Genomic DNA, 144,179 nt, shown 5'->3' with positions numbered 1-144,179 from the left:
AAATTCCTCCCCGTCCGGTCCCCCAGCTCTAAGCACTTTCCAGTCTGTGCCAGGGAAATTAAAGTCCCCCACTACAACAACCCTATTTTTTCTGCACCTATCCAGAATCTCCTGACATATCCTTTCCTCCACTTCCCGTGGGCTGTTGGGTGGTCTGTAGTACACCCCCAGCATAGTGACTGCACCCTTCCTGTTTCTGAGTTCCACCCACAGCGACTCAGTACATGACCCCTCTAAGTTGTCTACCCTCTGCACCGCGGTAATATGCTCCTTAACTAATATCGCTACTCCCCCACCTTTTTTAGCCCCTCCTCTGTCTCGCCTAAAACACTGATACCCCGGAATATTCAGCTGCCAGTCCTGTCCTTCTTTTAACCAAGTTTCCGTCACCGCAACCACATCCAAATTCCGCACAAGCATTAAGGCCCTAAGTTCGTCTGTTTTACCCGTTACACTCCTCGCATTGAAGCAGATGCACTCCAGACCTCCAGGCCCAGTCAGGTCCTCCTCCTCCAGAGTGCTCCTCTTCTTAGCTAGCCTTGCCCTGGCCCCCAGCTCGACCCCAGCCTCAGTATTTACTGACCTCCTGTTTTGTTCCCCACCCCCCTGCCACACTAGTTTAAATCCTGCCGAAACACTCGAGCAAAACTCCCAGCCAGGATATTTGCTCCCTTCCAGTTAAGGTGTAACCCATCCTTTCTGTACAGTTGCCATCCTGACTTGAAGATTTCCCAGTTATCTATGAATTTAAAACCCTCCCTCTTGCACCAGTCCTTTAGCCACGCGTTCAACTGTAGAATCTCCCTGTTCCGAGCCTCACTTGCACTAGGCACCGGGGGCAGTCCAGAGATTGCTACACTGGAGGTCTTACTTTTTAGCCTAGCACCCAACTCCCTGAATTTCTCTCGTATGACCCCCCTGCTCTTCCTACCTACATCATTTCCCCCAATGTGTACAATCACATCCGTTTGACTACCTTCCTTTTTAAATATGCTTCCTACCCTCTCGGAGACATCCAGTACCCCGGCACCAGGGAGGCAGACTACCATCCTGGATTCTCGTTCAGTCCCACAGAAGCGCCTGTCCGTGCCTCTAACTATTGCGTCCCCCACAACTATCGCTCTCCTAAACCCCTTCTTTCCCTTCCGGACCCCTGAGCCTGTCTCCGTGGAGGCGATCTGGTCCTCGTGGCTTACCCCTGGAGGGTCATCCCCCTCCACAGAATCCAAAACAATATACCTATTGTGGAGGGGGACAACCACAGGGGATCCCTCCACAGACTGCTCACTCCCTTCCCTTCTCCCATCTGTTGCCCATCCCTTTCTCTTATGGGAGACTGCCACTGGGGTGCTTTCTGGCACATCACCCTTCTGACTATTACCCCTCCTAACCGTGACCCACGTGTCTTCCTTCCGAGACCCTGGTGTCACTACCTGACTATAACTTTTATCTATGACTCTCTCATTTTCCCTAACTAAACTGAGTTCATCGAGCCTCAGCTCCAGCTCCCTTACACGATCCTTCAGGAGATGCAGTTCCACACATCTGGCACAGATATGGACTTCCGGGAGGCAAGTTGTCTCCAGGAACTCCCACATCCCACACCGAATGCAGTATACTGGCCTCCCACTCATACCAGCCATGTCCTTTTTAGTTTTGGGGATAAAACAAAAAGGGGGTGTAACCGAAGAAAAACAAACAAACAAACAACCTTCCTCGCCTTCGCCAAAGCCCTGTGAGCCAAAGCCCTTTTAGCTCTCACTCTGTCCCCTGCTCACTCCACTGCCCGCTAACGACGCTGCCCGCTCAAAGGTGCGGCCTACTTTTAAACCCTCCAAAATCTTCCCAGGCTGCTGCTGGGCCTATTTCCTGTTTAGAAAAAAAACCTCCGATTTTTTTCACTAATTTAACTGAAAAATAATTAAATAAATTAGTGCACAAACAAGCTCCCTTACCCTCAGCCTGCTCCTGTGGAACAATGAGGCTGAAACCTCCAAGTTAAGCACTTTTAAACCCTCCAAAATCTTCCCAGGCTGCTGCTGGGCCTATTTCCTGTTTAGAAAAAAAACCTCCGATTTTTTTCACTAATTTAACTGAAAAATAATTAAATAAATTAGTGCACAAACAAGCTCCCTTACCCTCCCTTACCCTCAGCCTGCTCCTGTGGATACAAGGATGTCATTCGTGTAGGTGTTCAAAAGCTCTTCCATGCAGACTAGGAGGAATGATCATTTTGATTCCCTACAATAGACACCCACCTTGGATGGTCAACTCAAACTTTCTTGACACATTAGGTTTCAAATCAGGATGGGGGGGGGCAGGTGAGGAGGCGGGGGGGGGGGGGGGGGGGCGGGGAGATGCGTTCCAGCTATCATTCCATTCAATACCATATACATCACCTTCCCATCATGGGATCATTTCTGGTGTGTTTCTGAACTTGAGAAACGATCACAGGCAAGTGATCGACTAATGAAAAATAAAGAATATTAGCAAAACTAATTGGTGGCATCTGCTCAATAGGTAAAGGTAAGCGTGATAATGCATCAACGTTAGCATGGCACTATGATGATACTCTATATTATAGTGGTGTGCAGATAAGATCAGTGACTACCTTTGCATTCCACTAACAGCTAACAATGATATGCCTTTATACAGCCCAAAAATAGTAGTTAAGGGTCGATGATCAGTCAATAATGTGAAATGATGCCCAAATAAATAATGATGCAACTTTCATATGTCAAAAATTATACTCAATGCTTCTTTTTCTGGCTGAGCATAGTTAGGTTCAGCACTAGTCAGAGTACATGAAGCAAAAGCTATTGGTTGTTCTTCTCCCGAAGGCATAATATGTGAAACTGCTGCCCTTACTCCATTAGGTGAAGCATCGCAAGCAAGCAGTAATGGTAACTTCGGATTAAAACCAACAAATACTTCAGACTTCTGCAAATCATCTTTGACATCCTTGTATGCTTTCTCACATTCTGTTGTCCAGTCCCGTGACTGTTTCACACATAGTAAATTATGCAATGGCATCAACAATGTAGCTAAGTTAGGAACAAATTTGCCATAAAAGTTCATTAATCTTCGAAAGGACTTCAATTGCACCACATTTGGCAGATGTGTTGCTTTTGAAATAGTGTCCATCTTTCAGGTGCTTATGTAAGCCTTTACTATCAACAAAGTGACCCAAATACTGGACTGACTTCTGAAAACGTCACATTTTTCTTTCTTGATATGCAGACCATGTGCTTCCAAATTGTTCATGTGCTCTTGTTCACTGGACCCTGTATTTAGAATACCATCCAGATAATATTGTACACCAGAGAGACCACTTAAAATTTGATCCATTGATCTTTGGAATAGGGCTGATGCAGATGCTATTCCAAATGGCAATCTTTTATAATAAAAAAGACCTTTATGAGCAACGTGTGAAAGTTTTCTTTTTTTAAAATTCTGACTTTTCCATAGTCCTCATCGCAGCTGGATGAAATATAATAGCCTTCCTCCTGGTTCTGCCTCCTGTCACAAGATCCACAGAACAGCATTAGTGAACAGAGTTCCTGCCAGACACTTTGGACAGAAAGGCATACGATGAAACAGAATTGTAATTTTTCCCTGATCCTTCTGTCACCAGATTTGATTCAGGTCCATTTTGGTGATGTACAGTCCCGAGGGTGAAACTATGCTTGTTTCTCCTTTTGCACCACTCTCCACCCCAACTGAGAGAATCGCAATTGAGCCTTGTGCAATCTTTATATTCCCTATATGGGCGGCACAGTGGTTAGCACTGCTGCCTCGCAGTGCCAGACAGCTGGGTTCAATTCCTGGCTTGGGTCACTGTCTGTGCGGAGTCTGCACGTTCTCCCCGTGTCTGCGTGGGTTTCCCCTGAGTGCTCCAGTTTCCTCCCACAGTCTGAAAGATGTGCTGGTTAGGAGCATTGGCCGTGCTAAATTCTCCCTCAGCGTACCCAAACAGGCGCTAGAGTGTGGCGACTAAGAGATTTTCACAGTAACTTCATTGCAGTGTTAATATAAGCCTACTTGTGACACTAACAAATAAACTTAAACAAAAATTTCCTAATTTACTTCTCCACTATCCACGACCAGTTCCAAATGCGAGGGCGTGCACAAGACCCTCCTCCCATAGTGTTGCTCTAAAATATAGACATTAGGAGAATGGGACCCAGGAACAGGGTGGGGAACATTGTTGTTCCAGATTTCCCTTTATCCCAGTGAAGAAATTTCTGACTTATGCTCATTGCCTCTCCCATGGCAGGTGGAAATACATGAAAAACTAATTAAGGATGAGAAAGGTCAATTGAGTTCCCAGCTTTCCCTATGACTCATCGAGCTTAACACCAAAGTGCATACTGAACACCCATATCTGTTAAATCATTCTTATGTTTTACACGCTTCCAGTAAAGAATTTATTTCCAATATGCATTTTAAATGAAGTCTTTACTCACTTAAAATGATGTCGTCTGGGCCTGCTGGCCTAAATCCCTGATTCCATTCACAGATCACCTCATCTAAATCACTCAGTGAAAAGTGTTGAAACTCTTACGCGTTGCAGCACCGCAGATCTGACTGAAATGAGGAAGACCACACTGCGTTTCATTTCATAATCATAAATCAGCTTGGAGCGCATCCTCAGTGGTACAACGCAGTCATCGCAATGTCTTGTTAATATAATCAATCAATCAATGCCAATTCGCTCCTTCTGATGCAGTAAAGTGAGCCAACAGCCATCAGAGTAAAGGTCGTCTATTGAACAGTGGGGCAGTAGGCAGAGGTAAGGTAACTCTGTTCTATGGGCAGCACCATGACACAGAACAAGCTAGGTTTTACCCTCCCTCTGGGACCACCTGGGAGGTGGGAAGGCTGACAAGATGGTGCAGTGAGACAGCAGCTGGCATGCAGTGTGTCTGCCGACTGCCATGCCATCTCACCAGCGATGGGAAAGGTGATGGATAGCCCACTAGGTCAGTCAAGCCACTTAAGTATCCAATTAAGTGCTTCTTCCCACCTCTGCTGATATTTTATGAGTGTCAGGGGGTCCCTTTCTGGGCGCACTTTGGGCCATGGAGAGGCCCCCTGATGGTAATGGCCACCCCTATGCCAATGGTGCCACTTGACTTCACCAATCTCCCCTCCTTTATTCCACTGTTGGAGCCTGCCTGATTGGCACCAGCACAGCCAGCTCCACTTACCTGTTGTGAGGGCACGCACCCCTCACCTTCCAGGTGCGGCCCCAGTAGTGTCCACTGCTCCTAGTGGCACTCCTGTGGCTGCAGAGCAGCCGAACCTCTGATTGGACCAGCAATTCTTGAGGGTGTGCGGTTGCCCTTAGTCGTGATGCAGGCCAGCAGCAGTGAATGAAACGATGCGGCCCCAGGACCCGCTGTTGCCTCCACTAAAATCCAGCCCAGAAAATTTGGACAGTGAAGCCTACTGCCACCTCACAACACAACCTGGATATTCCTCCACTTGCCATGAACCACCAAGAGCTGCTCCTTTTCCACTTGCTGCATGCAACAAGGCATTAGGTTGTGGGGTCCACGTTCTCCGTAGATTTCCATTCTATCCATTCCACTTACCTCCACTTTGGAAGACCATGTTGAAAGTGGCAGTAGGTCCTTTGAAAAGGTCAGAGGCACCCTTATGCCAGGAAAGCATCTTGTCATGTCTTCTTCCGCATTCAGCAGTCCCAGGAACCGTGGAACTATTCCCAGGTTGCTCCTGTCCCTGTAACTACCATCGCTGCCCTTTTTGGGGCTACAACTTCAATCCCCGTCCCCACCACTCTCTGGACAGTGAGGTCCACTGCTAATTGCAATAAGCCCCAATATAGGAAAATGGGTCAGAGTTGTGGTGGTTGCAGAGGGACAAGTTTAAGTCATGATCCAACAGAACACCATCCTGAAAAGGAGTAAACCTCCAGAGAATGTGTATAACAGAAGGAGCCACTATAATAAAGAATGACTACACCTCAAGCACTAAACAATGCCCATCCTAATCGGCAATTGAGTTCCTCTATACTATACTATACTAACATTGTTACAATTATCATAGAATCATAGAATCCTACAGTGCAGAAGCAGGCTATTCAGCCCATCGAGTCCCTCCCATAACTCCATGCATTTACCCTAACAAGCCCCCCCTAAAGCTAAGGGGCAATTTAGCATGGCCAATCCACCTAACCTGCACATCTTGGGACTGTGGCAGGAAACCAGAGCCCCCGTAGGAAACCCACGCAGACACAGGGAGAATGTGCAGACTCCGCACAGACAGTGGTCCAAGCTGGGAATCGAACCCGGGTCCCTGGCATTGTGAGGCAGCAATGCTAAGCACTGTGCCACCGTGCCACCCTTATGAGGCTTATCAGATCATGATGAATTGGGATTGCCTTCAAAGTTAGGGTAAAATGAAGGAGCCATGTGGCCACTGCTACAATTTGCCTGGCAACAGGTCTGGGTTTTTAAGAAGTTTATTTATTGGTCATGAGTAGGCTCACATTAACACTGCAATGAAGTTACTGTGAAAATCCCATAGTTGCCACACTCTGACACCTGTTCGGGTACACTGAGGGAGAATTTAGCTTGGCCGGTGCACCTAACCAGCATGTCTTTCAGAATGTGGGAGGAAATGGGAGCACGTGGAGGAAACCCACACAGACAGTGACCCAAGACGGGAATTGAACCCGGACCCTTGGCACTGTGAGGTAGCTGTGCTAACCACTGTGCCACCATGCCGACCCCATGATGGGGATGCTAAATATTAAAGGAAGACCTCAATTATTTTACTGGGAAGAAGGTGCAAGTAATTGACATTTGCAGATAATGGCAAAAGCAGGTGGGATGCAAGAGTGTGAGTCTCCAAGTCCCAGAGAAGTGTTAAGACTGTCAGGTTGGAAAAAGGGTATATTGTGAGATGTCCACTCGATTCCAGGGTAGGATAGAGTTGAGTCTAAAAAAGGGCAGATCAGCATTTCTATTCAGATACAAGGCCCATGTGATTAATACTGCTATGGGGAAGGGTGTTGAGGAAGCTGATGCGCGATTAATCCACTCGGGAGGCTAGATCGTACCCGGGAATAAAGGCTTTTATTCGCAACAAGAATAGAACATACTGCTTAACAATACAATCCCAGACTAAAGGGTCACTAGGAAGTGGCAGTGACCTTTATACTCCTATAGGAAGGCGGAGCCAACCGGAGTGTACCACAGAACAATGCTAACAGGTGGAACACCCCAACCCTAACCCCAACAGTAACAAGAGCAACATATGTACAAGTACCCATAGTGGTAACCATCTATGGTTCACCACAGAAGCCATTGTAAAAGTTGGGCTACAGGCTTTCTGAAAATTGTGCAGAATATCACAGGTGGATGGGTTAGTCTGCCAGAGTCAGGGAGAGAAAGAGAGAGAGAGATAGAAGCTAGATAGAAGCCACAAGTTTATTTGATTCACTGTGCCAGAACGTAGGTGGAAGCTTGCACTCAGATTGAAAAGGCCAAATTCATGAGCAGTTGCAACAAAGCTGGAAGATTTGCCTACCTTGAACTCGAGGGAGGTTGTCCAATAATACGCTCACTGCAAAGGACAGTTCTGGAGTTAGATGTTACCAGGCTGAGAAATGCAAAGAAAAAAAGCATCTCCTTGGGGTCTTAGAAACATTTTGGACCGATTTAGGGAGAATTGAATGTCTACTTAAAGGACAGTGCAAAGTATATCTGTGAAGTGCTTTTTTCAGTTGTCCTAAAAATAAGAAGGGGGAGGGGTATCCACTTCAGTTGCTTAAAGTATAAGTTTCCCACAACAATGGTGTTTATTCAATAGTGCTTTTAGTCCTTTGTTACAGTAAACATCTTAAATGGGTGGCATGGTGGCACAGTGGTTAGCACTGCTGCCTCACAGCGCCAAGGACCCAGGTTCAATTTCTGGGTAACTGTCAGTGTGGAATTTGTACATTCTCCCCGTGTTGGCGTGGGTTTCCTCTGAGTGCTCTGGTTTCCTCCCACAGTCCAAAGATGTGCAGGTTAGGTGATCTGACCATGCTAAATTCTCCCTCAGTGTACCCAAGCAGGTGCTGGAGTGTGGCGACTCGTGGATTCTCACAGTAACTTCATTGCAGTGTGAATGTAAGACTACTTGTGACTAATAAATAAACTTTAACTTTAAAATGTGAAACCTTGTTATGAGATCATTTCAGCTATTAATTGGAAGTTCAACCTTATTTTTAGAAGTCATCAGTCTCCATGGAGATCGTAACAATGTTTAATTCTAGTCGCACTAAGTAGGATGGGGAGATTCTGAGCAGGAATAGAAATGTTGCAGGAGCCTTGAGTGCTCGGAAATTAGAGGGAGAAGGCTCCAGGGTGTAGATAGAACATAGAACATAGAAAAAATACAGCACAAACAGGCCCTTCGGCCCACAAGTTGCACCGGTCATGTCCCTACCTACCTAGGCTTATATATAGGCTTACCTATAACCCTCAATCCTATTAAGTCCCATGTACTCATCCAGAAGCCTCTTAAAAGACCCTATCGAGTTCGCCTCCACCACCACTGACAGCAGCCAATTTCACTCACCCACCACCCTCTGAGTGAAAATCTTACCCCTGACATCTCCTCTGTACCTACTCCCCAGCACCTTAAACCTGTGTGCTCTCGTAGCAGCCATTTCAGCCCTGGGAAAAAGCCTCCGAAAATCCACCCGATCTATACCTCTCAACATCTTGTACACCTCTATCAGGTCACCTCTCACCCTTCGTCTCTCCAGGGAGAAAAGACTGAGCTCCCTCAGCCTATCCTCATAAGGCGTGCCAACCAATCCAGGCCACATCCTTGTCAATCTTCTCTGCACCCTTTCAATCATTTCCACATCTCTCCTGCAATGAGGCGACCAGAACTGAGCACAGTACTCCAAGTGGGGTCTGACGAGCGTCTTATAAAGCTGCATCATTATCTCCCGACTCCTAAACTCAATCCGTCGATTGATGAAGGCCAGCACACCATACGCCTTCTTAACCACCTCCTCTACCTGCGAGGCCGATTTAAGAGTCCTATGGACCTGGACCCTAAGGTCCTTCTGATCCTCTACACTGCTAAGAGTCTTACCCTTGATATTATACTCCTTCATCCCATTTGACCTGCCAAAATGGACCACTACACATTTATCCGGGTTGAAGTCCATCTGCCACTTCTCCGCCCAGTCTTGCATCCTATCTATGTCACGCTGCAGCTTCTGACATCCCTCCAACCTATCCAAAACACCACCAACCTTCGTGTCGTCGGCAAACTTACCACCTCATCCCTCCACTTCCTCATCCAGGTCATTTATGAAAATGACAAACAGCAAGGGTCCCAGAACAGATCCCTGGGGCACTCAACTGGTGACCGACTTCCATTCAGAAAAAGACCCATCCACAACCACTCTCTGCCTTCTGCAGGCAAGCCAGTTCTGAATCCACAAGGCAACAGCCCCGTGGATCCCATGCCCTCCCACTTTCTCGAGAAGTCTTGCAAGGGGGACCTTATCGAACGCCTTGCTGAAGTCCATGTAAACCACATCTACCGCTTTTCCTTCATCAATGTGTTTAGTCACATTTTCAAAGAACTCCACCAGGCTCGTAAGGCACGATTTGCCTTTGACAAAGCCGTGCTGACTACTTTTGAGCATACTAAACTTCTCTAAATGTTCATAAATCCTGTCCCTCAGGATCTTCTCCATCAATTTACCAACCACTGACTCACCGGTCGGTAATTTCCTGGGCTATCCCTATTCCCTTTTTTGAATATAGGAACCACATCCGCAATCCTCCAATCCTCCGGAACCTCTCCCATCTCCATCGACGATGCAAAGATCATCGCCAGAGGCTCTGCAATCTCATCCCGCACCTCCCACAGTAACCTGGGGTACATCCCATCCGGTCCCGGCGACTTATCTATCTTGATGCTATTCAAAATTTCCAACACATCCTCTTTCTTAATGTCCACATACTCAATCTTTTCAGTCCACCTCAATCCTGTAGTACAACCACCCAGGTCTTTTTCCACCGTGAATACCGAGATAAAATATTCATTAAGCACCTCTGCTATTTCTTCCGGTTCTGTACAGACTTTCTCACCTTCACCTTTTATAGGTCCTATTACTTCACATCTCATCCTTTTACTCTTCACATATTTATAGAACGTCTTAGGGTTCTCCTTAATCTTACCTGCCAAGGCCTTCTCGTGACCCATTCTGGCTCTCCTAATTTCTTTCTTAATTTTCTCCCTTCTTCATTTCTACCACCTTTAACTTTCCTGAGTGGAACACAAATGTATTAATAGCTTAAATGAGAAAAATTACCTGAATTTCATGATTACAAGTTCTCTCAGAGATTTACAGGACACTTTCTAACACAAAGAAACAGGGGCAGGAATTTTACCAACCCGCCCGCCACGGGAATCGGAGCGGGCAAGGGGCGGATAATGGAAAGGTCCATTGACCTTGGGTGGGATTTTATGGTTTTGGGATGAGCGAGGCTGTAAAATCCCGCTCAGAATGTCTGCAGGAGAGCGAGGGGATAATGCTTACAGCTTGAAAATCCAGACAGAAACACAAATTGAAAATGGTCAGATTTCACAGGCGTGCCTAACAACTCCCTGCATTGTGTTGTGAGGGGAATAATCCACATGAAGCCCAGGCTTTTGAGACAGGTTGGGGCCATGAAATAAAAGCCTTCATAAAGGCATTAGAAACCACCAATTGGCAATTTTCTGTGTAAATTTACTCATTCTTAATGGGAAAGGCGTACTTACTGATGTTGATAATGGCACACAATTAAGGACTTGAAATCTGTTTTGAGCAATGCTGTTAGTTCTCCATGTCCTTTCCTTTACTCCTGGTCCTTTAGCTGTCGGCTCCTTGCATGAATCCTTCCTTGGTCTTATTGGTAGCCTTTGGGACACTTCCTTTGCTTTTGATTTGAAAGCTTCCAATATCTTCAGTTCTGATTTGCTGTTGTTTCACTGAATCTCAGAAAGGGTGCCAAGAAAGTGTTACAGCAAACATTACAAGCAGCGTGTGCTATGAACAAGAGTTTGAACATATTATACAAAGGTGATTTTCAAAGCCATTGATTCAAAAATTCAAATTTAGTTTTTACCGGGATTCCAGGATTTTTTTGCCAGTGTTTTGGAGATTGCAATGTGTGATTCTTTCCATTTTCCTCATGGGAAAACATAAACCTGTGTATAAAGGCAAATACTGCGGATGCTGAAATCTGAAACAAAAATAAAAAAATGTTGGAAAAACTCAGCAGGTCTGACAGCATCTGTGGAGAGAGAATAGAGCCAATGCTTTGAGTTAGGATGACCCATCGCCAAAGCCCCGGCTCTGACGAAGGGTCATCCTGTCACGAAACGTTGGCTCTATTCTCTCTCCACAGGTGCTGTCAGACCTGCTGAGTTTTTTTAGCCCAATACACAAGACTATTCCCCATAATCAGGGCTAATGTTTTACGGTGATTGGCATCAGTGTTGTGAGGTCTCAGTGCCCCAGTGTGTGAGGTCAACCATCCAATTCACAACATGTCCAGTATCTGAAGGGCATTTTCCTTTGCTTGGAGGATGCTTTGAGCATCATTCGCACATGCTGACTTCTCAAGATAGGCTGCCACAAAATTGTACCATTCTCTGTAAGAGGAGCTGCAAACAACATCTGGATTTGGAAAACTCTTCCCGTAGAAGTGAAAATTACCACAGCTTTTGGGATACAAGACCCTTTCAGTTCCACCCAGTCTGCAGTGCCAGCGTACGGCGCAACTGACAAGGGTTATGCATGCAAAGAGCAACCAATGCAGCAGCTTTCCTCTGGAAAAAGAGCCATCAGCTGGATTGATGTTGCTGCATTCATTCCGTGCAAAGGTTCACTTGAGTGCACAAATTGCACAAGTTAGATATGCAGGTACTTTGTGTTAACTCCACTGCCTTCACGGACATAAACAATTACCATTCAATTATTGTTCAGGTGGCATCTGAACACAGAAACAACATTACGCGGGTCAGTGGCCATCACCCAGGGAATCTACATCACTGCCAAAACTACAATTTACCTTTCAAAGCTGAACTGTAACCTTTTAAGAGGTGCTGTGTTGTTGTTTCCCAAGCCAAGTATGCTACAGGGTAAGACACCTCAGTTCCATTAATAGCAGCATCATAGGATGTTACAGCCTATCGTCCATTTGCCCTACCTTATTTTCCAATTACTCTTTATCTGGGCTGCTTTGTTACTTGTCTCATTGATACTGGCTTTGCTTTTCAGTCAGGAAATTGTAGGGTGGCACAGTGGTTAGCACTGTTGCCTCACAGGGCCAGCGGCCCGGGTTCAATTCCCGGCTTCGGCCACTGTCTGTGCAGACTTTGCACGTTCTCCCCGTGTCTGCATGGGTTTCCTCCGGGTGTTCCGGTTTCCTCCCACAGTCCGAAAGACATGCTGGTTAGGGTGCATTGGTCATGCTAAATTCTCCCTCAGTGTTACCCGAATGGGTGCCAGAGTGTGGCGACTAGGGGGATTTTCAGAGTAACTTCATTGCAGTGTTAATGTAAGCCTACTTGTGACTAATAAAAAAAAGGATCTTTGCGACAAAAACAAAATACTGCAGATGCTGGAAATCTGAAACAACAACAAAAGAGTCACTCAAAATTTTAACTCTGGTTCACTTTCTACAGATGCTGCCTGACCTGCTAAATATTCCTAACATTTTCTGAATTTTACTTGTACCTTTGGCTCTCCTTTTCAATTTTTATGTCAAGCTTGATCGCTTTATGGTTGCTGTTTATGAGATGTTATTCCCCATTTAGATTACTCCGCAGACATTTAGAACAAAGAGCAAAGAAAATTACAGCACAGGAACAGGCCCTTCCACCCTCCAAGCCTGCACCGACTGTGCTACCCGACTGAACTAAAACCCCCTACTCTTCCAGGGACCATATCCCTCCATTCCCTCCATTTAATTTGCAAGAACTAGCCTATTTCTTAAAGTAAAAAAACACCCATCTGGAAATTATACAGTGCTGGACATGCACTGTTGAAGATCCTCCCCTTCTTTGCCACTTGCATTCTATGGGGGAAAATTTCCCATCCCGTCCGCCATGGGAATCGTAGTGGGCGTGGGGTGGACCATGCAGAGGTCCGTTGACCTTGGGCAGGATTTTCCGGTTTTGGGGCGAGCGCGGCCGGAAAATCCCGCCCTATGTTTCTATGGATTCCGATGTTTCTGTAGATATAGCACTTGAGGCGAAGGGGATCAAAAGATATGGGGTAAAGGCGGGATCAGGCTATTGAGTTGGATGATCAGCCATGATCATAATGAATGGTGGAGCAGGCTCGAAGCGCTGAATGGCCTCCTCCTGCTCCGATATTATTCTATTCCTTTTATTCCACCAGACAGTAGCCCACTCACATTAGGTAGAGGAACTCTCATCCTAACATTTGGTGCAGCCTAGGTCCCATGCTAGCAGCCCAGCAATAGTCACATGACATATCTGTACAGCCAGGATATTGCTGAGATGGCAGAGGTACAGCTAAAAATATAATTCAATTTAATTACAGTGGACTCTTCAACTGGTACAGCTTGGTATGGCTCCTGTTCTGATCAAAACCAAGATACTACAAAAGGTAGTGAATGTAGCCCAGTCCATCATGGAAATCAGGCTCCCATCCATTGACTCTGTCTACACTTCCCACTACCTCAAAAAAGCAGCCAGCATAATCAAGGACTCCACACACCCTGGACATACTCTCTTCCGCCTTCTTCCATTGGGAAAAAGATACAAAAGTCTGAGATCATGTACCAACTGACTCAAAAACAGCTTCTTCCCTGCTGCCATCAGACATTTAAATAAACCCTACCATGTATTAAGCTGATCTTTCACTACACCCTCGATATGACTGTAACACTATATTCTGAACACTCTCCTTTCCTTCTCCCCTATGTACTATATGAGCAATATGTTTTGTCTGTATAGTGTGCAAGAAACAATACTTTCACTGTATCCCAATACATGTGACAATGATAAATCAAATCAAATCAAAAGGTATATTGTTTTTCACATATCTACCCAAACCAGTGGCCTTCTTACATCTCAATCCCTTCGTAGGGCAGGGTGGTGGCATAGTTGTTAGCACTGATGTCTCACAGGACCAGAGACCCGGGTTCAATTCCTTGGGTGACTGTGTGTGTGGAGTTTGCATGGTTCTCCCCGTGTCTGCGTGGGTTTCCTCCGGGTGCTCCGGTTTCCTCCCACACTCCAAAGATGTGCAGGTTAGGTGGATTGGGCATGCTAAATTGCCCCTTAAAGTCCCAAGGTGTGTAATTGAGGGGATTAGCTGGGTAAATACGTGGGGTGATGGGGTAGGGCCTGGGTAAGATGCTCTGTCGGAGAGTTAGTGCTGACTCGATGGGTCGAATGGCCTCTTCTGCATTGTAGGGATTCAATGATCAATGTATAGAATAGAATAGTTACAGCCCCGAAGGAGGCCATTCAGCCCATGTCGGCTCTTTGCATGAACAATCCATCTAATCCCAAACTTGCCTTTTTAATTTCCCCATAGCCCTGAAAATATTTTTCTTTCATGTGTTTATCCAATTCCCCTTTGAAAGTTGCAATTGAAACTGCCTCAACCTACCTGCCCAGCAGCCTGTTCCAGATTAGAACCATTCAATGCTTAAAAAGCTTCCCTTCAGCTTGCTCTTTGCCAATATGTGACCTCTGGTTTGCAATCCTGACCAACACACCCTGTCAAGTCACCCTGTGATTTGGAACACCTCTAACAAATTACCTCTTGATCTTCCCTTCTCTAAGCAGAACAGACCCAGCTACCCCAAGCTATCCATCAAATAATATAGTTATTGTAATTATTAAACTTATTATTCATTTCATTCCACCATTTACAGAGAAGGGCACAGTGGTTAGCGCTGCTGTCTCACAGCGTCTGGGATCCGGGTTCAATTCCGGCCTCGGGTCACTGTCTGTGTAGAGTTTGCACATTCTCCTCGTGTCTGCGTGGGTTTCCTCCAGTTGTTCCGGTTTCCTCCCACAGTCCAAAAATGTGCGGGTTCGGTTGATTGGCTATGCTAAATTGACCCTAATGTCAGGGGATTAAGGGTAAATATGTGGGGCTACGGGAATTGGGTATGGATGGGATTGTGGTCGGTGCAGACTCGATGGGCCGAACGGACTGCTTCTGCGCTGTAGGGATTCTACGATTCTATGATATCAAAAGAAAAGCCCTTGGAAACGTTGAATAATGGAAGGGGAGAAGGCAATGGCGACAAAACGCAACCTCTAGGAAGAAACTCTGCCTCCTTAAACAGGGGAGACATTCCGTGAGAAGCTTCCCAAACAGGAGGTTGTGAGATCAGTATGCTCTGAGCTGTGAGCCCAGCCCACAAACCGATGCCCACAGGCCAGGCTTTTGTTTAGAAGCTGGGTTAACAAACACTGCAAGTCATTCTTCCTGTTCCACTTTCTGAAGCATGTCCTGTTGTGTTGTGAGCACGATATGCCGTTGGCTGCGATTAGCAGCAAGTGTCACAATGCATTATACCACTCTTACGTTTGAGCTCAAAGTAGGGATGTGCTGCAGACGAATTTTGTTTTTATAAAGCAAGAGAAAGACAAAATATGGTTTTACTAATGAGAAGCTGGATGGGAGATAACTCGCTGAATCATCGTTGATAAGATAATCTCTGTCATCACAGGTCTTCTTGCTCCCACTGGCAGTTATTGTGGCGGGGCAGCTGGTTACTTTTTTGGAATAAACAAGATTTATTGTGCACTTTATCTGCTGATTTATTTTTGTCGAAGGATGGGATGCCCGTGCTGGAGAATGGAATTTTATTTTTTGCCTTTTATCAATCCAGCGTCAGCATTGAGCACTCTCAAGTTAGCTAAAGCACAGGTTAAAAGTGAAACAAAGCTACCCTACAGTGTCCCAATTTATGCTCCCCAGTCAGGTGAGGTACAGGTACAAAACAGTGCAACATTCCTCTACACTTTTCCCAGACATAGACGACCCCCTGCCACCGCCCAACCCCCTAGGGGGCACCAATTGCCCCCTTTTCACTTCAGCGGGGTCCTGCCGATAATTCCCCAAAAGTGTACTGTCGACCCCACTAAAGTGAAACACTCTGGCAGGGTGGGAGAGGCTAGTGGGCCCGGAGAATTCAGTCCCGGGTCTGCTAATAGCATTTAAATGACATTAAAATTAGATTAAAATAACTTACCTGTCTCCCCGTCAGTTTCCAGGGCGATCTGGCTGCGCCAGATGCCTGGGAGATGCTCACGTGGCGGGAACGCATGAGCGAATCCCACGTATGCCTGGACGTGAGATTCTCCCACCCCGCTGCTCTAGAAAACTAGCATGGCCGGGTGGGAGAATCGCCCCCACTGGATTCCACTGGGAACAGCAGAGACCTACAGTGAGCAAGTGGATTAGGCTGGCGCTGTTCACTGAAACAGGTGGCATTGACCTGGGAACAGCCTCTCATGCCCACATTGCCATGGGTCTGCAATCTTGTCCCACGGATGTATGAGAAAATTGCAGCTGACAAGTTGCATGGACAAGTTGGGCCGAAGGGCCTGTTTCCATGCTGTAAACCTCTACGACTCTATGAATGAGGTTGGTGTGTCCGCCTTCTGCGTGTATAGAAGTGTTAGTGATGTACATCAATGTAAACTCACCCCCGACATTGCGGAAAACAGGCAATGGGTATGGTTAAAATGGAGCAGCAGCTTAACCCGCTCCAATATCAACGCCTCCCTCCCTTATCCTGAAGTTAACCGGTTCCTTTAAGAAGATAAGCAAGACACCTGTAGAATGGATGTCCTGAGAGGTTTACAGCATGGAAACAGGCCCTTTCGACTCAACTTGCCCATTTTTTACCACTAAGTTAGTCCCAGTTGTCCGCGTTTGGCCCATACCCCTCCATATCCCCCTTACCCATGTAACTGTCAACGTGTCACTGTAAATGCTTTTTAAAAGACAGAATTGTACCCACCTACACTACTACTTCTGGCAGCTCGTTCCAAACGCTCACCACCCTCTGAGAGAAAAAATTGCCCCTCTGGACCCTTTTGTATCTCTCCCCTCTCACTTGAAACCAATGCCCCTAGTTTTAGACTCCCCTACCTTTGGGGAAAGATGTTGACTATCCACCTTATCTATTCCCCTCATTATTTTATAGACCTCTTTCAGATCACCCCTAAGCCTCCTACGCTCCAGGGGAAAAAGTCCCAGTCTATCCAGCCTCTCCTTGTAACTCAAGCCATCAAGTCCCTGCAGCATGCTAGTAAATCTTTTCTGCACTCTTTCTAGTTTAATAATATCCTTGTTTCAAATATAAAGTTCAGACCCTGACGACATTAATCTTAGTGGGAGGCCCAAACAGTTTCCCCATTATGTCAGACTTGCCGGAAGGGGAATCATGGCTCAGAAGGAGATGAATTTTATTTCAGGTTTCTTTATGGACCAGCCCTCTTTATGGGCCTTCTTTACTACAAGCACCACCCTTTACCAGTCACCTTTAACATTTGGCACTTGGCAGGGGCCAATCTCCATGAGTACCAGTCTATGGCCAGCATGTAATATTCCACTCAGGGAGCCAGACCCAGCTGTTACACGCCCTCAGGGACACCGGTCACTCTGAGAATCATGTAGACCATACACAACCCATATCCATTTCCTTTTAAAATTGGGGCCATACCCACAGGCACAACACTGAGCTTCTAATGAGTTGACTGATTTGGGCTTGCGCTTGTATGCAGGCAGTGACCCACCTATCAACTCCCGCATCAAGTTATAATATCACTACAAAATCAACCATTATAACACAATCACTTTAGAAAGCATCAGTCACTTACCAAATTAAAATATATCACCAGTCTATCTAGCAGCATACAAGCCATGCACACAATCAGAGAGAAGGTAAGTATGCTACAGCACACTGCATAGAAATTTCCAGCCTGTTCCAAGTCTTTATTCGCAAATGATGCCTCCGGCCAAAGGAAATTGACGCACGCTGGAACCCATCATGCGAGCCTTGGAAGCCAGCTGCGTAAAAGGACACCCCTTCCAATCTAATTTATTGGCCAGTTGTCATTGGGGTAACTGGGTTTGCAATGGTTTATAAAGGAGCGGTTTCTGCTATGTTACAGAATGAACATTTTAAGCCTATGTTGGCCTGTATCACTAATGTAATAGAGAAATGGAAGACTGTTTGAGGCATCAGTGTAAAGCATATCATTGAGATAACCAGGGCACTAAGCAGGTTAGCAAGGCTAATGAGCAGATAAAAAATAATTAGTTTTAAAAAGCTCCATTGGATATTCCATTAATGACACTCAATTTGTGTACCTAATTCTAACTGGATTTTTGCTTAAAACAAACATCTATTCTACCGTATAATTGCAGTTCTAACTGGGGTCTGGGATGGGAAGAAATATTTAATTAATGATCACCAAGTTTCAGCAATAAGTCTGTGTCTTCCTAGTTAGAAGCCTTAAGTCTCAGACCAAGAATCATAGAATCCGTACAGTGTAGAAAGAGGCCATTCGGCCCAACGAGCCAACATCGACAACAATCCCACCCTGGACCTATCACCATCACCCAATATGTTTACCATGCTAATCGTCCTGACACCAAGGGGCAATTTAGCATGGCCAATCCACCTAACCTGCATATCTTTGGACTGTGAGAGGAAATCGGGGTGGGGGGGGGGGGGGGGGGGGGGGTGGGGGGGGGGGGGGTGGGGGGGGGCGGATTTTTCCATCTCGCCCGCCATGTGGAATTGTAGTGGGTGGGGGAGCAGACCATGCAAAGGTCTGTTGACATCAGCTGTGATTTTCCGGTTTTGTGGCGAGCGCGGCTGGAAAATCCCACCCAGGGAGAACGTGCAAACTCCACGCAGTCACCCGAGGCTGGAACAAAAAGAAATGAGATCCTCCAATGTTTTCAGCTATTTGGGGCACAGAGTAACTAACATTTTTTCTTACTGAAGCATCAGTGCACTTGAAAAATAGTTCTGATCTGTTTGCACTCGGTGTCTGGCATGTACAGTCACCATGTTTAAAGATCTCCAAGTGAAGTGACTGGGAAATACCTGCACTTAAAAGCTGATTTTAACCCTCAGCGCGATTCAACTCAACACAACAATGTCTGCAAAACTAGTGCCACACTTCTTGCAGAGATCCTCAGATGACCTCAAGAGGACTTAAAGTATTTTACAGTCAATAAGTATATTAAAAGTGTAGTCAATCTTGTAATGGTGAGTAATGCAGCAGTAGTGCAGCAGCCAATTTGCACACAGGACAGGAACCACATACAACAATGTGGCTCATAAAGAGATGAAGGGAGGTGGTGGCCTAGTGGTATTATCGCTACACTATTAATCCAGGAACTCAGCTAATCTTCTGCAGAGCTGGGTTTGAATCCTGTCACGGCAGATCGTGGAATTTGAATTCAATTTTTAAAATCTGGAATTAAAAATGTGCTGTTTACCATGATTCGATTGTCAGAAAAACCCATCTGGTTCACTAATGTCCTGTTGGGAAGGAAATCTGCTGTCCTTACCTGGTCTGGCCTACATGTGACTACAGAGCCACAGCAACTCTCAACTACCCTCTGAACAAGGGCAACTAGGGATGGACAATAAATGCTGGCCAGCCAGCAATGTCCATGTCTCATGAGTGAATAAAAGAAAGATGATTTGTTTTAAATCGTTCGAATGATAAATTATGGCCAGGACACCTATAGAACTCTCCAGATCAGGGGAGTTTCAAATAGAATCTTATATTTCCGCCTGCTAGGGCTTTAGGCTTTAATGTCAAATTGGATCTGATCATAATCCTACTTTTGTGTACTGCTATTGCAGTGAATTCTACTTGCGTTTTTAACATCCTAGACACATGTAAGTGTGCCCAGTGTGGTGGCACAGTGGTCAGCACTGCTGCCTCATAGTGCCTGGTGCTTGTCTGTTTGGAGACTGCACGTTCTCGCTGTGTCTGCATGCATTTCCGCCGGGTGCTCCAGTTTTCTCCCACAGTCCAAAAGATGAGCATTGGCCATGCTAAATTCTCCCACAGTGTACCCGAACAGGCGCCAGAGTGTGGTGACTAGGGGATTTTCACAGTAACTTCATTGAGGTGTTAGTGTAAGCCTACTTGGAATCATAGAAACCCTACAGTACAGAAAGAGGCCATTTGGCCCATCGAGTCGGCACCGACCATAATCCCACCCAAGCCCTACCCCCATATCCCTGCATATTTCACCTGCTAATCCCTCTAATCTACGCATCTCAGGACACTAAGGGGCAATTTTAGCATGGCCAATCAACCTAACCCACACATCTTTGGACTGTGGGAGGAGACTGGAGCACCCGGAGGAAACCCACGCAGACATGAGGAGAATGTGCAAACTCCACACAGACAGTGACCCAAGCCGGGAATCGAACCCAGGTCCCTGGAGCTGTGAAGCAGCAGTGCTAACCACTGTGCTACCGTGCCGCCCTTATGACACAAATAAATAAAGTCTAAAATATTCATAAATGGTGTGCACCTAGTGTCACATTTCTGATGTTTCCAATAAAAATTTCCAAAGATGTCACTTCTGGCAGTGCAGCACTCCCTCAGTTCTGCACTGAAGTGTCATCCTGGATAAAATGCTCAGGTCTTTGAAGAGCGACTCAAACCTACCTGTTCCGACTCAGAGATGAGAGTGCTACCACAGAGTTAAGTCAAGCCCTTGCGGTGTCATTTGTCATTACACTGCTGAAAATCTTAAAAAGGAAAGGGTACAGTGGGCAATCTTGCCTCAGATCTGTTCTGAGATAGATAGGTTTGAATTAGACACCTAAATGACTTTACATGGATCTGGAGAGCAGACGCCAGGTAAAATCTAAGATTTGACCCTGAACTTCCATTGCTTCCCAGAGGACCATGTGAGGGACAAGGTCAAAGGTGTTTTATCAGACCCCTGGCTCTTCCATTTGTGTAAAACTGTCCTATTAAAATGCATTTATTTTATTTTAAAAGCTGCATATGCGCTGAGATTTATCCACTTAAAATCCAGAGTTTTATTCTGATGGGTTTATTCATTTGCAGTTTTTCTCCCCTGAGGAAAGGGGGTTAATGGGATACAAATCCTGAAGCATGGTGTGCATAGAGATGCAATCCAATTCAATTCAATTAACTAACATGATCAGCAGTCAAATAAAACCATTAAAGATTATTTCTTCCACACAGAATATTTCAATTTACAAAAATGCTTCAATTACCAGGGAAGTAATGTGGTGCAATGTAGGTTAAAAACATTAGAATATTATCCTGCAATGTGCCAAGAAATCAATGGGCCGGTCAAAGGAGCAAAGAGCTCTGTCACACTTTACTAGAGAGAGATGGGATGTAGCTTTTACTCAAATGATCCCGAGGATGCCGAGAACTCAGCTGAGCTGAGCTGGGTGTGAGGAGAGCTTCTACACCTCGACGTGTATGACGCAGAGCTTGATGATATTGCGACGAAAACCTCCAATATCCAATGTTTCTTCCAAAAACAGGTGGGAACGTTACAAGAGCGAGAGCAATGGCCAAAACTGGAAATCAATGTAAGATCGGCAACACTTGTGACGTAAAGCAAAAACCGGCAAGGTGGCGCAGTGGTTAGCACTGCTGCCTCACGGCACCAGGGACCAGGGTTTGATTCCTGGCTTGGATCATTGTCTGTGCGTAGTCTGCAAGTTCTCCTCATGCCTGCGTGGGTTTCCTCCAGGCGCTCTGGTTTCCTCCCACAGTTTGAAAGATGTGCTGGTTAGGCATTGGCCATGCAAATTCTCCCTCAGTGTATCCGAACAAGCGCCGGAGTGTGGTGACTAGGGGATTTTCACAGAAACTTCATTACAGTGTTAATGTAAACCGACTTGTGGCACTAATAAATAAAACTTAAAAAACAGAGACCTATGATTCCCTGGAAGAGAATTGGGAAGTAGATTAGCAGACAAAAAAAAGGCCGAAAGCACTTGGGGTTTTGCAAGTCAGGGCATAGAGAGCAAGAATAAAGAACTATTGATAACATTGTAATTGGCCATGGTTATAGAACACTGGAAGGTATGAGTGAATGGAAAACCACTATCCTAAAGGCAAATACGTTGATTAAAGTTCAGCTTTGGTTGATGTGGAGGTTGTGGATTGCAAATGCCCACCCCAAAACATGAACAAGACTGAGCTTGAGTTCTCCACATAAGCCTAGTCTACCCAGTCACTTAATTTTTTCTGTCAATCAGCCCAATAAAATCTTACTCTGCAAAACCCCAGGGGAAATCACTAAAATAACAGAACAGCATTAGTCCAGATTAAAACCAACATTCTAGCAATTAGGAGCAACTATGCTACTGCAGTACCGATACAGGATGCCGGTTACAGACTCAGCGGCACCAGTTAGAACAGACTGTTAGAAAAACAATCCTGCACAAGATACATGACTCAAATATGTTTCTTAAAGGCACAGTATCGTCACACAGACCCACGTGACTTCAGAGGATTATATCACTTAAAACATTTTTTCTATATGAGTTCTGAGCTCCAAATCGTTAGGTGTTGTAGCTGAAGAAAGAACTGGGTTGACTCTGTGCCCATTGATTCCTGCATGTCATGCTTATACCCATCAGACGCTATTATCTAAGTTCACTACCTATAACCTTTGGTTAAGTCTAGCTGTGTATGTCCTTACGACAATTAGACAGAGTGACAACTGAGGTGCTGGTGATCTGTTTGCTCAAGCCTAGAAACACAATAAAGGAACACATTATAATGCTGGAAGCAAAAGCTATCTTCAAATACTGGGTGCTTTGTAATATATTGTACATGCTAAGGCAATATCCATTGCTGAGGGCATAAAAAGGTCAACTTTCTGCCGCTCAGTCTCAAATATTAATGGGCTCCAAGTGCGACTCTTGGAAAAAGCATGTCCCTTTTCAGTTAGCCCTCCACTAGGGGGACCAGCTGTACATTGGTAAAATAGAAAGGGAATCCAAGAGCATTAAGCATCTTCTTTGAGCACAGTTCCTCTTGTGACAGCAGGAAAATATCTTTCAACCTCCAGAGAAAGATCCATCCCCAAACAGCACAATCAGGTAAGTGATAGAAAATCCCAATTCCCGGTCATGATGCTAAAGCCTGAAAAATCTGTTTTCCAATCTATCCCTGCCTCCAATATGCCCATTTCCACTTTAGCTAAGATGGACAGGCAACCAATCCATTGGATGTTTTAAAATTTTGTTTTATTTATTAATGTCACAAGTAGGCTTACATTAACACTCCAATGAAGTTACTGTGAAAATCCCCTAGTCGTCACACTCTGGCGCCTGTTCGGGTACACTGAGGGAGAATTTAGCATGGCCAATGCACCTAACCCGGACGTCTTTCAGGCTGTGCGAGGAAACTGGAGCACCCGGAGGAAACCCACGCAGACATGGAGGGAGCGTGCACTCTTCACAGACAGTGACCCAAGCTGGGAATCGAACCTGGGTCTAGCCACTGTGCCACCATGTCATCGAGATGTCACCCAAAGAAGATACTGTAGTCAAATAAACCAAGAAAAGAAATATGGAAAAACGGTTCTGTTCAGTGAAGCTACGAGTGATGAGCAGAGAGAGGTTCCAAGTTAAAAAGACAAAGGTGCAGAAAGCAAACAGAAACCAGATGTCTAAGGTGACCAGAAGGTTGGTCAATCCTTACTCGGGGCCTTTGAAACAGTGGTGTTCTCCTGGCACAGCTCAATATCGAACAGATTGTGAGAGGATGGCAGCTCGCCATTGACTGGTGGCAGGATGTTGCAGTCCCACCGCTGTCAATGGGCTTTCGTGTGCCCTGCACCCTCCGCCCGCAGGCAATAGGCCACAGGGAGTCACCATCAGGAGGACCAGAAGATCCCGCTGGCCCGGAGGGCCCAGAAAACTTCAGCACAAATGTACAAAATGCTGAATTAAACCCCTGCAGTCACAATAATTGAATGCGTTCTCTCCAGAGCCTGCATGAAACATTCCAGTGAGGGAACAGTCATGTGTTGAACAGAAAACGCAAAGGGCACAGAACTCACACTGCATTAACCGTAACTTGTTTAACCGAACTGATGTAAAAAATGGGCATAAAATTTGAAGGCAGAAGTTCACGAGTGCCAGAATTATAAATATTGAAGAGTTTACTGTTCATATGTTTTCAAAAAAAAAATCCGTTCTCACCATCCTGAAACATTTCCATTCCATGGTCAGAAGTCTTCCCTAAGCAAGTGTAGATGAGTGAAAAGAATGCTGACTCCATTATGGCAGCTATTTTACAATCATAAACAAACAAAGCCATTTTAGGGAGAACTAATTATACTCTTTTTAGGAGAGAAACCAAAAGGGAAGATGCTGGAAAATCTCAGCAGATCTGGCAGTATCTGTAAGGAGAGAAAAGAGCTGACGTTTTGAGTTCAGACGACCCTTTGTCAAATTCTCTTTTTAGGGATTGATAAAACCTGTCCGCCTTTTCATTATATCTACACAACATTCAATTGTGCTGTCTTCTTCAATGGTCTTTCTCCGTAAATTATTCCACAACTATTATTCTTTGGGTGGAAGTCTGACTTCCCTTCGTCACAATGCTTTATGAAAGGGGAATCTTGTTTTTTGAGGATGCAATTAATAGTGTAGATGAAGGGGAACCAGGAGATGTAGTTGACTTGGATTTCTGAAAGGCATTCAAGATGGTATCACACTAAAGGTTATTACAGGAGATAAGGTCCCATGGAGTTGGGAATGATTTGGTTATGGGCGTGGCACAGTGGTTAGCACTGCTGCGTCATAGCGCCAGGGACCCGGGTTCGATTCCTGGCTTGGGTCACTGTCTGTGTGGAGTTTGCATGTTCTCCTCATGTCTGTGTGGGTTTCCTCCGGGTGCTCCGGTTTCCTCCCGCAGTCCAAAGATGTGCGGGTTAGGTGCATTGGCCATGCTCAATTGTCCCTTAGTGTACCGGGATGCATAGGTTAGAGGGATTAGCGGGGTAAATATGTGGGGTTACGGGGATAGGGCCTAACTGGGATTGTTGTCGGTGCAGACTCGATGGACTGAATGGCCTCTTTCTGCACTGTCGGATTTCTATGATTCTATGATCACATCGACTGCAGTGCTTCAAGAAGGCAGTTAACCTCCACCTTCTCAAGGGAAACTAGAGATAGGCAATAAATGCCGGCCTAGCCAGTGATGCCCACATCCCATGAATGAAATGTTTGGTCTCTCAGGGAATCAAGGGCAGAAAAGTGCAGTTGAAGGACAAGATCATATTGAATGGCTGCCAAACAGGTTCGATGGGTCATCCGATCATCTCCCGCTCCTATTTCATAATTTCTATGAGGTAATATTGACTGTTACGGCTGGTGTTCAATGGAAATTGGGACCTTCGCCACCAGGATCTGTCTGGATCTGTCTTCATATAGAGCCTTGAAAAGACAAATCTAATCATCTGTGAATCTCTGCAGAAGAAAACAATCCAAAGACTTTAACCTTTTCTTAATGGAATTTATTTTATTAAACTCTTATGTGTGATATTTGATTGCAATTCGGCCCAAGGAAATCTGGAGTAGCAACAGGTTTTAGTGAGCACATCACACAAGTACAATATTAAAGCAATGCTGTGAAGCCTATGTTATTACAATCCAAACTTAAAACCAAATTGTGCTGACATTTATGTCTTCAGTTGAAAATAACCGTTCTTTCAGTTTGAACTTTAGAGATCACAAGACACAAAATATGCATCCAGAATTTTTCCGTGCGTCAATATAATTAATTGATCCCTGGCTGGCCAAGGTGAGGGCAGCTAAGAGAAAACAAACAACAGATCAAAGAACAAAGAACAAAGAAAATTACAGCGCAGGAACAGGCCCTTCGGCCCTCCAAGCCTGCACCGACCATGCTGCCCGACTTAACTAAAACCCCCTACCCTTCCGGGGACCATATCCCTCTATTCCCATCCTATTCATGTACTTGTCAAGACGCCCCTTAAAAGTCACCACTGTATCCGCTTCCACTACCTCACCTGGCAACGAGTTCCAGGCACCCACTACTCTCTGTGTATAAAAAATCTGCCTCATACATCTCCATTCAACCTTGCCCCTCGCACCTTAAACCTATGCCCCCTAGTAATTGACTCTTTCACCCTGAGAAAAAGCTTCTGACTATCCACTCTGTCCATGCCGCTCATAATCTTGTCGACTTCTATCAGGTCTCCCCTCAACCTCTGTCGCTCCAGTGAGAACAAACCAAGTTTCTCCAACCTTTCCTGGTAAATCTTTTCTGTACCCTCTCCAAAGCCTCCACATCCTTCTGGTAGTGTCGTGACCAGAATTGAACACTATATTCTAAGTGCGGCCTAACTAAGGTTCTATAAAGCTGCAACATGACTTGCCAATTTTTAAACTCAATACCCCAGTCGATGAAGGCAAGCATGCCGTATGCCTTCTTGGCTACCTTTTCCACCTGCATTGCCACTTTCAGTGACCTGTGTCCCTGTACACCCAGATCCCTTTGCCTATCAATACTCTTACTGTATATTTCCTATCTGTATTAGACCTTCCAAAATATTTGTCCGGATTAAACTCCATCTGCCATCTCTCCGCCCAAGTCTCCAACTGATCTATATCCTGCTGTATCCTCTGATGGTCCTCATCGCTATCCGCAAATCCACCAGCCTTTGTGTCATCCGCAAACTTACTGATCAATCCAGTTACATTTTCCTCCAAATCATTTATATATATTACAAACAGCAAAGGTCCCAGCACTGATCCCTGAGGAACATCACTTGTCACAGCCCTCCATTCAGAAACGCACCCTTCCACTGCTACCCTCTGTCTTCTTTGACCGAGCCAGTTTTGTATCCACCTTGCCAGCTCACCTCTGATCCCATGCAACTCCACCTTCTGCATCAGTCTGCCATGAGGGACCTTGTCAAAGGCCTTACTGAAGTCCATGTAGACAACATCCACTGCCCTACCCTCATCAATCATCTTCGTCACTTCCTCAAAAAACTCGATCAAGTTTGTGAGACACGACCTCCCCTTCACAAAACCATGTTGCCTCTCACTAATACGTCCACTTATTTCCAAGTGGGAATAAATCCTGTCTCGGAGAATCCTCTCCAATAATTTCCCTACCACTGATGTAAGGCTCACCGGCCTGTAATTACCTGGATTATTCTTGCTGCCCTTCTTAAACAAAGAAACAACATTGGCTATTCTCCAATCCTCTGGGACCTCCCCTGTAGTCATGATATGGAAATGCCGGCGTTGGACTGGGATAAACACAGTAAGAGGTCTCACAACACCAGGTTATAATCCAACAGGTTTATTTGTAGCAAACACCACTAGCTTTCGGAACTGGCTGCTCCTTCGTCAGTTCCGCAGACATGAGGACCTCATGTGTGCGGAACCGACAAAGGAACAGCCAGTTCCAAAAGTTAATGGCGTTTGCTACAAATAAACCTGTTGGACTTTAACCTGGTGTTGTGAGACTTCTTACTGCACCTCCCCTGTAGCCAGTGAGGATACAAAGATTTCTCTCAAGGCCCCAGCAATTTCCTCCCTTGCCTCTCTCAGTATTCTGGGGTATATCCCACCCGGCCCTGGGGACTTGGGGACCTTAATGTTTCTCAAGAACCCCAATACCTCCTCCTTTTTGATCTCAACATAACTCAAACTATCCACACATCCTTTCCCAGACTCATTATCCACCATGATCAAACATAATCATTCAATTTCTCTCCAATATAGCAAATGGAAAAATTTACCAGTAAAAATTATCTTGCCGTAAATTCTGGGAACTATTAAAAAAATCCAAATTGACCCCCACCCGAAAGTACCCCACACCCTTGATGGTTAGGGACCACCAACCCACCCCCCCCCCTACACCCACCCCTTGCCGCCCCCAACCCCTCCACCCACAAACCTGACTCCCATCCCTGACTCAACTTCCCAACCTTTCTGACGAAGGGTCATCCAGACTCGAAACGGGCCTGTATTCACTGGAGTTGAGGAAAATGAGAGGAGATCTAACTGAAACATGCACAATTCTGACAGGGCTGGACCGACTGGATGCAGGGATGTTGTTTCCTCTGGTTCAGGGGTCTAGAACAAGGGACCACAGCCTCAGGAAATGGGATCAGCCATTTAGGACTGAGAAACATAGCAACATAGAAAATAGGGGGCAGGAGTAGGCCATTCGGCCCTTCCAGCTTGCTCCACCATTCAATGTGATCATGGTTGATCCTCTATCTCAGTACCATACTCCTACACTCTCCTATATCCCTTGATGTCTTCAGAGTCTAGAAATCCATCTATTTCCTTCTTAAATATATTCAGTGACTTGCACCAGAATTCTCCCAGCCCGTCCACCATGGAATCAGAGCTTGTGGGGGCAGACAATGGAAATGTCCATTGACCTTGGATTGGGATTTTCTGGTTTCGCTTGAGCAAGGCTGTAAAATCCTGCCCTTGGTCTCCACAGCCATCTGTGGCAGAGAATTCCATAGGCTCACCACCCTCTGAATCCCAAAGTTTCTCCTCCTCTCAGCCCTAAATGTTGTGGTGGACATTCCAAACCCCACAGATCCCAATCCATTTCTGACCCATCCACGTTTGGAACTAACAGGAGGGTTGAGGGGATAGGCAAATAATCCACTCTCAAGAGGATGTAGTAGAAGAATCTGGTAGGTAAAGGGTTAACCAAATAAAGGCCAGGTTTCCTGGGGCCAGGAAAATGTGACAGGAAATAGAAGGCAGGAAAGGCAAGTATGTTTACAGCACTGCTTGTGAGCCAAGAGGTGCAGGAATGTTTCCTCCAGGTTCAAAAATTTACCGCTTTGAGATTAGACCTGATTGTTATCTCTGACTTCCCCAAATCCACCATGATATCCGAATGCTCACCACCCATCTGTCACTCTCTCCTGCAAGCCTTGACTAACCTCCTCCCTCCCACGGCTTTCCCAGTTTCCGGCTCTCTTCCCCCACAAACTCAAATGCCTCCCCCCTCACAATCGGCCCACCGACCCCCATGATCAACATGCTTGTCATCTGGTCCTTGGCTGATTTCCCATCTAACATGTTGCCAGCCTACCACAGCACCAGGGACCTGGGGTTGATTCCCGGCTTGGGTCACTGTCTGTGCAGAATCTGCACGTTCTCCTCATGTCTGCATGGGTTTCCTCTGGGTGCTCTGATTTCCTCCCACAGTCTGAAAGACATGCTGGTTAGGTGCATTGGCCATGCTGAATTCTCCCTCAGTGTACCCGAACAGGCGCCGGAGTGTGGCAACTAGGGGATTTTCACAGTAACTTCATTGCGGTGTTAATGTAAGCCTACTTGTGACTATTAAATAAACTTTAACTGTACTTTGCCAATTAGATGGGTAACTGTCTGAAAATATTGAAGACATCCTGTTGTTAATTTCAGCAGAATGTCCGGGTACTTCCGAGTTTACCGTCCAGAAAGCCATCCCAACTTTTTCACAGCCCTGAGCAAATATCAAGGCCTTTGTTTCCAGTTCAGACGACCCCCCATTCCTCACACCTCCAGAACAGAAGCATAATTCACAACATAGCAGGAATCCACTGCTTCTGTGCCAATGCAACTCTTCAATTGCAGCTATCCAATTTCATTTCCTCAACACTTCCTTCGGATCCTTTTTAAAAATCTTTTCAAATACTTATTTAGTTCAATGTTAAAAAGCTACCGCTGACTCAACTCCTATTTGTGGTAAAGTATTTCGTGTTCTCATAACCATCTGTCCAAAACAAAAGGAGTTATTTTAACTTCCTGAAATGCAAAATTCAGCAGATGCTAGGCGTTTGAAATTAAAACCAGAAAAAAAATTGGAAAAACTCAAAGTCAGGGATCCCCGTCCCAAGCACTATCACAGAATTGTTACAGAGCAGGAGGAGGCCATTTGGCCCATCATGTCTGCACTGGTTCTCCAGAAGAGCATAATGACTGAGTGACATTCCCCTGTCTTTTCCCTGTATCCCTGCACGTTAATTTGATTCAAATCATCATCGAATAGCCTCCTGAATGCCTTGATTGAACCTGCCTCCATCACACCGGCAGGCAGCGAATTCCAGACCCTCAACCACCAGTCGTGTGACAAAATTATTTCTCACCAGCCCACCATTTCCTCCAGTACCAGAACTGGAGCCTCCTGCATCCAAAAATATGTTTGTTTTCAACCAGGTCAGCAATAATCTTTCACATCTTATCCTCTTCGATATCTTTATCATTTTAGAAAGCTCAAATTTTGCCCTCACATCCCCCTTAACCTCTTACATTCCAAAGGAAGAACCTTTAATCATTGGCTTTCCTTCACAACCCCCAAGCCAGACTTCTGTTATTACCATAGTGAATCTTGGATGTTCCCTTCCAGGGGTTTTTGGATCCTTCCTTAACTGGGGTTTCCAGAATTGTGTAAAATTCTACATTTCAGGTATCATATCCAGAATGTAATTGACTTTTTTCATAGACCTTTCCACATGCGATGCTACCTTGAGTTTGCACATCCTCCCCGTATCTGCGTGGGTTTTCTCCAGGATCTCCAATTTCCTCCCACAGTCCAAAGATGTGCAGGTTAGGTTGATTGGCTGTGCTAAATTGCCCCTTGGTGCCAGGGGGATTAGCAGGGTAAATATGTGAGGTTATGGGAATAGAGCCTGAGTAGGATTGTGGTCGGTGCAGACTCGATGGGCTGAATGTCCTCCTTCTGCACTGTAGGGATTCTATGAAAGGTCTAAGTTACAAAGACCGTTGTTCCTTCACTCTTCAAAAAAATAATATATAGTCACTGTATAATTTCACTGTCTCCTGCCCCAAAATGTATTCCGTTACTTTCTCTGAACTTCATTAACCGATGCCTTGCTACAATCTGCAGCGTTCAGTTTGTTGATGTCGGATCGCGGGAGTGGCAAACACATAATATGTCCAAATCACTTATATGAATGAGAAACACAAAGAAAATTCTTCACAGACCCTGAGGCACAAGACTGCCCACATCCGACCAGTCCAAAACAGCACCAGAACTCAGGAGTGGGCACTGCTGGGTCTATTTGCCCGTACATATGTTCTTTATAAAACACAGCAATTTCCTCAAAGAATGAAGTTAGCCAAACACAACATATCCTTGACAAATTCAGATTATCTGGCTGATTTGCCCATGCCTTTATGCGATCTCATGCTGTATTAGAGACTCGAGAAGTTTATCCACAATCGAGGCAAAACTAATTGGCCTGTAATTTCCTGGCTCATCCTTTTCCTCCTTCTTGAGCAGGAGTGCAACATTCGTCACCGTCCACTTCTTTGGCACTATTCCAAAGACCTTTTTTTCTGAAAATTACTTCAGTGCCTTTACTATGTCTTTCCCCAAACCTCCTTCAGTATTCTGGGATGCATTCCATCTGTGACATCTCTATTCAAGGACGCCGTATTAAGAAAGTTAATGGGGCTAAAAATACTTATCTCCAGTGACTTTTCCACATCTACCTCATGCACTCTACATTGCTACATTCATCATCCTTTGAAACACAGACGTAAAATACTTCAACCACGCTGCCATTCCCTCAAAGATGGAATGATGTGGCTCCAAGTGGTTTTACTCCTTCCCTTCACTATCCCTTCAGGTTTCTAAAAGCATTCAGCCTTCCTTTATGCTCATTTTGTACTCCCCTCAGCTTTCTTCTGTATTCTTTAGGAATCAATTGTTTTTTTTCAAAGATTCCATGGGGTGGATTTTATGAGACGTGGAGGGGAGGGGAGTTGGAGGGGGGGGGGAGAAGGAACATAATGCTTGCTTCACACCCTCCTCCCCACCCCAGGAGATAGGTTTGTTAAACCAACCGACTTTAAATAACCTGCTTCACAGTGACAAGACACAACCGGGGGTCTAAGAAAGGTCATGGCGAGATCCCTTGGGGAACACTTCAGCGGTCACGGGCATTCGGCCTCTGATCTTTGGGTAAGCGTTCTCCAAGACGGCCTTCACGACACACGACAACGCAGAGTCGCTGAGCAGAGACTGATAGCCAAGTTCCGCACACATGAGGACGGCCTCAACCAGGATCTTGGGTTCATGTCGCACTATCTGTAACCCCCACAACTTGCCCGGGCTTGCAAAATCTCACTAACTGCCCTAGCTGGAGACACAATACACATCTCTTTAACCTGTGCTTAATCCTCTCTCCACTCACATTGTCTGTACCTTTAAGACTTGATTACCTGTAAAGACTCGCATTCCAATCATCATTTTGTAAATTGAGTTTGTGTCTTTATATGCCCTGTTTGTGAACAGAACTCCCACTCACCTGATGAAGGAGCAGCGCTCCGAAAGCTAGTGGCTTGTGCTACCAAATAAACCTGTTGGACTTTAACCTGGTGTTGTGAGACTTCTTACTATGTTTACCCCAGTCCAACGCCGGCACCTCCACGTCAATGGAGGGCTGCCAGCCAGTCTGATTTGGCTGGCAGCTCTAGCAGTCCCTGCAGTGCCAGAGGTCCATAGCGGGCACCACTGGCTCTGCAAGCAGGCCCTGGGATGAAGAAGGCATGGCCACCAGAGAGAGCGAATAAGCTAGTTATTCTGGGATTTTGGACAGGGAGGTGTTGGAGAGTTGGGGACTGTTGGAGGTGGTGGGAGGGTTGGGACGGTAGACTTTGGAGACCACCAGGAGCAAAGTTGGGAGTAGCACCTTGGACAGGGGTGCACCGATGCACACAAGTTACACCCTCTCCCGGAATTATGTGCCCCCCCCCAACCCGCCTTATGAATAAAACTGTTTAAAAAATGGCCTTCTGACCCCTGCCTGCTTATCACTGCCCAACGTTTTATGGCAGTGGAGGCGGATTGAGGACCCTAAGTGAGCAATAATTGGCCAGTGAATGCCTTCAAAAGGCCTAAAGACTGGTGTGCTGGTGGGCACCATACCCACCCACTCCTTGTAATAATGGGACCCGGTCGAGGGCGGATGAGAAAGTTGTGGACTAGCCACCCAACATAATTTACACCCCCAGTCCCTGCCGAAAAGCTGCATGGCCGGGTGTGAAGGTGTGGGGGAATCATAAAATCCTGCCCTATGTTTTTCTCTACCCCCGGAAAAGAAACTATTCTTGAACAATGCTCCCTGTACTACTTGTACTACCTGTACTACTCCCCGTACACCGCTCAACAATCACCAGGCAGGAGTCTTCCCTTCCTGTCGGGGAACACTTCAACAGTCACGGGCATTCAGCCTCTGATCTTCGGGTAAGCGTTCTCCAAGGTGGTCTTCACGACAACGCAGAATTGCTGAGCAGAAACTGATAGCCAAGTTCCGCACACGCGAGGACGGCCTCAACCGGGATCTTGGGTTCATGTCACACTATCTGTAACCCCCACGACTTCACAGGGCTTGCAAAATCTCACTAACTGTCTTGGCTGGAGACAATACACACCTCTTTAACTGTGCTTAACCCTCTCTCCACTCACATTGTCTGCACCTGTAAAGACTTGATTACCTGTCAAAGACTTGCATTCCAACCATTATCTTGTAAATTGAGTTTGTGTCCATATATGCCCTGTTTGTGAACACAACTCCCATTCCCCTGATGACGGGGCAGCGCTCCGAAAGCTTGTGCTACCAAATAAACCTGTTGGACTTTAACCTGGTGTTGTGAGACTTCTTACTCTGTTTACCCAGTCCAACGCCGGCAGCTCCACACCCTGTACTGTAAGCAGACTGCATTAAACCTGTACCGTCTTGGGTTTTTTCTCCTCTGCTAATTTGCTGTGTCACCTACCATTCAGTTCATCTGGACCAGGTTCACTTACATCTCACTGAAATGAGCTAATTCTGTTGTCCAGCCTGAACTGGTGGGTTGGTCTCCCACTTCCCTTTCACTTGCCCCATTCCTGCTCTCTAGCTGTGGGTTAATTGTACACTTTGGCAATCAGAGAACACTGAAGCAGTCCAGTCACTACATTGCCTGGCTCCTTGCTGGAGAAATCAGAAGTAAATTTCATTGCGCTCCCCACAGCCTTTTTCATCATTTACTTCAAGGTGTTTGTCGACTCTTTGCTCAACGTGGAAACGCTTTCTCCACTTAAACACTGGATAAAATAACGACTAGTTTCTCTCCTCACTGTTAGTGATGAGTGGTCAAGTTAAACTTAGTAAGAAGCCTCACAACACCAGGTTAAAGTCCAACAGGTTTATTTGGAATCACAAGCTTTTGGAGCGCTGCTCCTTCATTACCTGACAAAGGAGCAGTGCTCCAAAAGCTCGTGATTCCAAATAAACCTGTTGGACTTTAACCTGGTGTTGTGAGACTTGTTACTGTGTCCACCCCAGTCCAACGCCGGCATCTCCACTTCAAGCTAAACTTAATCAGCGACTCCCAAACCAGTTCAGCAAAAGCCTTGCTATTGATTTCTTTCTCGCTCTCAGCAGGTTTCTTCAAGATCCTGGACTTTCCTTCCAACTCCTAGGTGCCGCTTTGCTAGGGGATCCTGTATTGCTGTGCACTCTATGGAAGAAATCCTAGGCTTGCAAAAGGAAAATCACATTTTCCGCACCTCAGTCTCAGATGCCAACAGCTGTTCCATAAGTTAGTGCAGGCAGATGAGTTACTTTTACTCAGCGTCACTTCTGCTTGCTATCTTTTGTTTCAAATTACCAGCAATTCCCATGCAAAGCATATTGGAGGGCACAGAGGCAGAAAGAGATGGAGTTGGGAAGGAACAGGATCACAACTGACCCACAACTTTAGAGGGTGACGCATTTGGGGAATTCAAATGTCTGCTGATTTTTTGCCAGCAAACACAGATATAGGGCGCAAAACAGTGCAGGAATGCTCAGTTCCCAGCACTATGTATGAATTTGCTTGGGCCACAATGCCAGAAAATATACATCCTAACCCAGTACATTGCAAACATTCAGATAAAACTTTACAATGGACAGAATTTTGATACAATCATAGAATCCTACATGCAGAAAGAGGCCATTCGGCCCATCAAATCTGCGCCAACCACAATTCCACCCAAGCTCTATCCCCATAGCCCCATGCACTTACCCTAGCAAGTCTCCCTGATACTGAGGGGCAATTTAACATGGCCAATCCACCTAACCTGCACATCTTTTGGACTGTGGGAGGAAATCAGAGCACCCGGAGGAAACCCACGCAGACACGGGGAGAATGTGCAAACTCCACACAGTCGCCCGAGGCCAGAATTGAACCCGGGTCCCTGGTGCTGTGAAGCAACAGTGCTAGCCACTGTGCCACCCCAACTCATTACACAGTTTCAAAACAGATCTGGACTGCTACATGGCTGCTCTTTTTGGCACTCGGTTTTCCGTATCTCTCTCAGGTGATCACAGGTTGAAGGTTGGCGGGAGGTACGAGAGAGGTGGGAGTGTAGGAAATGTCTAATTCTGAAGTTCAAGCTGTCGTAAGTGTGGGGCCCAGCCTGATGGGCCAACTAGTCTTTCCTGTCTGCCTTTTTCTCTACCTTCATAATAAAGATTGCAGAAGAATCCTGCCATTAGATTTTGTGTCGCCAAGTTTTAGAGGGAGCGATAGAGAATTTTTTGGATCTTAATTTCGGTTTATTTCTGGTCAAGATTCCTTCTGTTTTACAAGTTCTACGACTAAGGAAGTTACACTCCGAGACAGATTTTATCATTAGGTGCAGCTGCCTTGCCAGGGAGTGTATAGCACTCATTTGGAAATATCAGACACTCTGCAGTTAGTCAGATGGAACTAAACAGGGGATTGAGCTGCTGCCAAATACAATTCACCCACCCTGTGCTTGCAGGCATTTCCATGCAACAATCACAATGTGTCTGCAATTAACGTGATCTAAAACTGGGATAAGCAGAAGGAACAAGTTGGGAGAAATTTCTGCTCCCCCACACTCCAGTCCCCCCGCCCCCCCAACCCCAGCCCAATCCTTCCACCACACAGCACCTCTCCAACCCCGGTTATGTTTTCAGATCATCTCTACAATCTGGCAAACGGAACAAGAAAATAATGAAAATAACCTGGATTCCAAGAATAATAGACAGTAATTTCATTCATAATCAGTTTTATACAAATAAAATTAGTCCACATTATATACAATAACTGCGTAAAGTACAAAGAGAATTCAGCAGGTTTTAAAAGACGGGTAAGTCATTCAATGGTGATGGATTAAATGCACAAACTCACGTGGTTCCCTGATTCATGATGAAGATTCGGAAGTGACTTTGGATTCTAGTTTTAATATGCAATCAGAGTTACATAAAATAAGGATTAGTGGGTTTGAAATTTTAAAAATTACATATTCAACACCCATTCCATTTTCTCGGATTTACACTGATGTTTGGATTCTCCACGTATTTTAAGAAGGATCACTAAGTACCTTGTTACACCAGCTCTCTGCACCCAGTATCTCAAAACATGAACCCAAAAATCTCTGGTTGGGTTTGACAACTAGTTGCAGGCAATAGTGTATTGCATTGAATTGCCAGTGTTGGTAAATTGTTCGTCAGGGCTGCATCAGCCACTCATACTCTTTTTCCTCTTTACATCCCGCCTTCAACATAAAAAGTCACATGTTTTCCTTCAAGCTCTTGGTTTAGGGGTAATTGCTCCTGTCTCTACCCAAAGGGGGCAGAAATTTTCATTACGGAGAATAAGGCCGGAATTTTACCGGCACGCCCGCCCCAATTCCGGGGGTGGGCGAGGCTGGGAGAACGGCATTCTCCGTTGGCCTTGGGCAGGATCGTATGAAACTTGGGCGGATGTGCCAGTAACATTCCGCTCTGTGTCTGGTGATGGGCAGGATAGTCGGTATGAATCCCACTGGGCAGTGGGATGGATGAACAGGCACAATCTTCACTTTTGAGCTCATTCGTTATGCATCCGCATGGAGCCCGACAATTTTGTGGCTGGACAGGCAGGAAGCTGCCCATACCACTGTTACCTCATGGGGTCAAAGGCCCTGGCACATAATTAAATGGTACCCTGACTTGCATTCACTCAATGCAGGCCAGGAGCTCCGCACTACTCCTCCAGAATCCTTACAGCCACAGCTCATAACTGGAGAAGCTGGCAGATATGAGCAGTGACATCCCGGGACATACAAGTGCACCTCCAGTGTTGCCTTTTGCTCATCTGTGAACTCTAGGTGTGGTTCTTGATTAGTCATTACTTAACTGGTATTTATTTAACATTAAACTTTACAGCATCTAAACAGGTTACAGAGTAAGCATGTTGAACCTTGGTGTGATGCTCCAACCTGTCTCTCAGAGAGTCTAACACATGACTGACTGATGTCAGTGATATATCATCATCTACATCTTACAGTAGCATATCCACAATTTTAATCCTATGTTATACTACGCCCACATACCATAAAAACACATTTAAGCTTGTTATGGTTCAAGTCAGAAACTCCAAAGTGTTTTATGAAGCCCGCCTAAACCACAAGTTTTGCACCTTGAACTTGGCTGGGATAAGCATGAGATCTTTCACTTCAGGTACAATTCAAGAGACCCACTAGGGAGGTTTTATCAAACAAAGTTTATTTAAGAATATAGTTAACATGTATAATAAGAAAATTAGCAGCAACTTTTATCAATTACAAACAAGAAACAAAACAACCACTAAAATGTATAACCCTTAACCAACATATATATCACACGTTCCAATCAAAACCTTCTGCCCTGTAGGAATTCTATATCTATATCTTCTATATCATTAACATCCAATAAACAAAACCCTTTAAACAGATTTATCACTGCACAGGCTGAAGCTCACATAATACTGGGAAAGTTTCCTGGGTTGAATGCTGATTTCAAATGATCTTGAAAACTCAGAGCAGCTTGTAGACATCAGCTCCCCAAAGCACAGGTTCTTTACTGCAGGATGGCAATCAAGATGTGCTTTCAGCTAACTGGTAAAACTTTCAAAATAAAAACAGAGGGACTTCTTGCAGTTATGCTTCCAGCACTGCAGCCAAAACGAAACTAAAAATAAACCCTTGTAACCTGACCAACACACATTTCTTTTTTCTCCTCCCAACAATGACATCACCAAAGGCTGTGAGCTGAGAAACAGTGACCGTGAGAGCTGCAGAGATCATGATTTAAAAAAAATCTCTTAAAGGGACACTAACGTCACAGCTACTTACACAGAGGATTGGATATAGCTAAAGCAATTCTGACTTCTACATGCTTAATTCTGTTGTTCATCACTGATCACTTTATCTTTGTATGGTTCCTTTAACGTATTATAATGTCTCAAGGCCCCTTTGCATGATCATTATAAAACAAAGTAGGACACTAAGCCACATAGGGAGATATTAGATCATGTGACCAAAAGCTTAGTTGAAGAGGTAGGGTGGAAGGAGTGTCCTAATGGAGGAAGGCAAAGTGGAAAGGTGCAGAGCTTTAGGGAGGGGCTTGCAGAGTTGGAGGGGGGGACAAGGCAATTGAAGGCACAGCCACCAATGGTGCAACAATCAAAATTGGGATGCAAAAGAGGCCAGAATTTGAGGAGTGCAAATATCTCAGAGGTTTGTGGGGTAGAAATAGAGAGGGGTGAGGCCAGGGAGGAATTTCAAAACAAAACATGATCATCTGGACATTGATGGGAATGGAATATCTCATGAAAGCTGAGGGCGTGGAATGATGTATATTGATCTAAAGGACAACATTCAAGTCATCAATACTGCACAGTACTTTAAGGAAAACTGCCACACTGAAGAATTGACCTGTCGACTAAGGTCAACCAAAGACAATCGCTGCTTCCAAAATCTATATCACAAGAGGGTAGGCAAAACAACAAGGGAAACCTCTGGAAGTGTAGCACTCCTCTGCATTCATTCTGGAAAAAAAGAGAGTTGTAAACCCACAGGGAAGAAAAACATGCCCCGACCATAGACATCCCAACAAATTCTACACTAGAATCTCAGAAACTGAAATGGAAACAGCACAGTTAAATTACTTCCCAATGTGATTAGCAAATCTAACATTATTTCTTGGGGTGGGGGTTGAGGGGGAGGAATCTCATACATATTTCGTTTTAAAAAATCATTGTTGCTCACATATCACCACTGCTTACACCTCTCCCGTCTAAAAACATTCATTAACTAAGCAGAGAAACGGTGGCAAATAGAAAAGTTCAAATTGGAAGGATGAGTTGATTTAATAAATATATGTGGGATCCTGGATTGTACAAATGGGGGATTGAGCAAGCAATGAAGTCACGTGAAACTTAAGATACAAATGGTGCCCAGTTTTGAACACACTACTTGAGGAAGGATGTCAAAAAACATGGAGAAAATGCGAATGTGATTTAAATATTACCAGGAATAAAACATTTGGTTATCAGGAAATTTATAATGAGGAGATTAAGAGCAGGTCTGATGGAGTTATTCAAAATAACAAGCGCTGCAATTTTTCAACTTCAAAATGGATGATATTAGAGGTGGGACATGTGGGGTGGTGAAGTGAGGGAGGGGGGAACACGGTACGGCGTGATCATAAAATCATGTGGGGTGTCAGGACAGACCTCCAACATCGTCACACTTACTCACTTAACTCACCACATAAACACAATGGCTACAAGAACAGGTCAGAAGCTAGGAATACTGCGGCGAGTAACTCACCTCCTGACTCCCCAAAGCCTATGCAGCATCTACAAGGCACAAGTCAGGAGTGTAATGGAATATTCCCCATTTGCCTGGATCGGTGCAGTTCCAAAAACACTCAAGAAGCTTGACACCATCCAGGATGCTTGATCGGCACCATACCCACAACCATCCACTCCCTCCACCACTGATGCTCAGTAGCAGCAGTGTGTACTATCTACAAGATGCACTGCAGCAATTCACTGAAGATCCTGAGACAGCATCTTCCAAGCCCACAACCACTTCCATCTAGAAGGACAAGGGCAGCAGATACATGAGAAGGAACACCACCACCTGCAAGTTCCCCTCCAAGTCACTCACCATCCTGACTTGGAAATATATCGCTGTTCCTTCACGGTCGCTGGGTCAAAATCCTGGAATTCCCTCCCGAATGGCATTGTGGGTCAACCCACGGCATGTGGACTGCAGCGATTCGAGAAGGCAGCTCACCACTACCTTCTCAAGGGCAACTGGGGATAGGCAATAAATGCTGACCAGCCAGCGATGCCCATGTCCAACAAATGAATAAAAAGCACTGTGGCAGCATTTTACCAGCGGCAAATGGCTCCCCTGCAACGGTATTTCTTTTCCGAAAGGGCAATTGACCATTCCTCCTCTTGTGCTGCATCTGCACCATCCCTTAACCCGATCCCACCAATCCCACACCCACCCTCCCTCTCTGGCAGGTTGTGTAACATTCCAAACAAGATTCTGCAAAAGCCAATAGGGAAAAACTACTGTATTTTCCTTGGTCAGCCATTGGTAACCAGAGGACACCAAACAAATGGAAGTAGGAATTAGAAGATACACTTTTAAAACAAAGACTATTGTGAGTAGACAAATGTCCTTTCAGAAGTAGTGGCGGATACAGAATTTGTAATTATTTTAAAAAGGGAAGTGGATAACCATTTGAAAAACAAATATTCATAAGGGTATGAGAATCAATGGATAATAAAGAGCAGGTCTGATGAGCCAACAGGCCTTTTGAATTCTAAACTTCCATGGTAAATGTTGGTTCAAACTGCACTAATCTGCCTAGAACTAATATTCAAATGGCAAATCTAATCAGAAGTTCTCTTAAATGCTAACAAGGAAGTAGTTGGGGATCCACGCATTAAAAACATTCCAATTGACTTCATCTGGAAATGTTATACCAGGATCTACAAAACATCTTGAAGCAGAAATTATAAACACACATTCAAACGACCCATGTGCTTCAGAAGAACGATGAACTAAATGATGAAAGAAAATGCTATTCCGTGCGCCCTATCCGAGACAGGATTAAAATACACCTTTCAGTTAAAAAACAACACACACACAGCCCAAATCCACACAAGGACTGTTCAACTATAGTCTGGCAATGCACATATTACACATGCACCCATCACTGGACCCACCACATCTGCACACATCACGAAACGCTATTTTAGAGGGACAACGTCAGAAGTCACATTTGTATGTATCTTAGCCGGTTCTGGATACTGATTTCTGTATTTCTGTTTGTGAATCTTTAAAGCTAGATTGTGGCAGCTTTCACTATTTGATGCCCCCTATTTTTTTTGAAGTGCAAAATAGACATAAAAATCACTGTGGATTTGAACTGGACCTGCTCTTCCATTCCCAGCCCTCAAGAAACAAAAGCTTCATTGCAAAGGGAAGGCTTCAGCACCACCCAGCATTTATAATATTCAGATTGCTGGAAGGCATTCACAAAATCCATTGGATGTTTTGCGATACGAGAGGCTCTTTTGTACACAACCTCTGATCCTACACTCACCCACTTTTCAGATGGAATCATAGAACTCCTGCAGTGCAGCAGCAGGCTATTCGGCCCCTTGAGTTTGCACCGACTCTCTGACAGGGGATCTTATCCAGGCCCACACCCTGCCTTATCTCCACAAGCCCTCATATTAACCCCACTAACCCCCCCGAACCTACATATCTTTGGACAATGGGTCAATTTGACGTGACTAATCAACCTAACCCGCACATCTTTGGACTGTGGGAGGAAACCAGAGCACTCGGAGGAAACCCACGCAGACACGGGGGGAAGGTACAAATTCCACAGTCACCCCCCAAGGCCAGAATCAAAATCGGGTCATTGGCACTGTGAGGCAGCAGTGCTAACCACTGCGCCACCGTGCCGCCCACAATGTTTTATATTAATAATTAACATCAATTAATCCTTATTTTATCAAACAATTACTTAATGTTGTACTCAGAGACCTTCAATCATCTAAGTTCAAACAGTGATTTTAGTGCATTGCTGGTGTTTGTTACGCCATGTTGTATCCCTTTTCATCACTCTCTGTAGCACCCTAGATATTTCCCTTTCTACATAGCATGTGTTCTGTGACTGTATTGCAGCTAGACTCACAATGCAGTGATCATTAATCCACAACCACACAATAATGGATTTTTGGAAATGTTTAGAAACAGAGCAAAACTTTTCAAACAAAGGAAAACATTCGCAAGTGATCAAAGTTGCAGAAACATCAAAAAGGTCAACGGGAATAGGCAGAATGTGTCAGATGCAATTAAAAACAAAACATTTACCCTGAAAAATGTGAAAGCCCCCACACTACTGTACATGTTAACATTTACCACATTCCAAGCCTCATAAATGCATAATTGAAGCCTGCCAAGAAATGTTATGCTTCAATCAATGCTCCTTTAAACTGAAGTCAAACACTATCTAATTGGTAACTTTTCCCATTTAATCACACTGCATTGCAGCATAAATATAGGAAGTTCTGAACAAAGACATGCCGGAAAAATTTGGACAGCCGGACCACTTTTGGGGCCAGGAAAGGTTGCATAAATGGCATGAATAAGAGGGGCACTCATGTCCATGTGGAAAGTGTAAGCAAGGCAATGGGGACAGAATTAAACTAGTTGCTGCATTTAGGTGGGTTCCATCCACAATAGGTTAACAACTGTGAGAAAAAGACCAGCACATCACAGACAGTTTGGGGGAAACCGTCCAAATCAGAGTTCTGGTGCATGTGAAATAAGGAGCAAAACAGGCAAGGTCAAAGCACAAATCTTCAGCTTAAAGGGTATGATGTTGTAGCCATGAAGAGACCTCGCTACAAGATGGCAATAATTGGGAATTGAATATTCAAGAGTTTAGGATCTTTGGAAAGGACAACAAAATTCAGCAAGGATGGAAAGTAACAATGTTGATTAAAAAAACAATTACAGTGTAGAATGAGAGGATTATAATTAAGTATGATAAGATAGTTAACACACTACGGGTAGAATCGAGGAATAACAAAGGCACTGGTAATATAAATCCTGATGGAAGTTGTTGTTGAGTTGTCCACAGACCTCTTTTTACTTGAGAGTAATTAGTGGGATTGGTGGGGGTGATGTGGGGTTAGTGGGGGTTTGGGGAGGGAGGCGATCCATTAACATGGAGATCAAGGAAGCACGCATCAAAATCAATGTGATGATAATAGGTGATTTTAATTTTCACGCGCTGGAAGAAACAATGCCACTTCACTGCTCACATAACAAAACATTTTCCAACCTGCCCACAGCGGGTTTTGGGTCAGGTGGGATTGAAGGACCTAATGACAGGCAAAAGGTCAAAATCCGCTGGCATAAAGACAGTGTGTAATTCTCCTGATGGCAGGTTAATTTTAAGTCGGTTATCCCGCTGTCTCATGGGAACGCCATTTGTATTCATCAATATCTCATGAACGCTCATTGAAACAACAGCTCGCTGGAATCTCGTCATGCTTACCAATCTTGTGTCACGCCAACAGGAAATCATGTCAGCCTCAAACCCGTTTGAAAAAGAGTGGCACGCATGAGTCAGCCCTCAGTTTGCTCGTGGGTTCGAGGTGAGTGCAACAATACATAGCCCACCTGCAACAGCGCTGTGCCATTCTGTTTGCGATGAAGCCACACTGCGAGACCATATGATTGGTCTGTTCATGTTCTTTGCTGGCATTGTCCACACTGTGCTGCTGTACCCATGCAGGCCTCCACTTTCAGACACTGACCAATTCTGCAGCTGGGGACTGGAGAGTACAGTGGTCTTCTGCTCCCAGTGTCTGATATAGTTGTCCAGAAGGACATCGCTGGGCGGTGTTACTCAGGTAGAATTCCACTCTCAGAAACGATCATTTCGACAAGGGGTGAGGGTGGGTGTGAGGGGAGGATGGAGATGACAAACACAAGGTGTGCAATGAGGAGGAAGGGCTTTGCTAGGCCTGTGTCAGGGGATGGGGGAGATGGGTGAACACAACGGGGGGGATGGGTGAACACAAGGAGGGTGGTCAACAGGGAAGGAAGGCTACAAAGGGCTTTAGTGAAGAAGGGACACGATAAAAGGCAGAGGGGCAAAGAGGTGGGGGGGATGAGGAACAATGGAAGGCAGAGGGTGAACCAAAGGGTAGGATGTTGGAGCCTGGCAAGGGTATATGAAACGCTGACAAACAAGGGAAGTTTGGACACAGATTCTGGAATAAGAGTGGGGGACACCAGTAATGTGGGCCTCATAATCAGAGTTCTGAGGTAGGAAACAGTCCAGGGTTGCAGTGGGAATGTGGCAGAAGCAATCATTTGGTGCATGGTGTACTGCAACTCCAGGGAAGAGCAAGGACTGTGTGCTCCAGAGGAAGGAGGCACAGCTTTATGCGTGTAGGACTGTCTGCAAATGGCATGGTGGTGTGCATTGCAAGAGGACTTGAGTACAGGAGCAAAGATGTCTTCCTGCAACCTTACAGGGCATTGGTGAGACCACATTGAGTATTGAGTGCAGTTTCGGATTCCTTGGGGGGAATTTCTGCTCCCATTTTTTGGGGACAGGGATTGGCAATGGGAGCGAGAAATCCCATGGGAATCCCAAAATGCAGTTCATGCCAGCGGGATTTCCTGTTTTGATTGTCCCCGGTCCTCGCCATAGACATAACCAAAATCTTGATGTTGAACGTCGGGAACCCCACTGGAATGAATTTAAAAATCATTCTGAGTCCTTTAAGCCTGATAGTCTCTCCACCCCGGTTAGATTGTTCATTCATATCTGAGTGCCCTCACGCCAATGTGAATCACATCAGGTCCCCCATGATGTGCACCTGGCAAGCAGACCCTCCGGAGGAGCGGAGATGAGTACATTCCCAAGTTGGGTCGGTGGGGGAACTCATGTCCAGTCACTGCATCAGTGCTGCCCCCAGGAGGCAGTGCCAGGCGACAGCGCCAAGGGTTGATTATTCTGTTATTCTGTGTGGGAGGGGGCTTTGCGGAGTGTTCTGTGGGGCAAGGGGAGCTTCTGTGAGGGAGATGTTTTGTGGCGGAAGATTTGTGTTGGAGGGGGGATATTGTGTGGGTGGGTTTCATGGGGAGATGGGGGTGGATTATATTTTTAAGTTTCTAAATCAGATGCCCTTGGTACTGCTGAGCCTACTCTACCAGCCTGACATCGTGGGACCCGCCCCTCAACTTATTTTTCTCAATAACCCTAAAAATACAACAGAGGAAGTTGGGACCGCTGCTTCCACTTGGCTTTCCGGCTCACTCCGCCACTCTGCCTAAAGTGACAAAATTCCGCCCCTTGCATAAGAGAGGATTAACTTGTAGGAATGATGTTTCCTCTGGCTCGGGGGGGGGGTGTTGAGAACATGGGTTCAAAGACTCAGGGTACAGGGTAGGCCATTTAGAATTGAGATGAGGTGAAACCTTTGGTGTTGGTGCGTCACCCTCAAACCCGAGTTGAGGGACGGTACAACACTGCTCACAGCTCCACATGCTCCCTATCAGGCAGACTGTCGGGCTTCTGAAGATGTGCTTCAGGTGCCAGCCCGCTCAGGTGGCTCTCGGCAATACACATAGGAGAAAGTTTCCCTCATCATCGTAGTGTGTTGCACCCTTCACAATCTGGCTCTGCAAAGAGGTGATCTCTTATCAGGGGGTGAACTGGAGGTGGATCTCATCAGAGGGTGGAGATCCGGAGCACCAGGATGCTCAGGAAGCTGCTGAGGGTCAGTATGAACATAACGATGTCAAGGAGGAATGAAGAAGTGGGAGATGTGCCCGTGATATTTTAATTGCTGACAGATTCCAGGAAGAGTTAAGTTAACTGAGGTGATATGGCCACATTTCTCCTAGCCCTTGATAGAATCATAGAATCTCGACAGTGCAGAAGGAGGCCATTCAGCCCATCGAGCCTGCACCGACAACAATTCCACCCAATTCCACGCTAGTGTACCATCACTGGTACACTATCAGCCACAGCCATCTCTCCCGCTCTCTTGCCCCTGCAGGGAAGAGTAATCTGTGGCTGATAGTGTACCAGTGATGATGTATCCCTTTACAGGCCCAGCTTGGTCCTTCTCCAGTGTCTCCTATTGGACTTGTACTGATCTTGCTGCCGGTTTTCATGCGGATCCACTGTGGAAGCGGCCGGTTCTGCTTCAACTTCTTAGCGAGGAATCGCTTCATCCTGAAGGTTTTGTGGGATGGCATTGCCGCACATCCACTCCGGCAGGAGGGATCGGCCGCAGACAGAACTTGGACAGAACTTGGACAGACTCTTCCATCGTTTGCTCCAGTCTGCTGGGTGACTGTCAAATCTCTACCTGATGTTCTGCCGCTGCCTGTCATTGCAACTCCTGCATTGAATTGGCAGCTGCTTCCAGAGGCTCATGCTCTGAGATGGCTGAGTGGCTGACTGGTTGCCAGCTGTTCTGACTTGCTCTGTGAGGGCCTCCCAGGCCGCAGGACAAGCCCATGCTCCTGCACTCCTCTGATCAACATCTCAAGGAACGATGGGTGATGGAGGGATCGTATTGTCTCCTTCTTGAGGCTTCACGACTTGTTCTTCTAGTTGCCAAAGCTCTGTGACAGTCTCCTGGAGGCTGGTAGGCTGGAGAGAGTGAGATGCATGTGTTGAACTAACATTTAAAGATGGCGCCTGGACCTTTGAGCCCACCCACTGACAGCAGACGGACGAATCAGCTCCCGACCTGACAGGTGATTCGACCTGATACTCACCTGCGCATAATTAATGAGCTTCCAAGGGAGGAATTGGGCATGAGTTACCACCATTCCATGCCAGTGGGGTGGGCACCACCAAAACCATCTGCCACCAAATCTCGTCTCCTAAATGGTAAACTGCACCCAATGATTTTGTAGAAATGTTTTTGGAATTAGAGCTCGGCATTTCAGGAGTGAAATCACAGAGCATTTCTTCACACAAATGTTCATGGATATCTGGAAATCTTTCTCCTAAAAGGGTGTGGATACTGGGTCAGTTAGAATTTTGAAGACTGAGATTGATGGTTTGTTATTAGGTAATGGTGTCAGGTGATATAGGTCCTCTTGTATCCTCCATGTCAATGCCTCAGAAAATCAGCGTCATCTTGCCAACCAATTAGAACTCTTTTCTCTTGTCGTATATTGTTGCGATCACTTGAAATTTGGCATTCTTGTATTTGTCCTGATGAGTACAAGGTGAAAAGCTTCAGCAACATGTCTCTCCCTCTCAATAATACAAAACCAGCACTGTACATATACACCACCTGTGTAGTTAAGCAACAATAATCAACAACTGAGTAGGAGAAATAGCATCAAGTGAAAGAAAGCCTTACACAAATGAAAAAATTAGAAATACAGCAGCCCTGCAGACATATAAAGAGAGACGCAAATAAATTGGTGCAAAGAAAGGAAATGTGAAAAGTAACAGCAAAAGGCTATCAAAATACATTTAGAAAAGGAGCGGTGAATATGAGTAAGACAGCATTGTGGCACGGTGTCCAGCACTGCTGCCTCACAGCACCAGAGACCCAGGTTCAATCCCAGCCTTGGGTGACTGTCTGTGTGGAGTTTGCATGTTCTCCCCGTGTCTGCGTGGGTTTCCTCCGGTTGCTCTGGTTTCCTCCCACACTCCAAAGATGTGTGGGTTAGGTTGATTGGCCATGCTAAATTGCCCCTTAGTGTCAGGGAGATTAGCAGGATAAGTACATGGTGTTACGGGGATAGGCTTGATGGGCTGAATGGCCTCTTTCTGCACTGTTGAGATTCTATGGCACCATGTATGTGGACCCATTAAAACATATGCAGACGAGACTGCACTTGGCAATAAGGAAATGGCCTGCTAAACCCGAACTCTGTATCGCAGTTGAGAGAGAGAACAAAACACCAGCCATAGGAAGGAACTGAAAATAAACTACAGGCGGGGGGGGGGGGGGGGGGGGGGGGAAGAGGAGAGAGAGAGTAGTAGTGCACTTAACATAATTTCTTAAAATTGCAATGGGCAAAATAATGTAAATCCAGATCGACAAATATCCAGGACTTGATAGGTTCCACCCCAGAGTATTAGAAGAAATAGGAGAGAAAATTGCAGATGCATTAGTCATAAATTTCCTAAGCTCCCGAGAGACAGGAATTACGTCTGCTGATTGAAAAATTGCAAATGTCACTTTATCACATAAGGGAGATAGCAGATAACGACAGACTCTGCAGTTTAACAGCAGCAGTAACGCAACTAAACCAACAGCCTAAGTGACTGAAAATGTAGACAAGTATTGGCTCATCAACGGGAAACACCACTGATTTTTTTTTAAAGGATAGATCAAGTCTCAATAGTATTGATGAATTTTTTTGAGATCACTCGATAGAGGGTTTCTGGGTGTTACCTATAAGGGCTTTCAGAAGGCATTTTCCTCATTCATTCATGGGATCTGGCTGTCACTGGCTCAGCCGACATTTATTGTTTACCCCCTGTTAACCCTCTCAAGAGCCACTGGGGATGAGCGATAAATGCTGACCTGGCCAGTGAAGCCACATGCCATGTACAAATAAAAATAAATTAATAAGATTCCACATGGGAGATTATCAAAAAAAATTAAGTTTAATCAAGCATGGAGTTAAACCGGGTTATTAATCATTAGGAGCTGTGTGACGGAGAGTAAGGATGCAGCAAACATTCTCTGATCGATGGGATTAACAAGTGGTGCTCCCCAGGGGACTGTCCTGGGACCTCAGTTTTCCACAATATCTATTAATGACCTGGATGAAAGAATAGAGTTAAATAACCAAGTTTGCAGATGACACAAACTTATAATGTGTTGCATTTGGGGTCATGTGTTGCGTTTGGGGCGGCATGATGGCACAGTGGTCAGCACTGCTGCCTCACAACACCAGGGATCTAGGTTCAATTCTGGCCTCGGTTGATTGTGTGGAGTTTGCACGTTCTCCCTGTGTGTGCGTGGATTTCCTCCGGGTGCTCCGGTTTCCTCCCAGACTCCAGATATGTGAAAGTTAGGTGGATTGGCTCTGCTGAATTGCCCCTTAGTCTCCAACGATGTGTAGGTTAGAAGGTCATGGGGATAAGGCGGGGTGGGGGCTGTGTGGGGGGGCAGGGGTGGGCCTGCGTCAAGATGCTCTGTTGGAGAGTCAGTGCAGACTCAATGGGCCCAATGACCTCCTTCTGCGCTGTAGGGAGTCTATGACTCTATGAAATGACAAAGGGATGTAGGATAAGAGTGGGCAAAGCAAGGATGAAATTCAATTTGGGGATATACTTTGGATCCGAGGAAGGCAAATCAGAATATTGCCTTCGTGGAGTGAAATGAAGAGCAGGGGGGAAGCATTGGGTGCATGTAAACAAATGACTCAGAGGTAATTTACCCACCAAGAACCATTTTAAAAGGATGATGGAATATTGGCTTTGATACTGAGATTGTTGGAATACAAAACTGAAGAAATGATGGGTGGGATTTTCCAGCCGTGCTCATTCCAAGGTCGGAAATTCACTCCCGAGGTCAAAGGACCTTTGTGTGATCTGCCCCCGCCCGCAACAATTCCTGTGGGGGGCGGGACAGGAAAATTCCATTGTACAGGATTGTGGGCAGACCCCATCTCGAGCGCTGCGGCAGTTTTGGGCATTGTGATTGAGAACATGATAGGGAGGCAGTGTTGATTCATCAGGATGATTCCAGAGTGTAAAGGGCTAAGTTATGAAGAACCATTGCAACAACCTGGTTTGTATTGTTTTGAGTTTTGATGATTGAGTTTCAATGGGGAAGATCGAGGAATTATTTCCTTTGGTGAAGAATACAAATGGAAATAGTCTTACAATGAGAAGTAGGTCAGTTTGGGAGTGAAATCAGAAAGCGCCTCTCACTCCTCTAAGAGATTGTAGCTGCTGCATCAATTGACATTTTCAAGGTAGATCGGTAGATAAGGGTATCAAGAGATATGGAGCAAAGGCAGAAAACTGGAGTTGGCATACAGATCAGGCATGACCGGACAGAATGATAGAACTAGGTTCGAGGGGCTGAATGATAACTGGATTATTTCCATCTGGGTCAGAAATATGACTGGAATTTTACAGCCTCTCACGTTGGTGGGATCTTCCAGTCCTGCAGAACTCAATGAACATTTGAATTGCTTGGTGCATCATCCACGGGGGAACCTGCCATAGCAGGGCTGGAAGATTCTGGCCATTGACAGGACTTTCTGCTGCCAAAACCCACTGCAAGACACAATATGCAGCATTGCAAGAGTGCTGCACTGTTGGAGGCAAATCCTTTGGACGTGACATTACACTATGATTTGATCTGCCTGTTCTAGTTGTTTAGAAGGATGCTAAACAACCTTCTGGATTATTTCAAGAGGACCAGTGTCTGAGCCAACATCACTTCTCCAATTAACACCATTGGAAAGTTAATCAACTCATTTATTTATCTCATTATTGTTGTTACAAAGTTTTGTCTGTTTATATGCATAGCAGTCACTTGATATTGAAATAATCCATTGTAAAGCACAGACAAGTTGGACTCAAGAAGGCATCATGCTACTTCACATCAAATGGTGAACTCTTTATAGTTGGCCGGGGGTACAAATTTATCTTCTATCATTGACAATTTACTAATTTTGCCCAACAAAATCAGTTTAATCTCATTGCGTCCCTACGATGTCTCATCTTTGATCCATCAAATGTCCATGGTCAGGTCAACTAACATCTCAATCCAACAGAAAAGCTGACAGTCTTCTTTTCTTTCTGAAAATAAATCCAAAATATCCATCATCACAGAAGCAGAAGGGCGTAAAAAGTAAAATACTGGGCACCAGAGAGGACAGGGAAAAACACGTTGGAAGGTTAGGATGATGATTACTGAAGCTAATATTGTTCCCATGCTGTCTTCACCTGTTAACTGGGAGCAAATTAGTTTTGGGCAGTCACGTAAAACAAGCAATCGCAAGTCAGTTCCCTGTTTTCCAACAGCTCATCATCTTTCCCACTGAACTAAATGGAAAGGAAAATCAGGAGCGATGAAAACAGACTACCATTCACTAACATCCAATCTTTTGCTAGTGCAACTCTTAAGTGAGGTACAGCGTTGATTAGATCTGAACTAAAGCTTCACTGAAACGGAAAACAATGTTTCAACTGAGCCTCAGAACAGAAACCCCTTGTGCGATCATGCAATTTTTCTATTTTCCACACCAGCTCCCCAGAGGGTTATTAAGTTAAACACCAATCGGGGACTTGTGTCCAATAGAAATTGCATTGGAACAGGAGTGCACCATTTAGCATCTTGTATCTGTTCCAGCATTCATATGAATTGTGGAAGATTCTAGATTTTGTTCTAAAGAAACTTTCAGTTGGCCTAGCCTTTTGAGGAGAGAATTCCAGATTTTTACTACCCTTCTTGTGAAGAACATGATCGCGAATCACGGTTTTATAATTATGGCCCCTTCTGGACTTCCTTACCGGAAGAGCTAATTTCTCGACGATATCAATTCTTTTGGTGGCATGGTGGCACAGTGGTTAGCACTGCTGTCTCACAGCACCGGGGACATGGGTTCAATGATGGCCTCGGGTCACTGTCTGAGTGGAGTTTGCACATTCTCCCCGTGTCTGCGTGAGTTTCCTCTGGGTGCTCCGGTTTCCTCCCACAGTCTAAAAACGTGTGGGTTAGGACGATTGGCCACGCTAAATTGACCCTTAGTGTCAGGGGGATTAGCACGGTAAATACAGCGTGGGGTTACAGGGATAGGGCTTGGGTTAGAGTTAGGGTTAGTTGTTGGTGCAGGCTTGATGGGCCGAATGATCTCTTTCTGCACGATAGGGATTCTATGATTCTATGATTCTAATCATCTGAAATCTCTCAGTTTGATCACCCATCAATCTTCGAGAGAATTCGAAGAGCAATTAGGAAAGCTAATAGAATGTGATAACATTTATTGTAGGGAGTCACTGTTTAAAAATAAGGGGTCGCCCATTTAAAACGGAGATGAGGTGAATTTTTTTTCTCAGGAGGTCCTTTGGAACTTTGGTGGAAACAGAGTCTTTGTTTTTTTTTATGACAGAGGTGGACAGATTTGCTGGCAAGGGACTGATAGCTTCTCCATATTTCACCTGTGCCAACTCAGTGTTCCTGCAACTTTCCAAGGTCTCCCACTCCTTCAAGGTGTTCCCCCAAACTGCACATAGGATGTGGAGGCAGCCTGCTGCATTCCTTGTCCTGTGGCCTCTGATGCCCTTGGCAGGCGGCCTCTAGAGGGCCGGGACCTGAAGGGGCACAGCTGACTTTTGGGTATTGCAGTTGACACCGTGCCATTGTGTTCTTTCCATATCCCAGTAGATGCGCCAGCGTCAGGAAGAAGGGATTCAGAAGGACGAGAGACTGCTAGGAGTTCCCTGGTGGAAAGCCCCGGGCTGTGCTCCATCACTTCCTCCTCCCGCGGGGTGCCCGGTGACTCCTTCGGTCATTCCATAGGATAGAGGGGTAACTGGAGTGAGATCCAGCTGCCTCGCTGTAGTCTGGTGATGCCAGTCCTGGAATAGTCTGAGCTATGTGGCCAATGCCCTCAGCCATGGTCCTTTGTGACTGGGCCAAGCTCTTGAGTGCTTATGCAATATCCACTCGGGCCTTTGGCATGCCCATAAGAATCCTGGACATGCTGTCTTGGCCCTCAGCAATGGACAGCAGAGAGACAGCCAGGCCTTAGACATCATGGGTCATTGCTCAGACCTCTTGCCCAGCTCTCCATTGCGGCCGCCACCCTTGCAGTGTTGGCCTAGGTTGCACGCATTGCCGGCACCATCTCCTGTGACAGAAGCCTGGTGGACTCCTCCAGATGGACTTGTAATTGCAGGAAGGTTCCGGACACCCCCCTCCTGATAGGCATGGCTTTGCTTCTGCATCTGTACCAGTGTTGGTATAAACTTGCCCAGAGGATCAACATCTGCCTTTGGGGCAGCTGGTTACTGGGAGCCAGCAGTCCTCTGAATTTGGCTCACCTGGAAGTTCCCATTTCCACCCGATGTGCAGCAGCAGCTATGTGGTGCTGACCAGAAAGTGCCCCAGAAGCCTGACTGCTAACATTTCCCACTGAGGTGAGTGTATCTGCACTGATAGATGTTGCATGTGACAGCAGTGCCAAGAATTCGGTGTCACCTCTGGAGCTGTGGTCCGGGGTGCTCTGAGTGTTTGGGGTGAGGGGGTGGGGGGGGGGGGGGGGGGTTCTGAAGCTGTAGTACAGGGTGCTCTGAGGGGTTGGATGCGGTGTAGGGTGTGACCCCTGAAGTTGTGGTCTTGGGTGCTCTGAGAGGTTGGATAAGGGGGTGAGACCCCAGATGGTGTGGCCTCATCAGATGGTGATCTTGGAAGAGAAAGGAAATGGGTTAGCTTTTTGGAATCGCAATGGTGTCGAGAATGTTAAACTCACTTGAGATATGGAGAAATGTGAATCCTAGAATCCCTATAGTGCAGAAGGAAGCTATTCAGCCCCTTGAACCAACAACAATCTGACCCAGGCTTTATGCCCATAACCCCACGTATTTACCATGCTAAGCCTCCTAAGACACTAAGCTCTCACTTGTTCAGAACATCCTGATCTCGCTGACTGCCCCGGGCCTTCCCCGGGGATTTCCAGGACCCTTTATTCCAAAGGGGGTGAGGACCCTCAGTGTGGGTAGACCCCAGCCTGTCTTCCCTCTCTCCCTCCTGTTCTGTGCAGTCTTACCCTTTGAGAAGAGAAACAGGAGATTTTGAGAGGGTGGCCAGGTGGGCTTGGGGACTTAACATCAGCGCCATGTGTGGGAAGTGGAGCAAACCTGTGAGGGATCTCGATTGGTGTCAGGGGGAGGGGCTGAGACTGATGGGGTGGGGGGGAGGCATGAATGGAGGGGGTTACATAAGAACATAAGAGATAGGAGCAGAGTAGGCCATCTAGCCCCTCGAGCCTGCCCCGCCATTCAATAAGATCATGGCTGATCTGAAGTGGATCAGTTCCACTTACCCGCCTGATCCCTATAACCCCTAATTCCCTTACCGATCAGGAATCCATCTATCTGTGATTTAAACATATTCAACGAGGTAGCCTCCACCACTTCAGTGGGCAGAGAATTCCAGAGATTCACCACCCTCTGAGAGAAGAAGTTCCTCCTCAACTCTGTTCTAAACTGACCCCCCTTTATTTTGAGGCTGTGCCCTCTAGTTCTAGCTTCCTTTCTAAGTGGAAAGAATCTCTCCATCTCTACCCTATCCAGCCCCTTCATTATCTTATAGGTCTCTATAAGATCCCGCCTCAGCCTTCTAAATTCCAACGAGTACAAACCCAATCTGCTCAGCCTCTCCTCATAATCAACACCCCTCATCTCTGGTATCAACCTGGTGAACCTTCTCTGCACTCCCTCCAAGGCCAATATATCCTTCCGCAAATAAGGGGACCAATACTGCACACAGTATTCCAGCTGCGGCCTCACCAATGCCCTGTACAGATGCAGCAAGACATCTCTGCTTTTATATTCTATCCCCCTTGCGATATAGCCCAACATCCCATTTGCCTTCTTGATCACCTGTTGCACCTGCAGACTGGGTTTTTGCGTCTCATGCACAAGGACCCCCAGGTCCCTTTGCACAGCAGCATGTTGTAATTTTTTTTCCATTTAGATAATAATCCAATTTGCTATGGTTCTGAGGAAGGTGCAGGTAAGCCGGCTGGTTGAAGGCTGAAAGTGCTTCTTGTCACATGGCTGCGGGTAGGATTGGGAATGGTGACAGAGGAGGACAAGTGGGTATTCATTCTTGCAGCTCTAAGGAGGTTGTTAATTTTTTTCCTGCACTGAATGTCTGTCCTCTGGGTACAACTGCTGCTGACAGCCTCAGCCACCGCCTCCCAGGCTTCTACATTAGCAGGTAGTCTCCTGCCCACTCTGGGGAACAGGGTGGCCATCCTCCATTCGATGGTATCCAACATTCGGTCAATATTCGCATTCAGGAGGCTGGTCTCCTTCCGGCCATTTTCCCTGCTGATGTGGCTGTGTGGAGAGCAGGGAATGCTCTCATTGAGCATTCATTGAGGTGATTCCTGACTCCAGCAAATCAGCTGCCGCTGGAGTCGGAGAAACCATGTGTTTCAAGTGGGGGGCCGGGATAGCCCGTTAGAATGGGCAGGCTGGCTTTGTGAACAGCGCTGCCAGCGGAAACGCAAATCACTCCCGCTTTGCCGCCAGCGGGAGTACTTGGTCTCAAAATGGGAGAATCGGGGCCTTTCTGTCCTCTTCACAACCTGTTTTGTATCTTTGCATCAACAGTAAGTTTGGCTGCAATTGGTCCCTTCATTCAAGTCATTAACTAGTTGAGGCCCCAGAACTGATCCCTGCGGCACTCTGTGCATTACAGTTTGCCAACCTGATGATGACCCATTTCTCCAGACCCTTTGGGCAGCATTGCCCTGCCAGTGGGTTCAATGGTGGGCAATGGGGGGGGTGGGGTGCAAGAGTCCAAAACTTGGTTTCACGCTGATGTGAATTTCCCACAGGATCTTCCGTTGGTGCCCGCCATGGTGGATCGGAAACCTGCTGGAGGTCAGTGTGAAACTGATTTACATCAGACTAATGGGTTGCAGATGGAGGCCCTAGCACAAACTTACACCCGTGCCCGATTCTCCGCAACACCAGTGGGAAAACACACCGGTCTAGAACATGTCTGGAACAAGGTGGCGTGCAGAAGTCGGGTCTCACCTGAACAAGGTGAGGGCACAGTGGTGTTCACCAGACTAATAATCCAGAGACCCAGCTTTTGGAATCTGTTTCCAATCCTACTACGGCAAATGGCAAAATCTCCCAGATTCAGTGTCACTGAGGAAGTCAATCTCCTTTTTCAGGAGGTCCATCCTCTTTCTTCACTGTTGGGTCAGTGATATTGGGCACCTTTCCAATATGGCACCCAACTATTAGAACATAGAACATAGAACATTACAGCGCAGTCCAGGCCCTTCGGCCCTCGATGTTGCGCCAACCTGTGAAACCAGTCTAAAGCCCATCTAACCTACACTATTCTAATATCATTCATATGTTTATCCAATGACCATTTAAATGCCCTTAATGTTGGCGAGTCCACTAATGCTGCAGGCAGGGCATTCTGCGCCCTTACTACTCTCTGAGTAAAGAACCTACCTCTGACATCTATAGGACATAGAATATTATTAGGGCGGACTCGCACCATCATTCCCGCCCCGCAATCGAATACAACGCTAAATGCCCAAGGACATAATTAATGAAGTTGAGGCTGGAAGATATGGTGTGGCTTCCCTCCCCGGCCTCTGCATGTTCCTGTCTCCACCATGGGAGTTAGTCCCAGATGGGAGAATTCCAGCCTTTGTTTCTGTTAGTTATTCAATCCTCTATCCATGCTAATATGTTACCCAAACACTATGAGTAACCTTGAGTGTGGCACCTTATTAAGATTAAGTTTATTTATTAGTGTTACAAGTATGCTTACCATAACGCTGCAATGAAGTTACTGTGAAAATCCCCTGGTCACCACACTCCGGCGCCTGTTCGGGTACACTGAGGTGCATGGCCAATGCACCTAACCAGCGTGTCTTTTTGACTGCGGGAGGAAACAGGAGCATATGGAAGAAACCTCTGGGGACACGGGGAGAACATATAAATTCCACACAGACAGTGACTCAAGCTGAGAATCGAACCCGGGTCCCTGGCGCTGTGACGCAGCAGTGCTAACCACTGTGTCACCATGCCTCCCACCAAATGCAAATACACTACATCTACTGGTTCCCCTTTATCCATCCTGCTTGTTATATCCTCAAAAAACTCTAATAAATTTGTCAAACATGAATTCCCTTTCATAAAAGGCTGCTTGATTGTATTTTGGTTTTCTAAATGTCCTGCTATTACTTCTTTTTAAAAACAGAGTCCAGTATTTTTGACAATGTTAGGTTAACCGGCCTACAGTTTGCTGCTTTCTTCTTCCCTCCTTTCTTGAGGCAAGAGTGCGACCAACCAAGACACTGAGTTGACACTGTGGAGGAGAGCTGCAATTGATTAATTGCCCAATTTAGGAATATAAGTTCTCAAAGTTTAAGCAATACATGAAATCTTGCAATTTGTTCTGCAAGTTGAATGATTGTAATGATATGGTTACCACTTTGTGAACACAAATCAAATGATTTTCAGAGTCATTGGCCAGGTCCTTCTGTTACTGAAAAAATAATAAAAGAAAGTGAACAAAGGTCAAACGTACCAGCACCAGAAAGAAAATAGTTATAGTGTAGCACTTGGAGGAAAGAAAATCCACATTTGTGGAGTTATCAGGCTGGAAATGCCTCCTACTTGGCCACTTGCGGACCCACCATCCACATAAGGACAGCAGGCAGGATCCTGAGTTTGCCAGTCCAATCAGCTGCTCCCGGAGACTGTCACGTGGAGAGGTGGGTGGTGTTGCCAAGGCGAGGCAGGTGACCTCACTGATTGGTCGCCTCTGCTTGGCTGAGGCATTGGAATAGAGAAAGACATAGCGGCTTGGCCAATCAGAGTCAGCTTGGCAACCAATCAGCACCCTCTTCTCCTGCAATGAGTGTTGTTGCGATCGTCAGAAATTTGGAATTCTTGCATTTGTCCTGATGAGTGCAAGTTTCAGCAACATATCAATGGTATTGGCCTAGATTTTCTACTCCCGGCCACCACGGGAATCGTCGCAGGCAGGTTAGGAGATTTGATGGAGCAGCGAATGGTCTGATGGCGTTGGGCAGGAATTGCTGCGGATTGAAAATTCCACCCATTGTGAGGAACAAGATGGACCGAGTGCTGGTCGGGTTCCTTGGTGTCATTTTAATAGTGTCCCAATGAGAGAGTTTCCTGCTGGTATCAGCAAATTCTGTCAAATGTAAATGATACCATCTCAGGAAACCCGCCAGCTGGCCCCTTTCAAAAGGGCATGCTGATCCCCGCACTCAGAGACAGCCCCTTCCTGCCAGCCCCCCCCCCCCCCCCCCCCCGCACCTTCCCAACAAATGAAATGGTGACCCCCACCCCCCCCCTGCTGACCAGGGGAGCTCCACCAACCCCTCAGCAAAGAGGGGCACCTCACCCCCACCACTCAAATAATGGGTCACCCACCCCTCCCCCACACCATTAAAGGCATCAGTGTGACCCGACCCAATGCCCCCCTCAAGCCTCAACTCCGCCCCCCCATTCCCCACCCCCCCCCCCCCCCCCAGCCCTTCTCCACCCTCAGAACCCTCATTCAGCCCCCTCCCCCACAGACCTCCACTTAGGCCCCCCTGCTTATTCAGACCCCAACTCATCCCTCCCTCCCCCACCCCCCAAACCCACCTCGGCCCCCGTCCTTCCTCAGACCTGTTCTCAGGCTCCCCTCAAACCGTCACTCAGCGCCCCGACCCCCTCAGCCTTCCCCCCTCCCCCAATCAGACCCCTCCTTCCTGACCCCCACTCAGGAGGCCAACCTTCAGGCCACACATTTTGGCTGTGCCAATGGTGCACTGCACCCTGGCACCCTGCCACTAATACCCTGACCTGGCACCTTGGACCCCAAGGGGGTCAAGGAGATACGTCCAGTGGCCATTTGCCCCTCTGCCACTGTCAGACTGCGGAGTAAGGGTCACTCAGGGGTCCTGGATGTTGGGTGGACTCAGGCTGGGGGCAAAGTGTTGACCTCACCACTCTCCCCCGGGATTGGGATTGCGTGGTTGGACTGCCCCCTCTGGCTCTGGCAGACCTGAAGGTCACCCCTGGCATGGTGATTTCAGGCAGCTGTGTGATCAACATCTGCATTCCTGCCTGTCAGCTGTGAATATTATGAAGTGGTCAGGACACTCTAACCTCTGTGCCCCTCGATCACCTGGGAGCCTTTGCATGTTAATCGGGTTCGGCCTGCCCTGGGTGGGAACCCAATTGGGGCCAGCGGGGTAGCCCTCACACCCGGTGGGAATCCCGATTTTAGCCCCGATGCCTGATTCCATGGGCAATCGGGATTCCTGCCATCAGGGAACGGGAGGAGTGAATCCACTCCCTGGTCTGGAAACTGGGCTGAGAAACACGCCGGTTTGCAGCCAGAGACTGACACTCTTGACACATTGTGGGAAGATTCTGCTCAGTTCTAACAAAGAAATCATGGATTCCCCACAGTGCAGAATGAGGCCATTCGGCCCATCGAGTCTGCACCGGGCACAATCCCACTCAGGCCCTATCCCCACAACCTTACACACACTTACCCTGCTAATCCCCTGATACTAGGATCAATTTAGCATGGCCAATCAACCTAATCCGCACATCTTTGGACTGCGGGAAGAAATCAGAGCACCCGGAGGAAACCCACGCAGACACGGGGAGAATGTGCTAACTCCACACAGACGGTGACCCAAGGCCCAAATCGAACCCAGGTCCCTTGCGCTATGAGGCATCAGTGCTAACCGCTGTGTCATCGTGCTGCCCATTTCAAAAAGCAATTTAAACTCTTGAACACTTTAAACCAGTAAATGTTAAACGGTGGTCATTAAAAGGTTTAACCCACAACGAACTGTTCCGAGGAGTTTTGGTATTGGGTTAAAACAATATTTCCTTCCCCATCAGTGCACGTCCATCTCCTGTGGATGTCCTTTCTAGGTGACTGGACACAGCAGTTAGGTGGCCAGTAAATTTTCACTTCTGATATCAATTTTCAGCTCCAGCACAGCCAACCACCCATTTGATTGCAATTCAATTCACTCCAACAAACTCCCTCACCTTAAATCAAAAAATAACTCAAGTACCTGAAAAACATAATGACTTTACGTGCACATTTGAATTCTGCGTAATCAGGCGAACATTTGGCATTCCTTCAAAGCGTCGCTTGGGCCAAACCTGGAATGCGGTGAGCAGTGCTGTGTGCCACACCTTCAGAAGAATATATTGGCCTTGGAATGCAAATTTAGCAGATGGAAAGCCAGGTTCCAAGGGTTAAATTACAAGGATGGATACACAAACTAGGATCGTGTGCCCTGGCAGTTAAGGGTGAGTTTATAGATATTTTCAAGATTTTAAGGTGAGAGGATAGGTTCACTTGAGAGAAACAATTCCTGCTTGCTCGGGAGTCATAGAGTCAAAGAATCATAGAGGTTTACAGCATGGAAACAGGCCCTTCAGCCCAACTTGTCCATGCCGCCCAGTTTTTACCACTAAGCTAGTCCCAATTGCCCGCATTTGGCCCATATCCCTCTATACCCATCTTACCCATGTAATTGCAAATGCTTTTTAAAAGACAAAATTGTACCCGCCTCTACTACTGCCTCTGGAAGCTCATTCCAGACACTCACCACCCTCTGAGTGAAACAATTGCCCCTCTAGACCCTTTTGTATCTTTCCCCTCTCACCTTAAATCTATGCCCTCTAGTTTTAGACTCCCCTATCTTTGGGAAAAGATGTTGACTATCTAGCTGAACTCTGCCCCTCATTATTTTATAGACCTCTATAAGATTACCCCTCAGCGGTGAGTCTGGTCTAGAAGTCAGGCCTGCCACCCCAGAACGAGTGTGGATGTTTGCCGGGGGCGGTGGTGAGCTGGGTGGAAGACCGTGCCTCTGTACTCCGGTACCGTGCTGATATTGTTTAAAACATGATTAAAACAAATAACAACCCGCCAGTCTTCACCCTTCCTCAACCTCCACACACTTTCTATGGTGCATCCATCTAACATATGCCACCTACTGTCCCCACCCAACCACCATGGATGTTCATATCCCCATGCCATCCTGTGCTCTTCTACCTACCCCCTGTGGCCCCTCATACCCTCCATGTAACCATATGTACCTCTACACAGCCCTGTGGCCCATTATGTCCTCCATGCCACCATATACCCATCTCCCCACCCCCATAGCCCCTCACACCTTTAACACCAACCCATGCAACTCTCCACTCATCAAAATGGCCCCTTACGAGCTCTATGTCAACTTAATGCCAACTCAATTCTACTAGTGCCTCCCTCTGCCCACCACCCTTTGCCCTTGCCCACCTCTGTGGCAATTCACCTGGTTTCTTCCATGGTAAAACCTCAGGAGCCATGCTGACATAAAATTAAGTTATAATGGAGTTTAATTTAGACAAATGCGAGATAATGCATTTTGGTAGATTGAACCAGGGCAGCTAATGGTAGGGTGTTGGGGAGAGTTACGGAACAAAGAGATCTAGGGGTACATGTGCATAGCTCCTTGAAAGTGGAGTCACAGGTGGACAGAGTGGTGAAGAAGGCATTCGGCATGCTTGGTTTCATCGGTCAGAACATTGAATACAGGAGTTGGGACATCTTGTTGAAGTTGTACAAGACATTGGTAAGGCCACCCTTGGAATACTGTGTGCAATTCTGGTCACCCTATTATAGAAAGGATATTATTAAACTAGAAAGAGTGCAGAAAAGATTTACTAGGATGCTACCGGGACTTGATGGATTGAGTTATAAGGAGAGGCTGAATAGACTGGGACTTTTTTCTCTGGAGCGTAGGAGGCTGAGGGGTGATCTGATAGAGGTCTATAAAATATTGAGGGGCATAGACAAGGTAGATAGTCAATATCTTTTCCCAAATGTAGGGGAGTCTAAAACTAGAGGGCATAAGTTTAAGGTGAGAGGGGAGAGATACAGAGGGGCAATTTTGTTCACACAGAGGGTGGTGAGTGTCTGGAACAAGCTGCCAGAGGTAGTAGTGGAGGCGGGTACAATTTTATCTTTTAAAAAACATTTAGATTGTTACATGGGTACGATGGGTATAGAGGGATATGGGCCAAATGCGGGCAATTGGGATTAGTTTAGGAGTTTTAATAAAAAAAAGGGTGGCATGGACAAGCTGGGCTGAAGGGCCTGTTTCCATGCTGTAAACCTCTATGACTCTATATCGATTGGTGATGTCACTATTAAAAAGCATTGAATACATTGAAATTTCTTTAAATAAACTCTTATAAAAACAAACCTTTCACTTAAGCACTTAATCTATTGTGAAAAGAAACACTTTTATTCTATAACCACTTGGAGCTGTCAATCAAACTGCTCACTTAACACATACCCCACTGTGATAATGCTAAGTTGAAAAATCAATCATGCAGCACAAATTCTATAATGTTAATCCTCAGGCTTATGCCAACGGACAAATTGAAATAGTAGGCCTTAAAAAACTCCACACATTTTTTTAAATATTTAAAGGCCAGCAGAGTTAAATGTCTTGATAGCTTTGACCGTTCCAATGAATTTTGACAGTTCTTTGACGACTCTTTAACAACTTGACAATTATTTGACACCATGACAGTTCCAGTGTGTATATGTACTTTTTGTACACAAACATATCTACTTTTAACAATCCCAAAGGGCTCCTGACCTACCCTAGAGGGTGCCTATTCCCACCTCTATTCCCACCGGGCATAAGGCAATGCCAAGTATGCAGGGCCTAATGGGGGGCAGGGCCGAATGGGGGTAAATAGTGGGGATGGGGTGTCCCACTGCCACTCTGCACTCAGGTTGAGTGACAGAGGGAGGCAGGCCAGCAACTGGGGCAAGGGAGGGATCAGCCTGGTGGGGGGATCGGGGCTGCTGGGAGGGGCCGGGACTGTGGCTGCCAGTAGAGAGTGGGGGGATCGGGGGGGGGGGCGGCGAATCAGGTGATAGAGGTTGCGGGGGGGGGGGGGGCGGGGACATCAGGGCGGGCTGGGGGAGGGCAGTTGAGGCTGGCCTGAGCATGTTTAGGGGGCTAGCGTTCGGTGTGTGGGGGGGGGCTGAAGGCTGGCGATGCAGGGGTTGGCTAGTCATCAAACTGCCCAGCGATCAGAAGGCCGGCAGTGCGCGGCCACTGCGCATGCGCCGATTTCAGGGCTGACAGATCCACTTCAGATCAGCCATGATCTTATTGAATGGCGGGGCAGGCTCGAGGGGCTAGATGGCCTACTCCTGCTCCTATTTCTTATGTTCTTATGTTCTTACATGCACAGTGGCCCGCTCAGCACTATGCTGCCAGCCTCTCCAGTGGGAATAGGCCCTGTCCACTGATTCTGCGCGCGATGTATGCTAGTGCACTCTGCAGTGCACAGTGTGGGAGATTCATTTCGAAACTCCAGCTGAAAATAACCAGCAGGATTTACTCCAGTTTTTACACGAATTCGACACTTAGAATTTTTTTGGGAGAATCGTCCCCATGTAGTTTTCAGTGGGTCTTAAACATTGAGCTATTTCTACTGAGTGCTTTTCAATTAACCTCCATTGGCATGGGTTCCTTACGAGGCAAAAACCACTAAATGTGCATGGCAATGAAGGAGTCTGTTTTTCCATAAGGCAAGATCTCGGAGGAATCAGTGCAAAAGGAGAACCAATTGAAGTGTCATTCCCAAATATCACAAACTCCTGGGGCTGCACTTTAAGATGATAGGAAATACAATTTGCCCTAAAGCAGTCTCTCCTAACATAGCTCCATGGCCGTTTTCCAACCCAACAAATAAGCACAGTAATTTGGACATGAAATATTCCGGTCTAGCCTTTAAACTAAATATACAGCCAAACATCCTCAGCTGCCCACCTCTCTAATGCACTCCAGGAGCAGCAAGGAAGAAGTCGAATCCTGACAGACATCTGATACATTGTGCTAACCATCTTATCGAGGCATACACTTCTGTTGACGTTTCTAAAAAATATTTAGTATTCCCACTGAAAGTGATAAAAAAAGAAAGGTTTGCGCAGCATAATCTGTAAATATGTCAGACCACGAGTGGCTGCAAATTCATGACCAGCATTCCAGGTCTTGTTCACACTGTTGAGAGGATTAAACAACTCCTGGGCACTTAGCCACACATACAAAACATTGGAAAAAAAAGACCATCGCCCACAGATCACCCTTGTGCACCACTCAATAACGGATTAAATGGTCTTTTTTTATCTCATTGTTGCTTCTAAGACGCTGCCGCCCACTAAAATGCTGCAGGGTTTACCAACCTAACAGCCACTATACTTAAGAAGCCATTCACTGAGCATTAGACTCAGAGACGTTCGAGGGATATGATAAGATGCTATAGAACGAAATGCGAGCCTCTCTCAGCATTGGTCCAGATCCGGGAATGATTACCTTCCCGTCCACCTTCTGCTGAGAATCTTTCCCAGATCCAGTGAAAGCTGGGAAAAAATTCATTTGATACAATTGTGAATGAAGCCGAAAGCAAGAGTCCAATTGATGATCAATCATGATTTATGACCGATCACCTGAAGATGCATGGTTAACAAGTGTGAGTGCACATCTTCCAAGAATCAATTTGATTAGCCCTTTCAATCCAGCTCAACATAGAGTCCTACAATGCAAGAAAGACCCTTTGGCCCATCGAGTCTGCACTGACAATAACTACCACTAAAGTCGCATGAATCCCGTTTGATTTGATTTGATTTGATTTATTATTGTCACATGTATTAACATACAGTGAAAAGTATTGTTTCTTGCGCGCTATACAGACAAAGCATACCGTTCATAGAGAAGGAAACGAAAGAGTGCAGAATGTAGTGTTACAGTCATAGCTAGGGTGTAGAGAAAGATAAATTGAATTAAAGCATTGTTAGAGAGTTTAAAAGAGTTAGAATGAAGTTTTAAAAGCAGAGAATGAGAGTAAAAGATAGAATTAGAAGGTATGCTGGGCACAGCTTGCAAGAAGTCGCCTCACTCCGGCGCCATCTTGGAATTTTCCAGCACTTGTCCCATGTCCCTGAATGTTATGATGTTTCAAGTGCTCACCCAAATACATTTTACAGGTTGTAATGTTTCCGGCCTCTATTACCTTCCCACCAGTGCATTCCAGATTCCCACCACCCTCTGAGTGATTTTTTTTCTCAAATCCCTTCTGAATCTCCTGCCCCTTATCCTAAAACTCTGCCTCCTCGTGATTGGCCCCTCAACCAAGGGGAGCAGCTGGTCCCTACTCACCCTGTCCATACCCCTCATTATCTTATACACCTCATTCATACCCCACCACCCCCCCTCAGAGCCTTCTCTGCTCGAAAGAAAACAATCCAAGCCTATCCCGTCTCTCCTTATAGCTCAAATGATCCATCCCAGGCAACATCCTGGCGAATCTCCTCTGTACCCTCTCCAGAGTTATCGCATCCTTCCGATAGTGAGCTGTAAGTGCAGAACATATGCTAGCTGTATCACAAGAACCTGTCTGTGTAAGCTTGCCAAAAGCAACAAACCAACGCAAATTCCATAAAGGGAAAACACTTGGGACGAGATTTTATGGCCTCGCTCCTCCCGAAACCCAAAAATCCCACCCAAGGTCAACGGACATTTCCATGATCCGCCCCTCGCCCACTCCGATTCCCGTGACGGGTGGGACAATAAAATTCCAGCCATGGTGTACGATCCACACAGCATCCTGTCCTAACTGCAATCTCATATCCACACCATACAGTCAGCCAACAAGTGTCAGAGGCGGTGGCATAGTGGCATTGTCACTGGACTAGTAATCCAGAGACCCAGGGTAATGCTTGGGGGACCTGGACTCGAATCCCACCACAGCACATGGTGAAACTGAATTCAATAAAATTCTGGAATGTAAAGTCTAATGATGATCGTGAAACTACTGCCGATTGTCATAAAATCAGCCGCCCTTATCCGGTCTGGCCCACATGTGACTCCAGATTCACGGCAATGTGGTTGACTCTGAAAAATGCCCTGTGAAATGACCTCGCCAGTTCAAGGGCAATTAGGGATGGACAATGAATGCTGGCCCAGCCAGCGACGCCCACTAATCCCATGAACGAATAATAAAAAAAGGAAAAGCACAGCAAAATACAACAAGCAGTTCCCATCGCTCCAGGCAGAAATACTTAATTATCCTGTGGGAAAAAAAACACACAGGATCACTGAGCAGGTTTTGCACAACAGCAAGGTATTTTTCAAACAAAGGACTATTAAATGATCTGAACTGAGACACGCATTACCTGTGCAGGTAATGTCCACCGGTGACATTAGTGACAATGATGATTTCTGAGCTAAAACTGGCAACCGAGGCAGGTGCTAAACATTTTCTCATCTCTGAGAAACTGTTCACATCCACAGGGGGCCCCAAAGTGCTTCACAGTCAATGAATTATTTTTGAAGTGTAATCACTACTGTTGTGGAGGCAAACATAGCAGCTAATTGGCATGTAACAAGATCGTACAAATAAAATAAAGAACCTGCATTTAGAAAGCACCCACTGATGTGTGTGTGCGTTGCATTGACACAAAGGCATCACTCGCTCATAACGGATTTGCAAACACCTTGTACGCTCATTTATTAAGAACAGGCACATGTGAACAGATATACATGGATAGAAAGCTTGATGGCATCAGGAGCAGAGCTGTGTGCGCCGTGTTCTGCTCCAGGCCAAAGTGAAACTGAGAGTGGGGGGGGGGGTCACATGACACAATTCCCCTAAAATGAAGGCATGCTGCTATCTCTTAAAGGCATATACGACACCTCTCACAACCTCAGGATGTCCCACACTGCTTTACGACCAATCTGAAGTGCAGTTGCTGTTGGCATGAAGTAAACACAGCAGCCAATTTGTGTACAGTGGGTCCCACTGATAGAAAAATGATAAGGTAATCTGTTTTGTGATGTTAATTAAGGCATTGATATTGACTAAGACACTGGAGAGAACGCCCCCGTTCATAGTGTCATAGGATCTTTTATGTGATCCAAAGATGTGCGGGTTAGGTTGATTGGCCATGATAAATTCCCCCTGATTGACTGGGGTAATACGTAGGGTTACAGGGATAGGAACTGCGTGGGATTGTTGTTGGTGCAGGCTCAATGGACCAAATGGCCTCCTTCTGCACTGTCGGGATTCTATGATTCTGTGGAAATGGCAGACATGGCCTGATGGTTACAAAAACAGAAAATTCTGAAGAAACTCAGCAGGTCTGACAGCCCCTGTGGAGAGAGAATAGAGGCAACGTTTCGAATCTGGATGACCCTTTGTCAGAACTCTGATGAAGGGTCATGCTGACTCAAAACATTGGCTCTATTCTCTCTCCACAGATGCTGCCAGACCTGCTGAGTTTCTCCAGAATTTTTGTTTCAGATTCCAGCATCCGCAGTATTTTGCATTTAGCTTATGGTCTAAAGGTTTCATGGTTGATCTGAAAGACCACCCCCTGTACAGAGCAGTGTTCCTTCAGTATTGCGATGAAGTGTCAGGCTAAATGGTGCTCTCATTGTGGATTGCGAGTCAAGTTCACATCTTCCTGCCTCAGAGGCACAAGTCCTCTCCTGCGACCAATACTGGCAACAGGCACGCTTAGCAACAGTGCAGTAGTTGAGATGGTTTTTGTATTGTGGCAATAGCGCTCTCGCACCAGTCTGGGAGGCGAGATGAGCCAGATTGAAACTGAAATCAAATACCCAAGAAGTATCAAACTTAAAACCTGGAAATGGATGGAAGAAATGGTTTAAATGGCGTCTGCTCAGTGTGGAAAAGCAGCACGTTTCCCTCTGAATCAGAAGGTTCAAGGTTCAAACCCACTCCAGTGCACTAGTGAGGAGATCCTCTCTTGCGGACAACACACTAAACCAAGGCCCTGTCTACTGTCTCAGCTGGATGTTTGGTTTTGTAGAGCCAGTCTCCTGGCCAAACATATCCCTCAAACAAAAAATAATAGTTTATCTGGCTATTGTCACGTTGCTGTTTGTGGGAGTTTTCTGTGCACAAATTGGCTTCCACACTTCCTACATTACAGCAGTGACTACACTTCAAAATTACTTCTTTGGCTGTAAAGTGTTTTGAGATGTCATGAAAGGTGCAATATGCAGGTACTGGGCCCCTTAGTCACGTCCCGAAATCTGGAAGGAGCCAAAAACCAGCTACATTCGAAGTCAGAGCCCTAGGTACCCATCTGAATAAAACATTTTTATTCTTTATTTTTCATACCTTATTTTACATCTTCTAAGTACATGGTAGGATGAGGTCCCAAATTCTGTAAAATCCCCAAATCCAGCACACGTCCAGTCCCGAGCTTCCCCAATACAGAGTCCAGTATCTGTAGAGTCATCGAGTCAAAAAGCAATACAGTACAGAAACAGGCCCTTCGGCCCAACCAGTCCATGCCGACCAAGGTGCCCTCCCAGCAATTGCCCGCATTTGGCCCATATCCCTCTATTCCTTTCCCATCCATGTACTTATCCAAATGCCTTTTAAATGTTGCTGATGTATCTGCCTCAACCACTTTCTCTGGCAGCGGGTTCGATATACTCACCACCCTCTGCATGAAGAAGTTGCCCCTCAGGTCCCTTTTAAATCTTTCCCCTCTCACCTTAAACCTATGCCCTCTAGTTTTCAGTTCCTCTGCCCGAGGAAAAAGACAATGGGCAGGAATTTACGGCCTCGCTTGACCCGAGACCAGGAAATCCCACCCAAGGTCAATGGAGTGTCCCATTGTCTGCCCCTCGCGCGCTCCGATTCCTGTGGCAGGCGGAGGGGTAGAATTCCGGCGTATGTACATTCATCCTATCTATACCCCTCATCATTTTATACACCTCAATAAGGTCACCCATCATTCTCCAACGTTCCAAGGAATAAAGTCCTAGCCTGGCCAACCTCTCTCTCCCTTATAACTCAGACCCACTAGTCCTGCCAACATCCACGTAAATTTTCTTTGCACTCTTTCCAGTTCATCAATGTCTTTCTTAGAACGGGGTGACCAAAACTGTACATGGTAAATGTATATCTTTCCTTTTTTATCTCTTTTAAAACGTCACAATGGCCACAGTCAACAAATATATAGTACAGCTCTGTTTGAATGCATCTCTGGCAGATTCAATGACCTTGTGTAAACATAAGTCTATTGTGAAGTACAAGGGAATGCATTATGTGGCAACAAATGAATTCTACCATAACGACATTGCGTCCACACTAAATAGGATCTGGGAGGATTGTTAAGGCAAGTTTCCTTTGCACGGGTTTCAAGGTAATTATAGCAGCAATGATAAAGATTACAGGGATGATGGAGGACCAGACAAAGCCCTTGCAGCAATTCAACATTCCCAAACTGAAAGCCAGCTCAGTTTTCGAATATAAGTGCACTTCCTGGTCTTATGGCCCAGACAGAGGGCAAAGTGCCCCTAAAAGGGTTACACCTCCACTCAGTAATCAGATTGTTTCCTGCTCTTTTATGCCTCTCACTTTCACCTGGAATTCAAAGAAGTGGTTCATGTTTTGATTTTACGGCAGGGATCAAGTTGCTTCAAATAATACAAAAGTGAGCCTCAAGCAAAGGAATAGACTTTCTGACAATGGCAAAAGAAGAATAAAAAGACAGCCTGTCGTAAGAGCAAGACAACCCATCCCCAGTTTTACCATGTTATATTCGATTCAAGTATTCTGTCTACTAGGGGGCGAGGCTCCCTTTCCCGGTTCTCGCTCAGTGTCCTTGGGCGGAATTCTCCGGCTGCGCTGGTCTAAAAGCCGGAAATTCCCACCCGACTGTCAATGGGCCTTCACATTGTCCGCAACCCGCCTGCTACAATAGCAGTGGCAGGCGGGGTGGGAGAATTCCGGTCCTGGCCTGCATATTCAGAATCTGGTTTGACTCCGTCCTTCTCACTATTTCTCGGTTAATTTTACATCGCTGAGGAAACTCTACAGGGTCGACCACATTTCTTTGAAGCCAGATGCCAGGCTGGTTTGTACACTTGTCACATGAAAGATCCCCCGTCCTCCCTTGAAAAAGGTGAGGCAAGAGATCGACTGCATGCTGCACCAGGAACTGGCATTCCTGGTAACATCTCTTGGGTGCTCCGGTCTGGTACCTCTCCCCAAGTCTAACGGCTCTCTTTGCATTTGTGTGGATTTCACACATTTGAACAAGGCCATAGAGGAAGAAGTCAACCCCATGGCATCTGTCAATGAAAGCTTGACGGAGCTGGCGAGGAGCTCAGTTTTCACTGAAGTTGATGCCAATTGCGGCTTCTGGCAGCTCCCCATTTGATGAAGAGTCAAAATTGTTAACTGCATTTATTAAGCCCTTTGGCCAGCACTCATTTAACTGCCTATCATTCGGAATTGCCTCAGTGGCCATGATTTTTCAACCACCATGACTGGCATTCTGGAAGGGCTGGATGGAGCTATTGGCCGTGTGGGCAAAGCTCCATCCGCGTGGACAATATTCTCATTCGTGGATCCATTACTGAGGAGCATGATGTCAGGGTAAGAACTGTGTTACAATGTTTGCATGACAAATTTCTGGCATTGCGTGTATTTCCTCATCTCAGCTTCCAGTCTCCCCCACGCGCCATCGCCAACCTTCCCCTCACCCCACTGCTAACTTCATAGCTTGCTCCAGCTGAACAATTGTTTGTAGTTTGAGGAGTGGGTGAGAGGAGGGGGTACAAAAGGCGAATTACTGAGATTCCTGAAAAAGACACAGTGGTGCTCTTCCAAAGGCTGAAGACTGTGCAAGTTAAAAGGGGGGCTGTTGGGGAGCCTCAGGTTTTGTTCTCGGTATTTCAAATGGACTCAGTTCAACTTCAGGTTCTGACATTTGCGTGTGCTGAAGCTACAAGCTGCATTTTTGGGGCCTCGCAATAGTTGGAACACAGACAGGGGGCCCTGAAGTACCTGCATGTGCTGGCTTGGCATCTTCAGACTGTCACTTATGGCACAGTGGTTAGCACTGCGGCATCACAATGCCAGGGACCCAGGTTTGATTCCCGGTTTGGGTCACTGTCTGTGCGGAGTTTGCACATTCTCCCCGTGTCTGCGTGGGTTTCCTCCGGGTGCTCTGGTTTCCTCCCACAGCCCGAAAGACGTGCTGGTTAGGTGCATTGGCCAGGCTAAATTCTCCCTCACTGTACCCGAACGGGCACTGGAGCGTGGCGACAAGAGGATTTTCACAGTAACTTCATTACAGTGTGAATGTAAGCCTACTTGTGACTAATAAATAAACTTTTTAACATTTCTGACACCGGTTATTTTGGGGAGAGGAGCTAAAAGCTCAGGAAGTTTACCCAACCCCACAAAGTGGGCATGCACTTAGGTTCAAGTAAGTGCCCTGTTGAGGCGCAGGAGTCTGACTGGGATCTTTGACACGACAGAGATGAACTGCATGGAGGCGGGCCACAAGCAGGTCGGGCTTGCAAGCACTCAGGCCCTCTCTGCCTACCTGGAAGAAGGTTCAGATAAAGAACACCCCACAGAAGGGATCCTGCCCAGCAATGGCGGCCTGACTGCATTTTCAATTGTCTTTTTCACAAGTGGCAGAGAGGACACTTTCTGGTTGAAGTGCCCTCCCAACCTTTGACAGCAGCCGGGTGCTTCACTGAAGCTGGAAGGTTCTGATTAGCCCTCCAGCTTTGAGAGTCCGCCGTCTGCCCTTAATTGGATAGGAAGCTCATCTCCATGCCAATTAAAGGTTTACTCACGTGAAAATCTTCACTGTAAACAATTTGCCCCCAGAGGGGGTTTTCTGACCTGGAAGCAGAGCTGACTTCTGTTTCCCACCTTGGTGCGAGAATTCAAACCCAACCATGTGTGCGAACGTGACAAGTAAAATACCATTGTGCTTTTGTTCGGTAAATAGCTTTAAAATCGAACTGCTTTTTTTGCCTTCAGAAAATATCAAGTGGATAATAGCAGGGAACATCTGTGAATGTCTTATTGGATTCTGAACATTGTTCAGACACGTTCTAGACAAAATTTGAGACACTAACTAAAGGCCATGAGATGGTTGGACTGTTACTAATCGCTGTGCCAGCTCCCTGAACAATGCTTCAATTCCAAGAGACTATTGGATTAGGGCTGGTAAGGAACTCCGATAAATTAGAGAGATATATCCCAGTCGTCTTGTACTGTAGAAATCCAGTTTGCTGCATTTTATAACCCTGCACAATTTCACAAATTAATTCAATATTTTGTTTTTAGAAAATCCAATTTCTGGTCTGTAGTTGACATTCTGTCCTTTCAGTGGGGGGGGGTACATCCCAGCAATAAAATCACAAAATCCCTACAGTGCAGAAGGAGGCCATTTGGCACATTGAGCCTGCACTGACAACAATCCCACCCAGGTGCTATCCCCATAATGCAACATCTTCACCCTGTTAATCCTCCTGACACTAATGGTCAATTTAGATGGCCAATCCACCTAACCTGCACATCGTTTGGCTACTCAATCCAGTCACCATAACAAAATTTGAGATAACCATGATAATGTTTCCATCCAGAAGGACAAGGGCAGCAGATACATGGGAATACCACCACCTGCAAGTTCCCCCTTCAAGCCACTCGCCATTCTGACTTGGAAATATATTTTTGATTTTTTGATTGGATTATTATTGTCACATGTATTAACATACAGTGAAAAGTATTGTTTCTTGCGTGCTATACAGACAGAACACACCTTTCATAGAGAAGGAAACGAGAGAGTGCAGAATGTAGTATTACAGTCATAGCTCGGGTATGGAGAAAGATCAACTTCATGCAAGGTAAGTCAATTTATAAGTCTGACAGCAGCAGGGAAGGAGTTGTTCTTGAGTCGGTTTGTACGTGACCTCAGACTTTTGTATCTTTTTCCTGACGGAAGAAGGTGGAAGAGAAAATGTCCGGGGTGCATGAGGTCCTCAATTATGCTGGCTGCTTTGCCGAGGCAGCAGGAAGTGTAGACAGAGTCAATGGATGGGAGGCTAGTTTGCGTGATGGATTGGGCTACATTCATGACCTTTTGTAGTTCTTACTGGTCTTAGGCAGAGCAGGAGCCGTATCAAGCCGTGATACAACCAGAGAGAATGCTTTCTATTGCCGTTCCTTCGGAGTCGCTGGATGAAAATCCTAGAATTCCCTCCCTGACGGCATTGTGGGTCAACCCACAGCACGTGGACTGCAGCGATTCAAGAAGAAAGCTCACCACCACCTTCTCAAGGTCAACTAGGGATGGGCAATAAATGCTGGCCAGCCAGCGACGCCCATGTCCCACCAATGATTTTTTTTAAATGCCCAGGGCCACAGACTAAGCAGAAGCAAAAGGTGAGAGCAGAAAGCAAAGGGGAAGATTTCCAGATCGTATGAAATGGGAGTCTGTCTGTGGAGACTGTCAGGATGTTGAAGGAGTAAGAGTGCTCAATCTAATCCATAAGTTTCATTGATAGGTGTTGAAAAATTTCACTAAAATGGCTTGAATGTAAGGAATCAGTCTGCACAGCTAGAAATGTAACCTTACTGGCTTTAACGCAACTGCATGACAGCAAAAGTGACTCTCCATTGTTGCACTACTATAATCCTCACATAAGGATGCTAGTTACACCCATCACAATCATTCAGCAAACTATAGGTCAAGCAAGTGTCATCTCACACAGCCAGCGAGCAGTAAGAGCAGGTCTGTGCTGGCAGAGAAGCATGTTAGGGTGTGGTGCTCACTGCAACAGTTCCCAACCCTGAGGGTGATGGAGATAATACCCATGTGTATGGAATTCCCAGCCTAGTGAAACTCAATGCCTGTCACTGTCAAAGATTTGCAAAACTAGGTTATTGGAAGTAATTTTTAAAATTAAGTTGCATTATGAAGCGTGATTCATCTAGTTTAGCTAAGATCCTGGCAACTGACTCAACATCTTGAACTCACATCCAATTAACAATTGCTTCCCCAGCTCCTAGGTTAAGCACAAAAGATTTTAAATTATTCACACGCAGATATAAACATAAATATACATCTATAAGGTACATAAAAACGGCCTTATGGCAGCACACAGTGGCACAGTGATTTGCGCTGCTGCCTCACAGCGACGGGGACCTGGGTTCGATTCCAACCTTGTTTGTGTGGAGTTTGCCCGTTCTCCCCATGTCTGCATGGGTTTCCTCCGGGTGCTCCCATTTCCTCCCAATGTCCAAAGTTTTAAGTTTATTTATTAGCGTCACAGGTTAGGCTTGCATTAACACTGCAATGAAGTTACTGTGAAAATCCCCGAATTATCACACTCCAGCGCCTATTCGGGTACACTAAGGGAGAATTTAGCATGGCCAATGCACCTAACCAGCACGTCTTTCAGACTGGTTAGGTGGATTGACCATGCAAAATTGCCCCTTAGTGTCTAAAGATGTGTATGTCAGGTGGATTAGCCATGGGAAAATGCGCAGGGTTACGGGGATGGGAATGGGAAGGGTAGGTCTGGATAAGATGCTCTTTCAGAAAGTTGGTGCAGACTTGATGAGCCGAATGGCCTCCCTTTGCTCTGTGAAGGATTCTATCATTCTATGGTTTTTCACAACTCACAGCTCGGTCAAGTTTACTGAGTCTGAATACTGACTGCTGATGTAACCACAAGTGCCAAAATATACATTGTAATTTCCGGAGTGAATATTGACACCAATGCGTCAGACAATGATTTGGACATGGGGCTTGTGATTTTAATTTAATGCAAGCCATCAAGTAGTGTGTCTGAACCCGTGACTCAAACTGCAGACAAACAGGGTCTCCCGAGTGCTGCAAGATCACTGCTCTAGCTAAAGGAAATAAGTAGAAGATAGTCAGAACACAAATTATATCAGGAAAATCAATCTTACAGCAGTTTGGGTTCAAGACCTGATTATCCAATCATCTCTATGCTGCCTGGCCTGAATTTTCCCGTCCCACCTGCCACGGGAATCGTAGCGGGCGAGGCACGGACCATGCAAAGGTTCATTGACCTCGGGCGGGATTCTCCGGCCACACTCTCCCCAGTGCCAGAAAATCCCGCCCGAGGTGTCACTTTGCGCAGCCTCACCTTTGTAACTGCGAGCATTCTTGTCTCTGAGTCTAAGTTGTGGATTCAAGTGGCACTGCAGTGATTTGAGTGCAGAATTCTAGGTTGGCATCCTTGGATAGTACTATGGGAGGACTGTCAAAAGAGACTTTGGGCTCTCTAATCTTGCAGGTAGAGTGAAAGATCACAAAACAAAATTTTAAAGATGTGCTATCCCCAGATTCCCATCCAATATTTATGCCTCAGACAAATCGATTATCTGGTCATTATCACATTGCCATTTGTCCTAGCTTGCTGTACCCGAACTGAAAGCCTCATATCATAGAACATGGAACAGTACAGCATAGGAACAGCCCTTTGGCCCTCGATGTTGTGCCGAACATGATGCCAAATTAAACTAGTACCTTCTGCCTGCCCTTGGCCTATATCCCTCTATTCCTTGCATATTCATGTCCAAAAGCCCCTTAAACGCCTTTATCGTATCTGCCTGCAGTGCGTTCCAAACATTCTCTGTGTAAAAAACTTGCCCCTCACATCTCCTTTGAACTTTCCCCCTCTCACTTTAGCCGCTTGGCTCTTGGTATTAGGCATTTCATACATTACAACAGAGACAACGCTTCAAAAGTACTTCAGTAGCTGCAGAGTGCTTCAGGACATTCTGAGAGTGTGAAAGGTTCCATATAAATACAAGTCTTTCTCTTCTTTTTTTCATTCCTTTCATCTTTACTTGGCACGATCATGCCTCAAAAACCACACCTCCCAGCTAAGAACTGGAGTCAGTTCTCTGGTCATTAGGTGTGGGCACTTTGGAATTCCATGATATTTTATGAATCTAACATTTAATTTCAGGACAAATGTGATCTTGAGATGCAACTGGGTTTCAGAGTTGGCAAACCAGCCAGTAATTAGATAAATAAATACCGTTAAGTTAGATGTACTCAGGCTTCTGAGCAGGGTGTGTGTGTGTGTGTGTGTGTGCGTATGTGGGGGGGTCGGGGAGGAGGTAAGAGACCCAGTAATTAAATGAATCTATCGAAATAAATTCATATCAGGCTTCAGGGGAGTGTGGTGCAGCCAAAAAAATCAGTAGCTAACAAAATCCTCCTTCAGACACAGAGTCAGGCTTTGGCGGGGAGTGTGGGGGGGTGCAGGGAAGAAGAGGCAGAAAGGAAAGGCAAGAACAGGCCAGCCAATTAATTAAATATGCTGTGAATAAATGAAAATTGGCCTTTGGGAGTAGTGAGCCAACCATAAATTAATTAAATGAATGGCCACTGAGTAGATAAAATTGGCTACAGGGATAGCAGTGCAGCCAATTAATTCTCTCACTCCCTATCACCACCGTATTATCTCCCCGCCACTTCCCAATGAAATATTACTTCCTCAGATTTCCATCAACGACATGACATCTGATCACCCAGCATCTATTATACATCAAGAACCTCCCACATTTCCTGGATGTGTCACAATTACTTCCTGGTACATTACACTTTTGCCATCGCACTGCTAATTGGCTCTTCAACATCCAACGCAACCCACCTGGTTCTTTTTTCAAAGGTTATTTGAATTCAACTTCAAGGAGGAATTTGAAAAAAAAATCTTCCTTCATCTGCATTAATTTTTAGCATGCTTTTTAAAGAATTATAGAATCCCGACAGTGCGGAAGAGGCCATTTGGCCCATCGAGTCTGCACCGATTCTCTGACAGAGTGTCTTACCCAGGCCCTCTCCCCCGCCCTATCCCCGTAACCCCACACATTTACCATGGTTAATCCATCTCACTGACACATCTTGGGACACTAAGGGGCAATTTAGCATGGCCAATCTGCCCGACCTGCATCTTTGGACTGATGGAGAAAGAGAAACAGGGACTCATCTCAAAGTAGAGAGGCATATGCCTCTGGCTGCTTTGGATTTATGCTTGAATCCCATTCTTCTCAACGGGAAAATAAAATTGTGTTTGCACGCTGCAGCATTTTCAGTTTGTGTGCTTAAGTGCCAAGATTCCAACACTTATGTGAGTGCTTTAAGATATAGAGCAGGAGGTAACTCAAGTAAGTGGAAAGAAAAGTTTTGCAGCAACCTGGATAAAAGAGGGAGGCAGGAAGTTGGAGAATGAGACAACAGAACTGGCGATGCAGAAAGGGTTGTGAACATAGGCCAGTCCATCACTCAAAGCATCCATTGAATCCGTCTACACGTCCCGCTGCCTCGGAAAAGCAGCCAACATAATCAAGGACCCCACGCACTCCGGACATTCTCTCTTCCACCTTCTTCTATTGAGAAAAAGATACAAAATTCTGAGATCACGTACCAACTGACTCAAGAACAGCTTCTTCCCTGCTGCCATCAGTCTTTTGAATGGACACTACCATATATTAAGCTGATCTTTTGCTACACCCTAGCTATGACTGTAACACTATATTCTGCACACTCTCCTTTCCTTCTTCCCTATGTACTCTATGAACGGTATGTTTTGTCTATATAGCGCACAAGAATCAATACTTTTCATTGTATCGCAGTACATGTGACAATAATAAATCAAATCAAATCAAATCCAATCAAACTGCAAATGTAGCCTTCCTCCAATGCCACTTAGAAGAATTAAAGTGGGAGGCAAGGTTTTAATAGTAGCAACATTCCCTCAAGTGCAAGCACTTGGAGCCAAGTTAAGCAAAGAAAGAAACAAAAACAAAAAATGCTGGAAAATTTTAGCAGGTCTGACAGCACCTGTGGAGAAAGAATAGAGCTAACATTTTGCCTCAGGATGACCCATCGGACTTGCTGAGATTTTCCAACATTTTCTGTTTTTGTTTCAGATTCCAGCCTCTGCAGTATTTGCCTTTATCTAAGCAAAGATGGTTTAGCTTAAGCTGGCATTCAGAGGGTGTGCAAAAATCATGATGCTGGATGTAAGTGTGACAACAGGAAATGTATAAAATCACAAGGCTTTTTATTGATACATACACAGATGTACAATATATGTGCACGTGTTTGCACAGACACACTGCATAATCTTACTTTCTCGGCTTCGATGAAGGGTAGGCACTTCCCAAAGTGTTTGAAAACTAGCAGCATCCACGGAACTGGACTTCAGCACTCAAATGTGACATAGAATCACTACAGTGCAGAAAGAGGCCATTTGGCCCATCGAGTCTGCACCGATAACAATCCCACCCAGGCCCTATCCCCGTAACCCCACGTAATTACCCTGCAAATGTCCTTGACACTAAGGGACAATTTAGCGTGGCCAATCAACCTAATCTGCACACCTTTGGACTGTGGGAGGAAACCGGAGCACTCGGAGGAAACCCACGCAGACATGGGAAGAACGTGCAAACTCCACACGGACGGTGACCCAAGGCTGGAATTGAACCCGGGTCCCTAGTGCTGTGAGGCAGCAGTGCTAACCACTGTGCCGCCGTGCCGCCCTTCAGCGCAGTGCCTTCAAGACCTATCACATTTCAGTGTGTTATAAAACATATTTTTAAAAATTTAAGAACTAAAAATAGATTAAATCCTCTGACTAGCTCATGGTTTCAGAGCAAGAGCCTGATAAACTGACTAAAATGTTTCAGAATTTTTTTTTTTGTAATTGTCTGATTCCCATAGAAATGACTGAGAAATGAAGTCTTGTAAAATATTGTCGGGTCGGTTGCAGAAACATCACCAGCCTGTGAAAGGCATCATTACATGGTACAGAATGAGGAAACTGAGTTTTATAGATACACAAACCTCTGACAGACAGATTTTCACAGCAAAGGGTATTTTAGTTCCACACCTGCTTTTTGCAAGTTTGCCAAAACATATTTCGCATTTAATCCCCTAAAACAGCCTAAAATATCTCTGTGTAATTCTGACATTAATATACCACTTGCTCACCTCCCTCAACTGCGGAAGGCGAGATTAATTAAACATTAAAAATGTTCGGTTTGGATAACTGCCAGGCCTCAAACACTTCATTTCACAAGGACACTGTTTGAAGTTTCGATATATAAAAAAAAAATTCCACACGGTGCAGTAAATTTATCTACAATAGAAAGTAAAAGAAACAGCCTTCAAAAAAAATCCTCTGCTTCAACGCTGTGACATTTTCATTCAGTGAATGAATATTTCAGTAATTTGAAATATCTCTACCTATTTAAAAAAATGTCTCTGTGTCTTGTAAGATTTTGAAAGGCACATCAGAATCACAACTCGAAGACTAAAGCAATGTCATTTCTTTGGACTTGGAAGTGTTATCTGCTAACAGCCTAGTTCCAGCTGGCAGGATTGAGCCAAATTAGAGTTTAACAGGCAAGGAAGTTTCTCGATGACAGATTTTCTTTTGCTTGGTTTTGGTTCAGGTAGGAACACAAATATGACACCTATCAGATTTCAACTCTTCTGAGATGTCAGACAAGAAGAATTCATTCCCAAATGTGCTTGTAAAACACTGCAGCGGCAGTTAGTGACAATGTGAAATTATTAGTGAGGGGATGGGGACAGAGCTGGGTAGGACGGACAGAGTCATGATGTGGAGATGCTGGCGTTGGACTGGGGTAAGCGCAGTAAGAAGTCTCACAACACCAGGTTAAAGTCCAACAGGTTTATTTAAAAGTCACTAGCTTTCGGAGCGCTGCCCCTTCGTCAGGTGACGAAGGGGCAGCGCTCCGAAAGCTAGTGGCTTTAGCTACCAAATAAACCTGTTGGACTTTAACCTGGTGTTGTGAGACTTCTTACTAGGGCAGAGTCAACCACAGCGCATGATATCAATGCTGTGTTGTTGTGCAGATACACAGGCGAAGGGCATTGTTTAATTTTTTGATTTTGATTTGATTTATTATTGTCACATGTATTAGTATACAATGAAAAGTATTGTTCCTTGCATGATATACAGACAAAACATACCATTCATAGAGAAGGAAATGAGAGCGTGCAAAATGCAGTATTACAGTCATAGCCAGGGTGTTGAGAAAGATCAACTTAGTGCGAGGTAGGTCCATTCAAAAGTCTGATGGCAGCAGGGAAGAAACTATTCTTGAGTCGGTTGGTATGTGACCTCAGACTTTTCTATCTTTTTCCCGATGGAAGAAGGTGGAAGAGAGTACGTCCAAGGTGCGCGGGGTCCTTAATTATGCTGGCTGCTTTTCCGAGGCAGCGGGAAGTGTAGACAGAGTCAATGGATGGGAGGCTGGTTTGCGTGATGGATTGGGCTTCATTCATGACCCTTTGTAGTTTCTTGCGGTCTTGGGCAGAGCAGGAGCCATACCAAGGTGTGATACAACCAGAAAGAATGCTTTCTAAGGTGCATCTGTAAAAGATTAGATACTTAAGGTAGGATTTTACGGCTTCGCTCCTCCTGAAACCATAAAATCCTGCCTGAGGTCAATGGACCTTTCCATTATCCGCCCCTTGCTTGCTCCAATTACCGTGGCGGGAGAGGTGGTAAATTGCCGATCTTAGAACACTAGTAAAGAGAGACTGCTGAGGCACTGGGTGAGGAGATAGAAGGAAGACATATACCATGTATTAAGCTGATCTTTCTCCACATCTTAGCTATGACTGTAACACTACATTCTACACCCTCACCTTTCCTTCTACTCTATGAACGCTATGTTTTGTCTGTATAGCACGTAAGAAACAATACTTTTCACTGTATCCCAATATGTGACAATAATGAATCAAAGCAAATCAAGGCATATGCAGTGCTGCACTCTGTAAATTAATCAACCATAAAGAAAAGGATTTGTCTCTCATTTCACACATCACCATCTGGTTTGGGATCCAATTGATCCACGATTGTTCAAGACACCAGTGCACAGAAGGGCAAAGCGTGGGCCTGTCTTGTCTCCTCAGAGTAGGGAGCAGAGACTGCAGATCCTGAATTCTTCATTTTTGTGATAGGAGAGAAAAAGGACTAGGGAAGGAAAAGGAGAAAGCGTAGAGAGCAAGTCCACCCACTTGCTGCTTTTAGATATGGCAGCTGATCCCAAATGATAAAGGGAAATATCATAAATCGTGCTGAAGGGGAACAAAGAGAAAAACAATACTTTTCACCAACCACAGTTTACTGGAGTTTCATTCTGATAAATATATCTAATGCTCATTTCTCCTCCCATTTATTCTGAATGTGAAGGTCGAGAATACCAACTATTCCAATCATTACACACATCCCATCTCCAACTGAAACTTCTGATTCAGGGAAATCTCATTGAGCTTCTGTGCAAAAGAAAGTCAGTCTGATTTGAATTCACCTTTCATAACCTCAGGACATGCCTCATAACACTTTACAGCCAATTAACCATGTTTAAATGCAATCACTGTTGTATTGTCAGAAACATGGTGGCCAGTTTGCACACAGAAAGCTCATGCAAACAGCAATTAACAAATGGGCCAGAAAACCCGTTTTTTAGGTGCTGATTGATCCAGACACATGTGAGGTGATGTATTTTGGAATACCAAATTCAGGCGCGAATTATACAGTAAATGGCAGAAGCCTTAAGTGCGTTGACACATAGAGGGATCTGGGCTTGTACATCCACGGATCCCTGAAAGTGGCAACACAGGTGGATAAGGAAGTCAAGAAAGCATACAGCATGCTTGGCTTCATCGGCCGGGGCATCAAGTATAAAAGTTGGAAAGTTATGTTACAGCTGTATAAACTTTAGTTAGGCCGCATTTGGAATATTGCACACAGGTCTGGTCTCCGCACTACCAGAAGTAAGAAGTCTCACAACATCAGGTTAAAGTCCAACAGGTTTATTTGGTAGTACGGGCTTTCGGAGTGCTGCTCCTTCATCACCTGAGGAAGGAGCAGCGCTCCGAAAGCTCGTGCTACCAAATAAACCTTTTGGACTTTAACCTGGTGTTGTGAGACTTCTTACTGTGCCCACCCCAGTCCAATGCCGGCACCTCCACATCATCACTACCAGAAGGACGTGGATGCTTTGGAAAGGGTGCAAAGAAGATTTACCAGGATGTTAAAAGTAAAATACTGTGGATGCTGGAATCTGAAACAAAAACAGAAAATGCTGGAAAATCACAGCAGGTCTGACAGCATCTGTAGAATGTTTCAAGTCGAGATGAGCCTTCATCAGAGCCCAGCTCATCTATACTTGAGACATTGGCTCTATTCTCTCCCCACAGATGCTGTCAGACCTGCTGCGATTTTCCAGCATTTTCTGTTTTTGTTTACCAGGATGTTGCCTGGTTTAGAGGGTTTTAGGTATGAGGAGAGGTTGGATAAACTAGGGTTGTTTTCACCGGAAAGTCAGAGACTGAGGGGGCGACCTGATAGAAGTCTACAAAATTATCAGAGGCATAGATCAAGTAGATAGTCAGAGGCTTTTCGCAGGGTGGAAGAGTCGATGACAAGAGGGCATAGGTTTAAGGTGAGTGGTGGTCATTTTAGGGGAAAGTTTTTCACACGGAGAGTGGTAGGTGCCCGGAATGCACTGCCAGTGGACGTGGTGGAAGCAGGCACATTAGCAACGTTCAAGGTGTATCTTGATAGACAAATGAACGGGAGGTGAAGAGAGGGATAGAAACCGTGTATTAGTGCAGACTTGGTGGTCCGAGGGGGCTGTTCCTGTGCTTTATTTTTCTTTGTTCTCTTTATTCCTTTGATAAATATTGGTCAGGACACCTGGAGAACTTCCTTGCTCTTTTACTGACCAGTACAGTAAGGTCTTTTACATCCACCAGACAGGGCAGATTGGGCTTCAATTTTATGCCATACATAAGATGGTTCATGAGACAGTGCAGCATCCCCTCAGTACTGCACTTGGGCATCAGCCTAGATTATGTGCTCATGTCACATGGGGCTTGAGCCCACAATCTTCTGACTCAGCCGGGAGGGCTACCACTAAGTTATCACCTTATCGACATTTTCTAGATGCCCTCAAACTACTCAAAATCCCCGCAAGTTTCAGGGGACTCCTGTCAAGTAAGCAGTGCTGCAAGTTCTCCTCTATCTCCCTCCTCAATACTTATCCATTCCATATGCATGCCGAGCCTCCACAGATGTCATATTAATTCACTGTTGTGGTCTCTAGAGGAATGAGAGGTAAGAACAAAGTATAGAACGATGGAGCTCTTTTAGTGCAATTCGCCCTTCCCAGCACAACACATATAATTGCACCAGCAGATCCTCGTGAACCTATTTGATCTTGACAGATGTGACTATCACAGGCAAAACCTGCAACAAAATTGAAATTTTTCTCCAACTTCAAAAAGACAAAAAGCTGCAGGATACCAAACATTGTAATGCAGATTATTCAGCTCAGTTACATGTTGCTAATGCATTCCAACCGTCCCAACGTAACAGAAGCTGCACTTGATAAACATCTAGACATACTGTGGTAGCATTTAATTCTTCTCAGAACAAAGTATTTCGTCACAGGACAAAGTGAGAGTGGAACCATCCATCCATTTGTGTGAAAAATGTTCACTTCTGGACTTTTGATGGTTTAAGTTCCAGTTCATGCTTAGCAGTTTAATATGTTTCTCAGTTCTTTTCTCCTCTGATCTACTTTTCTAATACTGGTACACACGTATGGAAAAAAACATTCAAATGTTACATGTTTGATGGCATATAAGAGCGGCATTGGAGGCCACTGCATCTAGGCTCACAGTGCAGCCTATGTTCAACATTGTAAATGACCAGGAAAAGTGTTGACCAGTACGATGACCCAGATTTCACCATCACCATTCCTGGGTAGAGAGAAATAGCATATATTCAGGAGGTTTAGGGCAGATGTGAGGAAAAGCCTTTTTACCCAGAGGGTGGTGACAGTGTGGAATGCGCTGCCTGGGATGGTGGTAGAGACGGGATGCCCCACATCCTTTACAAAGTACCTGGGTGAGCACTTGGCACATCATAACATTCAAGCCTATGGGCCAAGTGTAAATGGGATCAGGTGGGAGGTCAGGTGTTTCACATGTGTCGGTGCAGACTCGATGGGCCGAAGGGCCTCTTTAGCAAGGTATGATTCTATGATTCTGGACACAAGTTTCAGGGCATTTGAATCTATTCCTGAAGAGATAAGGGATTGAAGAATACGAGGTAAAGTCACCGTAGTCCCAGGTAACCATCGGTTGTTCTCCCCTTTGAGGGAGATAGCTAACCGGTGGTTATTTAACCTGAGCATCGCCACACCTCAAGCGAGGGGCAAGGTTGAGAAGGTGGGGCCTTCAAGAATAACCTCAGCCTGCACGGGAATTGAACCCCAGCTGTTGCTAGCATCGCTCACCAGCTGTCCAGCCAACTGAGCTAAAACGACCCCTGAGGAGGTAAGGAGTCGGTTAGATTGATGGCAAACATGTTTGGCAACTTGGGATTCAATAATATTTTCCTAATTAAAAGAAAACTTTCACACTAATTTAAAACCTTCCAGTTCAGCTTCAGGTTAATTCAAGGCGCTGTTTACCTAAATTACTTAAGAATAAAGTTATGCCTCTTGTGACCTGAGAGGACTTGCATTCTTTTACCAGACTGTAACCTTGTTTACCAGTAACTCTGAGGGGGAAAAAAGCATTTGTGCAATACTATACAACTGTCACAAGATGCCCTCAGTGTGCTTTATAACTGTACCATTGCCTCAAGATTAGCAATACCTTGAGCAGAAATCTAATATCGAGCAAAGTTTTAATTAACTTCAACCTTAACAACAGTATATTTCCCTGAAGAACCAAAATGGTTCCAACAGCTTTATAATCTGTGCATTATATTCTCAGCATTGTTCATATTGATGGAAACATAGCAATTTGTGTCGTGAATGCATTGCAAGAGTTAACATTCCTGCTTCCTAAGTCAGGAACCTACAAGTCCAAAGATGTGCGGGTTAGGTTGATTGGCCATGCTAAAATTGCCCCTTAGGGTCCTGAGATGTGTAGGTTAGAGGGATTAGCAGGTAAATATGTAGGGATATGGGGGTAGGGCCTGGGTGGGATTGTGGTCGGTGCAGACTTGATGGGCCGAATGGCCTCCTTCCGCACTGTAGGGTTTCTATGATTCTATGATTCTATGAAGTGCTCTGTACGTGTCACACCCAGGAATAATTTACAGTGGGGACGGTAAGCTGAGCTGATATTTTCGTACAACCAATCATCATTTTCATTTGTGAAAAGAGAATAAAGCCAACATTTCAAGTCTGGATGACCCTTCATCAGGGCTGTGACCCATCCCTGACAAAGAGTCACCCCAGACTCGAAATGTTGGCTCTATTCTCTCTCCACAGATGCTGTCAGGCCTGCTGAAATGTTCCAGCATTTTCTGTTTTTGTTTTAGATTCCAGCATCTGCAGTATTTTGACTTCATCATTTTTATTTCCCAGTTTCCTACGACTTGCGCTACTGAGCGCCTGGCAAAAGCCGGAAAGAGTTGTCCTAGGCACTGAAGAGGACTTTGCCAAACATGTGGTACAACCAAGTACCAAGTACACTGCTGCTCAGTCCTTGTTGCAACTGGCCAGCTACGTAACAAAAGTTAGCACGGCACAACATGTGGATCGGAGCTTACTCAAAAAGCAGCCACCTCAACTACAGCTTAATTCCACTATTCACACTTGTCCTGGACCAGAATCGCAAATCACATTGGGAAGTCAGACTAGACCCCAACAGTTTTTTTCTACTTTGGCATAAATGTGAGGGTAGGAAGCTTCATTCCAGAATTAATTCCACTGACAAATTTGGGATCTTTTATAATAAAACAAACTTTTTTTAATGACACAGTTTCAGTATAACTCTAACAAAAGGAAGCAGCTTAACTCTTAACTGTTGAACAATAGTAAAAAAAATGAAAGGAAACAACTTTAATTTTTTTAACTTATCAATAAGCAACATTCTTTTACAGACCTAAAATTCCACTCTAAATACAGTTAGCAACCATAAATGTACTTGTTATAAGGGGTGTAGACAATCTTGAAGCCATCAGAGAGAGATTTTGAGTTTCAGAGCAACTTGCAGACCTTTATCTTTAAACAAGCCCCAGCCAGAACTGAAAGCTGTTCTTCTCTGCTCCAAACCTAGCTCCTCCCATTAACTAAATTATCACATGACCCTGCCAATCAACCTCAAAAACCCCAGGGGAAATCTTTATCAAAAACAAAAATTCATTAGCTCACTCCTAAGTAGACACTATATTAGCTGAAATGCATAATTATCCTGCTCTCCCAGCATCTGAGCTGCATTCCTGCCAGACATACTGACTGAACTTTAAAATAATCTCCTTGAACATAAAAAACAATATATACATCTATAGCAATAGCACACTATCATCACATACTGAACAATGTGAGGTTTCTGCTTTTGGATGCTCCATTAAGTTCCCTGGAAATGATTGTACTGGAATCAGTTTTACTTAGCGTTGGTTAACAGTAACAGGCTTGGCATCGAGTCATGATAAGGCAGCTGAGGTATCACAAATTACTGAAAATGCCAATGAATATGTTTGCTACTCTGTTTTACGCTTACATACACCACGCTAACCATCGAAATGAATGCCCATTGAAGCAGTCAGAGCTATCAATGACAAGCAGATTGGAAAGATGTTTATTAACAAGCTGGAATCTACACCAAATACAAGAAAACAAACTGAAGGGAGAATGCAACTGAAGATCTTTGAAAGACTATCGAGTATCATGTCAGGAAGCTAAGGTAGTTTTAAATGGTTTATGTTTATATTGTTGGATGTCATAAATAAGGTATAGATTTAAGTGAGTGCAATTTAGTGTAAGAAAGGATAAAACTCTGGTTAGATTCATGATAAGCAAAGGTGTTTACATGTAGGAGGACCTTTAATCTCAGTTAAATTGTACCGTATTGTGCTTAGAGTGTTTACGGTGTGAAAAGTAAACAAGAGCTTAGAGAAAGACTGAGCTGTTGCTTAGCAACCTGGGCTACCTTTAGCAAGAAAGACATGGGAGGTGCTTTTCAGCCCATGTTTGCCATTACAGAGAACAATGATGTGGGCAGAAAATTTGGAGAGAATCTGGAAATGTGACTCTGAACAGTGAGATCATGTTTCCTGATTTTCCCCACCCCTCACCAGTGATGTAACTGGGGGGGGGGGGGGGGGGGGGGGCGGGCGGGGTGTGAGCACCTCATTTAAATACATTATCAATAAATTTGCATTAATTTAAATAGCCTCTCCTCCACATTGTCACCCATCACAGAATATTGAAAACACGCCCACATGGCCAGTGCCAACCTGTGCCAGGGAGCAGTGCCAGAGTGGGTGCTCTGGGCAGCACTATGGCAGTGGTTTCCCCTTAGGAGTGTTGAGGATTGCTGATGCTTATGAGGGGGGAGGGTGCCCCCGGGACAGCGATGGTGAGGGAGAGGGGGTGGCTGCTATGCCTGCAAGGGTGGGGTGAGGAGAGGGAGTCGCCCTTATGCCTGTAAAAGAGGGTGGGACTAGGGGGGTCGTTATTATGCCTGCGGAGGGGGAAGGTGGGAGAAGGGGTTGCCCCTATAACTGCCGCGGGGGGGAAGTGGGAAGAGAGGTATGCTCTGATGCCTGCAAAGTGAGATGGGGGAGGGCGATGTTCGCATTGTGGGGGCAGGGAGAGAGGAGGTGAATGCCTGTCGCTTGTGCTGTGGTTGTTGGAGAGTGTGGGGGGAGCCCCCAGCGCCTGTGAGGGGAGGAGTCCTAATGTGTGGTGGGGGCTGTGGGTGCTGGAGCCGTTCAGGTTCAGTGCCGATCAAGCTGCCCTTTAAAGATGGTGCTCCAATCTCTGTGGACACGACCTTACCAGTGTCATCAGGCCCCACCCTGCCAGAGTGATGCCATAAACCCCGCCCACTGATTTTTCCTTCTCAGAGAGCTCCAGGATCTGGAGTGAAAACTGGGCTCTGCAGTTGGTGAACTACACACTGGTGGTCCGCCAGAGCCTGACACTTTGAACGAATGTAGGAAAATTGCACCCCCCCCCCCGCCACTTCGTGTTTTTAGTTTAAATGACCCCATTGACAGAATGAGCTTAATAACCAGAAGCAGTAACAGAACAATAGAGTAATGAACAAGAATGCAAGTCACAGAAACCAAAGGGCAGTTATTATAGAACTCCTACAGTGCCAACGGAGGCCATTCAGCCCATGAACTCTGCACTGACTCTTACAGCACATTTTACCCAGGCCCACCCACTACCCTCTCCCTATAACCCCAGGTACGTTAGTTCTGGAAACCAGGGAATGAAGAGAAGCCCCAGGAAGTTTGAAGTCAAAGGAACAAAGAGGGACTGAAATTGGAATGGTGTACTGTTCATTGAAGTTAAGGACAGAGCTGAGTAAAACAGACCTGGTGAAGTTGGCTCGTGAGAAGCCAGAGATTTCTGAAACACTCCTAAGTTTGGTGCTATCCTATTGCAGCCTGTGAAGCAATAGTAAAGCAATTGGATCCCTGAGAGATTGTGTGCAAGTTTGAGAGCTCATGGCTATTCAAGACAAAAGAATACTAAAAGGAGAGTTGGAAATCCTGGAAGTGGATCCTTGCTGAAAACAGCTGAGGGAAAGCATTGTTTTTGTAAGAAGATTCTAAAGCATGCTTTTTGAGAGTGGAGTTAGGAAATACTTGTGTGGAGCCTGAGTCCATTGAGGACAGTTGGAGCATGGTGTTATAATCAGCTGGGGAAGGGGGGTTTGTTGAGGAAAAATCCACAGCAGTTTCATTGGGTGGCATCTGTCACTTGTTTCAGAGTGGAATGTGAACAGTGAATCTGTTGGTTTACAGGTAATGTGTTTTTACTGAGAACTTTATAGCGTAAGATCCATTTGGTGTTATTCTTAAAATCTGTGTACATTTGTGAAGGGAAGTGTGAATGAAGTACAATTGTATTATCGTCAAACTTTTCATGTTTAATAATTTTTTTAATGCTATTAAAAGCTAATTGGTAGCCCTGTTACATTTTCTAAAGAAGTAAAAGTTACAGTCTTCCAAGCCAGGGTTCCATTCTGAGATTTGATTTGATTTATAATTGTCACATGTATTAGCAAACAGTGAAAAGTATTGTTTCTTGCGCACTATACAGAAAAGGTATTCCGTTCATAGAGAAGGAAGGGAGAGAGTGCAGAATGTCGTGTTACAGTCATAGCTAAGGTGTAAAGAAAGATCAACTTAGTGCGAGGTAGGTCCATTCAAATGTCTGATGGCAGCAGGGAAGAAGCTGTTCTTGAGTCGGTTGGTACATTGGCCTCAGACTTTTGTATCTTTTCCCCGAGAAAGAAGGTGGAAGAGAGTATGTCCGGGGTGCGTGGGGTCCTTGATTATGCTGGCTGATTTTCTGAGACAGCGGGAAGTGTAGACAGAGTCAATGGGTGGGAGGTTGGTTTGAGTGATGGACTGGGCTTCATTCACAGCCCTTTGTAGTTTCTTGTGGTCTTGGGCAGAGCAGGAGACATACCAAGCTCCGATACAACCAGAAAGGGTGCTTACTATGGTGCATCTGTAAAAGTTGGTAAAAGATCTTCCTGTCAAGTGGGATGGTAACAATTGACAGTTTCTAATGTATTTTGGGAGAGGATTGCTATTCAAGAACAAGGATGACACAAACAAAACACCTTGCTGACGTCAAAATTATCTTAAAGTTCTCCTGCATTGTCCGCTCCAAAGCTGAGAATGGCTGGACCCTTCTTGGTGTATAGATGTCTTGAAAAATATATTCCAATTTGGTTTCATTGCTGTCGAGGCCAGAAGAAGAAAAGTACGCTCTTCCCTGGGTTACTCATGTCCAGCTGAAAGCAGCTTTGGAGAGGCCTGGATACAGATGGCCCTTCCTCTCACCATACGTAGCCTGAGAGCACAGAACAAGCAAATCATTGGGCTGATGGGCTGAGAGGCGGGAGAGGATGGGGGAGGGGAATGTGTGACCAGCAGTGGGAACATTAATGGATCAGTGACCAGCTGAGCCACTTAAGCACCCACTGAATGACAGCAGGGCCTTCCTGCTCCTGCTGTCATTCAGCCCCAGTCGGGAGGGTTCCACTGTGCATGGTGAGACCAACATGTGAACACCGGTGGCCTCTCAGGGTTTCCGGGAAGGGGGTCCTCCGTGTGGCAATGGCCAATCCGCAGCTGCAGCACCACCACTTGAAGAAGACCCCTCACCGTCCCTACATGCTCATCGCCAGGGCCAGCCTGACTGACCCCATCCCTGTAAAACAAGCTGACCAATTCTCCGAGAGTGCCTTGGCGTTGAGGTGCCCTTTCCATTATGCTTCACCCCCAGCAATAGCCAGCCCAGCAATGAGACAAGGCCTGGTCCTCAATTGGACAGTAGCTCTGGCAGCAGCCTGTTAATTGGCCATCGCTGGTAAGATGCCACCCTCGGGTTTCAGCACTCGCCCGCCAGTGTAGGAATGGATCCCGTATTTGATGTTGGTGGCAGGGTTTGAACCCCCTTGGAAAATTCAGCCCACTGTTCTTCGACGGAATATACACAGAGGGCACTGTTGACATTTTCAATTCTTATACCAGATCAAATTTCAGCTCAAAGGAGGCTGTTAATGTCCTAAAGCACTGTTACTAAACAAGAAAACACCACCGCATGCTTGAATGACACAGCCCGTTAACCATGTGTATTAAATACAGTCAAAAAAATTCCCCCGCACTTGTCCAGAAAATTAAATCTGCATCACCGACACACAAACTCCTGAAGCCATTGGCCCATATTTAGCCCCCACAAGAGCTGTCTGAATTTATCGACCAAAATCGTACCACAAAACCTTCCAGTCTGGCCTCGAACTTCCTTTGCCAGTAATTCTGGGACTTCATCAGTTATATAAATCTCTATGATCAAAGAGAATGGGAAGGAATAGAAATGAAAAGCAAAAGAAATTAGGAAAGTCAGGAGGAGTAGCCTGCAATAGTCACTTGTCAGCAACTCCGCTTCACAGATAGTTGTTGAGAAACATACACCTGGAAACAAGTGTCGTGCATTCAGCCGAGAACATAATACTGATGTTTGACAGTTGCAGTAAACAGCGATACACCCAAACTCCCAATTATTACTGCGAATGAGCATCAGCACAGAATAAGGCAGCCTGCTGGCTTCATTAGCACTTATTCTCTGAGAGGGGCCAGGGTCCTGGGTGCCGGCTGCCTGCGGCTCACGGTTCATCATCCCTGCCACCAGCTGCAGACATCCCATCTCATTATCCCTCTTGGAGCCGTGGCAGGAGAGACAGCTGCAACATTTCCAACTCCTCAGCCAGCAAGCGCTCAGAGGCTAATGCACTGTGCGCACTCAGTAATCCAGAGCTGAAAAGCAGCTGAGCTTGGTTACAGGACCACTACACGCTTGAAAGCTGGCTCGCAAGCTACGGTACAAACTGTATACGTTAAACAGTGCAATCCCAATTTATCAATGGAACAGCCACATTCACTTTTCATTGTGCCTCATATTTCAACATTTCATAGTCAAGTTTCTGAACATGGCAAATCGCACACACAGATTCAATTTGCCCAGTGCGATGTACATGTTTGAATCTACATTTAGTGGGCGACACGGTGGCACAGTGGTTGGCGCTGCTGCTTCACAGCGCCAGGGACCCAGGTTCGATCTCAGCCTCGGGTGACTGTGTGAAGTTTGCATGCTCTCCCTGTGCCTCCGTGGGTTTCTTCCAGGTGCTCCGGTTTCCTCCCACAGTCCAATGATAGAACATAGAACATTACAGCGCAGAACTGGCCCTTCGGCCCTCGATGTTGCGCCGACCTGTGAAACCAATCTAAAGCCCATCTAACCTACACTATTCCAATATCATCCATATGCAGGTTAAGTGAATTGGACATGCTAAATTATCCCTTAGTGTCGGGGGGATTAGCAAGGTGTGGGGTTACAGGGATAGGGTCTGGGTGGGATTGTTGTCAGTGCAGGCTCGATGGGCTGAATGGCCTCCTTCTGAACTGTAGGGATGTTATGATTCTATGAAATTGACATAACTCATTATCAGCACATACTGCCATTCGTCCTGCTATCATGAAGCTGATCTGCAGTTGACAGGAAGAAAAGCAGCTAATGGTCCAAGTTCCGCAGCACTTGTTTTGTTAATGCAGATGCTTGGGCCACTCTTTGCAGTGAAATCATAGAAACCCTACAGTGCAGAAGGAGGCCATTCGGCCCATCGAGTCCGCACCGACCACAATCCCACCCAGGCCCTATTCCCCCATCTTCAATGCTGATTGCTTCCCCATTAGCTCCATGCACTTTTTTTTCAGTCTGGAAGTCAGGCACCAGAGTCAACGCTAAGAAGCTTTGCAGCAGTGAGCAATACATGTGCTGCATCAGGCAAATTCAACAGGATGAATATATTACACTGCTCCCCATCGGTTCCATGACAAATGGAATTTTGTTACAAGTTGTGCTCTACAATAAACCAAGTAGCAGGGAGTTGCCAACCCAAATCTGACTACTCTTTGGTTCTGACGTTACAGCAAGATGTAAGATTACAAGTCCTACGATTTCGCTTTTGTGACAATGATTCACAATGATCTGCAGACTCACATACTGGGAGGAACAGTGGAGATACTTCTTATGAAAATCTTTTCGGAGGAAATGCACAGACACGGGGAGAAAGTGCAAACTCCGCACAGGCGGTGACCCGAGGCTGGAATTGAACCCAGATCCCTGGCGCTGTGAGGCAGCAGTGCTAACCACTGTGCCACCGTTCCCTCCCGAAACGTTGGCTCTATTCTCTCTCCACAGATGCTGTCAGACCTGCTGAGATTTTCCCAGAGTTTTCTGTTTTTGTTATTAATCAATCTTGCCCCTGGTTTGTTTGTGTGCCATCTAGTGACTAGCTGGTGATTTCCTGCTGCTTGTCTTGGTTTGTGGCTGATGCATGGTCTAGGGGAGGAGGGGTGATACACGAAACAGGAAAAAATAGTCTACTCTTCCAATAGCATTCTGGAAGAAATGGAAGCAGCGGTGCATAAGGCAAGCATAGGAATGACTGTGTTAATACACGTCTCTGTCCTTGATGTGTGTAATATACAGCTACCTTTAACCACTCAGGAGTGCACGGGCACCGTTCTGGCGCACATCGGGGACCTTTTAGCTGTCGAGATTTGAAGTGGATGCCGGACTAAGGAATCCAAGAGTCTTTCAGAATGAGTGTATGTTTTGCCTGTGGGTTGAAGTCTGTTGTGCACAGTATTGGAGCCTGCAGCCTGTGACTCAGTCAATCTGTATTCTGGAGGAATACTGGATTTAAAAATAAACAGACAAAACAAACCAGTCAATATTAAACCCATTTTGTTCCTCTGTCTTTTCTCTCCTTATGACTTTTCCATGCCTCGTGCTAATTAAGAGGCACAATTACAGTTGATTTTATAAGCCGGATGCTCTGTCAGTGAAAGGCTGTTCTGATTTTCTGTCACCGGCCTATTTTCTCAGTTATTTGTATCTTTATGTGACTTGCAGTTAGCTGTTTTGTTATAGTTTCGCTGTCATGTTTTCACCAGTCCAACGTTGGCATCCATTGACTTTCAGGAAAATCGTGGCACAAATTTGCCAATCACACCAGCAACTACAAAATGTTATTTCTGGTTTTACCTGTGGAGTCTCAATTCTATTTTATTCCTTCATGGGATGTGGGCATCGCTGGCTGTGCCAGCATTTGTTGCCCTACCCTAATTGCCCATTTCAGAGGGCAGTTAAGAGTTAAGTTATTGCTGTGGATCTGGAGCCATATGTAGGCCGGACCGCGCAAGAACAGTGGATTTCCTTCTCTAAAGGACATTAGTGAACCAGATGGGTTTATATGACAATTGGCAATGGTTTCATGGTCATCATTAGACTTTTAATTCCAGATTTTTTATTGAATTCAAGGTTCACCATCTACTTGGTGTGGTTCGAACCCGGGTCCCCAGAGCATTACCCTGAGTATCTGGATTACTAGCCCAGCGACAATACCACTGCTCCACTGCCTCCCTAACATGTTTTGTTTGCCAAACTACATTTTATAATAACTCTCTAGAAATGAACTGACGACTGTTGTCTGCCATTTTGTGCAGTGGGATGCCGTGTGTGGCCAAGAACCTCTTGAGCTTGCTTATAATTGTATTGCTCTTCATGTCTAATAGGTGGCCAATTTCAAACCAGCCAGAGTACGAGTTGAATAGGACCAAGTGCTGCTTACCACCCCATTCAAAAATATCAGCTGCCATGAACGACCATGGGAGATCATAGAATCCCTACAGTGCAGAAGGAGGCCATTTAGCCCATCGAATCTGCACTCACTCTCCGAGGGAGCATCTTACCCAGGCCGAACCTGTGTCCCACTACCGTACCTGCACACATTTACCCCGCTAATCCCCTAAGCTACAGATCTTTGGACACTAAGGAGCAATTTAGCACGGACAATCCACCTAACCTGCACGTCTTTGGAGAGTTGGAGGAAACCGGAGCACCCGGAGGAAACCCATGCAGACATGGGGAGAACATGCAAACTCCACACAGACAGTCATCCAAGGCTGGCATCCAACCCAGGTCTCTGGCGCTGTGAGGCAGCAATGCTAACCACTGTGCCACCGTGTCAGGATCTCAAGTAAGTGCAATGGTTCCTCGGTTTAATGCACTTGAGTGCATTGCCTGGTGCACACCTGGATATTTCTCTCTCCGTGCCCGCATACATCGATGGCTAGTATAGGGATTCCTTTGCCCTGTGCCTGGATGCTTCCTACCCTGGACATCCTTTGTGGACTTGCTGTGTGTGGAGTACCTCCGCAAAGAAGTAGAGATGGCAAATTGCTGACTTTGCAGTGTCAGCCCATCTTGTACAGTTAGCTCCTCACGCAGAGAGAAGAATGTGCGGAGCTTGTGGGGAAGCTCCTCTGACCCTTTTCACTTTCACTTTGTGGAGTTGCCTGAATGTGCGATCCATCCATAGGGCATCCTTAAGTTCCTCGATTTGATGAGATGAGAGGACCTGCATGGCCATGATGTCAATGTCCTCCTCTTGATCTGCCTGGCCTGTGGAGGGTCTGGAATGAGCATCAGCACGGGACAACGCCTTACTACATTTGTAGCTCATGCAGGTTGTATCACTGCAGCTTGAGCTTCATGCGAGCTGGTCGTGCAGACACAGTATGAAGAAGCTTTTGAAGAAGTGATGAGTCAGTAGTGATCAGTTACAGCACGACCATACAGGAAATCATGACATTTCTGACAACCGAAGGAAAGGTCAAGGAGCTCTTTCTCGATTTGGGCGTAATGAATCCCAGTGTCAGTGAGGGCTTTTTGATGCAAAGGCTATCAGTCTGCCATTGTGGATGTAAACCACACCAAGTCTGTGCTCGAAGGCATCTGCTGCTCGGAGTACAGGGATTGAACGTCAAAGTATTGGGGCACTTGAGGGGCTGAGAGTGCCTGTTTGAGGTGGTTAAACCCTCAGTATAATGTTCCTGCCAATGCCATCTGACATCTTGGTGGGGGAGCTGACGAAGAGGTTTGTGAAACTTGCTGTAGCAGAGAATGAACTTGGAAAGATAATTCTTCATAGCGAAGAGACACTGCAGGTCATGCTGTCCTTGGGAATGGCCATCTGTCATATAGACATTGTCTGGCTTCAAATCACCAGTTGTGAGCAAGTGACCCTGACTCTGCATTAAGATGGGTTGAGCTTTAACTGATTCTGTTGAGGTCCAGAATCATAGAATCCCGACAGTGCAGAAAGAGGCCATTCGGCCCATCATGCCAGCACCGACAACAATCCCACCCAGTCCCTATCCCATAACCCCATGTGTTTTCCCTGCTAATCTCCCTGACGTAACGGGGCAATTTAGCATGGCCAATCCACCCAACTCACACATATTTGGACCGTGGGAGGAAACCGGAGCACCAAAGGAAACCCACGCAGACACGGGGAGAATGTGCAAACTCCACACAGACAGTTACCTGAGGTTGGAATTGAACCCGGGTCCCTGGAGCTGTGAGGCAGCAGTGCTAACCACTGTGCCATCCAGATGAAGACATGCATCATGTTTTTGCATAGTACCACCCCAGACCAGGATGCCATTGAAGATGATTTTGCAGGGTTGTCCTGCAGAGAGATGCTTCATACAGCATGGAAAAACCTCACTACCAGTGGAGATCCATAGGGCAGATGGAGGAAACAATAACTGCTTACTGGAGACATAAATGTGGCGAGTTTTGAAGATTCTTCATCCTGCGGCATTCGCCAGAACCTACACTTTGCACCCAAGCTGCTGAAGACCTTGCATTTGGTATGTCGGCTATAACTTCTTCCACTGTCTTCATACGGTGATAGGTCTGAGCAGTGCCGTTTTGGGCTGAGTCAATACACATCCTGACCGCGCCACCTTTTATCACTGCAGCCACCATTGCTGAAACCCATTCTGTAGCCTCGTCTATGAAGGCTTTGACACCCAGGATGTGATCTTATCTGCCATTCATGTCACACTCTCGCTGCAGCGAGGTCGGAGAATTTGGCGGCCAACCAAATCTCCGTTCACTGCAGTGGGATGGAAAAACGGTGATAAGATTCCGGTCCCAGTTTTGTCACGTGGTCCAGTAATCATCGACTACTTTCTGCTTCATTCCTAGGGGGATCCTTTTGGAGCACAGACTGTGGGTGGAATCAAGTCATCTTGTCTCATACGATATATTGCATATATATATGTGGGCGGCACAGTGGCACAGTGGTTAGCACTGCTGCCTCACAGCACCAGGGACCTGGGTTCAATTCCGGCCTTGGGTCACTGTCAGTGTGGGGTTTGCACATTCTCCCCATGTCTGTGTGGTTTCCTTCGGCTGCTCCAGTTTCGTCCCACAGTTCAAAGATATGTGGGTTAGGTTGATTAGTCATGCTAAATTAACCCTTAATGTCAGGGGGATTAGCAGGGTAAATGTGTGGGGTTACGGGAATGAGGATCTGAATGGGATTGTGATTGGTGCAGTCTCGATGGGCTTCTGAACTGCAGGGATTCTATGATTCTATGAACACGTGGATGTTGGGACATATATGGTTTTGCACATGCTTGATATTAGAAAGTCAGGAACTTTAAAATCCATAGAACTTAGAATGTTGTATTCTGCTAAATTATACATATGTTCCTTTTAAGGCCATAAAGCCTATTTCTTAAAAAATAATTGTTGAATTGCTAAAGACACCATGAGGGCTCTTGATGAGGGAAGATTGCAAACTAAAAGTTTCTTGCAAGTTTCAAGTCGATGGTCAGGATTCTCGGGATGCAATGCCTGACTTTTTTTGTCATGAGGTGGAGATGCTGCGTTGGACAGAGGTGGGCACAATAAGAAGTCTCACAACACCAGGTTAAAGTCCAACAGGGTTTATTTGGAATCATGAGCTTTCGGACTGCTGCTCTTTCATCAGCACTCTTGTTTAACTTAGACTTGCTAAGATCCTTTGGGACTTGACATTCCAACTCCTGTGGTATGGAAGCTACAGGTGCTGGAGGAGCTTGTTTGGGTTTTGAAACACAACAATACTCCATGTCTGTCCTGGCTGGACTTCTGCTGCGAGGGAAGCAGTGCAAGCTGCCATCTCAAAATGAGTTCAATAAAGACACTCCTTGAGAAGGAACCGCAGTCTTTGAACTTGAAACAGAGTTTCTGTGTACATCAGAAGGGAGACTCGAGCTAGGGGTTCACAATCCCAAATTAATAGTAAAGTAAAATAAAGTTTATTTATTAGTCCAAAGTAAGGCTTACATTAACAGTGTAATGAAGTTACTGTGAAATTCCCCTAGTTGCCATACTCTGGCACCTGTTTGGGTCAATGCACCTAACCAGCACCTCTTTCAGACCGTGGGAGGAAACCAGAGCATCCGGAGGAAACCCAGGCAGACACGGGGGGAACGTGTAGACTCCGCACAGACAGTGAGCCAAGCCGGGAATTGAACCTGGGCCTCTGGCGCGGTAAGGCAACAGTGCTAACCACTGTACCACCATGCTGCCCAGGGGGGGTCAGACTTTGAGGACTCAATTAAGGAGAGGTTTCTTCAAAGGGTTGTGAATCTTTAGAATTCTCCCTCTTCGAGAGCCGTTGAGAATATTCAAGTCAGAGATTGGTAGATTTTCAGACACCTAAAGGGAAACAGGGATAGTATGTGAATGGATTTGAGAAAGTAGATCAGTCCTGCTCTTATTGAATGGTAAAGCAGGCTTGAAGGACTGAATGATCTACCCTACTCCTGTTTCCTATTTAGTATAGAGGATTGGGTTCTATCGGGGATGGGTTGCTTGCAATTGGTTTTGCAAACAAAAATCTGCATCCATCCCTTAAGTGACTCTGAAATTTCCCATGTGTGTGTTTCACGTCAGTTACTTGGGATGTCACACCTCCTAATTGGCTCAAATTTTAACTTATCAGAGCAACAATGATCTCAAATTGTGGGCGCGCGAATCAAAAACCAGATAAACTAACAAGAAAGCTACAAAGGTTGAAAATTCAGGATGAGGAGTGAGAGAAATGTCACAATGTGGAGGAGGGTGGAATATTTCCCCCCAATCAAACACGGGAAAGATTGAAGCCATTATCTTTAACCACTGCCACGTAATTTGTTCCAAGCCACTGATTCCATCTCCTTCTCAGCCTTGGGTTGAATCAGACTCTTTGTAAACATGACGTCCTGTATGGCCCTGAGATGAGATGCCAACCCCATATCCTTTCAGTTTCTCTCATCTCTGAGATATTGACGGTCTCTGCCCCTCTCTCAACTTGATGCCCTCACTTTTGTTATCTTCAGACTCAACCATTCCAAGGCTCTCTGGCTGGACCTCCAACTTCCACCCTCCAGAAACCTGAGCTCTTCCAAATTGCTCTGCTGTCTGGATCCTGACGCTTCCCAAGTCCAATTCACCCATTGCTCACTGACCTACCTGAGCCACAATGGATTGTTTTGCTTGACTCCAATTACACTGGAACAATCCAGTAGCTTAGCTCATGTTCCTCCCACAGTCCAAAGATGTACGGGTTAAGTTGATTGGCCATGCTAAATTGACCCTAGTGTCAGGGGGATTAGCAGGGCAAATATGTAGGGTTGCTGGAATAGGGCCAGGGTGGGATTGTGGTCGGTGCAGATTCGATAGGCCAAATGGCTTCCTTCTGCACTGTAGGGATTCTATGAGTCTGGATGATTCTTGGTCAAAGCATCTACAATACTTTGCAGATGCCAGCATCTGCAATATTTTGCTTTTAGACAATTTTGATTACTTTACCTTATACCTCTGTTCAACAGAAAGATATCACGTTCCTACATTATTTGAACTTGCGTTGAGTTCTGACAATATTTATATTGACTTTTGAGTTAGTCAAAAGCTCTGGCAAACTGAAAAATTGTCGCAGTTAGATTTGGTGTGGATGTCGTTCCCATTAGTTTCGATGCCCGCTGCTGCCCCGATGCCCATCTGAGAACCTTCTCGAGTAGTGGAATAGTTGACAGGGGTGATTTTCTGAAAAAATGGAACACATAAATAAATGTGCACCTTGTGCAGAGATATACATCGGATTGCAAAGTAATCCATCCAGACCTTTGGGCATGTTCTGCCATTCAGTTAACTCAGCACTGATCTCTACCATTTACCCAAATATGTTCCATGTCCTTTGATTCCTTTATGTAGCAAAAATATGAAGCTCAGTCTTAAATATTTCACTTGATCCACAATCTCTTGGGGTAGAGATTTCAGGTATTCTACTAACCCATCCATGAAAGCATTTCACTTTATTGGATTTGATTTATTATTTTCACATGTATTGGTATACAGTGAAAAGTATTGTTTCTTGCATGCTACACAGACAAAACATACCGTTCATAGAGAAGGAAACGAGAGAGTGCAGAATGTAGTGTTATAGCTAGGATGTAGAGAAAGATCAACTTAGTGCAAGGTAAATCCATTCAAAAGTCTGATGGCATTGTTCTTGAGCCAGTTGGTACGTGACCTCAGACTTTTGTATCTTTTTCCCAACAGAAGAAGGTGGAAGAGAGTCTGTCCGGGGTGCATGGGGTCCTTGATTATGCTGGCTGCTTTTCCGAGACAGCGAGAAGTGTAGACAGAGCCAATGGATGGGAGGCTGGTTTTCGTGATGGACTGGGCTTCATTCACGATCCTTTGTAGTTTTCACTTTGAAATGGCGAGGCTCCCATTTCAAGATTAAATCCCCGCAGAACATGTATTTTCATAGCAAGCTTTATGCTGCAGGATGTCCCAAAGTGCTTCACAGCCAACCGAGCATTTTTGGAATGTAGCCACTGTTCAAACACCAGGAAATGCAGCAGCCAATTTTCACCAAGTAGGTTCCTACGAACAATCCAAGTTCATTGACTGAGAATCATTTTTGTGATGTCAGTTGAGAATTAAATGTTGGTTAGGACAAAAGACAGGGTAGACAGGGAGTTGTTTTAATGTCTCATGCAAGATGAGCCTTTGGTTGTGTAGAATTCCCTGATTGAATTGTCAGGTCTCCAGAGTGGAACTTGAACCTGTTGAGACAAGAATGCTACCAGAGCCAAGGATGTCCCAAGGCAGTCTGAATGAGATCGAGAGGGAGAAACAGAGCAAGAACGGAAGTCAGGCTGAGAGGCAGATAAACCATTTGGGTGCACGACACTACATTATTTTTGAATGGAAAGGGCATTGATTAATTGCTTATATAGACGTGTTTTGATCCAAATTAGGCAGAATGAATCATTCAAAATGTTGCTATACATCCCTCTGGACATGGTTTATCTCATCAGCTTTGTCCCCTGGTTTATTTGATCTTCTAAAACGCTTTAATAAAGGTATGAGTCATATCAATGTCTATTTGTAAAACACTCAAATTAGAGCAGGGTTTGTGTCCTTATTGTAAAAACTGAAGCACAGCAAGATCTGTGTCACCATAATGTGTAGACATAATGGTATTTTTGATGCTCATTTGTTGGTTCAAAACCTCGAGTTCGATGCCCAAAGCACAATTATTTTTGATGTAAACATTTCTAAAATGAACAGTATCCTAAACACCCGCGCAATCATTAAGTACCAGCACTATTTAAATTGCCTTCAGACATTTGATGCAGTGGAATAATTAAAAAAGGGGAAGAGAGGTCGAGTGGAATTTCTTTTGTCAATCTCAGTGAAAAACAATTATATTACTGACCTCTTCCAGGGCAAAGGGGAATAATCTTAAAAATCAATTTAAATGGGATGGTTGCAATGTAGTCAAAGGTTTGATTATTACACTGAGGGAGCTTCCTCGAGCTTTCCTCATATTCCTGAGGAAAATCTCAGTTTCTCATGATTCCCACATCAGGACCTAACTTTTCCTTTCATAACCTTTTCTGTATCGTATTGGTACAGCAAACAGTTTTCTCTTTGGTTCATTTTAGGATCTGGTTAAATGATCCTATGCACTTTTCCACCTTCCTCACAGTGGATACAGCTCATTATAACTCCCTGGGGGTTGGGGGGGGTGGGGGGGGAGTGAATTTCCTGTCCCGCCCACCACAGGAATCATAGTGGGTGGAGGGGGGCAGACCGTGCAAGACCTGGAGCGGGATTTTCCGGTTTTGGGCTGAGCGCGGCTGGAAAATCCCGCCCCTGGTTTCCAAAAGCATTGTAAGTATGGAACTCATCTTCTCTCTGTTTTTCCTTCTGCCTACAATCACACATTTTTGGTCACCCAGACTCACCTTGGCTGGAATTCTCTGACCTCGCCGGCACCTGGGATTCTCTGATCCCACTCCAGTGAACGCCAAATTCTCCATTCTCGCCGGCACCCTTGTTTTGGCTTACTCCGCCCAACCCAATTGATGCTCTGAAGCCAAATGAGAAAACGCTGGAAAATCTCAGCAGGTCTGGCAGCATCTGTAAGGAGAGAAAAGAGCTGACGTTTCAAGTCCAAACACCCCTTTGTTAAAGCTTTGTCAAAGGGTCATCTGGACTCGAAAAATCAGCTCTTTTCTCTATTTACAGATGCTGCCAGACCTGCTGAGATTTTCCAGCGTTTTCTATTTTGGTTTCAGATTCCAACATCCGCAGTAATTTGCTTTTATCCAACTGATGCTCAAAAGACTTTTGACTCCACTTGATTTCACAACAAAAGAAAGTGCAAGAATGAACCGAAGAAATCGTTCATACGAGTCAGCACTCTTAAAATGTAAGGGAGGGATTTGAAGTTGAATGGCTTCATCATCACTGAGGGCAGCACAGTGGCACAGTGGTTAGCACTGCTGCAGGGACCGGTTCGATTCCGACCTTGGGTCACTGTCTAAATGGAGTTTGCACATTCTCCCCGTGTCTGTGTGGGTTTCCTCCGGGTGCTCCGGTTTCCTCCCACACTCCAAAGATGTGCAGGTTTGATTGATTGGCTACGTTCAACTGCCCCTTAGTTTCAGGGAGATTAGCAGGGAAAATACGTGGGGTTATGGGGACAGGGCCTGGGTGAGTTTGTTGTCGGTGCAGACTCGATGGGCCGAATGGACTCCTTCTGCACCATAGGGTTTCTACAATTAGGAGGTACATTTTGTCATTGCTGGAAAAGGGATATCTTTTTTTTCCTTTTTACCATCCAGCAAGTCCTCAAGTCAAATTTTCCCAGCATTCCCAGAACACATATTTTTTTAAATTAATTAATTGGGTCTGGACATCGTTGCCCATCCCCAGGTGAACTGAGTGGTTTGCTAGACCATTTCAGAGGACAGTGAAGAGTTAACCACATTGCTGTGGGTCTGGAATCACATGTAGGCCAGACCAGGTAAGGATGGCAGATTTCCTGCCCTACAGGACATTAGTGAACAAAATGGGACTTTTAACAACAATCAACAATGGTTTCATGGTCATCATTAGACTTTTAATTCCAGATTTTATTATTTTATTTCCTTTGCGAAGCTTCATATGATTCTGTGAATTGGACAGTGGCCCCCCTCTCCATGAAAACCCTCCAAACGAAGCAAAAGCATGTGAAACTCCACTCCAGCAGCCATTTTGAAATGTTTGTAATGTTTGGTGTGAAAACCCAGCATAGATACCAAGAGTGTCCAGCAGGTGGCGCGGAGTACTTCCAGAGCAGCAAAGGTGGACATTTCACTCAGTTCTGCAAATAGAACAATTTTAATCAAACTTCAAAACAAGAAAGCATTCATGAAACACATTCCTTCCAAGAAATGGAAAGTCAAGACAACTACAAAACTACAGAGTTCCTCGGGGAACTGAGTAGTCTGGATCCAGACAATTGATGTGGAGTTGCCGGCGTTGGACTGGGGTAAACACAGTAAGAAGTCTCACAACACCACGTTAAAGTCCAATAGGTTTATTTGGGAGCACAAGCCACTAGCTTTCGGAGCGGCCAACGTTGTCTACCTGATACGCTGCAGGAAAGGATGTCCCGAGGCATGGTACATTGGGGAGACCATGCAGACGCTACGACAACGGATGAATGAACACTGTTCGACAATCACCAGGCAAGAGTGTTCTCTTCCGGTTGGGAAACACTTCAGCGGTCACGGGCATTCGGCCTCTGATCTTCGGGTAAGCGTTCTCCAAGGCAGCCTTCACGACACACGACAACACAGAGTCGCTGAGCAGAGACTGATAGCCAAGTTCCGCACACATGAGGACGGCCTCAACCGGGATCTTGGGTTCATGTCACACTATCTGTAACCCCCACGACTTGCCTGGGCTTGCAAAATCTCACTGACTGTCCTGGCTGGAAACAATACACATCTCTTTAACCTGTGCTTAACCCTCTCTCCACTCACATTGTCTGTACCTTTAAGACTTGATACCTGTAAAGACTCGCATTCCAACCATTATTTTGTAAATTGAGCTTGTGTCTTTATATGCCCTGTTTGTGAACAGAACTCCCACTCACCTGATGAAGGGGTAGCGCTCCGAAAGCTAGTGGCTTGTGCTACCAAATAAACCTAATGGACTTTAACCTGGTATTGTGAGACTTCTTACTGTCCAGACAATTGAGCAGCTACTGTCCATGTTCAAGGCTGAGACGGCCTCCAGCACTTTGTCGCCCCTTGGGGCAGCTATGGGGCACTCCATGAAATGGAGAGGAATCTGGAGTGAGTTCTAGAAGCCTCTATGTTACCTGGTGCTGCCAGTCCTGGAGGTCCACCATAGTCTGCACCATAGTTTGTGAGCCCTCAGCGATTGCCTTCTGAGCCTGGACCAAGATCTGGAGCCTCTCCGCAATGGTCCGCAGGAGTCTGGGACATGCTCTCGAAGCCTGCAACCAAGGCCTTCTGTGTCTGGAGCATGCTCCCCGAGGCCCTCAGCAATGATCCTTCAAGTCTCAGCCACGTCTTGGACCCTGCCATATATTGCTACCAATTCCTGCCCCAGGCTTTCCACTGCGGTCGCCACCCATGCAGTGTTGGCTTGGGTGCCATACAATGCTGGCATCACCTCCTGCACCTGAGGGCTGTGGGACTCCTCTAAGTGGCCTTTCAGTTGCCGGAATGTTGCTGTTACTCTGTCCCGCAGCTCCTGGCTCTGCCTCTGCATCTCCAGCAGCTTTGGGAGAACATTTTCCAGCTGTGCAGCATCTGGATGGGAGCCAGCTGTTTGCTGGATCTCCTCCTGCCTGATCAATGCACATTCCTGCTTCCACCCGATGTGCATAAGCAACTGTGTGGTGTTTACCAGAATGTGACCCTGAGCTGTTGGTGCAGTGGGGGGGGTGGAGGGGGGGGTGGGGGTGGGCTGACTCCTGAGGGTCTGACCTCCTCAGGTATTGCTCCTGCACGACAAGACAGATGGTTCAGGTTGACGGAGGGACAAGTATCTGGGCAGCTTGGAAGTCACTTGAGAAAGGTCATATGGATAAAGGTTCTGTGGATCCTCACTTCTGTGGTGCAGGCGGACCTCACAGACACTCAGAGCTCACTCGGGTGCCTCCCCTGAGAGTTCCATCACTCACTCCTCATAGGGGGTTAGGAGGCAGAAAGGGGATGATAGAAAGCCAGGGGATGCAGGTAGTCAATGTTGGCACCTTGCCCCGACGGGCAAGGATTGTGATGAGGAGTGCCAAAGGGATTTGAGGGTGATGCTGGGGTTTGGGTGCTGGAAGGCCGCGGGGTGTCAGGGAATGGATTAATGTGGACACCCCAGGTGTGACAGATGGGACTGACGTCAGGATGTGACAGATGGACACTCACCCTTGCAGCTCGAATCAGGTCATTCATTTTCTTGTGGCATTGGGCACCAGTCCTCAGTGTCAGGCCACCACTGCCGTGGCCACCACATCCCAGGCCACATTCGCTTCCCTGCTCCTGGGCCATCCAGGCTCTTAGGGGTACAGGGTGGCCCACCTCTTCTCCACTGCACCAAGAAACCTTCCGAGATAATGCTCGATGAAGCAAGGAGCTGTTTTCCATGCTGCCATGCTCCTGGTGTGACTTGTTGTGAGGGCAGAGGGAGTGTTTAAATGCAGCTCCCCCTTGTCAATAGTGCACAACTGTGGGCCAGTTTGGGTGAGTCACATGCCTGGGGACTGCTGACCAGTGTGTTTCATGTGGGTGTCCATTCAGTGCACTAAGTGTGGGACAATCGTGGTCTGCTCCGCACCAGTGGCTTTCTCCTGGTTATGAAACTTGGGAGAATTCCGCCCACAGTCTTCCGACTCGGAAGCCGGAGTCTTAACTCAGTGATGGCCAATCAGAGCATTGAACTACCGAGGAGTCGATTGCAATACAAATCTTCCAACTTTCTATACTTAAAGTTCATTTATTAGTGTCACAAGTAAGGCTTACATTAACACTGCAATGAAGTTACTGGGAAAATCCCCTAGTCGCCACACTCTGGTCCCTGTTCAGTATACTGAGGGAGAATTTAGCATGGCCAATGCACCCTAACCAGCACACCTTTCGGACTGTGGGAGAAAACCAGAGCACCCAGAGGAAACCCACGCAGACACGGGGAGAACGTGCAGAGACACTGACCCAAGCCAGGAATCAAACCCAGGTCCCTGGCACTGTGAGGCAGCAGTGCTAACCACTGTGCCACCATGCATCCTTCTGACCTGAATTCGAAATATAGAATTTATGGGCAGTTTGGTTCAGATAGACCTCGTGCCAGCGAGAGCCAGGTTACCCTTGCCAGAAACATAAAGGTGCAAAGACATCACTTCAATCACATCGGTCTGACTTGAAATCCAACTTGGCTGAAAAAAAGTGCACTAACCCACTCCGCCAATTAGTTTGCCTCTAAAAGGACCTTGCTGGAACAGGTAATACAATGGTTACAGCAGAGAAGGCCAACAAAATCCAAATCTGTTGCAATTACAAACTCTGGACCACAGGCAATGGAGAAATGTAAGAATTCACACAACCATCTATACTTAGAGGAAAAGAGAGTGAGTGCTTCTTGAAAATTCCAAATGAAAAATACATTCCCCCTAAATGCTGGCGGTACCCAATTATTTTAGGTATTGCATAATTTATTAGCATGAGGCATATAATTACAATGCCTGAGGCTAAAACTTTACACGCACTACAAAGACTGCAGATGCATTTTAATAGAGCATACCCAGAGTGAGCAGCATAATCTCAGAAGTCACTGGAGATGGATGGCTTAGTAGCTTCTGGTGTGGGGTAGGCTGGTTATACATCACCATGTCAAATAATCCTTTTATGCCTCGTTTAATTACGAGAGTGATACAATATTTATATAGAGACTGGCTTATAGTCACCTACCTTACCTCGGCCAGCACCTCTGATTTCACAATAACAGTCCCCATTTTCTCCCTCAATCTACCACTCACTTTTCACACCCCGGTCCATATTCCTACCGTCCAATTTCTTTTCACCTCCTGTATCAAACATTGTGCGACAACCCTCTACTTAAATTACCCAAAAGAAGTCTAGAAGAATAGGGGCGGCACGGTGGCACAATGGTTAGCAGGGCTGCCTCACAGCACCAGGGACGCAGGTTTTATTCCTGGCTTGGGTCACTGTGTGTGGAGTTTGCACGTTCTCCCCGTGTCTGCGTGGGTTTTTGCCGGGTGCTCCGATTTCCTCCCACAGTCCAAAGATGTGCAGGTTAGGTGTGTTAGCCACACCTAACGCCACACCTAGGCGCCAGAGTGTGGCGACTAGGAGATTTTCACAGTAACTTCATCGCAGTGTTAATGTAAGCCGACTTGTGACTAATAAATAAACTACGTATGTAATTTTCTATGGTTTTCTATGGATGAGAGAGGTGTGGAGGGATATGGTCCAAGTGCAGGTCAGTGGGACTAGGCATAAAATGGTTCGGCACAGACAAGAAGGGCCAAAAGGCCTGTTTCTGAGCTGTAATTTTCTATGGTTTTCTATGGTTTTACGTCTTTGACTGAACTCCCTCCTTGGTAAGATTAGTGCATAGGTGCCCTAAGATTCAGTCTTGCATTAACTGTTTCTTTGCAATCGTTAAACATTGCCAGATCAGGACCACCTTTATTTTGATCTTGTAGGTACAGTCTACACAAAATAAATCACATCAGTGTTGTCATCATTGCCGGTTGTCCCTTCAGCTGCTGTGACTCCAAGATCTGGAATTCTCTCCCTAAATCACCAGCAGTCTTTCCTCCCTACACACCCTCCTTAAAATCTGTCTGGTTGACCAAGCTATTGGTTATCTGTACTGATACCTCATGTGCCTCCCTTCGAAATTTGTTCCACAACATTCTGTGTGCAATTTGCACGTTCTCCCCGTGTCTGTGTGGGTTTCCTCCTGGTGCTCCGGTTTCATAGAATCATAGAATCCTTACAGCGTAGAAAGAGGCCATTCGACCCATCGCGCCTGCACTGACACAATCCCCCAAGACCTTTTCCCCCATAACCCATGTATTTACCCTCCTAGCCCCACTGACACTAAGGGGCAATTGATCCTGGCCAATCAACCAAAGATGTGTAGGTTAGGGGGATGAGTGGGGTACAAAACTCTCGAGGTTTCCGTCAGTGTGAAGGTGGAAACTCGAGAGGTTTCTATCAGCGTGAAGATGAAAATTCTAGAGGTTTCCGTCAGTGTGAAGATATAAACTCCATAGATTTCCGTGAGTGTGAAGATAAAAACTCTCAAGGTTTCCATCAGTGTGAAGATGGAAACTCTAGAGATTTCTGTCAGTGTGAAGATGGAAACTCCAGAGGTTTCCGTCAGTGTGAAGATAAAAGCTCTAGATGTTTCCATCAGTGTGAAGATGGAAACTCTAGAGGTTTTTGTCAGTGTGAAGATGAAAACTCTAGAAGTTTCCTTCAGTGTGAAGATAAAAACTCTCGAGATTTCCGTCAGTGTGAAGATGGAAACTCTAGAGGTTTCCGTCTGTGTGAAGATGAAAACTCTAGAAGTTTCCATCAGTGTGAAGATAAAAACTCTAGAGATTTCTGTCAGTGTGAAGATGGAAACTCGAGAGGTTTCCGTCAGCGTGAAGATAAAAAATCTAGAGGTTTGTGTCAGCGTGAAGATAAAAACTCTCGAGGTTTCCATCAGTGTGAAAATGGAAAGTCTAAAGGTTTCTGTCAGTGTGAAGATGGAAATGCTAGAGGTTCACCATGAACCATTCTGAAAGCTATGCCCACCGGAATTTCTCGTCGTGACTAACTAACTCATTGATCATTATTCATGTTGAACTTGTTTTGGGGACGTTCAATTTAAGGGGACAGTAAATGCTATATATATTTGTCCCTTGTGGCTTACCATGGAGCCCTGCTGTAGTAATGTATGCAAGGAAGTGATGCGATGCGATGTAGAGCAGGAAATGTGAGGAATCTGCACGTTCTCGCCTTGTCTGCGTGGGTTTCCTCTGGGCGCTCCAGTTTCCTCCCACAGTTCAAAGATGTGTGGGTTAGGTTGATTGGCCGTGATAAATTGACTCTAGTGTCAGGAGTTTAGCAGGGTAAATATGTGGGGTTATGGGAATAGGGTCTGGTTGGGATTGTGGTCGCTGCAGACTCAATGGGCCCAATGGCCTCCTTTTGCACTGTAGGGATTCTATGATTCTAACATGGGTGCACAGATAGGAGTATTGCATACCTAAAACACTAAGGACATTAGGACAAGCATTGAAATATTTGAACTCTGAATTGGATTCTAACTGGTGTCATTAGCAAAACTACAATACTGGAAAGTTGCCTCCCAAATAAAAGTATTTTTTGGAATATTAAATATTCCTGGCGTTGCCCTTCAATCTGATTCTGACAGTGGGAATGACGCAATGACATTTTTAACAAGTTTTACCCATCAGCAGCTTCAACACAAGTTTCATGAGCCCAAAACTGGAACCTGAGGGCAGATTTGGGCAATGTACAAAGGGATGGAGTCTGTTAGAATCAAAGAGGATTTGCCAGTAGCATACTTGCGCTTTTGCATGCAAACCTTGCTGTGAACTTGCCGGTCTTTCTGCAGATTTCCAAGTCACAACTCACAATCTAGTCAGGGAAGAAACTTAACCCACACGGGTGGGATTTCCGACCGCGCTTACAGCAAGACTGGAAAATCCTGCCCGAGGTCAACGGGCCAGTGCATAGTCTGTGTCCTGCCCACTACAATTCCCATGGTGGGCAGGACGGTAAAGTTCTGCCCCACCAGTTGGATCACAAAAAGATTGCTCCAATAAAGGCTTCACAAAGACCGAGGGGTAGAATCAGGAAATGCAAGTTAAGCTTCTATGTGTGAAGTTAAATTAATCCCAAAGCCACAGCATTAAACTATCCCAAACAGTGGGCTACCAGAAATGACTAAAGTTAGTTCAGGATGCTTCGTCTGATCAGGGAATCAGATGGAACGAGGCAGAATTTTATTTTACAAGGAACACAATGATTGGATTTTATGAAGTTTATGAATCCAGTTATGAATCAAATCAGATCCTTTATGAAATCAACCTATTAACTGTGCTCAATTCATTTTATGATTATATATATTATTTCCTCATTGCTGTTTGCATATGGATTTCCGATGGTTTATTGTTGAAATTAGCAGCTTGTATTATAAAACACTGGCCAGAATTCTGCGGCCATTCACGCTGCGCTGCAGCTGCAAGCGAGGACGGAGGACTTGATCTCATCCAAATCTCCATTCACTGCAGCGGGACCGGAAAATCCATCGGCATGAATGGCGTGAACAAATGTCAATGTATCAAATTTCATTTCCTGATTATAAGGTGAGGAGCTGTGTATGAAATCTTCATTGCTAGCTGGATTATCAATCACTTCACTAACACAGGTGCAAGTCTCTGTAAATGATGCTTGGCCAAAGCAGCAAAATTAAATATAAAAACCAGATTAACCAAGCTCGTTAATTCTGCCGTGCATAAAATGTGCACCTCCTCCAATTCCAAACAGTCTTTTAGTCTACTTCCATTAGCTTCAGTACCTGCTTGCATACAGACTCCATACTCCATAGAAAGCATTCTTTCTGGTTGTATCACAGCTTGGTATGGCTCCTGCTCTGCCCAAGACTGCAAGGAACTACAAAGGGTTGTGAATGAAGCCCAGTCCATCTTGCAAACCAACCTCCCATCCATTGACACTGTCTAAACCTCCCGCTGCCTCGGAAAAGCAGCCAGCATAATTAAGGACCCCACGCACCCCGGACATTCTCTCTTCCACCTTCTTCCGTCGGGAAAAAGATATAAAATTATGAGATCACGCACCAACCGACTGATAAGCAAATTCTTCCCTGCTGCCATCAGAATTTTGAATGGACCTACCTCGCATTAAGTTGATCTTTCTCTACATCCTAGCTATGACTATAACACTACGGGCCCGATTTTATCAAAACTTCGTGCCCGTTTTCGGGTGCGAAATCATGGTAAAGTTGGGTGTCGGGCCTATACCACGATCTGCACCCGGTTCCGAGCAGATCGCGGCTTTACCGACACCCGATTCGGGCGTGGGTCCGGCCCGCGCCCGAATCGGGCGGCCCGACAATTTAAATGCATTTGCATGCATTTAAATCGACTTAATGAACCGCGCGCCCAACCCTACCGCCAAATCCCACTTTACTGTCTTCTGGCCCATTCCGCATCCGCGCTGTAAGCGACCTGCAAAATAAAAGTCTGAAGTCGTCGCTGCAGCTTCCGAAGAGCGGGGTCAGAGCCTCCAACGGCTCTCTGACCCAGGTCACCCTCGGGTTGGGGGGGGCGGGGGGGGGGGGGGGGGGGGGGGCGCCCAGATCATCCTCTGGTCAGGCTGGGGTTCCGCTGCCAGTCTGCGGCCGATCGGTGGGGAGGATGGGAGCAAGGGGGTCCACCGCCACTCTGCGGGCGATCCCTCCTCCCCACCGGAGGAACGAGACCCTCCTGCCGGAGTGGACGTGCGGCCATCCCATCCCACAAAGCCTTCAGGATGAAGCGATTCCTCGCTAAGAAGATGAAGCAGAACCGGCCGATTCCACAGTGGATCCGCATGAAAACCGGCTACAAGATCAGTACAAGTCCAAGAGGAGATACTGGAGAAGGACTAAGCTGGGGCTGTAAAGGGATACACCATCACTGGTACACTACCAGCCACAGCCATCTCTCCCGCTCTCTTGCCCCTGCAGGGAAGAGTAATCTGTGGCTGGTAGTGTACCAGTGATGGTGTATCCCTTTACAGGCCCAGCTTAGTCCTTCTCCAGTGTCTCCTCTTGGACTTGTACTGATCTTGTAGCCAGTTTTCATGCGGATCCACTGTGGAATCGGCCGGTTCTGCTTCAACTTCTCAGCGAGGAATCGCTTCATCCTGAAGGTTTTATGGGATGGCATGGCCGCACGTCCACTCCGGCAGGAGGGATCGGCAGCAGACTGGCAGCGGACCCCCTCCCCCCCCCCCCCCGACCAGCGGATGATCTGGGTTCCCCCCCCCCCACCACCCCCACTGCCCCCCCCCCCCCCCCCCCCCCGCCCCCCGTGACCAGAGGATGACCGTCAGAAAGCTGCTCCTCTGCTTCCCCCCCCCCCGGCCCCCCGTGACCAGAGGATGACCGTCAGAAAGCCGCTCTCTCCTGCTTCCCCCCCCCCCCCCCCCCCCGCCCCCCGTGACCAGAGGATGACCGTCAGAAAGCCGCTCTCTCTGCTTTCTCCTTTTTGTTTCTTTGCGCTCGGGCGCGCTCTGTCAGATTTTTTTCAAACTGCGCATGCGCAGTTCAGAGCTCCGATCGGTCCGCCAGCGCTAAGTCCCGCCCACAGCGCGGATCGGGCCGGAGCCGGCAAAACGCGTATGGGCGCGCTGGAAAGAGGATTCCAGGCGCGGATCTATTTGACGCCCAGATTCGGCACTTAGACTCAAAATGGTAAAATCAGGCCCTACATTTTGCACTCTCTCCTTTCCTTCCCCAGGTATGATATGCCTTATCTTTATGGTGCGCAAGGAACAATACTTTTCACTGTATACTATTACATGTGACAATAATAAATCAAATCAAATTAAATCAACAATCTATTGATTTTCTCATCGCTGGACAATATGCTGGTTAAAATCTCACCATCTTGTGCAACTTTTCTGAATTAGGGAAGAGAAAGGCGCAGGAATTAAATCATTCATTCATCCAGTTTCATGGTTTGGATAAAAGATTTCCAATGTGTCAGTGCTTTTCCCCTGATAGGTGCAGTTCTCTGTTCTATGTGAAGCACAGGATTCAAGTCTACTTCTCCTGATTGTAAATCAGATCAGTTTTAATGTCACAAAGCATAATTTGATCAAGGGTAATCTGCAAGCAGATGAGATAGGTATTTCCCAATTGGGCATGACCATGGCAACACGGTGGCACAGTGGTTAGCACTGCTGCCTCACAGTGCCAGGGACTTGGGTTCATTTCCAACCTCGGGTCACTGTATGTGTGGAGTTTGCACATTCTCCCTGTGTCTGCGTGGGTTTCCTCCGGGTACTCCAGTTTTCTCCCACAGTCCAAAGACGTGCAGCTTAGGTTAATTGGCCATGCTAAATTAACCCTTAGGGGGGAATTTTCTTGTCCCGCCCATCAAGGGAACTGTAGGGGTGGGGGCTGGGCTGGGGGTTGATGGGGGCTGCCCTGGGGGTGGGGGGGTGGGGGGTTGGGGGTGGGGGGGATGACCATGCATAGGTTCGTTGACCTCAGGCTGAATTTTCTGGTTTTCATAGAATCATAGAATCATAGAAACCCTACAGTACAGAAAGAGGCCATTCGGCCCATCGAGTCTGCACCGACCACAATCCCACCCAGGCCCTACCCCCATATCCCTACATATTTTACCCACTAATCCCTCTAATCTACGCATCCCAGGACACTAAGGGGCAATTTTAGCATGGCCAATCAACCTAACCCGCACATCTTTGGACTGTGGGAGGAAACCGGAGCACCCGGAGGAAACCCACGCAGACACGAGGAGAATGTGCAAACTCCACACAGACAGTGACCCAAGCCAGGAATCGAACCCAGGTCCCTGGAGCTGTGAAGCAGCAGTGCTAACCACTGTGCTACCGTGCCGTTCTGGGGTGAGCGTGGCTGGAAAATCCCGCCCCTAGTGTCTGGGGGATTAGCCAGGTAAATACATGGGGTTACGGGGATAGTGTCTGGATGGGATTGTTGTTGGTGCAGGCCCGATGGGCCGAATGGCCTCCTTCCACACTTTTAGTGACTCGATGTGATGGCCAGATCCATTTCTACTCTCCTTGTGTCAACTGTGGCTCAGTGAATAGCACCACTGATCTTATCAGGAGATTGTGGAGCACAGAAAGCAAAGCTGACCCTCCAGGGGAGTAATGAGGGAGTGCTGCAGTGTTGTCAGTGCCATCTATCGGATTAGATGCTCCATCAAGGCCTCTCAGATAGATACAAAAGATCCTGGGGCACTATATCAAAGAAAGGCAGGGGAATTATGGCTGATATTTATCCTTGAATCAGCATCATAAAACAGATGATCTGGTTATCACAATGATGTTTGTGGGAGTTTGCTATGCACAAATTAGCAGCTGCATTTCCTACATTATAACAGTGACTTACATTTCAAAGTACTTTGTTAGCTGTAAAGCAATTTGAGATGTTCTGCGAATGGGAAAGCTGCTTTACCAATGTAAATATTTTCTCCTCTCTCATAAACTAGGAGCTCCTGTACAGAAATAAATTAAAAATTATGCTTTGATGGATTAAGCACAGATTCTAAAATCCTATTTTGAATAAATTCTCCCTCTCCCAGAAACAAACAAGAGGAGACAGATTCAACATATATTCAAAAGCATACTTTTTTAAAGTCCAGTTACTTCATATTGTGGAACCTTACCAGAAGGTGGCAACGCAGCAACACATTTTAAGGCAAAAAGAATTAGTATTGAACAGTGCAAGTTGGGCAAGCAAACAAAAACAGTCACACAAAACTGAACACAAGTCAAAAAAGCACAAAGTTTAAAACTTGTGGATGGGGTGGGGCGGGGGATTAATAGGAGTCACTTGGTTTCAGCAAAGATCGGCTACACTGGGAAACAAATGGTGCCAACTGCAGCTCCGAGAACACGATCACCTCAATACTTCAAAAAAACTGCTTTGTTTCTCTTCTCAGTGGTTGAGTCTTCCAGCTAATCTCTGCCAATTGTGGTTGCTGAATGTGAGCGCGAATATGTTGGTCAAAATGCATGCCAACGCCCAGCTGTATACAGCTGTCGCACTGGGTTAGAATCCCTACAGTGCAGGAGGAGGCCATTTGGCCCATCGAGCCTGCACTGACAACAATCCCACCCAGGCCCAATCCCCGTAACCTCACTTATTTACCCTGCTAACCCCCCTCACACTGAGGATTCTTGGAGACCACTTGGAGAACTGGTCTGTTTTTATCTGGATCTTATTATTGTACACTGGTCCATGTCGGTGGGATAAAGGAGTCTGCAGGCCAATATATAATCCAACCCATTGAGAGATGTCAACAAGGTTAGTGTCTAAGCTGTTTAAAAGCGTTTTTATAGCAATATGCTTTTTTTAACCAAAACCTGTCTGTTCTCAATCTCACATTCACCAGAATTAAGACCAAACAATCACTAGCCCACGAGAATCGAACAGTCAGTCCTTTCAGCAACGCAACTGTGCTTGTGAAAAAATAATCTAATTGTCCTGTAAACATGTACCATCTGAAAACAGCAACTCACAAGTTCCTTTTCAATGATGTCGACGTAGGCAATTATGGTTAGAATAAAGAAAAGCACAACCGTATGATACGTGATCCATGAATTTAATTCCTAACATTCATCCAGATTTAGACAGCTCCATCTGTATAAAATGACATCCATTTCATCTATCTTATAGGTTTACACTGTCATCTCATTTCCAGTGGTTCTATGGTCCACAAAATAAACCAGGCAGCGCCTTTCCTTTTGTAAAATTTTACAATCTAGATCACAATTCAGAAAGGATAAAGAGCAGATTATAGTTCAGATGCCTTCCTGTTTTATTTAAATAGGACAGTATTGCCCAGTGGTTGTGTTTATATGCGACAGATAGTTAAGTGTCTTCCATGAATATTTTCAAGGCTGTGATATCTGAGTGCTCCCATTAACATTGTGGATCTCTGCTACAAAAGGTGACTAATAGTAACTTATTGTATTTGCACTAACCTGAGGATTACATAAAATTTACAGCACAGATGCAGGCCAGCCGGCCCAGCTGCTCTATGTCAGCATGTATGTCCCACACAGGCATTACTCTGTTAATCAGCACTCCATGTCAAGGTGTTTTTAGGATGACACGGTGGCTAGCACTGCTACCTCACAGCGCCAGGGACCCTGGTTCGATTCCCGGCTTAAGTCACTGTCTGTGCGGAATCTGCACATTCTCTGCGTGGGTTTCCTCCGGGTGCTCCGGTTTCCTCCCACAGTCCGAAAGATGTGCTGGTTAGGTGCTTCGGCCATGCTAAATTGTTCCTCAGTGTACCCGAACAGGCACAGGACTGTGGCGACGAGAGGATTTTCACAGTAACTTCATTGCAGTGTTAATGTAAGCCTATGTGTGACACCAATAAATAAACTTTTTACTTTAGAGAAAAATTGTGTGCTTGATCTGAATTTTCAGGGTGGAGTTATTAGCATGAAGGAAAGATATAAATGCATTGGAAGAGTTTCAGAGGAGGTTTACTAGATTGACACCTGGAATGAGTGGGTTGTCTTATGAGGAAAGGTTGGACAGACTGGGCTTGTTTCCACTGGAGTTTAGAAGCATGTGGGGTGACTTGATTGCACTACATAAGGTCCTGAATTGTAATGTTTAAAGTTTATTAATTATTGTCACAAGTACATTGTTACATTAACACTGCAAAGAAGTTACTGTGAAAATCCCCTAGTCACCACACTCCGGCGCCTGTTCGGGTACACTGAGGGAGAATTTTCCATGACCAATTAACATAACCTGCACGTCTTTCGGACTGTGGGACGAAACCGGAACACCCAGAGGAAACCCACGCAGGCGCAAAGAGAATGTGCAAACTCCACACAGACAGTGACCCAAGTCAGGAATCAAACCCGAGCCCCCGGCGCTGTGAGGCAGCAGCGCTAACTGTGTCACCCACATACCCTTCGTCATGATGAGGAACCTTGCTCCCGCTTGTGAGCGAGTCCAGAACTAGGGAGCACTGTTTTAAAATTAGAGATCACCTTATAGAGATGTGCTCTGGTTTCCTCCCCCAGTCAAAGGTGCGCAGATTAGGTGGATTGGCCACGTTAGATTGTCCCTTACTGTCCCAAGTTGTGTAGGTTAGGGGGTTAGCAGGGTAAATATGTGGGGTTACAAGGATAGGGCCTGGGTGGGATGCTTGTCAGATAGTCGGTACAGACTGGATGGGCCAAATGGCCTCTTTCAGCACTGCAGGGATTCTATGAGATGAGGAGAAAGTTGTGTGATTTTGGAGCTGTCTGCCTCAGAAAGCAGTGGAAGCGGGGTCACCGAACATTTTTAAGGCAGAGGTAGATAGATTCTTGTTGGGTGAGGAAGTCAAAGATTATCAAGGTAGATGGGAATGTGGAGCTCAATAAAAACAGATCAGCCATGATCTTACTGAATGGCGGAGCTGGCTTGAGAGGCCAAAAGGCCTATTTCTGCTCCAATTTTGTACATTTGTAGCAATACATTAACTTATTGTCTGTTTACTTTGCCCTTTGGCCAAAATAGCCCCAAGCTGTTTCACACTGGATCATATCCTCAGTTGGTTACTGATAGCTTTTGGAAATGCTTGTAATCACTACAATTCATTCTGCCAGGTTGGAGGTTGGATAATCTGGATCCTGTTTGAGTTATTGGAAAAGTTTAGATAAACATGATACGTGGAAGTGAGCATGTGACAGTGAAGGCCTTAGGTTCCCCCAAGCTGTGACCACAATGCAGTTCAATTGACTTGGCGAAAGGCTGATTGATTCCCATTTCAGGATCTAAAGAAGATGACAGCAGTATATAGACAGTGAGAACTGTAGTCAGTTTCACAAGCACTATCACGACAGAAGCATACAGCTGATCAGAGTTTAACACTTAACACTTTAAGCTCTGCAAACAGCCAGTATTTACTAAAATCCAAATAGCCTGAACGAAAATCAGACTGAATCTGAAATGAGGCATGTAGATTCCTTCCTGGGAGTTTGTACATAGTATTGTATCAGATTGACGATATAGGTGTAGCAGACACTGCTAATCACCAGACTTGTACTTAAAAGAACATTTCCTTTCAACAAGTGCCAGTAGAATCTGAATTGCGCACACTCAGGTTAGCCCATTAAACTATTGTAAACTGTACAGATGTAATGTCTGCAACAAACAGTGGCGTGATGGGGGGAGGGAGTGGGTGGAGGGACATTGCGGGATGGTACACAGTGGTGCGGTGCTATTGGCACTGGACTCATAATCCAGAGACCCAGGACAAGATCCAGGGACCTGGGTTCAAATCTCATCACGGCTGATGTTGAAATTTGAGTTCTGTAAAAATCTGGAATTAAAAGTCTACTGATGACCATGAGACCATTGTCCATTGTCGTAAAAACCCATCTGGTTCACTAATGTCCTTTCGGGGAAGGAAACCTGCCATCCTTAGCCGGTCTGGCCTTCATGTGACTCCACACCTGCAGCAATGTGCTTGACTCCCAACTGCCCTCTCTAATGGAGGGAGGTTAGGGATGGTGAATAAATGGCTGACCAGCCAGCAATGCTCACACTCCCTAAAATCAAGCAAAACAACAGTTGCTTTACTCAGATTCTGGAACCGCCCCCCCCCCCCCCCCACCACCCCCCCACCACACACCGGGGTTCCACCAATGCCACTAAGTTCCCCCCCCACCCCCACCCCCACACACCGGGGTTCCACCAATGCCACTGAGTTCCAGGACCGCGCTGATACCAGGGTGCCTCTCAGGGCCTCCCAAACTCTGGACCACTCCTCCCCCACCCCCCGACCCCCCAAACTCTGGACTTCACCCCCGATTCATCTGAACCTCCTGGCCTTTCCCACCCCACAAAACTCACTCTCCCCGCCCCAACCCCCATAAAAACATCTCCAGTCCTCACCTTGTGGCTCTCGTATCTGCTTCAAGTTTGCAGGTGGGCCGGCGGGAAACATCACTCCCAGTTTCCAGCAGGGCCTGTAAATGAGAAAATCACATTGGTCGGCATTTGGTCAGTGGTTAACAGTGACCAAATGTCTTCACAAAGTGAGATTAAACTCCTTTGCATACATTCAAAATCCTCTGAAGAGAAAGGACATCATGGTAGACTAACCTTTCTGTAAATTAAATCATGCATTCCATGTGAAAAAATTGTACTTTATAAAGTGTGTTATCTGTATGGAACTCAGTAGCTAAAGAGGAACAAATAGTAAGAGAGACATTTCTAGATTTATAGAACCCTAGACATTCACCTTCATTAATGTATTTTCAATCGTTCACTGCTATGAGCCATCGACAAGTTTCTTCGGCTGTTAATAGGTTCTTCAGAAAATTGAGAAGTTCAAAATATCCTTCGGAGCCACCTGTCCTCCCCACTGCAGCTCATATTGGATAAAGCAGAAATTCCAAACATAAAAATCCAGTCTCTGTTGGAAAGGTATTCGAGTACGTTGGAGAGCGGGGTGGGTTTGGAGACAAGCTGGAGAGCGAATTAGGAGAAGTGGAAAAATAGAAGAAGAATAAACAGTGATACAAATGGATGGATGAGATAAAAGAAAAAATGAAATAAAATACATGGAAATGGGGTGAAGGTGGAGGGGAGAGTTCTTGCTCTGAAGTTGTTGAACTCAACGTTCAGTCTGGAAGGCTGTGAAGTGCCCAATTGGAAGATGAGGTGCTGATCATACAGTTTGCATTGGGGTTCACTGGAACATTGCAAAAGGCCAAGGACGGACATGTGGACAGGAGAGCAGGGTGGTGTGTTGAAGTGGCGAGTGGCAGGAAGGTCTGGGTGCTGCTTGCAGACGGATCAAAGGTGTTCAGCAAAGCGACCACCCAGTCTGTGTTTGGTCTCTCTGATGTAGAGTAGACCACATTGGGAGCAGCGAATGCAATAGACCAGATTGAAGGAGGTGCATGTGAAGCGCTGCTTCACCTGTAAAGAGTGTTTTTGTGCTCTGGGATAGTTAGCAAGGAGGAGGTAAAGGGGCAAGCATTGAACCTTCTATAGTTGCATGGGAAGGTGCCGTAAGCAGGGGGTGGGGTGTTGGGTGTGATGGAGTATTGAGGATTAACCAGACAATGCACGGTGAGTACTCAAGTTACAACAACAATGGCAGGCAACACTGTCAGCAAGGATGGAAAAAGCTTATTGTCAAACAAGGCCTTATTGAGGCCTTGTGTCAGTTTCATAAACACTGCATTCCTGGCCTTGGCCACAGGATGAAACAAAGACAAGTTACCATGAAAAATACCAAAAAACAAGATATGTTGACATATTACACTAATGAAGGAGACTGTTTTTTATTGGATAAAAAAGGGCAAAAAGCTACGCTATGATTGGTGGACTATCTATGCAAATGAAGGATTAGAAAGTTGCTCATTTCTCATTTGCTGTAATTAACTATAACTGCTAATTATCTGTATGAATCGAGAGAACATCTAGCAGTGTATTGCACTGCATGTGTGTTCTCCTTGCTAGCAAATAATGAAGCTTGGAAAGATTAATTTCCACTGGAGGAGTGGACCAGGATGTTCCAGAGAGAATGGTCCCTGTGGAATGCTGACAGGAGGGGTGAGGGGAAGATGCATTGAGTGGTGGCTTCATGCTGGTGTTGGCGGAAGTGGTGGGGGATGATCCTTTGAATGTGGAAGCTGGTGGGGTGAAAAGTGAGGTCAAAGGGGACCCTATCCTGGTTCTGGGAGGGAAGGGAGGGGGTGAGAGCAGTGGACCAGGGGATGGATTTGACATGGTTGAGAGCCCTGTCAACCACAGTGGGTGGAAAACCACAACTGAGGAAGAAGGAAGACATATTGGCAGCGCTATCTTGGAAGATGGTATCATCTGAAAAGATGCAGTGGAGGCGAAGGAACTGAGAGAATGGGATGGAGTTCTTACAGAATGTGGGGTGTGAAGAGCTGTAGTCAAGGTAGTTGTGGGAGTCAGTGGACTTGTAATCAATACTCATGGACAGTCTATCATAGAAATGGAGACAGAGAAGTCAAGGAAGGGAAGAGATGTATCATGTGAAGGTGATAGAGGGATGGAAATTGGAAGTGAAATTGATAATTTTTTCCAGATCCAGTTGAGAGCACGGAACAGAACAAAAATAGGCGCCAATGTACAATGAAGGAATTGTGAGGGTGGGCCGGAATGTTCCACATACTCCATAAGGAGACAGGCATAACTGGGACCCATGCAGGGGCCTATAGCCACAGCCTTTATTTGGAGGAAGTGAGACTAGTTAAAGGAGAAATTGTTGAGTGAAAGAACCAGTTCAGGCAGACGGAGGAGAGTGGTGGTGGATGGGGATTGTTCAGACCTCTGGCCGAGGAAGAAGTGAAGAGCTTTGAGGCCATCCTGTGGGGAATGGAGGTGTAGACGGTTTGGACATCCATGGTGAGAAGGAGGCGGTTTGGGCTGGGGAACTGGAAGCCGTTGATATATGCTTCCTCCATCGGAGAAACCACGGACATAGGTGGGAAGGGACTGGACAAGAGGAGAGAGGATGAAGTCAAGATAGAAAGAAATGAGTTTGGTTGGGCTCGAACAGGCTGAAACGATGGACCTACCGGGGCAGTCCTGTATTTGGATTTTGGGAAGGAGGTGGAAGTGGGCTGTCCAGGATTTGGAGACTATGAGGTTGAAAGCTGTGGAGGGAAGATCTTCAGAGGAGTTGAGATCATTGACAGTCCTGGAAACAGTGGCTTGCTGTTAGGTGGTGGGGTCATGTTCCCAGAGGAGATAGGAGGAAGCATCTGAGAGTTGGCGCTCAGCCTCTGTGAGATAGAGGTCCATATGCCAGACAACAATACCACCCTGGGCTGGCGGGTTTGATGACAAGGTCAGGGTTGGACCTGAGCAAAGTGCAGCAAGTTCGGAAGGAGGCAAGTTAGAGTGGTTGAGTGGAGCAGAGAAATTGAGACAACCGATGTCACACCAACAGTTCTCAATGAAAAGATCACTTTTTATTCTTCATCTGTTCTTTCACTTCTCCTAATTCGCTCTCCAGCTTGTCTCCAATCCCCACCCCTCCTCCCTTCTGGGCAACTGCCACTTTCCTCAGGTAGTCCTTTAACATCTGTTCGGCCATTCACACATTCTGATCACTTAATGGACACTGTTAGCACCTTTTTCAGCCTTCTTCATCACTATTTACAATTCCTTTGTCCAATTACAGCCCCACCCTCCCCATCCTCATAGTATAAATATCGTCTGATATTCTCTGCTCTCAGCGCTGACGAAGGGTCATCCAGACTCGAAACATTGGCTCTATTCTCTCTCCACGGATGCTGTCAGGCCTGCTGAGATTCTCCAGCATTTTTCTGTTTTTATTTTAGATTCCAGAATCCACAGCATTTGCCTTTAACTGTGTGGACAGTAGTGCACTCAGTCTCACATTAACCCAAATGAACCAGACCCTTATAATACACTGATGATGAGAAGACCTCAAATACTTCAGATCTTATAAGCTGAGAGTACCTGCAATAATGGTACGGTTTCTGATTTACTGAACATGGCAGGGGGGCTACCCACTGCACCATAAGATCTCCTGTCTCAACTTTGTTCCAGGATTTTGACCCAGCGACAGTGAAAGAGCAGCGATATATTTCCAAGTCAGGATGGTGAGTGACTTGTTTCCACCGCTAATATGATGCTTTGGAAATTATGAATACAAAATAGGGTCAATGGAAATCAAGGGTTACTGTGACTAAGAGTCAGGGTGGGGGATTCCTCTTCTGACCCTTTCCCACAGCTTCTAAGCTTTGTCCCACACATCTTGTCTTATACAAGCTTTAAAAGATTCGATTGAAACTGCAAGTTCAATGAGAAAAAGAGGAGTGGGTTTTGATAATTCAGCCCTACACTGCCTGGGTTTATCAATCACACACTTTCCTCATTGAAGACAGGCTGGAATAAATTGTTCGTAATCTGAGATAGATTTGGAGGACATAATGAAGAGTCATTCAAGGGCATTTGCCAATTAAGGAAAATATGATCATGCGACAGGAATGCTCCTAAGGGACAGGTAGAGAGGTACAACATCAAGAGCTGACATTGCCTGGTTTCCAAGGAAACTTCTCATTCACATAAACATGTTGAAAGAAGTCAGGTTTGGCTGTCTGATCAGCGCAATGCAGGAAGGTTTGCTGTCTAGTGCCTTACTGTTCCAGTAAACCTGCATGTTTGGCAAGTACAATTCTATTGGTGAATCCGCCTTTTTGGGAAAAAAAAGGAGACTAGAGGTTAGCATTTTAAAAAAGTATTTCCTTGCTGCATCTTGCCCATCCTCTCCAACCCATGCCCTTGTCACACTGCCACTATAAATGAGAGAGGAGAAACATAACTTCACCAAGTGCATATTTCAGATTTTTCAATTGGCCCCATAGCTTCTACTCCATTACAATTTTCTACTCACTTTATTGCCAAAGTCATTATGCACCTGGTTTGGGATGGTCTGCTCACTTGAACAAAACCTTCAATTAGTTAAATTGCTTAGGTTTTATATTTCATACTCCCATCCATTGACTCTGTCTACACTTCCCGCTGCCTCGGCAAAGCAGCCAGCATAATTAAGGACCCCATGCACCCTGGACATTCTCTCTTCCACCTTCTTCCATTGGGAAAAAGATGCAAAAGTCTGAGGTCACGTACCAGTCGACTCAAGAACAGCTTCGTCCCTGCTGCTGTCAGACTTTTGAATGGACTTACCTTGCATTAAGTTGATCTTCCTCTGCACCCTAGCTATGACTGTGACACGACATTCTGCGCTCTCTCGTTTCCTTCTCTATGAACGGTATGCTTTGTCATATAGCACGCAAGAAATAATATTTTTCACTGCATGTTAATACATGTGGCAGTAATAAATCAAATAAAATCAAATATTTTATCTGCTGCCAGCTTCACTGGAGCAATGGCTTAAAAGGTTCATCTATTCAAACAGAACAGATCATAAGAACAAGAGTCTGTCTAGCATAGGAATTTGAGTGGCTTGGTACGTAGCTCTCTTGTCTCTGAGCCAAAGGGCCTTGGTTCCAAATCCCGCTTCAGGACTCATTGTCCAGGAAAGAACCTTCTCCACTGGCACAGGAAAGCCGGTGTGTATTGCTGCAATTCCCCAACCTGAATAAATGAGGAGGGTTCAGGCCAGGAAGGATATCTTACTGTGAAACTGAATCCAAAAAATGATGGTTGATAAAAAGCCGTGATCAACCAGCATTGCGCTTACCCCGTGTAACACGGGCAAACGGAAAAAAGCATTCCATCTGGCCAATTGAACCCAGACCAACACTTTCACCAGTCAAATAGGCTCTTTTAAATAATCTGAACCTCTTGTTTTCTCTGTATCTGTTCTCTGTAAAAAGGCAGTGTGCGCAATCATTGGACTGAAGTTGCAGGCATGAGGAGGAGGTGAGGCCACGGGGAGATTGGTAACTGAGGACATTGACACTGATGCTGGTCCCGGTTAGCAAGCTGAGATGGAGGATGGAAATACAACTTCATGCAAGGTAGGATATAGCTGGTGGAATTGTATAAAGGTTGCAACTTGTAAAGGGTAAAAACCTTAGGATATTGGCAAGGGAAACATTGGAATGGTCAACGTAAAAGCAGAAAATGCTGGATAAACTCAGCAGACATGGCAGCATCTGTGAAGAGAGAAATTGAGTTAGCATTCCTAGTCCACATGACCCTTCTACAGAACAGTTCTGCTTCTATTTCAGATTTCCAACATCCTCAGCATTTTGCTTTTTATTGGGATGGTCAAGGTGACAAAGTCACTGATAAACAGTTCAACAGTGGGCGAAAGAGACAAAGGCAAATGATGTTGGAGTTAAACATAGATGAGGATGTGAGATTTGAGGCTTGTCTCTGAGTTCAACAGCACTGAGAAGGTAAGATTATCAGGTTAACGTGGGATTGTTCAAAACTGATGGATCTTAAAAGTTGTCTGATTGCCAAACTGACAACTTTGTTCCAACTGCAGCTCACGTGTACAGCAAACGAAAGGATGGTGAATAGCTGCCAGTGCGTACAAACTGTGGGTGTGAGGCTTGCAATAGTCCGCAGTTTGTGAGAGTATTGCAACTCATATGAGAAGTAGGTTGGAGCCCTGATTGATGGAGATTGTTGCTTAGTGAACGATGGAATGTAATGAATGAGTGCAATGAATAGGGGATTTTCACAGTAACTTCATTGCAGTGTTAATGTAAGCCTACTTGTGACACTAATAAATAAACTTAATCAGGGTGCTGCCAGAAGTGGGAAATATCTTACATGCAAGGTGCAGAATTTTACAGAGATTTAACACCTGTGGGTCTGCCAAGTGAATTAAAAGGAGATATTTGCTTATCTCGTACTGGATTATTTCCAAGTAATTGAAGGGCACAGTAGTGGTTGAGAGGGTCAAGAATTGTGGCAGAATGGTAAACTTGGCTGAAGCCTTCTTATTAAAACTAACCGCTGCCAGAGTGTGAAGTTAAGTGTAGCTTTAAGAAAGTTTTTTTAAAAAATCATAATTGCTGCGTCTCTCACACCTTCAATGTTTCTCAGCTCACAGCCTTAGCTGATGTCATTATGGCACCGGCTTGACTGGAGATGTCCTTTTATTGCTGCTTAAACAGGGAATTGTTTATTTTTATTGGGACGTTTGTGACTCTGCATTGTTAGGGAGAAAAAAACTGGTTGGCAGGTGTGAAACACAATTGGTAAAACACAAGATGTTGACTGCATAGAATGAGACGCACTGACCAGAAATAAAAAGAAGGTTCCAGATATGTCTTTCTACAAAAATCAGATTTCAAGGAACTAAGGGGACCAGTTGCTCCTTATCCACTCTGTTCACGTTTCTCATAATCTTGTATACCACAATCAGGTCGCCCCTCAGTCTTCTCTGCTCCAACAAAAACAACCCAAGCCTAGACAACCTCTCTTCAAATGCTATCTTCTACCCACTGCATCACTTGCCTCTTTCTCAGTTGAGTTTAAGTTTATTTATTAGTGTCACAAGTAGGCTTACATTAACACTGCAATGAAGTTACTGTGAAAATCCCCTATTCATTGCACTCACTCGTTACATTCCATCGTTCACTTACCAACGATCTCATTAATCAGGGCTCCAGCCTGCTTCTCATATGAGTTGCAATACTCTCACAAACAGCGGACTATTGCAAGCCTCACACCCACAGTTTGTACACACTGGCAGCTATTCACCATCCTTTCGTTTGCTGTACACGCGAGCTGCAGTTGGAACAAAGTTGTCAGTTTGGCAATCAGACAATGTTTAAGATCCATCAGTTTTGAACAATCCCACGTTAACCTGATAATCCAAAGGACTAAATTTTGCGGCGCACTGGAACTGGATCAAACAGCCTTTGACAGACAGGGTCCACCTGACACTGAAATGCATCCTAGATACCCAGCATAAAAGCTCTCTCAATGAACACATGATGTAACTCCTCTTCAGAATGCACTCAACCCTGAACAGCAAGGACTTCACGGATCATATATTTAGAAGGTAGACAGGGTGGGTGCTCATATGATAGATTTTGAGGCGCATGAGCAGAGTATTTCTATTATTCACCAAGAGACATTTCCCAGACGAGAGGCGACAGCTGTGTGCAACCTTTAATAGTTTGGCTCTTAGGACATAGAACAGTACAGCACAGGAACAGGCCCTTTGGCCCACAATGTTGTGCCGAACATGACGCCAAATTAAACTAATCCCTTCTACCTGCCCTTGGTCCATATCCCTCTATTTCTTGCATATTAATGTGCTTACCTAAAAGCCCCTTAAACACCCCTATCGTTATCTGCCCCCACCACCCCTGGCAGCGCGTTCCAGCCACCTACCATTCTGTGTGTAAAGAAACTTGCCCCTCACATCTCCTTTGAACTTTCCCCCTAGTTTTAGACATTTCAGCAATGCCAGTGGGACCCACAATGAGGTATCATAGTGTTTTTTTTGTTGCATAAGCAATACTCGAGCACTGTCTTAACCCGGGTGGACATACACGTATTAAATCTAAAACAGCTGTTTTGCATATTCTATCAAAAGACATGTTTTAGTTAACGTGGAATCCATACCAGTTTATTATATTCATGCTGTGTACTCATTTATGGGTACACACTATATAGGGCATTATATTAGTCACTAAAAAAAGTAAAGGTTGATTTAGAACATGTGTTGCCAGTAATATGAGTGACTCTTACTCTGGCTTAAACAGAAAAGCATGCGTAGTGGGGGTAAGGCAGACAATACATGCACAGTTCATGCTCCAAGACAGCAAAGGGGATATAGAAGCAATGGAGAAAACGAAAAGAACTGGAACAATCCACACATAAAGGTTTTAAAATGTTTACCACTTACAGGGAAGCTGGTTGAAGGTTAAACTCAAAGGCTAAATTCTGATCGATTTAAAATGAAATAGGCAGAATAATGGGACAAGGGATCACAAATATTGGCAATTAAATGACTGTAGTTTTCGAAAGCGACTTCAGGTAAGGGGTATGTTGGCAGGAGTGAACGAGCTGAGTCTTCCGAGACCGTATGGAGTTTCAACAAAAACGGCTTTATTCAGTATGCATGAGGGAGAGCAGTACTTGGAGCTGTAATTCCAGCTTGTTTCCGAGCTACTCTGCTAATCATAGGTTCTGACACATTCTTATACTTTTTCACTTTACAATGCGTTACATGTGAGATTTCGAATAGGTCATCATCTTGTTACCTTAAACTTGTTAAAGTTCTGTTTTTATCACATTGTGCTGCTCCATTGTCCTGTCTGCTTTTATCTTTAATCATTATTTTCCACATATCCTTTCTACCTGGTTGTAATCTCAAAGCTCTGCAGCTTCCTTCTAGAATGCAAATTTCAACTGTGTATGTCAATTGTCACCATCGCCCCGATACTTGATTAGTTTTCCGGAGGCAAAATGGATCTTATACATCTTTTCTAGACATTGTGGGGTCTTGATAAGTGGTATTGATTCTTTATTGTTGCTGGAATCTCCGAAGGGTATCACCTGGGGTGTGGCTGTCTAGTACAGTCTGGGAGGTAGTTATTTGTAATTTGTCATGTAGTCTACCTGCATTGAGTTTTAATACTACAGCCAGGCTGCCTGTTTAACCCTTCCTGCTCTTTCCTATCTTGCTGCAGCCCAAGATCCCTGGGAGCCCTACTACAGGGTGACAACCACTTTTCTTTGTGGCTCATTCTTCCACATTTCAAAGTACATTTCTGAACATGGCAAGTCACGCACACTGGTTCAATTTGCTCAGTGTGACGTACATGCTTAGGTTTATATTTAGTGGGTGGCATGGTGGTACAGTGGTTAGCACCGCTGCCTCACAGCACTAGGGACCTGGGTTCAATTCCAGCCTCAGGTGACTGTCTATGTGCAGATTGTACCTTCTCTCCGTGTCTGCGTGGGTTTCCTCCGGGTGCTCCAGTGTCCTCCCACAGTCCAAAGATGTGCGGGTTAGGTGGATTGGCCATGCTAAATTGCCCCTTAGTGTCAGGGGGATTAGCAGGGTAAATACATGGTAGTTGGGGTTTTTTTTCAGAGACTGGGTATTGCCAAATCTCAGCTAATACAAAGACTCATAAAATCAGTATCCTGTTAAAGACTTATCTTTATTTGACTAATGATCGTTGGTAGAGATAGCATTAGACAGCCCAACACCTCTCCAATACCATTCTGAAGTTACAATACATCAGACAGGACAATTATACATTTTCAAGTTTGCTTTTCCCGTCTTCCCATTAGTTATGAACCAGTTATCATTAGTATAAATCAATTATTGTTAACGGTTACCATATACCTTAGACAATTACATTCTACCCTCTGACATCATGGGATTTCATTGGTTCATAGAATTTGGATGCTTCTTCCCTCTGTCGCTTAGCAACCCCTGATGCTTAACTATAGCATTCAAAGGTACGATTCTCACCAACTCTCAATTGCGCCAGTGGTTCAGTCAGGCAGTTGGTATTCCCATGTCTGAGAAGCACTGATTTATCAATACAAATTGAACAGCTCTATACATACTATAGGTTTCGGAATCCATACTTATGCTGATAAGAATATACACATTCTGTGGTTTCATTGTTCTAATAAATGCGGTTCATCTGAGTCTTCATGCCATCATGCCTTCGGAGCAGCCAAAGTGGACAGATTACTTTAAAAATACGTTCCCTTCCCAGGCGCGAAGCTGATCACATTGGCTTCACAGTATGACGAGAGGCTAGAAACGCGGCACTAAGGCAGTTTTTCGCCTCTCTTGCGATCTTACTAGCTTGCCACGCCTACCAACCGGCAGGACGAGCCAGTAAGATTGCCGGTTTCCCCTCCCCCCCCACCCCATTGCACAAACAACAACCCACAAAGAAAAAGAATCCAGAGAAACTCCCATGACAACCTATCATAAGTTTCATTGATCCAGTGAATTCTGAATTCTTGTAGAACATCTCAACTCCAATGCAAGTTTGTCTGGAAATGATAAATCAGGCTGGGTCGAGGCAAAAGGTGAACTCATCAACCCAGGGTCTGGTTCACCCTCGCTAGTTGCTGCATTCTCCGTCACTGCCACAACTGGGATCCCCATTCGCAATCCAGCCAGATCTCCCTGTAGTGTTGGTGTCACCTGCTGGTCCGTTGTCTCAGGTACCACGCTCCTCCTCAAGTGATCCACGTGCTTCTTGATGCGATGTCCTTGTATCTCTACAATGTAAGAGACCAGCTCTGTCCTTTCCACGATTTTCCCAACCACTTGTGCAGGTCCAGAGCCTTAAGGTAAGGGGTGGGGCTTGAAGGGGCGGGGCTTAACCATTTTGCAAAATGTTTGGAATTGAAAAGGCGTAATATGTTGAGCTTTTAAAGGTTATTTATTTGTGTCACAAGTAGTCTTACATTAACATTGCAATGAAGTTACTGTGAAAATCTCCGGGTCACCACACTCCGGCGCCTGTTCGGGTACACTGAGGGAGAATTTAACATGGCCAATGCATCAAACCAGCACGTCTTTCAGACTGTGGGTGGAAACCGGAGCATCCGGAGGAAACCCACGCTGACACGGGGAGAACATGCAGACTCCGCACAGACAGTGACCCAAGCCAGGAATCGAACCCGGGTCCCTGGCGCTGAGAGGCAGCAGTGCTAACCACACCTGGGTGCTCTGGCTTCACATCCACAACTGGGATCCCCACTCCCAATCCAGTCGGATCTCCCTGTAGTGTTGGTGTCACCTGCTGATTCCTTGTCTCAGGTACCACTCTCCTCCTCAAGTGATCCACGTGCATCTTGACACGATGTCCTTGTACCTCTACAACGCCACTGTGCTGCCCATTTACTCCTAAAGTAAAATGTATGTGTGAGGAATAGTTCACTGTATAAAAATGTGATTAAAATGATCTTCCAGTCTCTGGATTGTCAGCGACCAGACATGCACTGCATGATGTGCTTGGGGCCCCACAGATCTCCCAAAGCACTGACACCATAGGATATCATTGTCCGGTAATTCTGAACTTCCAACAGGCCAGTTTCCCTGTTCCCCTTGACAATCTGGAAAAGTCGCTGACTCTGAGTTAATGTCGGAGATTTTGGACAGTTCCGACTTACTTACCACAATACTTACCCAGGAAATGTTAGAAAAAGAAATCCTAGTGTAACTCCTGGGCAACTATACAACTGACACTACCCTGCCGCCTCCCCCAATCCCCCCATGCACACACACACACACACAATCACTCACATAGATTCTACCCCACTCCCCCTCTTAACTGACCTCCTGACCCACTCAACCCACCTGCCACTCAACCCACCTGCCACTCAACCCACCTGCCACCCAACCCTATATGGTGTACACTGGATAGGGGATTTCAATGTCCACCAAGAGTGGCTCAGCAGCAGCACTACTGATCGAGCTGGTTGGATCCTAAAGGATATAACTGCTAGACTGGGTCCGCAGCAGTTGGTGAAAGAATCAAAAAGAGGAAATTACATACTTGACCTCATCCTTACCAATCTGCCAGCTGCAGATACCTCTGTCCATGACAGTATTGGTACGAGTGACCACCGCACAGTCCTTGTGGAGATGAAGTCCCCCTTTACATTAAGAATAACCTCCATCGTGTTGTGTGACACTATCACCGTGCTAAATGGGACAGACTTCAAACTGATCCAGCAGCTCAACACTGGGCATCCATGAGGTGCTGTGGGCCATCAACAGCAGCGGAACTGTCCTCCAGCACAATCTGCAACCTCATGGCCCGGCATATCCCCCACTCAACCATTACCATCAAGCCAGGGGATCAACCCTGGTTCAATGGAGAGTGCAGGAGGGCATGCCAGGAGCAGCATCAGAGGCATAGCTAAAAATGGGGCATCAACTTGGTGAAGCTACCAAACCGGACTACTTGCATGCAAAATGGCAAAAACAGCAAGTGATAGACAGAGCTAAGCGATCCCACAACCAACGGATCAGAGCTAAGCTCTGCGGTCCTTCCACATCCAGTCGAGAATGGTGGTGGACAATTAAACAACTCACTGGAGGAGGAGGCTCCACAAATATCCCCATCCTCAATGATGGAGGAGCCCAGCACATCAGTGCAAAAGGTAAGGCTGAAGCATTCACAGCAATCTTCAACCAGAAGTGCTGAGTGGATCATTCATCTCGGCCTCCTCCAGTGGTCCCCAGCATCTCAGATGCCAGTCTCCAGCCAATTCGATTCACTCCATGTGATATCAAGAAACGGTTGGAGGCACTGGATACTGCAAAGGCAATGGGCCCTGATAACATTTCGGCAATAGTCCTGAAGACTTGTGCTCCAGAACTTGCCGCTCCCCTAGCCAAACATTTCCAGTAGTTACAACACTGGCATCTACCCAACAATGTGGAAAATTGCCCAGGTATGTCCTGTACACAAAAAGCAGGACAAATCCAACCCAGCCAATTACCGCCCAGTCTACTCACGATCATCAGTAAAGTATTGGAGGGGTCATCAACAGTGCTATCAAGCAGCACCTACTCAGCAATAACCTGCTCAGTTTCACCAACGTCACTCAGCTCCTGACCTCATTAGCCTTTGTTCAAACATGGACAAAAGAGCTGAACTGCAGAGGTGAGATGAGATTGACAGCCCTTGACATCAGGCCGCATTCGACTGTGTGGAATCAAGGAGCCCTAGCAAAACTGGAATCAATAAGTATCGGGGGCAAACTCTCCACTGGTTGGAGTCATACCTGGCACATAGGAAGATGATTACGGAGGGTCAGTCAGCTCAGCTCCAGGACATCTCTGCAGGAGTCCCTCAGGGGAGTGTCCTAGGCCCAACAATCTTCAGCTGCTTCATCAATGACCTTCACTCCATCATGAGGTCAGAAATGGGGATGTTTGCCAATGATTGCACAATGTTCAGCACCATTCATGACTCCTCAGATACTGAAGCCGTCCATGTTCAAGTGCACCAAGATCTGGACAATATCCAGGCTTGGGCTGACAAGTGACAAATAACATTCGTGCCACACAAATGCCAGGCAATGACCATCACCAATAAGAGACACTCTAACCACCGCCCCTTAACATTCAATGGTGTAACCATCACTGAATCCCCCGCTGTCAACATCCTTGGGGTTACCATTAACCAGAAACTCAACTGAACTCACCACATAAACACAGTGGTTACAAGAGCAGGTCAGAGGCTAGGAATACTGCGGCGAGTAACTCGCCCCCTGACTCCCCAGAGCCTATCCACCATCTACAAGGCACAAGTCAGGAGTGTGATGGAATACTCCCCACTTACCTGGATGGGTGCAGCTCCAACAACACTCAAGAAGCTTGACACCATCCAGGACAAAGCAGCCCGCTTGATTGGCACCACATGTACAAACATTCAATCCCTCCACCACTGATGCTCAGTAGCAGCAGTGTCTACAAGATGCAAAGCAGCAATTCACCAAAGATCCTTAGACAGCACTTTCCAAACCCACGACCACTTCCACCTAGAAGGACAAGGGCAGCAGATAAATAGGAACACCACCACCTGCAAGTTCCCCTCCAAGCCACTCACCAAACTGACTCGGAAATATATTGCCTTTCCTTCGCAGTCACTGGGCCAAAATCCTGGAATTACCTCCCAAACGGCATTGTGGGTCAATCCACAGAACATGGACTGCAGCGATTCAAGAAGGCAGCTCACCACCATCTTCTCAAGGGCAACTAGGGATGGGCAATAAATGCTGGCCAGCCAGTGATGCCCATGTCCCATGAATGAATAAAAAAAACCCATGTGCCTCACTGACCTACCCACTTACACACCTACACAATTACCCATTCACTCATCCATTCAGTCGCACATTCACTTATTCGCTGAGAAGGCTGGAGACCTCAGAAGATTTACCAGAAAATGGAAGCTGGTGTGGTAAACGGAGAGTGTGACTACTGCACGGTTTCTCTTCGCTGCTCTCTCATGCATTCCTGCGCTGAAGGAGTTCTTCTGCATCATGGATCAGAAGTCGGAGACTTTTCAAGAGGAAAGTAGATAATCTTCTGTTTGACCCTTGGCAGAGTGGGTGAGTCTCGAACAAGGGGACATAGCTACAAGATAAAGGGCTGGTCATTTAAAACTGAGATGCGTAGAAATCTCTTCTAGCAGAGGGTGGTGAATCTCTGGAATTCTCTGCCCCAGAGGGTGGTGGAGGCTGGATCATTAGAAGTATTTAAAGTGGAGGTGGATAAATATTTGATAGGTCGAGGAATGGAGGGCTATGGGGAAATGGCACAGAAAAGTAGCTGTGGCCGGCATAGATCAGCCATGATTGTACTGAATGGCGGGGAAGCCTTGAAGGGCCTGGTGGCCTACACCTGCTTCTATTTTTTGTGTGTTCCTGTGACACAGGTGTTCTGACTTTGATCCGAAGTTTTGAGCCATTAATGACTTTGACATTAAAATTATTTTCTCAAAGACCAATAAGAAACTTGTCAATTTGTCTCATTGATCAATAAACATCATATGCCCACGAAGCTGATGTATCTTTAGTTCTCTGGGCAGGGTTAGCTGACATTTGGTCTCTCCCTTGGCTGTGAACGCAAGGAGGTAACAAAGGGACAGAGATATGCACACTGCCAGGTTTAGAACAATCAAATTGTCAGGCGCCAGGCATTCCCAGCAACTCAGTTAAAGATGAAAATAGAAGTTTCTGTTCTAAAGTCAAACCCTAGTGATGCCTGACTACAATAACATTAGATTGGAAAGTTGCAATGGAAGTTCTTCTTTCTAAGCAGGTTACAACAATAATAATCATGTACTTTAAGCACATCTATTGTTGATTATTGGTGCCCTTGCACAGTTTTATGCTACCAAACTCAAAGAACAAAGAAAAGTACAGCACAGGAACATGATCTTTGCCCCTCCAAGCCTGTGCCGATCATAAACTAAAAAAAACCTTCTGCGCTTACTCGGACCACATCCCTCTATTCTCTCACTATTCATGTACCCATCCAGATGCCTCTTAAATGTTGCTAATGTGCCTGCTTCCATCACCTCCTCTGGCAGCTCATTCTAGGCACCCACCACTCTCTGCATGAAAAACTTCTCCCGCACATCTCCCTCTCACCTTGAACCTGTGCCCCCTTGTAAATGACATTTCCAACCTGGGAAAAAGCCTCTGATTATCCACTCTGTCTATGCCTCTCATAATTTTGTCGACCTCAACAGGTCTCATAGTATCATAGAATCTCTACAGTGCAGAAGCAGGCCATTGGGCCCATTGAGTCTGCACCGACCACAATCCCACCCAGGCCCTATCCCCATTACTAATCAAAGCGGGTCTGGTGGACTGAAGTGTATTTGTTTCAATGTGAGAAGTGTAACATGTAAGGCAGATGAACTTAGAGCTTGGATTGTTACTAGGAACTATGATGTTGTTGCCATTACAGAGACTTGGTTAAAGGAAGGACAGGATTGCCAGCTTAACATTCCAGGATACAGATGTTTCAGGCGGGATAGAGGGGGATGTAAAAGGGGTGGGGGAGTTGCACTACTGGTTAAGGAGAATATCACAGCTGTACTGCAGGAGGACACCTCGGAGGGCTCATCCAGCGAGGCAACATGGGTAGAGCTCAGGAATAGGAAGGGTGTAGTCACAATGTTGGGGGTTTACTACAGGCCGCGCAACTGCCAGTGGGAGATAGAGGAACAGATATGTAGGCAGATTTTGGCAAGGTGTAAAAGTAGCAAGGTTGTTGTGGTGGGAGATTTTAACTTCCCCTATATTGACTGGAACTCACTTAGTGCTAGGGGTGTGGATGGAGCAGAGTTTGTAAGGAGCATCCAGGAGGGCTTCTTGAAACAGTATGTAGATAGTCCAACTAGGGAAGGGCCCATACTGGACCTGGTATCGGGGAATGAGCCCAGCCAGGTGGTCGATGTTTCAGTAGGGGAGCAGTTTGGGAACGGTGACCACAATTCAGTAAGCTTTAAGGTACTGATGGATAAAGGTAAGTGTAGTCCTCAAGTTAAGGTGCTAAATTGGGGGAAGGCTAATTACAACAATATTAGGCAGGAACTGAAGAATGTAGATTGGGGGCAGATGTTTAAGGGCAAATCAACATCTGGCATGTGGGAGGCTTTAAGTGTAAGTTGATAGGGATTCAGGACCGGCACATTTCTGTAAGGATGAAGGATAAATATGACAAGTTTTGGGAACCTTGGATAATGAGTGATATTGTGAGTCCAGTCAAAGAGAAGAATTTGTCAAGACTAGGAGGCTGGGAACACACGAAGCAAGTGTGGAATACAAGGAAAGTAGAAAGAAACTTAAGCAAGGAGTAAGGACGGCTAAAAGGGGTCACGAGAAAGCATTGGCCAGCAGGATTAAGGATTATCCTAAGGTTTTTTATACATATATAAAGAGTAAGGGGGTAGCCAGGGAGAGGGTTGGCCCACTCAAGGACAGGGGAGGGAATCTATGCGTGGAGCCAGAGGAAATGGGTGAGGTCTTAAATGAGTACTTTGCATCAGTATTCACCAAAGAGGACTTTGTGGATGATGAGTCTGGGAAAGAGTGTGTAGATAGTTTGAGTCATGTTGAGGTCAAAAAGGAGGTATTGTGGTTCTTGAGAAACATTAAGGTAGACAAATCCCGAGGGCCTGATAGGATATACCCCAGAATACTGAGAGAGGCAAGGGAGGAAATGGCTGGGGCCTTGAGAGAAATCTTTGTATCCTCGCTGGCTACAGGGGAGGTCCCAGAGGATTGGAGAATAGCCAATGTTGTTCCTTTGTTTAAGAAGGGTAGCAAGAATAATCCAGGTAATTGCAGGCCAGTGAGCCTTACATCAGTGGTAGGGAAATTATTGGAGAGGATTCTTCGAGACAAGATTTATTCCCACGTGGAAATAAGTGAATGTATTAGTGAGAGGCAACATGGTTTTGTGAACGGGAGATCGTGTCTCTCTAACTTGATCGAATTTTTTGAGGAAGTGACAAAGATGATTGATGAGGGTAGGGCAGTGGATGTTGTCTACATGGACTTCAGTAAGGCCTTTGACAAGGTCCCTCATGGCAGACTGGTGCAGAAGGTGAAGTCACATGGGATCAGAGGTGAGCTGGCAAGATGGATACAAAACTGGCTCGGTCAAAGAATGATGTGGAGATGCCGGCGTTGGACTGGGGTGAACACAGTAAGAGTTTTAACAACACCAGGTTAAAGTCCAACAGGTTTATTTGGTAGCAAACACCATTAGCTTTCGGACTCCATCTGACGAAGGAGCAGCGCTCCGAAAGCTAATGGTGTTTGCCACCAAATAAACCTGTTGGACTTTAACCTCGTGTTGCTAAAACTCTTACTCGGTCAAAGAAGACAGAGGGTAGCAGTGGAAGGGTGTGTTTCTGAATGGAGGACATGACAAGTGAGATTCCTCAGGGATCAGTGCTGGGACCTTTGCTGTTTGTAATATACATAAATGATTTGGAGGAAAATGTAACTGGATTGATTAGTAAGTTTGCAGATGACACAAAGGTTGGTGGATTTGCGGATACTGATGAGGACCATCAGAGGATACAGCAGGATATAGATTGGTTGGATGCTTGGGCGGAGAGATGACAGATGGACAAGTGCGAGGTAATGCATTTTGGAAGATCTAATACAGATAGGAAATATACAGTAAATGGCAGAACCCTTAAGAGTATTGATAGGCAGAGGAATCTGGGTGTAGAGGTACACAGGTCACTGAAAGTGGCAATGCAGGTGGAGAAGGTAGTCAAGAAGGCATAAGGCATGCTTGCCTTCATCGGCCGGGGCACTGAGTTTAAAAATTGGCAAGTCATGTTGCAGCTTTATAGAACCTTAGTTAGGCCACACTTGGAATATTGTGTACAATTCTGGTCGCCACACTACCAGAAGGATGTGGAGGCTTTGGAGGGGGTACAGAAAAGATTTACCAGGATGTTGCCTGATATGGAGGGCATTAGCTATGAGGAGAGGTTGGAGAAACTTGGTTTGTTCTCACTGGAGCGACGGAGGTTGAGGGGCGACCTGATAGAAGTCTACAAGTTTATGACAGGCATGGACAGAGTGGATAGTCAGAAGCTTTTTCCCAGGGTGGGAGAGTCAATTACTAGGGGGCATAGGTTTAAGGTGCGAGGGGCAAGGTTTAAAAGAGATGTACGAGGCATATTTTTTACACAGAGAGTGGTGGGTGCCTGGAACTCGTTGCCGGGGGAGGTAGTGGAAGCGGATACGATATTGACTTTTAAGGCGTGTCTTGACAAATACATGACTAGAATGAGAATGGAGGGATATGGTTCCCAGAAGGGTAGGGGGTTTTAGTTCAGTCGGGCAGCATGGTCGGTGCAGGCTTGGAGGGCCGAAGGGCCCGTTCCTGTGCTGTAATTTTCTTTGTTCTTTATAACCCCATGCATTTACCATAGCTTGTACCCCTGACACTAAGAACAACTTGGCATGGCCAATCCACAAACCCACACATTTTTGGACTGTGGAAGGAAACCGGAGCCGCTGGAGGAAACCCACGCAGACACAGGGAGAACATGCAAACTCCACATAGGCAGTGCCCCAAGCCAGGAATAAAACCCAGGTCCCTGGCACTGTGAGGCAGCAGAGCTAACCACTGTGCCACCGTGCCTCTCAGCCTCCGTCTTTCCAGTGAAAACAATCCTAGTTTATTCAACCTCTCCTCATAGCCAGTGCCCTCCAGACCAGGCAACATCCTGATGAACCTTCTTTGCATTCTCTCCAACGCTTCCACGTCCTTCCAGTAGTGTGGTGACCAGAACTGTATGCAATACTCCAAATGCAGCCGAACCAAGGTTTTATATAGTTGCAACATGATTTCCCAACTCTTGTGCTCCTCCCAAACTTGAAAATGAGTGCAAGGACCTTAGCAATTGGATGAAATTCTGGGCCACATTGAACTGCATGGAAATTCAGGTACAGAGACGAAAGGACAGGTCTTTAAAGCCAGTTCTGAAAGCAGTCTTCAAACCTGTTCGACATCGTCACACATTTGCAGATCCACACTTCAATGCATGTTTGGAGTTTGCAGATCCATATTCTGCACCAACCTTCAGGAATAAAACCTCAAAGGTGCACTCTTAGACAGTGGCAGAATCTCCAGTCTTATGGAGACAGGCAGTATAGGAACAGGGGTATGGTTTTACACTGTCCACTTTCATCATTCTGAAAATGGAACTGATATCAATTGCACTAACAGGCAGACATGTTCCTCCCTCATAGTTTATGTCTGTGGCATTGGTTATATTCAAGATAACAATCATGAAATACACTCTCAAAGAGCCAGTTTCAATGTGTTTATTTAGTAATAAGTTTGTATTCCAAATTCTATTTCTGTAACATTTTTAATTGCATATTATAATTTATACTGTATACTGCATTACAAGAAAGGGCGTTGTGTCAGCACGGTTAAGTCCGCCTTGCATAAAGTGTCTTGATCACCTTTGTCTGATCTTTTTAAAATTCTTCCTAGGCAGTTCGTCAGTTGTGAAGGAAATCAAAAGGTACCCCATTAAAATGCATCTGCTGTAAAAAATACTGAGATATGTACATATAAATAAACCATAAAAAGGACGATAATGGGTTTTCGACAACCAGTTCATTCAAATAAAATCAGATATATACAAGTTTACAGCTTTCTTTTTTTTTATTATCTACAGTCTAGAGCTCCATGGCTAGCATTGCAGTTCTGTCCAGCATTGCTTAGCAGGAAATGGCCTGGGCTTTTTTTTTTCTGCTGGAAATAATAAAGAAACTCAAAAAAAAGAGAAAATAAATCGCCAAAGTGTCAAATGGGTACATTGTTTTGGATTGGGTGTTTCATTTGGTTGGGTTTCTATTCTGAGTTGCGTGGAGGGACGGACTTTTAAACTGGATCAGGAGATGGCCCACTCCCCGGCTGCAAATTACTTTCTGCATTTAGTGGGAAGATTTGAAAGGTTGGAATGGTTGAGCAGATGTGTGCCAGTAATGATTGGAGAGACACGGCTATATTAGGTCAATAATTATTCACTGACCCTGCCAACTCAGAAGCCTGAACCCTGAAATGCGAATGGCAACCCAGGGCCCACTGTATTGAACATTTTGTCACAAGCTGAAACACCGACTGATCTGTCCTCTCTGAGAAGCTGATAAACTTGCTGCATATTTTCAGCATCTCCCCTTGTTACTTGAGTCACGAGCATTTATAATTGTATCCTGCCAAGTGCGAGAGAGGGCTATTGTTGCCGGTGGTGAATCCCCATTGGACCTGCACTAGCAATCCTGGCTAATAAACCGGGTTTGCAAATAACGCTGGCCTCATCAACAAGTTACTGTTGCTGATAGGGTCAAGGTGTGGTTAGGGGGTGTTGACCGTGGCACACTCCCAACAAGACGGTGAGCGTGCAATGTCCCAGCTTTCAATGAGCTTTTACTTTCTTTCATCCAACCGAACATGACAGGTGCTCAGATCTGCTCCCCCCACCCCAACCATGGCCGTGAGAAATCATTGCTTTTAATCGGGTATGGAAAATCTCCACTAATAGTCAAAAAAATTATTATTACAAATACTGATTTTACCGGCACGCCCGCCCCGAGGCTCGCAGAATGGCATTCTTCATTGGCCTCAGGGAAGGTTTAAAGGAGATGTACGAGGCACATTTTTTACACAGAAACACAAAAACTCTTATGAGCCTCGGGCGGGCGTGGCCGGTAAGATTCCGGCCTACAGGTGAGATTCTCTGGCCTCCCAGCCGCATGTTTCCCGCCAGCGGGAGATGGCACGTTGTTTGCTAGTGGCCGGATTCTCTGGTCCCGCCGCTATCAATGGGAATTCCCATTGACGTCACTCCACGGCGGCGGGAAACCCATGGGCGGAGAATCCCGCTGGCGTGAATGGCCGGAGAACTCCGGCCCACATTTTTGTCTGTATATTTCCCTCACTAAAGAGATGGTGTCAGCTCTGACCATTAATGTGTTAAAAAACAGGCCTCAAACCCACCACTAGCCGGGTTGGTTGTTTGGTAGATTTCACCCCGCATCACATCTTGGCAGAAAATTACTTTTCAAATCACTCTAATAACTCTTAACATTGTATTCTCCTTTCAGTTCAATCATCTCTTTAATTCAAGACCTCCCCCCCACCTCGCTATCTAAAGTTTTCCGAATTCTCTGTAAAACCTGTCAAATCGATGTCTGGATAGAAATGGAACCAGACTGTAATCGTGGTGCGGTCACTGATTCAAAGGCAATCGATGGAGTTACGCTGCAGACTGACCTGAGTCTGACTGAGGCAAAGGTGCAAAGTCACAGTGGAGTGATCTCCGTAAATGTTTCAAAGCACCATTCACTGGGAAATTGATTTCCAAGGCTAGAACAATTGGTGGGCGCATCCATTTTATTCCCACGTGATAGAAAATGTATCAACTGATGCAGCTTTATGCTGATCGGAGGTAACTCAAAGCAGTACGAGTTGACTTCCAGCTTGACTGCGGCCCAGAGTTATTTTGTCATTTAATCTTGGTGTTGATGCATAACCCCAAACTGCTTTTCACTGATACTGAGAGCAAGTTTAAGTGCACACTAACCAGAGTATGTCTGAAAAAGAGGATCAGTAACTGATACGTTTGTGCTTGTGGCTTATCTGGCCTTTGCACAAATTCCCGAACATTTTTATACGAGGTTGGTTTAAATACATATTTCCAGGACTGTTACTACCATTAGGTACAAATTTAAGTTACAATTGTATTCAATCATGATATACGCTGGGAAATGTGACTATCGCCGGAATTCTACCGCCTCGTCCACCATGGAATTGGAGCGGGTGAGGGGCGGACAACGGAAATGTCCATTGACCTCGGGCAGGAATTTCTGGTCTCAAACGAGGGCATAAAATCCCGCCCTACATTGTTTGTTGTCCCCTGGAACCCATTTGCAAATGTTTCTTGATGCTATATAGTGAGGGCATGGGGTACACTTTAGTAGAACTGTGGCCTCAATTTCTAAACCCCAATAGAAATATTTATTATGATTGACATCTCCCCAGTGATAAAGTGCAACAGCAGGTTTAGACATGAGGAAACTTTGCATTCCTATATTCTGCACAAATAGTCCGGTATGTATATGGGGTGGGATTTTCCAGCCATGCCCGCCCCAAAACCGGAAAATCCCGCCCGAGGTCAACAGACCTTGGCATGATCCAGCCCCTCCGCCCGCTACGATTCTCATGGTGGGCGGGATGGGAAAATTCCCCCCCTATAGCCTCTGCTCTCAGCAACTCTCCTCAATAAGACAAAAGCCAGGAGGAAAGTAAAGCATTGAATAATGTTGCCCTTCAATCACAATCATAACTCTGGAAGAAGAGTGATTCAAGCACAGATTTGTGACGGAAAAGTGCGCCCTGATTAGAGATGGAATCAAATTGAACTGTTTTCAAAAATAAAGGCAGGGCAGGAATTATTCAGTGGGCAGAAATCGTGCATCGCCACCGAAACAAATATCTACCAAAGGTTTCCAAACCTGACCCCTGACGTTGTGGAGCGGAACCATAAACATTGACAGGAAGAGAACAATCACTACGATGGATCCAACTTTAACCTCCTCCGCATTAATCCGAGTTGTTCTTTGTAGGAGTCGTTCTACTTCACTAAGAATCATAGAATCTCTACAGTGCAGAAGGAGGCCATTCGACCCATCGAGTCTGCACCGGTAACAATCCCATCCAGGTCTTAGACCCGTCACCCCACATATTTACCCCGCTAATCCCTCTAACCTACATATCCCGGGACATTAAGGGGCAATTTAGCATAGCCAATCAACCTAACCTGCACATCTTTGGACTGTGGGACATGGGGAGAACGTGCAAATTCCGCACAGACAGTGACCCAAGCCGGGAAAGTGTTGTGTCTGAGAGCCATTTGCCTTTTATTTCAGTATTACATGCGGGCGCAGTTTTCCAATAAATTAAAAGAAATAATCTGCCATCGGTTTAATGTCCATTTAACAAAAGTTTGTTAACAAAGATGGCAGAAAATATGGCTATAATCTGGGTCTAATGTTGATTGGTTTCACAAATTGTCAATGAACATCCCTCAAAAATGCTTTCTTAGATATCGGCTTCAGGACATGAGAATGAAATTGAGGATTGCGAATGGATTACAGAGGGATATATACCCAGGATGAAAAGACCATTATGGTCCATCAGCCAGGACCCAAAGTTCGGAAAATGTTAATACATCACACTACCTCTCATATTGCTAAAACCCTTCCAAGATTCTCACAGCAGGATACCTTGAACAGGGTAGCAGCACCTTGGATTAGGCCACCAAGTCTTATATTAGGTACAATATTACTTTCCATCAGTGAAACACTCATCCTGTCTTAACACGTGTATCACGATGTCAGGTGCAATGTCAGGCTCCCCATTTGCACAGGTTCTGATCCAGCTGGAGTGCAGGGGAGGTGGGGGGGGGGGGGGGGGGGCGGTTCCTGCACACGTGGAACTCCAGATATGGTTGGAGTGTAAAGTGCACAGGCTTCAAGCCTGACTGCAGGGTTCCAGGCCCGACTGCAGGGTTTCAGGCCTGACTGCAAGGTTCCAGGCCCGACTGCAGGGTTCCAGGCCCGACTGCAGGGTTCCAGGCCTGACTGCAGGGTTCCAGGCCTGACTGCAAGGTTCCAGGCCTGACTGCAAGATTCCAGGCCTGACTGCAAGGTTCCAGGCCTGACTGCAAGGTTCCAGGCCTGACTGCAAGGTTCCAATTCTGACTGTGAGGCTGTAGGCCTGCTGTGGGGTTCCAACCACACTGCGGGGTTCCAGGCCTGACTGCACAGCAGTAAGCCTGACTGCGGGGTTCCAGACCAGACTGCAAGGTTCCAGGCCTGACTGCGGGGTTCCAGACCAGACTGCAAGGTTCCAAGCCTGACTGCGGGGCTGTAGGCCAGACTGCGAGGTTCCAAGCCTGACTGCACAGTAAGGTTCTACAATTGCATGGAGACCACGCATCCGACTGTAGTGACAGGTTCCCTGAGTGCACAAGACTCCGGATTTCACCACAATTCCAACCTGTCCGAGTTCAAGTGGTTCTGGATCTGGCTGCAGTCTCAGCTATCCAATTATATCCGTCTCTAGATCTGACTGCTGAACCTGGCTCCAACAAAGGCAGTCGGATTATATGCTGAAGCCATGAATTTGAAAAGCAACAATTGTTGCATCAATTGACCCAAGTATGTGGTCTGGTGTTTCAGTTTCCACTGAAAGTCTCGAATATGGTATGTACACAGAAGCTCTTATCGTGGGACAGGCAAAACATAACTAGAACAACAGAGGCATCATGCTCACGGTCAAAGCATTCCAACTGAACATGGACCAAAGACATTGACAAAAGAGAAGGGGAAAGGGCTGACAACGTAGAGTTAACATCAAACAATTCATGCCTGCACTAAAACACTTAGTCATGCAGTGTTTTATTTAAATACAGTTCTCTATTTATTTAAGCACACAAAAAAACCCAAAAGGCTGTGAGGAGAAGTGATCATGGACAGGAACAGCATTAGCCAACAAAGCTGATGAATTACCCGTCAGATCATTGTTGCTATTTGGGTGAATGAGGCAGCCAATGTGCGCACAGCAAGATCCCACAAACAACTGAGGGTCAAAATGTTGCTCAGAACACAGAAGAATTTGCCTAAGATCTTTCACATCCCCATGAACAAAGAGACGTGGGATCACAGAATTCCTACAGTGCAGAAGGAGGCCATTTGGCCCATCGAGCCTGCACTGACCACAATCCCACTCAGGCTCTATTCCCGTAACCTCACATATTTACCCTGCTAATTCCCCTGACACTAGGGTCAATTTAGCACGGCCAATCAACCTAACCCACACATCTTTGGACTGTGGGAGGAAACCGGAGCACCCAGAGGAAACCCACGCAGACACGGGGAGAATGTGCAAACTTCACACAGACAGTGACCCGAGGCCGGAATTGAACCCGGGCCCAGCGCTGTGAGGCCGCAGTGCTAACCACTGAGCCACCATGCCGTCCCATAAACTACACCCCATGCGGGGATTGAACCAGCAACCTCGGCATCATTCTGCACTCCAAGCCAACCAGTTACGCAAACCAACCCCTCAATGGTCTGATGAAAGATCATCAACCCAAAACGCTAACTCTGTACCCCTCTTCACAGGTGCAGCCAGACCTGCGGAGTGCTCCCAGCATTCCGTTTCCAATTTCAGACTTCCAGCAGCTGCGGAATTTTGCTTTCAACCCAGGGCTCGGTTTAGGTGGCCAGCAGCACAGCAAGCCCGCAGAGCCCAGCAGACATGGCCTTGAACACAAAAAAACCCTCTCAGCGCTGAGGCAAGAAGGCTACCACAAGCTGGCAAACATACGTTAAAGTAAGCACTGGGCAGGTCAAGTGG

The sequence above is a fragment of the Mustelus asterias genome, chromosome 13, assembly GCF_964213995.1.
Source record: "Mustelus asterias chromosome 13, sMusAst1.hap1.1, whole genome shotgun sequence".
In the NCBI taxonomy this organism is placed as follows: domain Eukaryota; kingdom Metazoa; phylum Chordata; class Chondrichthyes; order Carcharhiniformes; family Triakidae; genus Mustelus; species Mustelus asterias.
This window is presented reverse-complemented; position numbering follows the sequence as displayed.